The sequence below is a fragment of the Euprymna scolopes genome, chromosome 28, assembly GCF_053919585.1.
Source record: "Euprymna scolopes isolate OS-2025 chromosome 28, ASM5391958v1, whole genome shotgun sequence".
In the NCBI taxonomy this organism is placed as follows: domain Eukaryota; kingdom Metazoa; phylum Mollusca; class Cephalopoda; order Sepiida; family Sepiolidae; genus Euprymna; species Euprymna scolopes.
Genome location: NC_136509.1, coordinates 65,207,630 through 65,351,808, shown reverse-complemented (window position 1 = coordinate 65,351,808; position 144,179 = coordinate 65,207,630). Strand labels below are relative to the sequence as shown.

The 144,179-nt window shown below is 35.6% G+C and overlaps 1 protein-coding gene across 9 annotated transcripts; it reads right to left on the bottom strand.

Annotated features, from left to right (window-relative positions):
• Nucleotides 1-29,445: 29,445 nt before the first annotated feature.
• On the bottom strand, nt 29,446-132,480 carry LOC145249680 (uncharacterized). 9 transcript variants are annotated; one of them, XM_080111470.1, is made up of 15 exons: nt 132,326-132,480; nt 113,670-113,921; nt 106,040-106,136; nt 99,636-99,786; nt 96,946-97,072; nt 88,423-88,501; nt 79,412-79,595; nt 72,241-72,390; nt 71,671-71,829; nt 63,483-63,574; nt 45,418-45,614; nt 40,568-40,785; nt 39,367-39,565; nt 33,873-34,120; nt 29,446-30,420 (listed from the first exon to the last, which is right to left on the bottom strand). In XM_080111470.1, exons 1-15 carry the CDS (start codon nt 132,405-132,407, stop codon nt 30,124-30,126), a joined length of 2,532 nt encoding a protein of 843 aa, XP_079967596.1. In that variant the 5' UTR covers nt 132,408-132,480; the 3' UTR covers nt 29,446-30,123. The 9 variants fall into 9 exon arrangements, with proteins under 9 accessions (XP_079967596.1, XP_079967597.1, XP_079967599.1 ...); XM_080111471.1 differs by having other exon boundaries at nt 113,670-113,918; nt 132,326-132,427; XM_080111473.1 differs by having other exon boundaries at nt 132,211-132,357.
• Between the last annotated feature and the right edge of the window lie 11,699 nt (nt 132,481-144,179).

Below are 144,179 nucleotides of genomic sequence, written 5' to 3'. Positions count from 1 at the left end.
TCATCAGATGAATTTCGTCAAACATATCATTCAAATAGTCTTTGTCATACATATCATCAAATAAATTTCGTCATACATATCATTCAAATAGTCTTTGTCATACATATCATCAAATAAATTTCATCATACAATATCATTCAAATAGTCTTTGTCATGCATATCATCAAATGAATTTCATCATACATATCATTCAAATAGTCTTTGTCATACATATCATCAAATGAATTTCGTCATACATACCATTCAAATAGTCTTTGTCATACATATCATCAAATAAATTTCGTCATACAATATCATTCAAATAGTCTTTATCATACATATCATCAAATAAATTTCGTCATACATATCATTCAAATAGTCTTTGTCATACATATCATCAAACCAATTTCGTTATACATATCTTAACTTAAAACCTAATTAGAATCATTAATTAAAAACATAAAAACGGGTTGGGGACCATGGTGCCTAAACAAACGTTAAGTGCTAATTTTTTAAATTCATATTACTTCTAAGAAATGTATACATGCTGCCTCATTTATTTTTGTTTTTCTCTTGTTTTGTTTTATTTGTATTTATTTATTGTCTTTATTTTTCTTGTTTTGCAAACTTTCTCTTGCCAAAGCTGAAACTCGTCATCCCCCCTTGTACAGGCAAAACACTGTTTCACTCTTATTATATTCCAAGTAAGCGAAAAAAAAAAAGCCTAGGCAAAGCAAATTCCAGAATTTATCACAAACCTGGATTTATTTTTTCCTACATTAGAAGAAGGTAGGACTTTATTTAAGTAATATACTTAATATCTACAATTACTATAAGCTCGCTTGTATTGAAAATGTGGCTTACTTGCTATCTATAACAAACCACAGAATATAGTTTGTCTTACTTTCAATTATATTTGTACCTGAAATATACAGTGATCTTAGATACGTCACTAAGACTATTTCTGAATAGATACACAATGCTTTGTGCCTGACCTAATTGACTGTCTTTAACTACGAATTCTGACACACTATGTACTAATAGTTCCTCATTATGGTACAAACACCCCCTCTTGCTTGCTACGTATATCCAATATATACTTTACCTCCAAGACGACTGCTTTTGTCTGATTTGCATGTTAAATTTAAAATTAAAAAATTTTTTCTTTTTTTTTCTTTATCACTAAACTTTACTTGACTCTAAATTTTAATAATTAATTCTACTGTATTCTGTAAGTTTAATCCTCTCCTAAAAACTAACAGTCTACTCTGTTCCCCAAGCTGCCACTAACATTCACACATTACACACGACATGGAGGGGGGTCCTTAGCTTTTAGCCCTTAACCTTTGCATGCTGACCGATTGGAAGTCATTATCACTAAACATCTATACATTTCTACCTCTAAGGCATGCATTAGTTTATTCTTACCCAGGTAGATACTTACTAGCTATAGTCTGTACTTAGATTTACAGCTATCTACATTACATAGCAATAGCTGTCTCTTCGTTAGTTTTGCAATTAAAAATACAACAATTGAACCGATACTCTGTAATGCAAAATACAACTTCCTGATTTTTAAACGAAAGCTGAAGATATCTTCATTAGAAGTGGAAACATATTTAAAACTTACAACCTCCATATATTCGCATCTGCTGGAAATCTGCCCATATATCTATTTACTTTATCATACATACTGAACACGCCATAGCTTATAATTGACTTTCAATTTATACCTGTACTGTATTGTACTTCATGTCAAAAATGACGTTACTTTTATCTACATTGAATATACATCTTAACCCTCCTGCCATCTAAAATACCCAGAGCCTGGGCAATCACATTTTTAGTTAATTCTTAATATCAAGCCATTTCTGTAACACGTTATCCTATTCCTAAGCCAACATAAAAAAAAATTCTAAATTTAAAGGAAAAATATTAAACCATATATTAACTCCTTCCAACAAACCTGTTGCAAATATAGCTGTTTCTACTGCATGAACTTTTACTCACTCCCTCCTCCAGTAATAATGAAATAGCAATGTCCCTTAATCACTTTGAGGAGCGTAATTTTTCAGTAGATATATAACATTTACATACTAACCCAGTAACATTAACTACTCGCGCGGGGTCGCAGAAATACTTGGATTAGGACCCAGGCACAGGGCAAACCCTCTTGGTGCTGATGGACCCGTAGATCTTCCCAGGAGAAGGAAAACTCTGAAGCTAAACCTAAGGGGAGGGAGGCCTCTCCACTCTTGGATGACAACCTTCCTAGAGTTGGTGACTCAAACAAATTACCGGTCTGCAAACCTAAACTGCTTAAGGAGTAAATAGGCACTGTCTATCGTCCGGTTTCCATACTCCTTGTTTGCCTGTTATCCAGACGTAGTGGTCGAATCATAAGGATTCGACAGAAACATTCAGTTGTCAATCTTGTTTCCTGACTGGGGCAAATGCCGTTTTCCCCACTCCCGACACATCCCATCCCTCTAAACTGGGCAATTGGAAGTGGTTGAATGCCATAATGCCAGTACAAGTAGATTGGGTTGACCATCATCTGATGGGTTGAAGGTATCGGATTGACAGTTCCTGGCTGCTGTTCCCAACTGGTAGTACAGGGGCCCTAACTCTTTGGTAGTGCTTAGAGTGGCTGCTCTATAAACAGTTGAATAATATTGGGATGTTTGTAGTGCCATGTCATACGTGGAAAAGGACCCTCCACTCATCCCTGGTGGGCTTTCCTGAGGCCACAATCCTAGTAGATGAAAGGTCAGCTGATGGTCTACTTGTATTGTATGTCTGGTATTCTGCATAACCACTTGTTTAGCACCCCTTACCTAAACTGAAACTCTTTAAAAAAAAAAATGATGACAGTACGCTCTAAAATTACACTTAAACCAGGAAAAATCAAAAGCAAATTGCCTCCTCCCTTGAGGCTTGCATTTACAAACATCTGTGGGCTTAGAACTAATTTAAATTATATTAACAAACACCCCGGATATCTTAGCACTAAGTGAGACTAACCTATATTCCTCCATTCCCTCTAACTACTTTAACATGTCTAGATATCTCCCGCAAGGACTCTGATAGACATATGCACGAGCTTGGAGTCTATATTTGAAACACCCTCCCCTTGACTAAAGAAGCAAAACTAGAATTGGACGATCAAGTTTTTATGTGCTTTAGACTTAATGTGCAACATAACATTAGTTACTTTTATTTTCTCTACCATTCTCCCTCGACCCAGGACTGTACCCTAATAAACAAAGTCTTTGACAGCATAGATACAGCACTTTCCCTCGACACTAGCACACAAGTGCATGTATTTGGTGACGTCAATGTCCACCACAGCAACTGGCTTGGATTTTCTATTTACACAGATGCAGCTGGTAGCACAACACATAGCTTTCATTCCCTATCATAGATGGTTACATTTCCAACCCATTTCTCTGACCAGCAAGAACAATACGCATGTTTCTGACCACAGTTACTTCTGCTTGTGCAGCTGCCATCGCACAAAGGCAGCCTGCGTACTGCAGATTTAACCAACATAAGTCCAGTTCAAACAGACAGAAGTATATAGAAGCCAGAAGTAACTGCAAGAAAGAAATAGCGACAGCTAAGAGAGAATTCACTGAAACCACCAAAAAACGCACCGAAACACAGAAATTAGGAACCCGTGACTTCTGGAAAATCTACAACAGTGTAGTAAATAATGGGCAATCAACAATTCCCCCACTATCCAACAATCATGACGTTGTTTGCTCAGCAACCAAGAAGGCTAACATGCTTGCCAGTCAGTTTGCCTCCAACTCCAAACTGGACCCTGCTAACCACCCCTCCCTGACTTTTTTTGTGGACAGACGCCACACCCATTCTCAGGTGCATGTTATCATAAAAAATCTTGACACTTCAAAAGCATGTGGACCTGATCTCATCCTGGCTGTGCTATTAAAAAACTTCTCTGCCGAAGTAGCTCCAATTCTCTCCAAACTTTACAACAAATGCCTTAATGAATCTTGCTTTTCTGCCTGCTGGAAAACTGCTTCTGTTTTCAAGAATTCTGGCAAAAGAATTGACTCAGTAAATTACCGCCCCATTAGCCTCCTCCCACTTTTCACCAAAATATTTGAGTCCATAAATTAACCAAGCTCTAGTCCATTACCTTACAGATGCTAAACTTCTGATCGACCAACAATATGGATTTAGGTAAGCCCGTTCCACAGCAGACATCCTAACTGTAATCTTTGAGCGTATATCATTCACTGGACAAAGTAAGGGAGGGTAGAGCGGTAGCTCTAGATATGTCTAAAGCTTTTGACAGGGTATGGCACGAAGGTCTCCTCAGGAAAATCAGATCATGCGGTAGAATACTTAACATAATTAAATCCTTTTTAGATAAGAGAAAAATCCAGGTTGTCCTCGATGGCCGCACATCTAAACAATATGATATAAATGCGGGAGTGCCTCATGGGTCTGTCCTTGGACCTCTATTATTCCTAATATTCATAAATGACCTCCCTGACAAAATTGTCTGAGATGGGTATATATCCTAATGACACCATGCTCTATAACAGACACGACAGGAAAAGAAATGAACACATATCTAAAGAAACGGCAGAAACACTAGAGGATGACCTCCAATCTGTAGTAGAATGGGGACAAAAATGGTTGGTCACATTCAATGCTGTCAAGACTAAACTTGTTTCCTTCAATAATTACAAGAAACCTTCTCTACCACCAATAGCAATGGTCAAAGAAAGTACATCTTTTAAACTCCTCAGCCTAACGTTCACAGGAAACATGTGTTGGAACAATTACATTGAGAGCATTGCCAGGACCGCTGCGAAAAAGGTAGGCTCTCTCTACCGTGCTAGAAAGCTACTAACGGCCGAAAGTATCTGTACCTCTATAAGGCCACCATTCGCCCATGTATGGAGTATTGTTGTCATATTTGGGCTGGTGCATCTGCTACTAGTCTCTCACTCCTAGACCAGGTAGGGCCGACCACCTCCCTAGATGAGTTCATAATTAAAGGATACTCTAACTTAACATCTAAATCTGACCCCAAGATCGCCACGGTCATGGAATATGTGCCTACATTAAAGATGGCTTCTCATGTGGCAAGGATATCTCCAGAGAAGACCCTAATTTACACTATATGTGCTTCCGGGTTGCACTTGCTTACACCACCGCATTTATATTTGCCCTCTATCACCTCACTCAGATTGTCCGCGAGCCCACCCATGTGCCCGATACTACCGGTCAGTACGCAAACATCTAGACCTTTTTCTATCCACTTCCCATGAGCTATGCTCATGTTCCGTTCTATCTCCTCTGGGATCCTCCGACCACTCCATTGTATCAGTTAAGATAAAAATGAAATATAATAAATCTACAGATGTACCTCTGCACCATACTGTATACCGATACTCTATGGCGGACTGGGATAGCTTCCGTACATTCATAACTGATCTACCTCTCCATTGCATGTTTAAAAAGGATGTGTCCTCTATAGTATCAGACCTAACCGAATGATTACTTGTAGGCATAGACCAATTCATACCATCCAAAAAATTCCAACAAAAACCTAACAGCCAGCCATGGTTCTCCCCTGAATGTGCTGCTGCTATCGCACACAGAAATCACTTTTTCCATAGCTATCAAGTAATAGATGCACTGAAACTAATCTGCTTTCAGGACCGCCAGCAACCACTGTAAAAGAGTAATAAAAAATGCAAGAGAACCATATGCTCAATCTGTTAAATCCAAAGTAGCTGAGCAGCGGCTTGGTTCCCACTAGTTCTGGCAAATAGCAAATAGGATCCTGAACAGAAACGTGCATTCTATCCCAACCATTATCAATGGACCAGAGGTCATCTCGACAGCATCCAACAAAGCCAAACTATTTGCCAAAAACTTTGCGGCAAATTCTACCCTGTGTGACGAAGGCCATCAACTCCCCATATTCCCTCCTATAACAGACAACACACTATGCAACATACAAATATCTGTGCGTGAGGTCGCCAAGCTAATCAAGAACCTTGATTCCAGTAAAGCAACTGGTCCTGACGGTATTCCAATTATAGTGTTAAAAAAATTACAACCAGAACTTGCCCCCATACTTACAAAACTGTTTAAGCATTGCCTTAAGGAGAAGTGCTTCCCAACACCCTGGAAAACCTCATCAGTATGCCCTGTATTTAAGAATTCAGGTGATAAGTCATCCCCCTCTCAGTACAGACCAATAAGTCTCCTGTGTGTCATGAGTAAGTTGCTGGAATCCACAATAAATAGAGAAGTAGTCAACCACTTCAACAGAAATAACCTTCTTAGTGACATGCAATATGGTTTCTGTTCTGCTAGATCTACAGCAGATGTACTAACGGTTATATCTCATAGTATTAGCGAATCTATCGACAAAGGCTTCATTTCTAGGGCAATTGCTCTCGACATATCAAAGGCCTTTGATAAGGTTTGGCATAAAGGCCTACTACACAAGATTTCCAGCTACAATATAACTGGAAATGTTTTCTCCATCATTAAATCATTTCTCTCAGATAGGCTCATAAGAGTAGTGGTTGATGGGCAGAAATCAGAGGCCAACAGTATTAACGCTGGAGTCCCTCAGGTGTCCATACTGGGCCCAACTCTCTTCCTGATCTACATCAATGATCTCTCAAAACACATACTAAAATCTTTCATTGACATCTATGCTGATGACACGACCATCTATGGCAACACATCAAAGGCCGTAAATGATGATGTTCTCTCTGATTCTCTCTCCTCTGATCTTGAGCACATGTTGCAGTGGGGAAAGAGGTGGCTGGTTACCTTTATATGCATCTAAGACCAAGCTCCTATCTCTACATCATAAACGTTCTGATCCCCATCTGGCATCAATTGCAATGGAATGCTCTCGTCTAGGGGAGGCCCCATGTTTTGATAAGCTTCTGGGTTTGACCTTTACTCCTGATCTTAAATGGAACACATGCATCAAGTCTGTGGCCAAGGTCGCTGGGAAAATGGTGGGATCCTTCTGCTGCTCCAGAAGATATCTAACTAATGATACAATTCTCTATCTATATAAGAGCCAAGTACGCCCAAAGATGGAGTACTGCTGCCACATCTGGGCGGGAGCTGCTAAAAACAGCCTATCCTGCCTTGACAGAGTACAAAATAGACTTTGTGGCTTGGTGGGGGATGCCCTTTTCTCTACACTGCAACCTCTTTCCCACAGAAGAGACGTAGCGAGCCTGTCATTGTTCTATCGTTATTTCCATGGCAAGTGCTCGTCTGAGCTCCATTCTCTGGTCCCCCTCGCCAATCTTTTTCAAAAAACACCCAACTAGCTGAAACCACCGTCAATAATTTTCCCCACTCCTTATCTGTGCCTAAATCAAAACGTAGATTCCATGAACAAAGCTTCTTTCTTAGAACTGCACGCCTGTGGAACGCTGTTCCGCTTGCCTGCTTCCCTCCTGACTTCAACCTGGATGTCTTCAAGTCCAACACAAACAAATTCCTGATGAACCGCCCCCCCCTAAGTAATGACACCTTACCAATTCTCCAATACAATTGCTACGCTATCCCTTTGATTACTGTACACACAATAACCCTTATCCCCGAGTGGCCATTGGGCCTTGATAAGTGGTGAACTCCATGTAAAAGAAAAAAAAAAGAGAGTCGCCAACCTGATAGGCCCTGGACTGTCATCTAAGCTTCAGCCTCTGTCCCATCGACGAAATGTAACATCCCTCTGCCTGTTCTACAAGTACTTTAATGGTAGGTGAATGCTCCAACGGACAGCAAGCACTTGTAACCCCTCGACGTAAATACCCCCAACAAACCCGACAACCAGCAAAATCCCACCCCTTCACAGTTGAGACCCCTAGATGTAAGAGAGCCTTCTACTCCAGTAGTTACTTCCCCAGAACCACTAGACTTTGGAATTCCCTTCCGGGTTCCTGCTTCCCCAACTGTATTGACATGCAGAAGTTTAAATGTAACGTGAACCGACATCTTGCTGTTCAACTCCCCATATAGTACCCCTGTAGCTTATGTCCCTGATAGTAGCCTCCTACATCAAAGTGGCAATGCGCCTTGTTTGGGGTGAAAATGTAATAAAAAAAAATGAATAAATATTTTTGGGAATAAAACCTATATGCCAGCTATGTATATCGACAGAAAAACTAATTAAAATATTACAAATTCTTTTAAAAAGAATCGTACATTTTAAATTGAAAATTATTTCATTATATACTTCATAACCACTCAAACAAAAGCAAACAGTATATAAAAATCCATTCCAGTTGGTTTAATGATTTTGTCAAGGGGTGAGTTTTTGTTCTAAGACTGTATTTTTCATAAAAATAGTAATAATGCTTAATTGGTATTTTGTTTCAAAATGTTCATACATTTATTTATTCATTGTTTTGTTTTAAAATTCATTGTTGATGCTATAACTTGGTGATTAAAGCTCCACCCCACCACCTCCAAAAAAATCGATGTGAACTTTGAGATTCAATAACTTTGTTGCGAAAATGCCTTCTCACCTCGCAAGTATAATAACATCTCACACAACGAGCTGCTGCTGCTGCAACTGAGGTTAATGTTCAGGTTTTATTTATTCATCAACAAAAAGGAAAAAGATAAATAAATGTAATATAAATAAATGTAATATAAATAAATGTAATATAAATAAACCGCGGCGTTTTAATTAATCAGCCAAATATTAGTATAACAAATGATGAATTAGTATTTAAAATCGACTCGGCTAAACCCAAACCACCAAAACTTGAGAGAGAGCCGCGAGCATTGCTTCTAGTTTAAAGTTTTCCTTTAATTTTGATCGATGAAACTACTTGTTGTTGTTGTCTCAAAGCAAAATAACTAGCTTCACTTTGAATATTGGAAATTTTATCTTTAAGTCCAGATTAATTTCTCACCCAAAACAAACGCACAAACGCACAGATTCGAAGATGCAACCTGGCATACATTTTGGATGAATCCGAGAGACTTTAGAGCAATTCTCCATCAAGCAGTGAAAAAATTCTGACTTTAGTTCTAAGTCGTACTAAAACGTGTAAAAATTTACATCAAAATAAATAAATAAATATTTATTTTTTTATTATAATAAGACCACGCACATATACGGGACAGTTTAAAGGTTTGCCTATATTTCGTGATCATCCCAGTTTAATTTAATTTTCAGCGCTTTTAAACACTGTTTAACAGTCCATTGGAGTGATTTATTTGTAATAAGTAAAAAAAAAAAAAAAAAAAAAAATACACAGAACGAGGCAGAATCTAAAAAAATATACCAAAATCTGGTAAATTTGTGCATATTTTGCTGTGCATATCGCCGAATCAACTACAAACTGTTTTCACTTTGATCCCCCATTTTTTACAGCCATGCACAAGAGCATATATTTCGAGATGCATCGACAGTTTTATTCATCGAAACAAAAACACTTGGTTCAGACGGAGGTGAAGGAAAAGAAACAAATTTTAAATTGTGAAAAGGAAACAAAAGAATCTGCTTCAATGTCATGTTTTCGCAAATCTTCAACAAGGGAGAAAGATGAACACAAATCAGAAACATTTGAACATAAATACGAATAATAATGTAGGAAAAGTATTTATCTGCTTTTGCTTGTGGTTCAATTACGTTTTTGAAACTATCGAAAAAAACATTTTTGGGGAAAGTTTGCAAATACATCATCATCATCATCATTTCAATTTCGTCGTTGCATCCCAAACTGTATTTTGCGCGAGCATTTTCTAGTCTCACACAAAAACACGCGTCCACATCTCCAGCTATATTACTTGTCATATATATACGCGCACACAAACATATGCGCGCACGTACACACACGTACATATATTCACATTCGTGTACATACAATCACATTCACGTGTATACACACACACGCTAATGCACACACATGTACTTCACATATACGCGCACACGTACGCACATATGGGCAACGTCACTTCCCCGTTTAAAGAAAATCCACACATGCGCAAAAGACCACCGGAAACAATTATAAAAGCAAGAGCAATAACCAGCATCTTCCTTTTTTCAGACCAGCTCTCGAGCTGAGAGGTTCGGCGAACCAGCCGCCTCCCTTTTGGGAGGCGCGTGCCCGTGCTTCATGCCACTCGATACCATGTGGGGTAAAAAGTTAACAAACAGTACGTACACTTTATACGCTTTCTCTCTCCATGAACTGGACTGACTTTCTCACTCTTTTTTCCCCTTTTGCTTTGGTCCATCAACCAGACAACTCTTCTACAACTTGTGCTGGAGAACATCTCCGCGTAGCTGACTGCTAATATGTCTTTGTCTACACGCTGGACTATCATTCCCATCTCCACTACATTACTCACTTCTCACCCATGCGCGAACAAAGGATAGTGACCCGAACGTGAGATGAACACACATTTCCTTTTTCCTTCTATACTACCAGTCCCACAACAAACGATGGTTACACCCGCGTGGACATGAACACGTGTTATATCTAAAACATTCATTCTTTCAACAGTAAATAAACGACACGTTTATTTTATCCAGCAATTAAGTTTTTGTTTCCTTCATTCCATTCGTTTCATTATTTTTCTTTTGTAACAGGATTAGGATTTATATATATCCTAGTCCTCTACAATTTCTTCATCATAAAACAGTTTTTAAATTAATCAGCATTTTAAATGAAAATAATGAAATGATCATTTTTATATTGAGTAGACATTCCTTTATTTCATTAATGTTTGTTTAATTCAAATCTTTTTTTTAATATTATTGAACAAGCGAGCTTTGCACGGCTTTGTCTGGTCGTAAAATTCGCTTTAATATGATGTTTTAATTTGTCCAGATTTCGTATATATTATTATAAAGTCATGATTTCAAAATTTAAAAAAAAAAAATCTATTTGGGTGCCATCAGCCAGAATCGAAAGCAAAAGCAAAACTAGCATTCAAAGCTGGTGACGTTACCAATGCTCAAGGTGTGTCAGAATTTGGGGTGAATTTTTGACACCCCTAACACAAAACTGCGGATTAAATATAAAAAACTCGTAATTGCTCTTTTTAAAGTGGGTTGTTTATGGAATATACTTCCAAAATAAACTATTAAAGTCATTTAAAAAAATAATAGAAATATTATTTTTTATTTAAAAAAAAAAACAGTGTTTATAAAGTGCCTGCATGCGTTCATGCAGCCATTTTGTTTACGTAATGATATCAATTGAATTTTAGGAGGTCAATTTTTTTTCGATTTTTTTACTTAAAAAATCTATCAAAATTGGTTTAATTTTTATGATATTTTCAGGTTCAATGTGAAATTTTATGCTCTTTCCAGTAAACCGAATATAATATTCTAGACAAGGGTTTTTTTTTAAATGTCTATTAAAATGAAAATAATTCATTTTCTCACCTCAAATTTATATATCACAAATTGAAGATAAAATATAAATAAATAAAATAAGCTAATTTAAAACAACAAAAAAAAGTTTTTTGTAAATTTACCTGTAAAGTCCAAAGTTTAAAACCTTTATTTTTTAACCACGTTGAATTTTTTTTTAAAATGAAACATTATAATCTTGTTATATTGCGCAGAAAGTTTTGTTTAATTACGACAATTATTTCTAATTCATTCAATGTTTTTTTCTTTTTAGATATTAAAAAAAATTCACTCCATAATGACGAAATAAAATATATTAAATCAAACACTTATGTATTTCTTTAAGAGAATAAAAAAAATTAAAAAATCGCTTGACTGGTTTTTTTTTTATTGGCAAAAGCTGATAAGTGAAATGGCCCGTATTTACTAACTTTTGTTTACAGCCAGCAATAGAAAAAGACATTAATTCTGTCGCTTACAGGCCAGCATAGTTCATAACTCTAAGAAAGGGAGACGGTTATCTCCCCTTTTTTCATTTGTGACGAGCTGAAGTCGCGATATTTTTTAATCCTTGCTTAAAAAAGTATTTTATTTAAAAAGGACATGGAATATAAAATATAAATATGGATAAATTCTTAACAATGAAGAATGGAAGTACCCATTGAATTGTATTTTTTATAGGTAAGTGATTTTTCTGAATTTATATATACATATATTTTATCGAAGTAAATTAAAATTCATTGATTTTCTTTAAATCTTTTTTTAAAGAAAACCGATTTAAAAAAAACAAATATTGCATAATTTGCTATTAAACATGTTATTTTTTTTAAAATTTGGTCTTTGCTCCTTAAATTGAAAAATAAATTAGGGTTTGAATTACATTTTTCAAGTAGTCATAGGCTTCGAAATATAGGAGGTCGAATTATTCAATTTTTTATCACGCATTTTTAATGGCGTTTTCTGACACTGCTACCATTGTACCAACCTGAGATGCATATGAATTGATTAAAAATAAATGAAGATGAATGTACAAAATGTACAACGATTGTTTCAATTTTTACCCTTTTTTGACACCTTAAAAACTATTTAAACCGACTAAAGACCCATAAAAGAATGGCCCATAAAAAATTCAATTATTCGAGGCCCCTAGCGCTGCTCTGTGACTTTTAGTTCCGGAAGAGATAGAGTTTGAAAATATGGAGACAGACATAGTGAGTTTTATAAATTAGTTTAATAAATGTATGAACCTTTGTAAACAAGATAGCAATGAATTATTGTGATAATTATTGAAAATGTAAAAACCAACAAAAGATTTTGGTTCTTTGTTATTGTAGAGAAATTCGAAAATTGAAATATTGAATTTTTATGTGAAACCAATGGTATCTATTCAAATGCCATGTCACAGTAATGAACATATCCAAAAATATGAAAAACGATGAGGTAAAAAATTAATTATTAATGAAAATAGTTTTCAAAGACACTTAGCAAAAAAAAAAATGAGTTTTGCAAAAAAAAAAAAAAAAAAGCAAAAAAAAAACAAGAAAAGAAAGCAGAGAGTTCTAATTGTAACAAATGGGAAGTAAATCTTTTCTGAAAACTGAAAATCTTTGGCCAATTTAGCAAAACTTAATTTTTGGTAATTGTCTTTGAAAACTGTTTTTGTTAATTAATTTTTCTAACTTATCGTTTTTAGTAATTTTTGGATATTTTCATTACTGTGATATGAAAATTCAGAACAAACCAATGGTTTCACCTGAAATTCACGAAAGGCATTTGTGCAGTATGCAGACGGCGGCCATTTTTTTTTTTTTTTTTTTGGTGCATTTCACTAAACTGTCGCCAGATGGCTTTTCTCAGTCAAAAAACATTTAAATTATTAATTTGTTGTTGACTCTTCAAAGTTGCTTTAGTATAAAAAATGTTTCATTTTAATTTTTTATTTGTTTGAAAAAAAAAAAAAAAGGCTATTTTACTTTATAAAAATCAATCACAACAGGCTCACTTTTTAAATTTCAACATAAATTTTATTAAAGCAAAAAAAGTTGCAAAAGATGCGTCATCTTCAGCTATCCGTCATAATGGGCTGGTAACACCCCAAACGGGTAAAAGTTCATCTTCGATAAAAGCTGGGTAGAAAACTCCGCCGACGAAGAACGCTGCACGGGTTGAAGAGTTGAGTGATATCTTCCAAGATGGTTACTGCAAGTCGGGCAGCCTTGAGGAGTCCACTGTAGATAACTGTCCACATGCCGGACAAATGACAGGTCAAACTGTAGACCTTAATTTCGTCTCTGACAGACATTATATTGCAATGATGAAAGTCAATTGATTCACAGAGCACAACAGCATGCGATACTATAATCAACCCAACATCAGGGCATTGGTGTTTGCAAATGATAAATACATTTCGCCCCACATTAGGGCATTAAAACGTCTCAAAAAGACAAAGTAATTTTGAGCCTCGAGTGAGAATTTGTTACATCCTTTTAAACCCGTGTCTGTATCGAATCTGATGATCTGAAAGCATAAATTTGCCGCCAAGAATACCCTCAATTAGTAAATAACAAGCAATCTGAATGGTTTAAACAAAATCGTGGACAGACAAAACGACCAATAAGGTGCCTGCTTATTTCTGCAGAATTTCTTACAAAACTAAAGTATTTTTTAAGTAAATATATGGTTTTGTATGTCTTGACTTCCTGACTCTGTGATCAAGTTTATTTTTTTAAAACAAGAATAAACAAGTATAAATAATTTTTTAAAAGCATTATGGGGTGTTACTTAAAAATACATAAGTACCGTGAGAAAAAATACAAAAAATGTTAAGGTAGAAAATTAATTATTAATGAAAATAGTTTTTGAAGACAATTAGCGAAAATCAAATTTTGCAAAAAAAAAAAAGAAAAGAAAAAAGAAAAGAAACCGGAGAGTTCGAATCGTAACAAAAGGGAAGTAAATCTTTTCTGAAAACTAAAAATCTTTGGCCAATTTAGCAAAACTTAATTTTTAGTAATTGTATTCGAAAACTATTTTCATTAATAATTAGTTTTCTACCTTATCGTTTTTAGTAATTTTTGGATATTTTCATTACTGTGACATGACAATTGAGTAGATACTATTGGTTTTACATAAAATTCAATATTTTGATTTTCGAATTTTGCTTTGGTGTCAAGATCAAAGTGTAGTATCTGTTCTTCAGATGCTGCACTTCCATTTCTTGTTCTATTTCGGTGGAGGATCAGTCCTTCATGACTGAGACAATTTTTATTTTTGTACCTTTTCTCCACATTAAAAAACGACCCTGGTGTCTAACTCTGTCCCGTGGGGAGGCATTGTAAATAGGTACAATAACCAAGAAGAACCATTATCTTTTGTTGGTTTGCACATTTTCAATAATTATCACAATAATTCATTGCTATCTTGTTTACAAAGGTTCATACATTTATTAATCCTATTATTATATGATAATTTGATTGCAGAAATTCCCCTCTGTACCAAATTAGCGTAGGTTTGCAATAATAGATATCACATACTATCATATAATAATAGATATCACATACTATCATATAATAATAGATATCACATACTTAAATCATAAATTGAATATTTCTAAACTATTATGACAATTCAGAAGATTGTTTTCACTTGAAATTCAATATTTCACTTTTCAACTTTCACTACAATAATGGAACCAAGATCAAAGTGTAGTATCTGTTCTTCAGATGCTGCACTTCCATTTCTTGTTCTCTTTCGGTGGAGGAGAAATCCTTCACGACTGAGACAATTTTTATTTTTGTACCTTTTCTCCACGCTAAAAAATGACCCTGGTGTCTATGTCCCGTGGGGAGGCATAGTAAATAGGTACAATAATGGAGCCAGTAAACCGTTTTTTTTTTATGGTTTGTAGAAAAAAAATATATGAAATAGACAAGATATGTTTTTCACTTTCTATTACATAGCGATAGCAGTCTTGGAAAATCGTCAATAATTATTTATTTATTTTATTTTTTTTTTTTTTTACAAAGGCATCACTACTTATCAAGGCCAAGAGACTACTCGAGGATAAGAGTTAAAGAGTGTACAGTAGACAATTAGACAATAAAGTAATCATTAGTAATGGAAATTCGGTAAATTTGTTAACTTATATGGAACGGCTCATCATAAACTTGTTTACTTTAGACTTGAAGACAACCATATTGTAGTCAGCTGGAAAGCAGGAAAGCGGAAGACATTCCATAAGCGTGCAATTCTAAGAAAGAACCTTTCTTCATGGAATCTACGTTTAGGTTTAGGCACAGATAAAGAGTGGGGGAAATTATTGATAGTGTTTTCTGGTAGATGGGTGTTTCTTGTGAAAGCTTGGCGAAGGGGGACCATAGATTGGAGCTCAGCCGAGCACTTGCCATGAAAATAATGATAAAGCAGAGACAAACTCGCAACATCTCTTCTGTGTGAAAGAGGTTGCAGGGAAAAGAAAAGAACATCCCCTACGAGGCTACAAAGTCTATTTTGAACTCTATCAAGGCAGGATAAGTCCTTTCTAGCAGCTCCTGCCCAGATGTGGCAACAGTACTCCATCCTTGAATGTACCTGGCTCTTATATAAATAGAGAATTGCATCAGCAGTGAGATATCTACTGGATCGATAGAAGAATCCCACCATTTTTCCAGCGGCCTTGGCAACGGATTTAATGATGTGTTCCATTTCAGATCAGGAATAAATGTCAAGGTCAGAAGCTTGTCAAAATATGAGGCCTCTCCAAGACGAGAGCCATTCATTTCAATTAATTCCAGATGGGGATCAGAGCGTTGATGATGTAAAGATAAAAGCTTGGTTTTAGATGCATTAAAAGTAACCAGCCACCTCTTTCCCCATCAAGATCAGAGGAGAAAGAATCAGAGAGAACTTGGTCGTTTATGGTCTTAGATGTGCTACCATAGATAGTAGTGTCATCAGCATAAATGTCTACAAATAATGTAAGAGTGTGATTTGTGTTACATGATAAGGGCTGTCCCCTTTTCATGTAAGTAAAAAATTAGGGAATCAGTTAAATGTAAATATGAAACAGGATAGTCAAGGATTCGAACTTGCGAAGCTATACTTGGAATTGAGAATTCCAATCATAAGTTAAAATAAACACAGAATGTTATAAATGGAATGTCCAGTTAAATCGTTGATTCTGTTAAAATATTTAATAATACAATTTGGATGGAAACTATTTACATTCTTAGAAAGAAAACATAATAGAAATTTGGGTACAGAATTAACAAATAGGCTAAATTCCTTTATGAAACAAAGAGAATGGAAAATGTTATTGTAAAGTGAGTTACGTAAAATTAGGTTAGAGAAGGATTCATGCCATGGGTCTCATATACACGTGCTCGGTCGTGCAATGACGTCATGAGTTATGAATTTAGTTAGATAAGTAAGAATCAGAATCAGTCAGTGGAGAGAAGCAGAGAGGTTCAGATCAATTCTCCATTAGAGTCAAGGCACCCTTTAGAAATGAGAAGCTTTTAGAAATAACCATGTAACAACTTTGAATCCCTGAGATAAAATCATGTTCGACCGGTCGAAGAAGAAATAAACGTATCATCATGTGTTTTTGTATCTGCGTCGTCGTGTTGTTATTCAACAGAAAAGGTATTGTCCATTTATGTTATAAGAACCTTGATAAAATCATCATCTAAAATATGTGTTAGAAAGTATATGTGTCAGAGTATAAATGTTAAAGAGACACTCCCGTTCAAACAGAACTGTCAAAAGCATAAATGTCAACCTCTCAATATCAGTCTATCTATCGAGATAGCAAACACCTTCTCAAAATGTATTTATATGTCTCTCTCTTTATATATACGTGATAATGTCCACATCTCTTCTCTAACAATATGTTAATATCTCCATCGATATCTCTTACTTCCATGAACACTCTTAAGACTCTCATCTCTCTTAAGACTCTTATCCTTCTTAACATGAATACAAAAGAACATACGTTCATCATCTTAACAATTATAATAAGACAGTATATAACATTTGAAAGATCATTAATGTAGATCAGGAAGAGAGTTGGGCCCAGGATGGACCTCTGAGGGACTCCAGCATTAATACTGTGAGCTTCTGATTTCTGCCCATCAATCACTACTCTTATGAATCTATCAGAGAGAAATGATTTAATAATTGAAAAGACATTTCCAGCTATACCGTAGCTGGAGATCTTGTGAAGTAAACCTTTATGCCATACTCTATCAAAGGCGTTGGATATGTTAAGAGCAATTGCCCTAGAAAGATAGCCTCCATCGAGAGATTTGCTAATCCTATGAGCTATAACTGTAAGCACATCTCAAATAGAAAAGTAATCAACCATCTCAGCAAAAATAACCTTCTTAGTGACACACAATATGGTTTCCGTTCTGCTAGATCTATACGGCTGTAGATCTAGCAGAACGGAAACCACATTGCGTGTCACTAAGGTTATTTTTGCTGAGATGGTTGATTACTTTTCTATTTAACACAGATTTCAGCAACTTACTCATGACGCACAGGAAACTTATTGGTCTGTACTGAGAGGGAGATGAGCGATCACCTGAATTCTTAAATACAGGACATACTGATGAGATTTTCCATGGTGATGGGAAGCAATTCTCTTTAAGACCGCGTTTATCAGTTTTGTAAGGATGGATGCTAATTCTGGTTGAAGTTTTTTGAGTACTATAATTGGAATACTCTCAGGGCCGGTTGCTTTACTGGAATCAAGGTTTTTGATTAGCTTGGCAACATTATGTACAGATATTTGTATATCACATAGTGTGTTTTCTGATACAGGAGGAAATATTGGGGGGTTGGCGGTCTTGGTCGCAAAAGGTAGAATTAGCTGCAAAGTTCTTGGCAAAAACTTTGGCTTTGTCTGATGTTGACAAGATTACCTCAGGTCCAGTGATGATAGTTGGGATAGAGCACACACTTCAGTTCAGGATTGTTTGCTATTTGCCAAAATTGGTGGGAACCAAGCCGTTGCTCAGCTACTTTAGACTTAACGGACTGAGCATACAGCTCTCTTGCGTTCTTTATTACTTTTTTACAGTAGTTGCTGGCTGTTGTGGGGGGGGGGGCGATAAAGAGCAAATATAAATGCACATATAGGGTAAGTTAGGATCTTCCCTGGAGATGTCCCTACCACATGGAAAGCCATCTTTTATATATGCACATATTCCTGCCCATGACGATCTTGGGTGTCAGATTTGGAAGTTAAGTTAGAGTATCCTTTAATTACGAACTCATCTAGGGAAATGGTCTTGTCCAATGCCAGTTTCGCTTAGAAATAATATGTCTGGTTTAGTCTCCTGTAATTGGGTTTCAACCTCTGGAAGGTTAGAACGTAGACCACTGATGTTCGAGAAAGAGACATGGTAGTGGAGGTCTACGTTAGAAGTTGGAGATCCAGGTTTAATCGTGTATTTTTTATTGAAACTTTTCAGAATGGAGTTTTGTGGTTTGTGGACTAAGTTAACAGACTTGCTTGCAGCAGGGCAGAGAGGGAAAGTAAGAGAGAAATAGAAATGAAGAAATAAATATTTTTGTAACACATGAAAAGGTAAAGCCGCAACAATTACCCACTAATATGGCATCGAGAGGCCCCACCAGAAGTTACTGCATGGTCCAGAATCCATTCACCAAATGGCAATACAGCAGCCCTAGTACTTTGCACCTGCTGATAAGACAGTCTCCTTAGTGGTTAATCCAACGTTCAAATTTCCGACATCTCTGGTGGCTATTCATGCAAAATACTACCAACCTAGAATACAGCTTTTTCTTCTCCCTTTGTCAGAAAAAGCACTCATTAAAAAATGAGGACTGAGTGACAAATAAAGAGAACCGAGAGTAATGGGAGCTGCCAATAATGCATCTGCTATGCATTGTCTACTCTCCATTAAAAAAATAAATAAAAAAATAAAATATTAAGTATTGTACTTAATAAAAGTCCATTTGGCGTGTTTAAGGGAACGTATGGTGAAAGATTCCTCTCTCACTAACTGAAAATAAATACAATTGCCTAATCTAGTTATGCTATCAACTTGGAAAATATAATAAACAACATTTATGGATGAGAAAAATCTATTATAAAAAAAAACAAAACAATAATATATATTCAAAATGAACTTGGCAGATAGAATCGGCACATTTGACCAAACAAATAAACTACAGTTAAAAGTCCAGATAGTTGTAAAAAAAAAAAGAAGAATAACATTCTCTATTCATCACATTTAATTTTAACGCTTATAAGCACTTTTTATTTTATATTTTTTGTAATTCTGTCTTCTTGGAAATCGTAAATGCAATTAATGGCTGTTTGCCTATACTCGTTGGATGCCATTAAATGTCGATTGTTGAAAAGATTTTATAGAAGGAAAAACAGTAAATGATCTATAAACATAAAAACTAGTGGAATTGGATTCTAAGGCTTTTGATATGAACTGTTTTTTTATTATAAATTATCAAGTGTTAAATATTCTGTAATTTTACCTAAATATGATTTCAAATGATCAAATCAATTGTTTTCTTTTTGGAAGAGCAAACTGTTATATTTCTGTTCTGTTTCAAAGAATGGCGATGCTGACATATATAAATATAATGATTATAAGTAATTATTTGATATATATTTAAAAATATATATCAAATAATTACTTATAATTTATATAATATAATGATATATCTTAAGGAGTTAGTGAGAAAAGAAGATGTGTGTACATGAACTTAACAGGTTGATTTTTCTCGGGCTTAATTTGCCAATGAACTGACAATATCAATTTGTGATGCACCTCCACCTGCAAACGCTCACTGTGGTACTGTCGATGTAGCTACGCACTAATTCAATGATGAGTATTTCCTTCTGTTGTTAACCTTTATTTACATTTTGGTTTTCTTCAATCAATAATTATTTTATTTTTGACAATCATGTTTAGTTTTTTTTTTCTGCCCAAATGTGTATCAGTGTCAAGTGTATCTACTCTTTTCAACCGAAACAAAAAATCTTTCCAAGTGAAAATATGTTCTATCAAATGTCCTTTCATTCCAAACTGTTGTCTACACATTTTGGGTTGTAAATAAAAGGAAAAGGCATTCATTCGGGTTTTTGGTGTTTCCATGTTATTTTCATTTTCCTAGAAGTGTTTCATTTCTCATATCATTTGCTGGCTGGTGAGTACTGCTAGTGTTATATATTCATTTAGAAGTACGATATGATCTAATTTTCATGAAAAGTTCTTCATGCCAGACATTGTTACAGCCCTAGTTACTCGTATCTCATCCAATGCATGGTATATGGGTTCAGACGTGACAATTAAAATATCTGCAACAGAATGGGTTTACCTAAATCCATACTGTTCATCAGAAAGAAGATTAGCAGTTACAAGATGGTGGACAAGTGCTTGATTGATTAACAACTCAAATAAGTGGAGGCAATTGATGGATCAATGATTGAGTGGATCAGTTCTTTTGTCAGAATTCTTGAATACTACAGAGTGGAACGATAAAATTGTTGCCATAGAAAAGACGACATGATTCCATTTCCGTTTGATGAAAAACAGTTTTCTTTTTTTGTTGCCAACCCTCTACTAGTTGGCCAGTTGTGTACAAATCTCAAGAGCGATAAGAGCAGCATGTTTAAGAGTGACACAGGCTCGGCTTCAGATTAGGGTTACGACTTTGTACCCTTCTCTCACTATGCTCCCCTCCTCCTCTAATCTGAACCGGCTAGACTACTTCATTTGGTCATATGTCGAGAACATCACCAACATGACCTCCCACCACACCAAAGCCAGCCTGATCGCTGCCAAGTATTTGCTGAGCTCCTACCGGTGCTTGTAAAAAAGGCATGCTCCCAGTTCTGGACCTGCATCAAGGCAGTGATTGAGGCTGAAGTCAGCTCTACTACATAATCAAGTTACCTGAATTGATTTTTTCAATAAAATTTTGAAATAAAGCTGTAGTGTTGTTTGCTTCAGCGCAACACTTATCGTTGCACCCTGTCGAATGACAGAAGCAATTTTCAAGATCAGGGAAGCAGGACCTTGCTAGGCATTTGTTGAAGTTTGGAGAGGACAGGAGATAGTTCATCAAAGCATTTATTAATTTGTATGGCAAGAATGAAATCAGGCCCATATGCCTTGGGGATGTCTACGTTTTTAATATCACTGATATGAGGAGTGATTTTCAGATCTACGTGTGTAAGAATAACATCCAAGATTAGAATAATAATCCAAATTAACTTTGTAGAGTTGAATGTAATAATCAAAGAAGCAAGCACTCAAGTGTGTGTGCATTGTGTGGCTATACGACTTACCTTCAAGTGGAATCTGAGAGAGAGAGAGAGAGAGAGAAAGAGAGACAGACAGATTAAAGATGGCGGCCATGGCTTTATAAAGTGTGGTCTCGTGGAATCGCACGAGATCACACCGCCCACCGAAATGAATGCAGTCAGTTTTTTTAATAAAACGCCTGTTAGCAAAGGTGAGGGGAGAGACGCGTGCTGGAAGTTGAGAGAGAAAGTTGTGAGGAGGAAATACAGTAACGGATTCGATTCATGAACTTTTGTGTTTTTTTTCTCCCAAAATACCAGCCCATTTAACCGCACCTTATCTAAACATTTTTGAAAAGAAAAAGATGTTGACAAAAATCTTAAACATAAAAATAAATATATATTACAAATATACGGAGAGTAGACAATGTATTGTGGATGTGGCAGCTCTTGTAACTCTCGCTTCTAATTTGTCTCTTAGTCCTCATTTAGAACAAGTGATTTTTCTGATAAAGGGAGAAGAAAAAGCTCTATTTTAGGTTGTTGACCTATTCTACAAATCCTAAAACTCCATCATGAAAAGTTTCCAGAAAGAATACATGATTAAACCCAGAACTCCAACTTCCAATGTAGACCCCACTACCATGTCTCCTTCTCCAACATCAAGGGTCTATGTTCCAACGTATTTCCTCCTGTGTTTGAAAACACGCTATCAGACATACAAATAGCTGTGTGTGATGTTGCCAAGCTAATCAAAAACCTTGATTCCAGTAAAGCAACTGGCCATGACAGCATTCCAATTATAGTGCTCCAAAAGCTTCAACCAGAACTAGCTCCCATACTTACAAAGTTGTTTAAGTGTTGTCTTAAGGAGAATTGCTTGCCATCACCCTGGAAAATCTCATCAGTATGTCCTGTATTTAAAAATTCAGGTGATTGGCCACTCCCTCTCAATACAGGCCAATCAGTCACCTGTGTGTCATGAGTAAAGCTGTGACCACATAATATTCTTTTCATTGTTTTGACTCTCAAGTATATATCAGTTAATATTTTATGTTTTTATATGGAGTAATGTGGTTCTAGGTTGATTAACTGAGTCTGTGTTGGATATATACTCGAAACAATGAAAAGAATATGCTGTTGTCACAGCCCTAGTCATGAGTAAGTTGCTGAAATCTGTGTTAAATAGAAAAGTAGTCAATCAACTCAGCAAAAATAACCTCCTCACTGATATGCAATATGGTTTTCATTCTGCTAGATCTAAAGCAGATGTGCTAACAATTATAGCTCATAGGATTAGCGATTCTCTTGACATAGGCTTCATTTCTAGGACAACTACTCTTGACATATCAAAGGCCTTTGATAAGGTATGTCATAAAGGTCTACTCCACAAAATCTTCAGCTACGTTAGAGTTGGAAATGTCTTTTCAGTTATTAAATCATTTCTTTCTGATAGGCTCATAAGAGTAGTAGTTGATAGGCAGAAATCAGAAGTTCACAATATTAATGCTGGAGTACCTCAGGGGTCTATCCTGGGTCCAACTCTCTTCTTGATCTACATCAATAATCTCACAAATCACATCCTAAAATCATTCAGAGACATTTCTGCTGACAACACTACCATCTATGGAAACACTTCAAAGGCCGTAAACGATGAAGTTCTCTCTGATTTTCTCTCCTCTGATCTTGAGATATCTCATTGCTGATGCAATTCTGTACCTGTATAAAAGCCAAGTATGTCCAAAGATGGAGTACTGTTGCCACATTTGGGCAGGAGGGCACTTATGTCAAGGGATCATCAAGTCTAAGGGAGATAACCAGCATAAACATAGCAAAAATAAGAATATTTTGCAAGATATAATTTGGGACGCTGAAATAATCAGTAGAAAAATGAAAGAATGTTAAAAAAAAAAAAAAAAAAAGATTACACAATTATTGTAGCCGAGTTCTGGAAATTGCTGAAGCAATTTACGAAAAGGAAACAAGTTAGTGAAGTTAATCAACGAACTTAAAAAAATAACCACGTTAAGTAGCAAAATAAACTTATTAACGTACACAAAACTAAACAACCTGTTCCAATGAAACTATGTTAATTAATCAACAACAAATATTAAATAAAATTGTTAATTAATCAAGAAGTTGTTGTCCAATTAGCCAAAGAAAAATGCTTCCCTTATTTACGAGACCCCCCCAAAAAAATTCTGAACACTTTATCTTGTGCAGAATCTTTGAACGTTGTTATTTTTTCCTAATCATAGACAGAAATTACCGATTACCTAAAATAAAGAAAAACAAATTTTTTTATTTTTGTTTAAAAAAAAATTACATTGACGGTTTAAATACTTCAAAATCTCCTTCAAAAAAGTTTTCTATTTTCGTTGTTTTATGTACGTTAATTATTATCCGACCCAAATTATACCTTGCAAAATTAACCTACAGAATAGTAAAAAAAAAAATTTTTAAATAAAAAATGAAATTAAACTTTAATCATTGACAGTATAAATACTTCCAAATCTCCTTCAAAAAACTTTTTATCATCCTGACACTGACTGATTACCTAAAATAAAGAAAAACAAATTTCTTTTTTTTTGTGTGTGAAATCATTTTTTTCATTTAACATTCTTTCATTGTTCTGATTATTTCAGCGTCCCAAATTATATCTTGCAAAATATTATTTTTGCTATGTTTCTGCTGGTTATCTCCCTTAGATTTGATGATCCATTGACATAAGCGCCTGCAGGAGCTACTAGAAGCAGCTCATCCTGCCTTGACAGAGTTCAAAATAGACTTCGTAGCTTAGTGGAGATGCCCTTTTCTCTTCCCTGCAACCTCTCTCCCACAGAAGAGACGTTGCAAGCCTATCTATGCTTTATCGTTATTTTCATGGCAAGTGCTCATCTGAACTTCAATCTATGGTCCCTTCTCGTCAAACTTTCAAAAAACACCCATCTAGCTGAAATGACTATCAACAATTTCCTCTACTCTTTATCTATGCCTAAACCTAAATGTAGATTCCATGAATAAAGCTTCTTTCTGAGACTGCACACCTGTGGAAGTGTATTCCGCTTGCCTGCTTTTCAACTGACTTTAATTAGGTCATCTTGAAGCCCAATGTGAACAAGTTCTTGATGAGCCACCCCCTTAAGTAATCCAATTTACCAAATTTCCACTACTAACAATTACTATGATGTTGTCCCATTAACTACTGTTTTGGCACTTATCCTCAAGTGGCCTCCGGGCCTTGATAAGTGATGACTCCTTTGTAAGAAAAAAAACAATAATAATAAATAGATTCTTTACTGTTTTTTTTTTTTTGTATTAAGCTAGCACTTACTGAAACTGAGCATGAATGGGCAGGTACTTCTCACATAATGGAAGTTGACTTCTGCTTGAAATGGTGGCGGGGATATTATATTATTATTTTCATTTATCATATTTTTGTTTTATGTTGAGGTTAGACTTGCAATTTCTGTCCATAGCACATTTTACTTTTTTTTTTTTTTTTGTTTCAAACATGGGAATCACCACTTCAACAGCATATTAATAGTTAGTGGTGGAAATAGATTATTTAGGGGGAGGTGACTCAACAAGAATTTGTTTACATTGAACTTAAAGAAATCAATATCGTAGTCAGCTGAAAAGCAAACCAGGGGACCAAAGTTCTACAGGTGAGCAGTTCAAGCAAAAAAGCTTTGTTCATGGAATTTGCATTTCGATTTCGACACGGAAAGTGGGAAAACTGTTCATGGTTGCTGCAGCTAGAATGTTTTTTTTTCAGAAAGTTTGGCTTGCAACGTCTTTTCTGTGGGAAAGAGAAAAGAGCATCACCTACTAGGTTTCAAAGCCGGTTTTGAACTTTGTCAAGGCAAGATAGAGTGCTCTGGGCAGCTCCTGCTTTAGATATCGTAACAATATTTAAGGGCATATTTGGCTCTTATACAGGTAGAGGATTGTGTTGAGAGTTAGATATTATTTGTAGCAATACCACGCCATTTTTTTCTTTAGATTGAATAAATTCAAATCAAGCATTATTGAAAAGAGCATAAAATACAAAGAAATGATATTTTTAGTTTTTTAAAATCGACCCATTAAAACTAGAGTTATGACCATTCAAAGTACCAAAAAATGTGCGGTTCACTGGACATTTTACCTTAAGTCAGTCCTATTCAAATGCATAAAAGCTTGTGACTGAAAATAGTAGGAAATTTGCACAATTTACAGACTAACCCATCTCTAAAAAAATGTATCTTCAGATCTTTTTAAGATATGATGAAATTTGAATATATCATAATACCACGAAGGTTCAGTTGACATTATTTACGACCATCTCACTTAGTAACTTACGAACTAATTAGCATATTTCAGTTTCATTTTAACAGTTTTAAGTAGAAACATCATAAAAACAGCTTAGAAAAATGGTAAGTAAGGCTTTATCATCATAGCAAGTATTATTCTGATGGACATTATCATTTGCCATTATAACATCATGAAAAATTGAAGATGGCGACTGGGAAATCCAAGATAGTGACCACAACATAATTCAAAGAAATTATTAACAAAATATGGCTTGTAGGATATCAAATTAAAGGAAATTTTTTACAGATCAAAATTATCTTTTTAGTACATTATACTAATTAGCTAAATTAAGTTTCATTTTAACGGTTTCCAGTAGAAGCATCTTAAAAAAAAAACAGTTTAAAAAATGGGGGTAAGGCTTTATCATCATGCAAAATATTATTCTGATGGACTTTATCATTTGTCATCATTACACCGTGAAAAATCCAAGATGGCCACCACGACACAATTCAAAGAAATTATTAACAAAATATGGCTTGTAGCATATCAAATGGAAGGAAATTTTGTACAGATTGCAATTATGCTTTCAAGTTCATTAAACTAATTAGGGTAATTAAATTTCGTTTTTAACTGCTTCAAGTTACCATAACAATTATCGAGTGAGTTTCTCCCACTATTTTATATAATTTTTTATTTTTAAGTCATTGTCGAAACTTCAAGACACATCGCGGTCATTTTTTTCTTGTTCTCATGTAACACTCGACACTACTTGTTTTTTGAACAGAAGAAACATTTACAACACCAAAAATTTATCGAGGTAGGTAGAAGAGTACTTGCCTTTGATAACATTTATTCATTATATATTTGTTTTTTGGCCACTTTTTCATGACTCTGTGAATTGTACAATAAACCCAATAAAAGTTATTCTTTTACTTAACCAGATAAGCATGATCATTGTTGGTTATTCTTTTTCAAATAATTTATTTTTTTAAAATATTCTTTTGTTCTCCATAATTAAAAATTTTTTTTCTAAATAATAACAAAAATAAAATGAATACTTTGTTCGTAAGTTAATTGCCAAACACAGGTTTACAGATTTTTTTGTGGGTGCACGACGACGCACAAAAACTCATGTTTATAAGCGCTTGTCAGTATTTCTAACGACTCTAGCATAAAAAGTTTTCATCCCATTCTTTTCAAATTTTAGAACAAAAGAAATTAATATTTTCACTATTAATTAGCGTTTGAACACAGTTTCTATCTTTACTTATCTTTGTACTACAAAGCATCAACTTTGAGATATTCTAACTTTTGACTGGAAAGATGTACATGTGTTCAAATTTCGTAGCAAAGACAATTCTTTTCCCTAATTAGCTAAAATAACTAGAAATGTCGTCGACGGGTACAACTTCTGCTCTGAGTATTCATATGAACACACCCCGACTGCTTATTTGCTAAAAGTGATCTACCATCAGTGGGCATGCTATGCTGACAAGTTTCATCGTTAAAAATCGGATTTAAATAGCGATTTCTTTGAATATACAAATCGCAACAAAAATATTAAAATACCATTTTAAAGTAAATTTTATTGTGAATCCAGTTATATAAGTTTTATTTTGATGGACGTAGGAGAAATATAATTAAGTAGCAGTGTGTGCCTTGTCCAGCACTGAACGTTATCGTCTGGTATTGCTACTATTTGGAGCGGTAAAATGACGCAACTATTTTCCCAGCGACCTTGGCAAAAGATTTGACATTTCAGGTCAGGAGTAAAGGTCAGACCTAGAAGTTTGTCAAAACAGGCAGCCTCTTTTAGACTAAAGCTATTGATACCAATTAGGGCCAAGTGAGAGTCAAAGCATTTCTAGTGAAAAGATAAAAGTTTGGTTTTTGGATTGAATTAAAATTAACCAGACATTTTTTACTCCGTCGCACCACATGTTTAAGGTCTGAGGAGAGAGAGACTCAGAGAGATTCTTGTCATTGTTGATCTTTGAAGTGTTGCCATAGATCATAGTGTCATCTGCGTATATGTCGGCGAATGAACTTAGAATGTGATTTGGGAGATCATTGGTGAAGATAAGGAAAAGAGCTGAGCCCCGGATGGATCCCTGCAGTATGCCAGCATTGATACTTCAGACTGCCCATCGATGACTATTTGTAACAACCTATCGGAGAGAAAAAAATTTAATGGTTGAGAAGAAATCTCCAGATATTCCATAGCTGGAAATCTTGTGAAGTAGACGTTTATTCCAAATCCTATCAAATGCCTTTGATATGTCAAGAGCTATCAGTCTTGAGAGGAAATCCTCGTTGATAGATTCACTGATCCTATGTGAAATTACAGTCACTACATCAGCTGTAGATCTCGCTGGACGGAAACCACACTTCCTGTCACCAGGCAGGCCGTTCCTGCTGAGGTGGTTGTCAATTTCTTCTTCTTCTTGTGACACCTGCCAGGATCAGATTATTCCCTTCATGTCTTAAGTGACTTATAGTGTGGGATTGGATCATTGACATCAGTGTGGGACACATTTTAAAGCATTTCAGATGACAGCAGGTAATATGGCCATATTAGTTGAGATGTTGTTGTGTGATGGAATTTTTTATAGAGGTCCGTACAATGAAGTTGGCAGTTTTCTTCATCTGATGCACCAGAATTGTGTGGTTTGGATGTTTTGTCACCTCGTTTCAGTCATACGGAAGTACAGGTTGGGCATGTGTATTGTACGCTGCCAATCTTGCATACGATAGGATCCTTGCGTTTTGTAAAATTGTTGACAGCTGCTTGAAACTCTTCACGTGGAGGATATATGCTGTCTTATTGTTGTATCAGTTGGTCAATTACAATCAATTGTATTGCTTAGGTAAATTTATTGACTCTTTTGCTACTTGCAACAATTTCTGTTTCCATGGGAGTCTGATTTTGATAAATGCTGCAAATGAAATAGCTGCATTTGCTACAAGTACTACTGGCAGATTGGTGAACTTTTTTATAGCACTAGTTATTGCATCTTCTGCATTTCATAGCATCCAGAGTCAGATACTGCAGCTTATAGATGCTGCATGGATATTTGCATTGTCAGATAGATATCTTTAGCATAAGATATCAAATGCTTTATGGTTGTCATATTTTAAGCATGAAGCCACCTCACAATCAACACCAATGACGTCTACATGTTAACTGTTGTGCTTACTTCTGTCACACTGATAACAATATCCTACGTATACAAAACCTCCCATGGAACATCTCTTCTGTAGGTTTTTTGTATAAAAAACTACTCACATAGAGTGTCAAGTGGAAAAAGTGCTTAGGTGTTCAAGGAATGTTTTCGAAGGTGTACTTATGTGATGCTGGAAGATGAATTGAGATTGAAAAGCAGTGAAGATAATTAAAAAGACAAATGATGCACACAAGATTGATGAATTAAGATTTGTAGAAATGGTAATAAATAGAATATCAAATTTACATAAAGATTTTTAAAATCAAGTTTTAATGAATAACTAATTTTTTTATTTTCATTTCATATGTATGTGTATTCATTTTATAAGAATGTCTTTAAAGAAAATCTGTAATCTTTTGCATGCTTCCGTAAAACTATGTACATTTGAATTAAGAGGACGCATACATTGCTTGTTTTAATAACACTAAAAAGTCAACATAAATTATAGAAATAGACATCTACTAGGAGAATAGTAGGTTTCATAATTCCTATATGATAGAATGAAAATAACTGTGTAAAGAGGTCAATCAGGTCACTATGTGAAAACAGCTCACTTGTCCACCTCAAATAAAACATTGGAATCCTCGAGGCTCTAGACATCTGCTTTTCCTTCAGTTTACATCAGAGGTAACAGTCAATTAAAAATAAAATGTCAAAAACAAACTTTAAACTCAGTTTGAAAAAAAAAAAAAAAAATCTAATACATTTCAGCGGATGCCAACTCCTGAAAGACTTGACACCTCGTAAGAATGCCAACTCTAAATTTGCCAATTCTAGTTTACAATGCTACTTGGTTTTCCAACTGGTCGACAAATGTGTTTGCAATGAAACCAGTTGAACATAAACCATTTGACAGTATTTCCTTTCGGCAAAGTGTTCCTCATCAGGATGTTATTGTAGTCATATCTCATAACTCTCATTGAGTAATATTAAACTTCTTCTGTGACTCCAACTTCCATTGCTTCTCCGACAATACTCTCCTCAATCCCTTCCTGCGTATGGACAATTTCTGTATCTGCAGCCATAATAATACTCTGCATTGTATGCTCCCCCAGCATCTGCAGACCATTATCACCCTGTGAATCTGCATGAACCACAACATAAGAGGCAGTCTCATTGGAGTTAGGATCATCTAGTAGCGCCTGTTCAACTAAAGAAGCATCGGTGATGATCTCAACTTTCTGGACAATGTCTTCTGAAGTGTGAAGTACCACATATTCAGCCGTCTGGGAAGAGAATAAAAGACACAGAGTATCAATAATATATAAAAATAGTTCACTAATAAAAGCTGTAATATTCTAATTCTGATCAAGAATCAATCACAAAACAGTTTCAAAAGGTTAAAATGTGCCAGGTCATTTTGCTTCCCGTCTTTTGGTTGGAGTTTATTGCTTACTGCCTGAACTCTATCCCCACCCCTCAATGGGAAACTTTGATGGGGCTGTCAAGGCAATTTTTAAATAGCCAGAGTGCTCCTCCTTTAACAATGCTGGCTTGACTTTCCTCACCTTACATCATTGTGCAACATATTCATGGAGTGGAAAATAAATAAATATCTACTTTTTCTATTAAGAGTGTCTGAAAATTGCTTAAAAGTCAAAATGCAAAATGTCACAGCATACTTTGGAAGACCTCCTCCTCAAACACTTACAAAAAAAACAAAAAAAATCTTTATTTCAAGTTTTGTCTGCTTGAAGAAATATATAAACATAGAAACGATTTGCAATGTTGCTATGAACCTATGAAATTATTACTTATTTATTAAAAATATATATGATTTTTACTGCAAGCGTAAAAAAAAACTAAAATTACATATTAAAAAAGTCTTTAGTCATTTAAACATTCTGTATTACTAGTGACAATGACACTATCCTAACACTAATATACGGTTTTACTAAATATGTGTGACCAAAATTATTCCCTATCATTGTACGACTGACTGCTCCTGCTGTTATAGAAACGACACGTAATGTGTCAGAAACAACATGTAAAGTTGCGTGAATCAGCAGGAGCTGAATCAGACAATTTAGTCGTGTCGGATTTTAATCGTATATAAGAAGGTTTACTAAAATTGTACGACCAATTATGTATGATTATTTGCTCCTGCTACTGTTTTACTATTAAAGCAACTTTTACTTGGACCAGCTACTGGGTTGTCAGCACAAAATATTGTAAAAATCTGTTGTATTATTAAAATAAACATTAAAATGAATTTACTCTTTGGCAAATATATTTTTAGATTCATATAAAAAAGTATTTACAAAATTTTTTCTTAATATCATTTTTTCTAATTTTGTATGCCATTTTTGTTTTGTTTTTTTTTGAAAAATGAACCAGAGTCGCGTTATCATAAAGTGGAACTTTAAGCAATATTATTAAACAAAAAGGAAAAAACAAAAAAACAATAATTCTTTTAAAAATAATAGTTATTTACTTGTTTCCCCACAAAAGCAGGTTAGACACTAATGTTTTAAAAGTGAGGAAAACCAGTTCCCCTAAAAGAGGCGTACAGAATTGGGAACTAATAGTCTTCAGGTATTTATTCTACTTTTTAAAAAGATGTTCTAGTTATTGTTAGTTATAGCTAGTTATAGTCATTGTTATTGCATTACAAAATTCAAATTTTATAAAAGGTCACTTGTCATCAAATTAAATTTAATTTGAAAAAAATAAATAAATAAAATAAAAAACTCTCGGCTGAAAGTTGTGACTGACTAATTCATTTTGTTTTTATTTCAATAAAGAAATAAACTTATTTATTTATTTTACAAACAGTAACAATAAAATAAATTGGCACATTGGGTGGAAAAAAAGTTTCAGTCTTTAAGAATTTTCTAAAAATAACCTCTCGAAACTTTTGAGTAAATTCGTTTTATTGTTTATTACAAGATTGGTTTATGATATTTTACGCTGACAGACCCAGTTGATCACCTGCATCGAAGTTGCTTTAATCATCAGCAGCGGCAATTAGTCGTACAATGATCGTACATCATTTTTAGTCACACATATTTAGTAAAACCCACTAATATAGTCTCCAAGTAGTTTGAATCCATGGAATATTAAATCGGCACACACACACACACACACATATATATATATATACTAGCTAGGATCTCTGCATTATCCAGTCATAAAATATGCTTAAATATAATATTTTGATTAATGCAGATTTCGTATTTATTATATTACATTGAACCCAATATATAGTAATGATTTAAAAAGTAAAAAAAAAAAAAAAAAAAAAAAGCAAGGCTAAAAATTAAAACATGAACCAAAAGCTACTACGTTATGCATGCACATTTGTAATATTGGCGTTTGACCTTCACTTGGCAAATTTCATTTTTTTTAAATTTTCACACTTTTGTACCGATTTTCCTCAGATAAAACCCAAATAGAAAGTTTCACATGGGTTCAAATACTTTATACTAAGTTTCATATCTGTAGACCCAAAACTCTAGAAGTTTGGGAGGCAAAATTTATAAACAAAAATATATACGTATACACAAATATATATGAAAAAAGTTTTTTTGTTTACTATAACCATCTGGCGCAAATATTACACACGTATAAATCATGTAGAATATCTGCATGCATAATATTACACGTAATAATTAACTAAAGATGATCATCCCATAAGAAAAAAAAACAAACTAATAGGGAATCAATTAAAATGAATGTTTAAAAGAATATGCAAATTAGCTAGATCTTTTGCAGATGAATGCAATCCCACAGCCCATATATAACAAAGTTGTATTTTCTTTTTAAAGAGTTTTTAATATGAATACATAAAGAACTCCAAATTTCTAGGAGTATATATATGTGTGTGTGTGTGTGTGAATGGATAAATGGGAATACTTTTTTTCATTCATCACTTCTGTATTATCATTAAGATGAGTTACTGTTATTTAAATTAATAATACAAGATATTTAAAATATATATATATAAATTTTAATTCTCATTTGCATATCTGTTTTTTAAACAGTCTATAATTACTGCTTGGTGTTATCGATTTTTAATTTTATGATTCTATTTCAGTCAATAATTTCAGTAATATTAACAGTAATTAAAGCTATCTAATAAAAACAGGATAAATTTATTTCAAAGTCATTTCAATGAAACATTGACTAAAAAGAAACATGCTGATACATAGATATTCACAGAGAGAAGGAGTAGAGGAATGCTACTCCCCCCCTCTCTCGTGTGCACAATACCAAAGCCAAATTTTATTTTTTATTGATTTTAAAAAAGGTCCTTACCCTTGCCTCATTGACCAAGTGATTTTTTTCTTCTATCTATTCATTTATTTCTTATTCAAAAGATAAATGAATCGATATCAAAATTATCAAAACATTATATTAATAAATGCACAAGTTTTTGTCCCATGTTTACAAGAAACTTACGAATGAATAAAATGTTTATTTACAATTTTGGTTTCTAGTAGAACTAGCTCCAGAAAGGTCCCTATGATATGGACACAAACCAAGACACACTTCCCGGCTAACGACTAGGTTACAAACAAGGCAATAATAAAGAGACGACTGCTAACGACTAGGTTACAAACAAGGCAACAATAAAGAGATGACTGCTAACGACTAGGTTACAAACAAGGCAATAATAAAGAGACGACTGCTAACGACTAGGTTACAAACAAGGCAACAATAAAGAGACGACTGCTACCTCAAGATCGTTTTCTGCATGTTCAGCTTCTGAAAGAATGTATTGTTGTGTATCTGCAACAACAGATGAGAACTCAGCCAGTACAGTCGGATAAGAAGTTGCAGTGGAGGCTGCTGTGGCAATGATTGTTTCAGCATCAGGCTCAGTATCATCAGGCATCACTGTTGTCATGGTGTAATCCTCTGTAGGGTCACTGCTTGGTTCAGTATTGGTGTTTTTTTGAGGATTCAAATGCCGAACACAGGGAACTAGAGAAACAAAGGACAAAGGAGTTAATTTTTTGAAATCAGGTTTTAGAAAAAAAAACAAAAAACTTTATGATAATGAAAAACACCTAAAAATCAGGATAAAATAATAGAAATAAAAATCAAGTTATTTTCTCCCTAAACACAATTTGTTTAAAGAGAAATAAACGTTTTACTTATTATAATGGTGTGATGGTGATTTATCCTATTTCAGGAATATATAGGCTCTTCCAAACAATATTTATAAAACTTTTAACAAAATTCTATGTGAGTTTCATACTCAGTTTTTCTGTTACCTACAATTCTGTACTTCTGTAAATACACACTCTTGAAATTTACCATGCCGTCTTATCAGCCATTCAAGGCCAAAACATTCATCTTCTTTATATTAAAGTTGATCTCCTCTCCCCGCATTCATACATAACAGTTTAATAAGCAAAACCTTCATATATTAATCTATTGTGATTAGTCTAAGCCTGCATGCATGTTTGCAGAAATTATGCTTTCATTTTATCTTCATTTAAAATATCTTACATTTCATCCAGATTACCTGCTTCTTCCAAATATGACTTCCAAAAAGAAGGTCGCTGCCATTTTACTCACATCTTATTATTTAATTCTCCGCTACCAGATACACCGGGTACTAATTATTCATGGCATAATAATCATATCAACACTGTTTAATGCTAACATTTGACATTCACTTCATATTATATCCATTGTATGATTTATGTAATAAGAAAATAATAACAGTATTGAAGAAATGAAACAAATAAAGATTATTTAGAATGTAGACTTTATATAAGAATAGTAAATTACACTTATTAACAAATGTTTTAGTAATATTCCTGAAAACAAAAAAACAAAAACAAATGTCCACTAAGACTTTTAGGCATCTGATTCAGTAAGCTTTTTCAATTTATTTTTATTACAGTTATTACTTAATTAAAAACATTTCTTTCATAATACTACCGGCAAGGAGGGGGAACATTATTAAAACCTATATGGTAGGGAGTCTAGCAACCCTTTCAAACTTAGACAATAGAATTGTTATTCTGAAGCTTATTTCTTTAATTAAATCAATATTTCGTATTTTCCCCCGCATAATGCTGGGACAGTGCTGACTATTTGTGGAATAAAGGAATATTAGATTAGATATATTATAGCGATCAAAGGGGAAATAACTCTAATATTGAAAGTAAGAGTTATCGCCCTTTATAAATATTTCTAGAAATCTTTAGAAAAGAGTTTTAGAGAGAAAAGCAACATGGCGGACACCGCCGGACATTCAATATTGTCTGCAAATAATTTAATGTTTCTACCATGAGTAAATTGTGTAAAAATATAATGAGCTGGCTTACTTATTATTAGAATGTTCAATGATCCAGATATCACAAATTATCTGAACACAACAGGATGGACCATGAACAAAATAATTCTTATACTATCCATGTCTTCTTTAAACTTTCTAAATTATTTTATAACTTTTCTTACAAACGTTTTCTTTGTGAATTTGAGAATTTCCTTTCTGTGAGAAGAGTGCAACTTAGGCGTGATCAAAAAGTTAAAAGAAGTGATATTCAAGTATGTGTTGAATAGTGGTATCTTTTTCCTTTTAAGTAGGGGATCACCACTTAACAAGGCCCAAGATAAAGATTAATGGGTGTCAGATATACTGTAAAATAATACCTTCATTATTAGTAATGATGAACTTGGGTAAATTTTAATTATTTAAGAGAACGGCTTAACAAGAACTTATTTACATTAGATTTTGTGGTTAAATACAATGACCCCACAACTCAATCTTCACTCTTCAATCCTGCAGTCCAATGCACTTCTGACAGCAATTGCTTCTGCCAAACAAAAAAGACACCCTCTCTCCCAAATACAGGCTTTTTATAGGACAAAACCGTCCAAAGTTATTTGCATACTCTTCCCATGATCTTTAGTCTATAAATAGACGCAGTGGCCATTCTCCTCTTCTTCTTTCACTCTCTGAAGCGGGCGTTGCCAGTGGTAAAAGGTTTGCACGATTTTTTTTTTTTTTTTTTTTTTTACAACACGCCCCCATGATCATTAAAGATCATTCACATCTCATAATCCCGTGTCCAGATCGGCGCATTGCGTTCTCTTTGCGGTCTCTGCATCGGCACCGGTTCATCTTCATCACTCCCTGGCTCAGTACCACCATCCTCATCACCTAAATGGACCACACGCCTTAAATCTAAAACATGTTGTGGCATTCCATTGACACTTAAGTTGTTTGGGGATTGCACTCCTGTTATCACTCCTCTTCCCCACTGCGTTGTGCATCGGGCATTAAGCGGTTTCACCCAAACTTCTTCTCCTATTTGGATTCTGGCTGGTCCTTGATCATTAATTTCCGGTGACATGTCTCTAGGATGCCTCCATTCGTAATTAAAGATTGCTCTATGTGGTACTGTGTCATCTCTTTGCCCGACCTTAGGGGACATGTTGTACCAAAATGTGGCCTCTTCAGGCGATATTCTTCCTCTCTCAGCTATTGCTTTCACGGTCCGATGATGTCGCTCCACAATGCCATTTCCTCCAGGTCTGTAGGCTGCCCTGTAATAACTTTTAATCTTCCATTTTTTTAGCATCGTCTGAAAGATTTCTGAGCGAAAAACAGTGCCGTTGTCCATTATCACCTCCCTTATTAGACCTCGTTCAAGCATCACCTTTTCTAATTCAGTTGCAACTGCAGATGCGGCTTCCACTCGCAGTTCCTTCTATATCGCCAGTCTACTTGGCCCACAATCAATTATTGATAAGTACGCTCCCCCTCGGTAGTGTGCTATGTCAATAGCTAGTCTCGTCCAGTTCGTTAAAACTCCAATTTCCCCAGGATTATGTATATTTGGGGCAGGATCGATCGATTGACACCGAACACAGTTCTTTACTATCATCTGAATTTCTTCCCGTTTTACATTCGGATCCACTTGCCTCACCAAATATAATGTTCTCTCCACTCCCATGTGATGCATGTCATGCAACTCTTTAATTTCTCCAATTCCAAGACAGCATATCGGCGCCTCCTCTTTCTCAATTAACCACTGTTTTTTTATCCGTGTTAGCGCATCTGCCTTGTTTCTTTCAGAAGGCACAAACACTGCTTTTATTTGCAGTTTCAATTCAGACATCAACTCTCTAAGCATCCCTAATCTCCGCTTTATTATCACTTCTCCAGCACCCTTTGTTCGTATTCTGCCACTCTCCTCCACAGTAGAGTTCACCCAACTGAGTACAGTGGCTGAATCAGTTCTTATTTCAATATTTGTCAGTCTCCATTTGATAGCTAAATTGACACCCTTTAGAACAGCATCTAATTCAGCTATGTTAATGTGATTAAAGTCATCACTTTTCCTCAGCCAAGTTGCATCTTCCGCCACCACACCGCCAATCTCGACAACCACGCCAGTTGCAACATTGCTTGCATCACACCACACGACTCCTGTGCTCACTTCAGGTATGTGCCAAGTGCCATTAACAGGGTCTTCTTTTTTCACCTCAGCTAGAACCTCCTGCATCACTTTCATGGTTTTGCAATCAACTTTTTCTTCCCAATGCATTCCATTTGCTCTTCTTTTCACATAACTGCATGCTAATCGCAGCCATCCAGCAATTGGATAGTGCCCCAATAATTTACCACAGATCGAAAATAGCTACTAATTTAGCTTCTTCTTTCTTCTTTCACTCTCTGAAGCGGGCGTTGCCAGTGGTAAAAGGTTTGCACGATTATTTTTTTTTTTTTTTTTTACTACAGATTTGAAAATTACATTATAGGTAGCTGGGAAGAAGCCTCACGGTATTGTATTTCACAGATGAACAGTTCCAGGAAAAAAAAAACTTTGCACATAGACCTTAGCCTAGAAGAATTTCTCCTTCCTTGACTGATGACCAAATAGATGAAAAACAGAGATTACACATTTTTATTACTGCAAATAGGTCACAGTTATTTGCATTTCTTCATTTTCAATTATTCTATTGATTTTTTGGCAACAATGTTTCCATAACCAAACTAAAAAATAATGCTGTTGCCATATATTCAAAAGTCTTTTAATGAGTTATACAAATGTTTTATTTAAATCATTTTCAGATAAGTTACTGGTCTAGCATATTCATGTCTGCTTAGTTCAAACAGTCCGGCAATTTACAACTTTTGAAAAGTATGTACAACTAGTGAGATAGCAAATTCAAGAGATGATCACATGTTAAGTGAATTACTAATTAAAATGTACAATATTTAAAAAGATTAAACATAGAATTTTGTTGGCTAGGGATATGTGATGTTAATTATTAACCTAGGCACTTTAAAATATTGTGACTAGATTCGTAATTAATATTGTCTAATGTGATGCGTCTGGTCTTTATATAAATGGTATGTTACAGATAACACTTAAATGCTCACAGGATATTCAAGATCAATATAATGACTTTTGACGCACATAGAAATGTATCTTGAACTGCTAGTGTTTCATCCACCCTTGCTTTTTACATTCAATATTCTGGATAAAAAAAAGATATTTTCTTGATTTTATTAAAACACATACTTATATATACACATGCCAGATAGATCAAGAGATTTTTTTAGTCAACAAGATCTTACATGTCATACAATGTCTTTGTGGCAAGGTAAAAAACCAAAATTAATGTGGCAAGACTTTTGAATGGACAAGCAGAGAAATTAGGTGACATAAGTGGAACACTGTTGTCATACAATAAAGACTGAGTAATACTGAGCCATGACTGGTTGAGTAGATCTTCTGATACATTCCAGAAGAGCTTTGCAAATATTTAGCTGCAAAACACAAAGCTGGTCTAAGGATAACAATGCATAAGACTCTTTTCCACATGACTACCTGGATCAGGAAAAGAATAGAAAGGTAATAGGATTGTATGAAACGACTAGATCAGTGTTTGTTTGTATTTGGCTTCATAAATTAATATTATGAAAAAGTGCCAGTATTTTGTAATCATCAGCTTATTCCAGAAAGATTCCAAATACAAAAATGAAATTTATCATCGTGTGAGGAGTTCAAATGAAGCTATAAAGATGATCATAAAAAAACAACATAAAAAATATTGCTTCTTCATTTTTTTCTCTAAAGTTAAGTAATTTTTGAACAGAAGGAACCAAAAAGTAAAAGGAAGTATGTGAGCGCAAGGGAGAGAGAATGCGTAACAATAGAAAAGAGAAAAAAATAAAAACAGGAAATCTTTTGACTAACCCTTCGCCTTTAAGTGCCTATTAAGTGTTCCATGTTCGGTAAATCTTCGTTTGCAATATTTACATTGGAATGGACGCTCTCCTGTATGCAGTCGTATATGTCGTTGGAGTGAAGCTTTCTCACGGAAATGTCTTTGACAAAAACGGCATTCATACGGCATGATGTTGGAATGAATGCGCATGTGAACTTTAAGTGCATTCTGAAACAGACAATAAGAAGAATAATAAGGAAACAATAAAATTAAAATGGATTTATTCAGTGGCACTTCAATTGCCATAGAAAAATTACACTTCCTATGAAAAATTGTTGTTAAGCAATTAGCCAAGGTGCTCAAGTATGTTTCTAGAAAATCTGCACTCAAATCATTTTTATTCAATATTTTATATATTTAATCTATCCTCCAATATTTTCAAACAAACCTCTCAAGGAGAAGGTAACATCAACTTCCACTCACTATATCTATACTGACACTGCCTCATAGTGTTCTAATTTGATATTAAAAATACAGAAACACTGATAAACGCAAATTAGCAAACATATAGAAATATGAATATCAACTTAGAAAACCAACAACTCTTCAACATGTCTATTGCTTTTTATTGAAGTCTACCACTTTATTAATATTGACATTTACTAATTTTTTTAAAGTAACATAATTACATCTTTATTACTCACTACAATTGTAAACTTCTCATCTAAATGTGGAATGATTGGATATTGGAATGAATGTCATATGTTCTGAACTGTCTTTAGTGGTGCCCCAAATTATTTTTCATCTTCCCTGCCTGAGAAAATAACAGATTAACGGCTACATTAAGTTCTAGTTTGATTTATCATTCATATACATTGTAATTCCATTGGGAAATCTATGAAAACCCCTCTCCAGCTATGGGTAAAATAGTAATCTGTCTTCAATAGTGCCCTATATGTTCTATATTAAATGTAAAAAAAATTGATTTGGACTAGGATCAAAGTGTAGTGTCTGCTCTAATACTAGATTTCATCTTTTTCTGTTCTAGGTCAGGAAGGAGAAATTCTTTTATGTTGAGGAAATTTCTATTTTAGTCCTAATTAGTATTACCATTTTGAGGAGCTAGTTTTTCTCCAGCGTTAAAAACTCAATCTAACTTTACTCTCATGAGGAAGGCAAGTAGACATGAACAAACCAAAACAACAATTGACAAAAAGATTGTGCACTTACTGATGTCTTAAAGGATTTTTCACACACCACACACTGATACGGCCGTACGCTGCTGTGAATCTTGATGTGCTCTCGTACATGGGCTATGCGTTTAAATAATTTACCACATTCTCCGCACTTGTAATTACGTTCATCAGAATGGGTGTCAAGGTGTTTGTCAAGGCCATTCTTTACAGTGAATGTCTTGTTGCACAAGCCACACCGAAATGGTCTATCACCTGAAAAAAAAACATAAGTATTTTTTTATTAGTTACAAATTTTGGAATGGCTCATTTGAATTTGATTTGAAAAAAGAAAACAAAATCTTAGAAAGCATTTAAAAAGGTTGAAACTATAAGAGATCCATAGAATTTCTACTGAGAAATACTGGCCATGACTGGTTGAATAGATCATCTGATATGTTCCAGAAGAGTTTTGAAAATGCTTAGCTACAAAACACAAAGCTAGGCCAAGACTCTTTCCGCATGGCGACCTTGATCAGGAAAAGAATAGAAAGGTGATAGGAAGATTAGGTCAGTATTCTTCGTTTGTCCTTGGATTCATAAATTAATATTATGAAAAGGCGCCAGTATTTTGTAATCATCAGTTTATTCCAGACAGATTCCAAATACAAAAATAAAATTTATCATGTTATAGTTTGTATGTGAGGAGTTCAAGGCCATAACACTAATAAAAATGAATCGACTTAGAAAGTTGAATGATAATTCTGATCAAAAACAAATATAACAAAAATATTAAATTCAGTACTTCATAATAGTTGCAGTTTATCTTTATTGAGAAAATTAATTTCATTTGTTAACAAAGTAACAAAAGAGTGTTAAACTTTTCTAATGTTTTTAGGAAAACACAAAACATTTTTTTTTTATCACAATTGTTTTTAAATCACTTTTTTTATATAATAAAAAAATTGATTTCTTTTACTTTCAATGGTTTTTTTTAATATTGCAAGACCAAAAATCTCCTTACAAAAAAAAAACAACACATTTTCTTAATTCAATCATAAAAGAAAATGGTTTTGTTTGTTTTATGGCATATCAAGAGCAATCATTCTCCAAGATGGCAGTGCACCAATCACAAAGATTCTCGCCAGCTTAAACAACAAATAGCGGTTCTTCTTCATTATTGTAGCAAAAACCAACAGCCAAAAGCTGAGTTTTCATTAAAAAGCAATGATAACTGTTTTTATCAATTTCAACAATAAGCAATGTTACGTAATTGTCATGTCACAATTAGTAAAATAGTTCTAGAAAATTGCATAAAACACATATTTTCATGATTCAACAAAAAAATTATTTCACCATTTTTGTTTTGACATGTGTGACATAAATACAAGATAAATAACTCATACTTTGGGCTAAGTTTTTGACAATTTTCAAAAATCAATTACCTTTCCTGCTGATATATGTACTCTTCAGTTTTCATGTAAACTAAAATTGCTAATTTCTTTGAAAATTATTTTCTTTAATAATTCATTTTCTATCTTATCGTCTTCATAATTTTTGGATATTTTCATTACTGTGACATGACAATTCAGTAGATACCATTAGTTTCACTTGAAATTCAATATTTTGCTACAATAATAAAGAGACCAAATAAAGACAAGATGCCTATAAACTGGATGAATGTGTCAGTTACCATCCTCTACAAGAAAGGAAACTACAGACCAATAAATCTACTTTCTATTGCTTAGAAAGTATTCTCTCAAATTCTCCTCAACAAGATGCAAAACGAACTTGCCAGAAACCTAACCAGAGAACAAGTTAGTTTTTGACCTGGATTTTCCACCATGAACCACATTAAAGTTGTAAGGAAAGCTAACAAGCATCATAGATGACCTTGCTTTTATCAACTGCTAGTGGGGGTACCTGCTGAAGGCAAGTTCAACTTTCTGCCGTTTCATTAATTTGTGTCCCCATGATGTTGGGGAAAACCAGTTCCCCCCCAAGAAGGGGGAGCTCTCCAAATGAATAGCAATTGTTTGATATAATGGGTTTTCCAAGCATTGATCGAAGCTAATTGTTTTTCTGGAGGTCCCGGCCGAGAAGGCCAGCGAATGACATTTATTATTGATAGTGTTTTCAGCTAGACTAGTGTTTCTTGTGAAAGTTTGGCGAGGGGGGACCATAGATTGAAACTCAGTTTCTTTCCATGAAAATAATGATACATCAGAGACAAACTCGCAACATCTCTTCTGTGAGATAGAGGTTGCAGGGAAGAGAAAAGGACATCTCCTTCGAGGCTACGAAGTCTATTTTGAACTCTATCCAGGCAGGACAAGTCCTTTCTAGCAGTTCCTGCCCAGATGTGGCAACAGTATTCCATCCTTGGACGTACCTGGCTCTTATATAGATAGAGAATTGCATCAGCAGTGAGATATCTACTGGATCGATAGAAGAATCCTACCATTTTTCCAGCGGCCTTGGCAACAGATTTGATGTACGTGTTCCATTTAAGATCAGGAGTAATGGTCAAGCCCAGAAGCTTGTCAAAACTTGAGGCCTCCTGAAGACGAGAGCCATTCATTTCAATTGATGCCAGATGTGGATCAGAATGTTGATGATGTAAAGAGAGAAGCTTGGTTTTAGATGCATTAAAAGTAACCAGCCACTCCTTTCCCCATTGTACCACGTGCTCAAGATCAGAGGAGAGAGAATCGGAGAGAACTTGGTTGTTTACTGTCTTAGATGTGCTACCATAAATGGTAGTGTCATCAGCATAAATGTCTACAAATGATGTAAGGATGTGATTTGCAAGATCATTAATGTAGATCAGGAAAAGAGTTGGGCCCAGGATGGACCCCTGAGGGACACCAGCATTAATACCGTGAGCTTCTGATTTTTGCCCCTTAACTACTACTCTTATGAACCTATTGAATGTATTGGATGACTTTTAGAAATTGACTTCTAAACAAACCTATCTCTGACCAGGTCCTTATTTATTTTGTGAAGGACCTTAAAAGAACAAAGATAACTGAATGAAAATACCTAAAAGTCGTGGAACATAAAATGAAAACAACCTACTGTAGCAAATTAAATAAATTCAATGTAAAATTGAAGACACATTAGCAACTATGACAAAAGGCATGCGAAGAAAGCAAGAGAGTAGAATGGATGGAGTGCTATGATCATGATAACAACCAAAATATGGACATCATTCCAAAACATATAAATAACAATATTTTTATCTTTCATTTATTCATGAATTAACTGAAAATGATTAAACCTAACAAATTTAAATTGTATACAAATAAAAATTACTGAAAAAGATTGAAAGTTTTTGTTTTATTGCACATCAACCAATCATTTTGTGCCATCTCGATTTATGAAAGTTATGTGTATATGTTTATATATTTATATGTGTAGTATTCACTCCTAAACTAATTAACTGATCATTATGAATTTTGGAACACAGCTGCTAAGTGTAAGGCTAGCTAATGTTGACTGTATTGTTTAATTTTCGTTTAATGCAAAGGGAGTAAAAGAAGCCCTTACTATTATTTTTTTAATTTTTTTGTGAAATTCTAACAATAGGTGTTAGCTGTAAATGAATAAATATTCTCCAAATTCTCGAAGTTTTCTTTTAAATTCTTGTTATATAATGTATAATATGGATATACCTACCCATTTAAAAATTGAAAGATTTCAGATGTATGTATTAAATTGGATCCACTTAAACACCACTTAAGCAAAATTCAGTAAATTTTAATTTCTTCTTAAGATGCCCTAATCTTAATCCTTAAATTTTATCCATTTTCTAGAATCAAAATGATGTAATGGATTTTGATAAATCTTGAAATAAAGATTCTCGATATAAGATATATTTTTATTTTAATCTTCATAAAGGGATATAAAACGGTGCAAAACTGTTCTGTTCAGGAAATTAATTTTACCTAATCTGATGCACGTATTCTTTTAATGTATTTCTAAAATAATTGTTTGATAGGTTTGGCAAAATTATTTAGTTTCTCATATGGAAACCAAAACTTATTTACTTTTTCAAGTCGTCTATTATTTTTAAGGTAAGCACATTTTCAACAAGGAAATTTGTGAGTGCTTTTGTGCATGATAGGATTTTCTTTAGGATATGTTACTCTTAGAATATTTGACTGTGAATAGTTGATCGCAAAAGGGAGCATTGAGATGCAGCTTCCACTTTGAGTAAGTTTAGGAATGTTAGGTAAGTCCAATTCTGATTATGCTTAATACTGTTTGGTAGCAATTCTACATTTTCTCTTCCAACTATTGGTTCATCATGTATGCATAATTTGAAGATGTAGAAAGCAAGTTATACGAACATTATAAATAATCTATAAACAACACAAAACAAATATTTAGTCTTATCCAGGGTTAGCCTTGACATTAGCCATGGTGTTGTTTTTTATACCAAGTCAGACCACTTGAGTTAGGTCTTTTTTTTTTTTTTTTGTTGGGCTGATGTATGGTTTGGTGTAGTTCTAGGTTTAGTCTGGCTTTTCCTCCTCTCTTTGAGAAGGGGTCAGTTTATTCCTAATTATCTGAGGTGCCCCTACCAAAAAATGTTGAAGGGGCGGCTCAGGTATTTTTTATAGGCTAGAGTGTTCTTCCTTTTAGGTGCTAGATTTTGAATTTCAACTTTCCAACAATGTGTCATATCTTCTTGCAGTGAGGGGGGGGGGATTGTAAATACTAAGCATTAAATTATTTTTTTATTACTGTTTCTCCACTTCACACAAATGTTACGACTTATCGAATATATGATAGAGCTGCAAATTTAAACATTCCCTTAGATTTATATGACAAATTTCTGAAATGATAAAAAACTTCTAATAGATTTGAGATGAAACATGGATTAAGATAAAATAAAATCAATACCTGTGTGATTACGTAGATGAAATTTGAGGTAAGCACTTCCCCTAAAACTTCGGGGACAAACATGACATTTGTATATTGGCCGTCCGCCTTGCACCTCCAAATCACCTCCAGCCTCTACAGGTATTTCTTCCTTTAACAAACCATCATCACTTTTGTCCTTCAGCAGCAGAAGTTGATTCACAGCGATCTCAGCACTTCTGTTCAAAACAAACAAATTGAAATTTAATTAAACTATGTTGATGTTAATATATAACCCCTGTGTGTATTTCTCTAACTACTTTTAAACTATTAGATCGAGGAACATGAAATTTGGTATGGATGATCCCCAACCTATACATGTTGTCATATTTATCTGAGGGGCTCAATCTATTAGTTTAATGGGTTTAACTTTGAAATTTAAATTTTCATCAGTAAGGTGCACATTAAATTAGCAATACACATGAAAAAATTTAAATGGCTTAAAATATTTCAATATTGTTATATATATATATAGAAAGAGCTTGATAAGCTAAGAAAGAATCTTTTTAAATTTTTTAAATCCAATTAAAATCAAGGAAGTTATGACTATTTTTATGCCCTGCGTGTTTGGATATTTTCCCCTCTTTAAGACCATATGCGTTTCGTCACATTTTTTGCACTACTTTTTCAGTAAAAATGCTATATCTTTTTTAAAACACAAGACTAAGCAATGAAATTTGCCATATAAGTGTATTTTGTGCAAGGAATCTGAATATGCTACTGAAAATCTCTAGAAATGAATGGTTTCCAAATAATCTGCAGTAAATGCACATAAATATGCTGCAATTGCTTAAAAATGCCATGTATTCATTAAAAGAAAAGTTAGAGAACTCAAAGTTTAGTTGTAATGCATTTTATGTGCCAAAAATTGAAATCAAAATCTAGGATTGGTTAAAAATGAATATATTGCAATATTTCTTTGGTATTATTATAGATTAATACCTTCTGTTACACCTCCCCATCTCCAAAATATGTGATTTTTAATAAAAGATAAAAATTATTTTAGAATTTAATGTAAAATGATTTCTCATTTTGAATCATTCGAGCGTTTTAGGGCAGTTACCCCCCCCCTTTCCTATGATAGATAAATCCTGGGTGTTTGTTTGTTTTCTAAAAGGTGATTTTGCGTGGTTTTAAGAGGGTCTTTGTGCAATTATGAGAAGGTAGGGAGGTTGCCACTCTGACTTTGGGTTAATGATAGGGCTAAGGAAAATTATGTGTGAACATCCTGAAGATTTGATAGAAACAAAACAAAAACAATTTTAGAATTTAGAGTGGGGGTTGGTTTCACATAAATGTAAAATAATTCACCATTTCAAGACGATCCTAGCATTTTAGGACAGTTGACCAATTTATTGGGGGGGGGGAGGACTAATCATGTGCACTTTTCTTTAAACGTTTATGCTTTTTTTTTTTTTGCTTTTTTTTAGGTTTATATGAGCTCACAGAGGAAGTTTGTTTAGTGGGGAGCTCTGCCACTTGTATTTAGCGTTATTGTTAAGGCTAAAGGTTTTAGGAGGAGGCTTGCCACTTGTACCTAGGATTAGACATAGAATTAAGTGAGTTTTTTTAAGAGGGTGTTTGATACCCATTGTGAAACTTTACAAGAATTATGACAAACAGACAAAAATAAATGTTTTTTAAAAAAGTGACGTCCCTCTAACAGAAAATATGATGCTTGGAAAAATATCAAGTATTTAAATTCTATTTAAATATAAAAAAAGAAACAAGTTTTTGCTAAAGCTGGCAAATTGTTAAAAATTTTGAATTAATGTTATTTTTATTTTTAATTACATTTCATACCTTTTCCTACCATTGTTATTTTTTAACTGAGCACCTCCTACAAATATTTAAATATTGATTATTTTATTTTATTTTTTTTAATAATCGGGTAGATTAGTTTCCATTCGATAATAAATCACTGAAAACATTTTTTAAGGGACGAAAATTAGAAGTGTGTGTACCGTTCATACACGTGGACCAAAACATCATATTTCACATTTTCGCTTGTTAAAATACTTTAAAATTTACTACTACCCAATTTTTAAAAATATTTGTATGGTTGATAACAAAATAGCTCTAACTAAACATGTAAGAATTTTTGTTATAACCAGATTTTAAATTAAAAAAAATCAATTTGGAATAAAAATAAACAACAAAAACAAACGTCTGTTTACGCCATGTTATTGCTGCTGCTGATTCTGCTACTATCACTAATACTACAGAAGTCTTGATTCAAATTCATAACGATTTTTTCGGATATTATGTTTTTAAATTGCTACGTACCACTAGAGAAAACACTGTCCAATCATCTTTTTAACGAATAAACATAGTAAAAAGATTGTTTTATTTAATAGTGAGTCTCCAAAGAAAATTTTTTTAAAAACTTTCAATACTCATCATTTTGAAATCTTTTTTTTAACACAACAAAAAAACGAGTGGTCAAATGAATTTCGGACACTCAAAATTATTTTTGGCTAATTTCCAAATTTCATTAAAAAATTCTTAACAGAAACACAGTACGAATGTTTAGAAATCAGGGGCGGGGGGTCATTACAAAATCTTACCGAAAATGCCGTTTTATGATGTTCACATTTTTATCACTTTATTTGCTTAAAATTCTAAAAATATATAATGTATGTTATTATTTACTAATTCATTTGAAAGTATATGCATTTCTGAACAAAACAGTGGTATTTTGAAGACTTAAAGTGCTTTGGTTTTTAAAATATGACTATTTTAGCAGAAATCTCTTGAAATCTGTGATTATCCAAAGCGTTTTAACGGCCATGTGTATTGCTAATTAAATGGATGCATTTTAATAGATCCATTCTTTTTTACTAATAAATGAGTTCAAAAATGTATATGAAATCCATATTAAAACATCTTTTTACTTGAGATTTCAATTATAGATAAATTATACATCTCATTCGGCGCATCAAGGCGGCAATGGAATGTTGGTAAACGCCAGACAACGGTTGTTTTGGCCAGGACTGGACACAAGCATTCGTCAGACCCGAGCCCAGTACAAAGTATGCAACGTAATGGTTCTGTCACAACCCAAGGAGTTCCTAATGCCGCCCTCGAACCCTGAGTTCCCATTTTAGAAGACGGTGATGGACTTTTTCGATTTACGAGGGAAGAACTACCCAGTAGATGCAGATAGATACACTGGATGAGTAGAAGTTACTCAGATGTCGTCTGGGAATGCCAAGGCAACATGTGACACCCTATGAAAGTGGTTCTGCACGTACAGCATCCCAGAGGAACTGTCAACCAATGGCAGACCACCACTTGACTCCAGTGAATGTAAGCAGTTCCTAGATAATTGGGGCATAAGGAAACGAACATCATCGGCATATTACCCTCAAAGCAACAGGAGAGCAGAATTGGCCGTTAAAACAGCTAAGAGGATACTTATTGATAGCACGGACAGTTGCAGTCGCCTATGCTATGACCGGGCAGCTAGGTCCCTACTGACTCATCGCAACACCCCAGTACAAAACCTACATATGTCTCCAATGATGATGCTCTACAGTCGCGTGATAAAGGCCCATCTCCCAGTGCTCTAGGACTGATATCAAATCCATAAACGCTGGAGAGAAATCAGTCATTATAGGGAAACAGCAGTGGCAAAAAGATACTCACAGAATGAAAGGGAATACAATCTAAAAAGTCACCCACTTTAAGAACTGAAAATTGGGGAAACGGTACAGGTTCAAAACCAAATTGGTCCACACCCACGAGCAAAGACGGGAAGGGTGATGGAAACACTGGGTAACCAGCAGTATAATGTACGCATTGATGGGAGTAATCCGTTGCAATCGCAGATTCCTCCGAAGAATAAAACCCGTGGTAAATACCCCTTGTCATTCGATACCTGAGGAGCCACCAAGAATGTTGGATACCATAGACAACCTAACAGGACCCGAAATACCAGGAGAATGGTCCACCATGGGTACGGATCAACACCAGCCCGAAACATCCAACACTCTGCCAGAACAGATGGAGGTGGATAAGACAGCATCCTTTAGGATGATGGAGGTTGAGGAAGACAGACCAGTGCGTTGTAGCAGAAGGGTGACGTGACAACCCAGGAACCTATCCCCACAAACATGGGGCACGTCGCACGACTACTCCAGGTCCTCACAACATTGGACCACAACGTGAGTATATTGTGGCCCCTGAAGGGGGAGGGCGTGTAGAGGTGGAATCGGACCTAAGACGCTCAGTTACAAGACTGGAGTGGTCTTGGCATCACACCCCCATAGAAGTAGTCTCGCCTGCTTGCATGAGAGGCAAGAGCGGGCTACTTAAACAAGACATTCATGGTAACGAGTGTGTTTTCAAATATATGTCGTCTTGCTGACACTTTACACATGCAAGTAGCAATACACACAGATGATAAAATGCTTTGGATAATTACGGATTTCAAGGGGGTTCTGCTAAAATCATCATATTTTAAAAACCAAAGCAACTTAAGTCCTCAAAATACCACCGTTTTGTTCGAAAATGAATATACTTTCAAATAAATTAATAAATAATAATGTATATTATATATTTTAAGAGTTTTAAGCAAATAAAGTGCTAAAAATGTTAACATCATAAAACAGCATTTTTGGTAAGATTTTGTAGTGACCCTCCCTCATTTATAAACGGTCATACCACGTTTCTCTTAAGAATTTCGTCATGAAATTAACTAGAAGAGATATTACTTTTAATAGATTCGGTTGTCCGAAATTCTTTTGACAGCTCATTTTTTTTGTTGTTAAAAAAAAGATTTCAACACGACGAGTTTGGAAAATTTTTTTAAAAAATTTCTTCGGACACCCACTGTTAAATAAATCAATCTTTTTATTACATTTATCCGTTAAAAATAAAAATGTAACTGGCTTTATCTTGTGGTACCGAGCAATTTAAAATCATGATACCTGGAAAAAATCGTTCTATTTTTAAAAAGTATCTAAAAACGATCTGTGGAAGCAGCAGCAGCTACTATCGCTGATATTAATTACTTTACTAAATAATGCTGGATTGCTTTAAAATTATATATTCTGATAACCAAATAGCTCTAGTTAAGCTAATTATGTTCTAATAATATGAGCTCCAACTAAATATGTAAGAACATTTTTTTATATTCATATTTTCATTTTTTTTAATTTTTAAATTTTTAATTCGTCCTGGAATAAAAGCAAAACAAAAAAAGTTTGTTTACAGTAAAGTAATTAATATCAGCGATAGTAGCTGCTGCTACTTCCACAGATCGTTTTTAACCAAGGTCAGAGTGGTAACTTCCCCACCCTCTCATAATTGCACAAAGGCCCTCTTAAAACCACACATAATTGTCTTTAGGGGAAAAAAAAAGGCGCACAGAATTTATCTCTGACAGAAAAAATGGTTAACTGCCCTAAAATGCTAGAATGGCTGAAAATGGGGAATTATTTACATTAAATTCTAAAATAATGCATGTTTATCTTTCATTAAAGTTTTTTAACGTATTCACACATAATTGCCTACAAAGGTAAAATCACATATTTTGGAGAGGCGGTCAGATGGTGAGGTGGGGTTAACAGAAGGTATTAATCTACAATATTACCAAAGAAATATTACATTTTCATTTTTAAACAGTCCTAGATTTCGATTTCAGTTATCTGTGCATATAATGCATTACAATTCAGCTTTGAGTTCTTTAACTTCTTTCTTTTAATGAATACATGGCATTTTTAAGGAATTGCAGCATATTTATGTCATTTACTGCAAATTATTTGGAAACCATTAATTTTTTGGAGATTTTCAGTAGCATATTCTAATTCCTAGCACAAAATACACTTATATGGTAAATTTCATTGCTTAATCTTCTGTTTTAACAAAGATATAGCATTTTTACTGAAAAAGTAGTGTCAAAAATGTGACAAAACGCATATGGTCTTAAAAGAGGAGAAAATATCCAAACATGTGAGGCCAAAAATAGTCATAACTTCCTTAATTTTAATTGGATTTAAAAATTTTTAAAAGATTGTTTCTTAGTTCATGAAGCTCTTTCTATTTTGAAATATTTTAAGCTATTTCAATTTTTTCATGTCTAAGTGTTTGTTAGTATAGGGCTTCCATCCTTTTTAATGGATAGTTTTATATCTATTAAGTGTTGAGATTTTAGTTCCATTTTTATTTTGTCAATAGAACAACTGGATAGATCTTTGCTTCGAATAACACTCTTTGATGTATTCATTTTTCCATGGGGATAGGTTTTAATTTTTTTTGTCATGGAATTTTTCTGTTTTAATAGAATATTGGCATATCTTTTTTTCTACCTCCACTAGGATTGTCCCATTTCATAAATTTTTAACTGCTTTGGATGTTATTTTTGTAGAAACTACCCTTTATATTAAAAATGGAGATAGTTTGTTAATGGGGAGTTGTCTTCTGCTTCCAGGATAATGAATCTTAGGAAGTTTTCCCTATTTTCAGTGTCCAAATTGGCCTCTGTGTAAGATCTCTTAGTTGATATTTTTTTTGTTAGATTTCATCGTTCCTGTTCTCCACCTACCGTGGAGTCCCATTTAATGGGAAATACGAAAGGAACTCAACCGCCCTCATAGGACAGAGATAGAGGAGCAATATAGATGTATTTGAAGGAGTCCACGGGCATTTGTTTTTCCTTCTTGCTTCACTAAGAAAATAGTAAAAACAGTCAGGAGAGAACAACAATATCATATACCTTTTTCTCCAAACCTAATGACCCTAGAGGTTTCTAGTTTAGTAGTTTAAAAAATATTTTTCTTTTTTGTGTGATACTTGTGTGTTTATGGGAATGTTGATTTTGTCTTCTGAGTTAGGGCTTGTCATGACCAACCGATTTATCAGATCAGATCTCTCCAACTGCCCATCTAGTCAAGGTAAGGGCCAAAATGATGTATTGCAAGGTCATGTCCCCTTTGTACCCGAGGCAGGGTCTGCTCAGCCCCCAAGATCCTGTTCCAAAACATCATAGGTCATCAGCCATGGCCAACAGGTGACCTCATTGAGGGACTTTTACTCTCTATAGAGGGACAGTCAGCATAATCTGATACCCCACTGAGTCAGAAAAGGAGTGTGAAAAAAAGAAAGGTGAGTAAGGATAGGGTTAGGGTTGTTTTTGTTTCTTGGTTTTGCAGATCATGATTGAGTTTTGTAAAAGAAAAGAAACAATTACATTAATGTTTGGTGCTTTTAAGTCATGTAGTCTATATCCTCAGACAGCCTGATCTGTTAGCACCAAGCAGTGGAGTTGAAGAGGGCAGTGGGGTTTTACTAAATATGTACAACTAAATTGATGTATGATTAATTGTTGTTGTTGCTGATGAATCGATATTTAAGCAATTTCGACTCAGACGATCACCTAAGTCTATCAGCAAAAAATATTGTACAGAACTCTACATTGCGAGTGAAACAGTCGCATTTGCGAGTGGTTTTTCAAAGTGGCGATTAGAAATAATGAAATGCTTATCTTTTGGCGATTGTATTTCTTTCACCGACAATCTTCCAAAGCTCACTACTGAATGAAAAATATCTTTTCCACTTTTATTTTTCTATAAAAAGGACAAAGTTAAATTATTTAAACAATAAAAGTTTGATAGAACAATATACTCTTTTTTTTTTTTAACGAAGGCTTTTTAAAAAAATATCTGAAGAAACTAGAATGTTTATATGTTCAAGTATCAACATAAAATTTGTTGTATATTTAGAATTACAATTATTAAAAGAAAAAAATCACAGAAAAATCTTTATGATGTACATACTCATCACAGAGTAAAGATGTCATATTCTAAAAATCATGTGGGTTTGGCTAGTAACTTTTCTATTTGTCTAGTAAAGGAAAATATTTAGTTGTCAAAGGTTAACTAAAGATAAGTTTGTCTGTAGAGGCCTGTTGTAGGTCCATACCTAAAAAGATAGTGGAACCTCTAGATACAAAATTAATTGGTTCCAGCTTGGCTTTCATATCTTGAAATTTTCATATCCTGAAAGACATTTTATACATAAATCGTCTAATCCGTTCCAAGCCCTATAAAAATCTCATTAAATTTTATCATAAGGGTAAAACCAGAATGAAATAAGAGCCAAATATTACCTAACTGTTAATACCTTCACTTTCAATTTATTTTTTTTATTACTTTTCTTTGACATCCAAATATAAAATTCGATTTAATAAAAAATGACGAAGATATACTTTTTAATCATTGTTTTCATCATTACTCATAAGGTCACAATCTCAATCAAATCTATGTGCACGCAGGTGCGCAGCAGAAAACGTATTCAAAATGAAATGGATTATTTATTTTCTTACAGCGATTTCTAAAAGAAATAATAAACTCCTCCACCCCTTACAAAATTAACATAGAAAATCTTTTTCAATGTATATTTTTCAAATGTGGTAAAAAATTGTAGTGCATATAAATTAAGTTTTCAATTTTTAAAAAAAATCTTAATTTAAGTAGAAAAAAATAAATTCAAGCCTAAGAAAAAATGTTTTCCAGATGAAAATCAACACAAATATTTCTAGAAAATTACTATGAATTTTTTTTAATCGAATAAAACCTGAGTTTTAAAAGATTCTTGAAGAATTATGTGCCTAAAAAATAGTCTTTCTGTCACTCGTATCTTTTGTATCCTGAAAATTCTTTCATATGCAGGAACAAAAAAATTTTCACATCACATTTCATAAGCTGAGAAATTTGTAAGCAGAGTTTTTCATATGCAGAGGTTCCATAGTATTTAGAAAAAATATTAAAAAATACAATAATGATTGGAGAAGTGATCTTTTTCTTTAAAGTTTAAATTTTTTTAACAGTATAACAAATCTATGTAGCGTAAAAGTAGTAAATCTTTGTAAAATGTAAACAAAGTGAATAGAAACACAAGTGTGTGTGTGTGTGTGTGTATATATATATATGAAATCCCTACAAACTGAGGCAATTATTTTTTTTTATATCTTCATGTTTAGTCACGCTATGTTTACAAAGGCTTTGTGCAAAGCTATCGACTACAAAATGAAACAAATACTTTTTCACTTTTTTTTTTTTCAATTGTATTTTTTAAATAAACAAATGAACAGAAAAAATGTGTTATCTATGCACTTGACATTTCGAAGGCAGGTATTTCACAATGTGGCATTCTGGTATTTTACACAAACTTCACGATTATGGTATTAATAGTAAGATTCTTGACATTATCAGATCTTTCCTTTCTGATAGAAGCTAGTGAGTAACTCTGAATAGTGCCTCCTCAGCGTTCTATTCTAGTTCAAACACTATTTCTTCTCTATGTCAATGACCATCCAGAGAATATTATTCACAAGATTATCATCTACATTGATGAGACCACTTTCTATTCTGGTGTTCTCACCTATCTTTCTGGGATCAATTGAAATATGCAGCTAATCTAGAAGTTGACTTGTGTTCAGTTATGGATTGTGGTGCAAAATGACTTGTCTCGTTTAATCCTGTTAAGACTCAGCTTGTGTCTTTCAATCTTAGATGTGTCCCTTTTCTTCCTGAGATTCTCATGAATGGATTTTCTTAGGGAGAATAAACTCTGAAACTTCTCATCAAGATTTTCTTTTCTTTGGAGTTCATATGTTAGATCATTGTTTTTTCTGCTTCACATAAAGATGGTTCTCTCTATCATTCCAATCACTTTCTCCCACCAAAGACAATTCTCTCTCTACAAATCAACTATCAGATCATGTATGGAGTGCTGTTGTCATATTTGGGCTGGTGATTTTCTGTCCTATTTGAGGCTTCTTCATAAAGTGCATATCTGTAATTTGATTGCCCTCTCCCCGCTTTCTTCTCTGCACTCTCTCTCTCTCTCATAGATGTGATGTTGCTAGTCGCAGTCTTTTCTATAAATACTTTTATGGCACGTGTTCTTAAGAATTGTTTAATCTATTCCTTTGTTCAAGTTTGTTTAATCTATTAGTCTAGTGTTCTCTATCGATTGATTTTTTAATATTTCATTCCAATAGATTCTTTTTATAAACTTTAAGTTTGTGGGACTCAATTTTTGCTGAACGGTTTCCTGCAACCTACAGCGTTGGTCGTTAGAAGTTATGTTTTTTAAGGAGCATTTTTTTTTTTTTTTACATAGGAGTCACCACCTATCAAGGCCCAGAGGTCACTCGAGGATAAGGCTTAAAGAGTGATTAGTAGTCAATGGGACAATATCATAGTAATCGTTAGTAGTGTAAATTTTGTAAATTGGATTACTTAAGGAGAACGGATCATCAAGAACTTGTTTATGCTGGATTTGAAGACAACCACATTGTAGTCAGCCGGAAAGCAGGTAAATGCAACCGAGTTCCACAGGTTTGCAGTTCTAATAAAGAAGCTTTGTTCATGGAATTTATGTTTATGTTTAGGCACAGATAAAGAGTGGGAGAAATTATTGATAGTGTTTTCAGCTAGATGAGTGCTTCTCGTGAAAGTTTAGAGAGGAGGGGACCATAGATTGAAGCTCAGATGAGCACTTGTCATGAAAATAATGATAAAGCAGACAGGCTCGCAATGTCTCTTCTTTGAAAAAGAGGTTGCAGGGAAGAGAAAAGGGCATCCCCTACGAAGCTACTAAGTCTATTTTGAACTTTGTCAAGACAGGATAAGCTGCTTCTAGCAGCTCCTGCCCAGATGTGGCAATAATACTTCATCCTTAAACGTACTTGGCTCTCATATAGGTAGAGAATTGGATCAGCAGTGAGATATTTACCGGATCGATAGAAGGATCCTACCATTTTTCCAGCGATCTTGGCAACTGACTTGATGTACGTGTTCCATTTCAGGTCAGGGGTAAAGGTCAAGCCAAGAAGCTTATCAAAACATGGAGCTTCCCCTAGACGAGAGCCACCCATATCAATTGATGCCAGAGAGGGATCAGAGCATTAATGATGTAAAGATAGGAGCTTGGTTTTAGATGCATTAAAAGTAACCAGCCACCTCCTCCCCCAGTGGACCACGCACTCAAGATCAGAGGAGAGAGAATCAGAGAGAACTTTGTCATTTACAGCCTTTGATGTGTTGCCGTAGATGGTTGTGTCATCAGCATAGATGTCAACGAACGATTTAAGTATGTGTTTTGGGAGATCATTCATGTAGATCAGGAAGAGAGTTGGACCCAGGATGGACCCCTGAGGGACTCCAGCATTAATACTATGAGCTTCTGATTTCTGCCCATCAACCACTACTCTTATGAGTCTATCAGAGATAAATGACTTAAAAATTGAGAAGACATTTCCAGCTATACCATAGCTGGAGATTTTGTGGAGTAGACCTTTATTCCATACCCTATCAAAGACCTTTAATATGTCAAGAGCAATTGCCCTAGAAAGGAAGCCTCCGTCAAGAGATTCGCTAATCCTATAATATAATCCTAAGTACATTTGCTGCAGATCTAGCAGAACGGAATCCATATTGGACGTCACCAAGAAGGTTATTTTTGCTGAGGTGCTTGACTACTTCTCTATTGAGCATTGAACCTGAGCTGCTGGGTTTTAAGGGATTCATTAAGGGACATGAACCCCAACTCCACCAGATATTTTAAAACCTGACTTTAATGAAATTTAAGCCATAAGAACAGACAGAAAATTATTTTGATTTTAAAATTTTGAACAAGTTTTGATCATTTTGAGATTTTCTTATGAAAACTTTCTGCAATAGAAATATTTATTTACTGTTGTAGCTTTACAAATCAGTAATAAAAATGCAGTGGTATAGTTAACAAAATATAAGCAAAAGTATGTTATAAAAGTAGAGATCATGCATCTGGAGACATAACTGCCATGAATCGCGACATCAATGTTTAGATTTATCTACATTCATAGTCTCTGGATAAGTCCATTATTCTTTGAATGGATAGATCAGCTTACCCTATAACATTTACTAATTTTATATATATATTTTTTACTGACCTCTCATAGTTATTGAAAATTCCAAACCAGGGGAGCTATTACAGCTAGTTATATATAGAGTGCAGCAAAAGTAATGCCTCTTTTTGCTATTTGAGTTTTCTAGGTTGAAATTGAGCTCCTTTTTAATTTAGAAATACGCCATTTTGTATTCGAATTTACTAACTGTTTTTTGTTTGCTTTATTTCAAAAATTGTTTTTTATAAAAATATTTCAGATAACTTTGCGATAACTTTTTCTTAATTCTTGATTTTAAATAAGTAAAGTATGAAAATGTTTTCAAACAGTTTGTAGAAGAGTTGTGGTAAGATTAAACATTGCATTAAAAATGTTAAATAATTTTTTATTCAAATTTAAATCATACTTAAATTTCCTAAAACTTCTGCAATTTTTTTCATTTGTTCATTATTCCTTATTTTATGTAATATAATAAATTTATGTTCAATAAAAAATAATTAAAATTAATATAAGTTATTAAATACAATAGAGGAATTACTTTTGCTGCCCCCTGTGTGTATATATATATACATATATATACATACATACATACACACACATGTATACATATATGGTGTCCAAAACTTTTTAGAACCAGATAACGATTTTATATTTAATGCTTTATTTTGATTCTAATTCATGTTGAGCCATATTGTTCACGCTTAAAGAGAAGTCATTTTTCGTCTTGTTAGAATATGCTCTACTCTTTAAAAACATTCTTTAGCATTATTAAGAATCAGATTGAATAATATGGTTGAGAATAAACTTATAGATACTAGACACAATTGATCAGAATGGGCTTCTCTAATCTAGTTAAAGTAAAGGTTGAAATGGAAAAATTGCTCAGTTACCAGAATCCTGTCCTAAGACATCATGAGTTGCCATCCATGGTATACAGGTTGCCTCATTTTTTGAGGGGATTACTCCTCTGCATAAGGCTGTAGATAGCAAATTCATGACCTCACCAACAGGGCAGACACACCTTTTTTTCTTTTCTTTTCTTTTTTTTATATGGTAGTCACCACTTATCAAGGCCCGGAAGCCACTGGGGGATAAGGGTTATTGCATGTACAGTAATTAATGGGATAATATCATAGTAATAGTTTATAGTAAATAATGGAAATTTGAAAAAGTGTCTTACTTAAGGGGACGGTTTATCAGGAATTCGTTTATGTTGGACTTGAAGACATCCAATTTGTAGTCAGGTAGGAAACAGGCAAACAGAAGAGAGTTCCACAGGCGTGCAGTTCTAAGAAAGAAGCTTTGTTCATGGAATCTACGTTTTCATTTAGGCACAGATAAAGAGTGGGGAAAATTGACAGTGGTTTCAGCTAGACGGGTGTTTTTCGTGAAATATTGACGAGGGGCGACCAGAGATTGGAGCCCAGACGAGCACTTGCCATGGAAATAACAACAAAACAAAAACAGGCTTGCATGGGAAAGAGTTTGCAGGGAAAAGAAAAGGGCATCCCCCACTAAGCCACAAAGTCTATTTTGTACTCTGTTAAGGCAGGATAGGCTGTTTTTAGCAGCTCCTGCCCAGATGTGGCAGCAGTACTCCATCCTTGGACATACTTGACTTTTATATAGATAGAGAATTGCATCAGCAGTGAGATATCTCCTGGAGCGATAGAAGGATCCTACCATTTTCCAAGCGACCTTGGCAACAGACTTGATGTACGTGTTCCATTTCAGATCAGGAGTAAAGGTCAATCTCAGAAGCTTGTCAAAACATGGAGCCTCCCCAAAACGAGCACCATCTATTTCAACTGACGCCACATGGGGTTCAGAGCGTTGATGATGTAAAGATAGAAGCTTGGGTTTTGATGCATTAAAAGTAACCAGCCACCTCTTCCCCCACTGCACCATTAGGGCAGGTCGATTTTGGAACCCCGGTGAGGCAATGGTGAGGATAGTTGGGGTTTGAGATAGAAAAGGCCTACACGAAATATTTTTCTCAAAATCGTTATCTTTGCTTAAGGAAATGACTTTAAAAGTTGAAAAATTGAAACGATTTAAAGTTTTTCGGTGAATTGTTAAGAACGTCCCATCATCAAAACAATCCGTACTGTTAAGAAAATAGAATCATTATTTGCAATATGTTTTAAACTACATTTTTAAATAAAATGAGTGAGGATAATGAATTAATAAAATAAATATTAACTGTAAAGGCAAAATTATGTTTTTTAAATAACAATGACCAAAGTTTGTTTTTCATTTCAGGAACTTTTTTGGAGTGGAAACATTTTAGATTTCATCGTCGCAAAACACGCTCGTTATTGATATTGAAAATTAACGCTTGTTTATTATTTAATTTGAAAACATTACGCTTTAGGCTTAATTATTTTGAAAGGAAAAACGAAAAAGACTTGTTTAAAATATGTATTATTATATTTCAAGTGTCTGCAGTGAATTTAAACATATTTGTTTTATCTTTTTTTAATTTGTTTTTTTATTAGGTTGGCGCAAAAAAAATGGCATTTTTTGACGTTCGTTTGAACATCAAAAACATTATTTTGCACCAACATAATATTTCACATCAAATTCTATTTGAAATTTTTATTAAAATATGGTAACACTCCAGTTTTATATTAAAAAAAAAAAAATAGTCCATACAAGTTTATTCTACACATTCTTTACGAAACATAACTACGTAAATTTTCAAGTTTTTCTACTTAATAAAAAATACTTTGCAGAAAATTAGTGTCAAATTTTAATTTCTTTTATTTTTAGGGAGTAATTGTTTTTAAGCAGTGTTTTTCTTCTAAAATTATAGTTTTAAAATCAGATAACCCACAAAGGTTAATATGAGTAAATAAGGAAACCCCTTTAAAGGTTTTTCGTTATTTGTGCTTCTATGTTATTGTGCTAAAATAACTTTGTTATTTAGAAAGCCATTCTTAATATGGGAAAGAGGTTGTATTGTAACTATTCTGTACTTTCACCTAAAAATTTAATAAACAAAAATATCATAAAAATTAAATTTAACTTGAAAATAATATTAAAAATAGCATAGTAACATAGATGCAGAAGCACTGGTTTTTCAAACACTAAACACTCATTTAAAATGGCACAGCTACAGCAAGAATAAATCTCTAAAAAAATCTATTAAATGTTATCGAAGGAGGAACTGAAATCTGCTAAAAATGTCTAAACTAAACACAACTATGCCTCTGATTTGGTTTGCTCCTCTCTCTTCAATACATCTAATTGAACTCTACAAAGTTTTTTATTATTTCTTATAACTAGCACTTATTTTTTTATGTATGAAACTGGAACATAGCCTAAAACAGTTTCCTTCAGTTACAATCCATTTATTTATTTTACTTTTCAGATTAGAATGTCAGTAGCACGACATTCAGTTTTAACCCGTGGTTCACAAAATTTGCTGGTCCACCTCGTCATTTAGATGAAACAGCACCCCAACTTCACAAGTCATCCAGTTTAGTTATTTCCTCGAAAACAGTTATCCCACTTAAAAAATAGTGAGATTTCTAAGTTAATTGCCCAGGAAATAATTAGTATTCAACAAACAGTTAATCCACAAATACCCTTGTTAAGGTAACATTATATAGGACAGAAGGTCAATATATTTTGCTATAAGAGAGCCAAACAGATTGACAGGAAATCTCTTGCAGCAATCAAAGTGAAAAGAATGAAGAAACAGCTAGACAGACTGTTTGATATATCTTCTTGTAGCTGTAAACTTTTTGCCTTGAGATGTGATGACTTTGCAGTAAAGTGCAAGACAGAAAATTGTCAAACAAAGCACATAATCTGCACTTGTCCTCCTAACAAGGAGGTAAAATTAATTCTATAGATTCACCTGCAATTATGTTCCTTTTTTGTGGAAAATAAAATACATTGGTATTTATTATGTAATCTGGCTCTATTATTAAACATGCAAATTTTCCAATTTTCAAGTTCAACTAGAAGAACTGCTATTTACAGCAATTTTTAAATTAATTGATGGAACAACAAAAAGCCTAATGACATTTACTGGTCCTTTGGGGAAACTTTGTATCAATAATTATCAAGATTTGCCTCAAGTAGAATCCTAAAAAATTAGTGTCCCCTCCCGATCATCATTATCTGACAGCAGAAGAAACAAATAATTTAAGTGTGAAGACCAGAGGCTACTTTTGGAGTATGCTGTTGGCATTTCTTCTGGAGAAGTTAACTTCGAAAATTGGGCCCTTGAATCAAGGAAGATGGCTAACATAAGTCCCAAGATTAATGTGTTTATGGACTAAAGTTGTCTATCCTCAAACACTATGATAAATTAAACATTTTGGTCAAATTTATCATCCAAGTGTATGCAGTTTGAGATCCAAACCGACAATATTTTTTTTTAACCAACCAGAGAACAAAACAGTTAACTGAAATCCAAATTACTGTTTTAAACTGTTCAATATATAGTGCTTTTGCACTACTTCCGGAAAATATAATATCGATGATAAACTCAGATGAATTGGATGTGAGAGAAGAGGGCATTCAAACGATTTTGTCCATTAGGTAAATAAATATTTATCCATTAAATTTTATTAGTTTTCTTAATTTACCCAAACAATAGTTAGTTTTTTATTCATATTACATCGCAAAAATATAAAAAAAATAAGTGTTTTCAAATAATTGTTTTGTTTTGTTTTTGTGTTGTTTTTCCAGAAATAGTGAACAACTAAAAAAAAAAAAAAAAAAAAAATGAAAAATATTACTGCTCTAAATTTTGCAGCCACACACTGGTCGAATTTGATTGATTTTTCTCAAAAAGTTGTATATGGGCAGGAAGCAAGACACAGACACATTATTACAAAGTCATTGTGCCAGCAAATTAGACCTTCCTTTTCCTCAAAAGGAAATTATACAGAACAATTTAGTTCTATAAGTTTATATTATTGCCTCTAATAAAAAAATTAAAATACATGGTTCTGTAACTTGTATCAAGTTGTTATATTGTGAAATACATCTCCACATATCTTTTTGAATTGTGAAATTTAAAAGACTTAGTTGCTAATTAGCTTTTTTTACAATTTTTGTTTAATCAATGCAGTAAAAGTTGAGATATTTTGCTAGTTGTGATTCATAATTAAAATTATAATTCATGTATTTATTTTTCTTTCAATCTATTTCATATAAATATATCAATTTTAATTGAATATTTTATAAAAATAGTGAAATTTCAAAGTCAGTGTTGTAAAAAATACAATGAAAATGAAGGATTTTTCAGCATTTTTCTACACGATTTTTAAAATTAAATGCTCACTTTTCTGTTCAAGATGGAAATCTAATTTTTGGTATATGTTCTTATCACATCAAATCCCAACTATCATCACCAGTGCCATGTTGACTTTCTGAGAAAAGTTGCAAATCGACCTGCCCTACTGTACCATGCACTCAAGATCAGAGGAGAGAGAATCAGAGAGAACTTTATCATTTACTGCCTTTGATGTGTTGCCATAGATGGTCGTCTCATCAGCATAGGTGTCAACGAATGATTTAAGTATGTGTTTTGGGAGATCATTGATGTAGATCAACAAGAGAGAAATGATTTAATGATTGAGAAAACATTTCCAGTTATACCGTAGCTGGAAATATTGTGAAGTAGGCCTTTATACCATACATTGTCGAAGGCCTTTGAAATATCAAGAGCAATTGCCCTAGAAAGGAAGCCTTTGTCGAGAAATTCACTAATCCTATGAGATATAACTGTTAGCACATCTGCTGTAGATCTCGCAGAACCGAAACCATATTGCATGTCACTAAGAAAATTATTTCTGCTGAGGTGGTTGACTACTTCTTTATTTAATATGGATCCCAGCAACTTACTCATGACACACAGAAGACTTATTAGTCTGTACTGAGAGGACTTATCACCTGAATTCTTAAATACAGGGCATACTGATGAGGTTTTCCAACGCTTAAACAGTTTTGTAAGTATGGGGGCAAGTTCTGGTTGAAGCTTTTTCAGCACTATAATTGGAATGGCGTCAGGGCCAGTTGTTTTACTGAAATCTTTGTCTATATCAACTACACCACTGTATTATAGTAAAGAATGGGATGGAGGTCATATTAAGCCATTCACAAATAAGAAAACAGAAAAGCAAAAACTTACTGAGATTGGGCCTTGTTTGCATCTCCCCCTTCAATTGAGTAGTAATCATTACCAAAAAGACTAGCACGTGAAGTAAAAGCTTCTTCAACACCCTAAAAGAAACAGAAAAGATAAAGGAGAATATCATTTTTTTAAATGAGTAATTGTTGCGAATTTACTCATTTTATAATATAACATTTTTAAATTGGGTAAGCCCAAAAAGATTCTTTCAAATCTATTTCATATAAATTATCAGAGTTAAATCAGGGGAAGCAACTCCACCTTTAAAGAAAAGAGTTAGTTCCCCTTGACCATTATTATGGTCCTAACACGTAATATTTTATAACCTTCCACATTAATCTTGCGCTAGTATGTATACGTTATTGATTAAAAAAAACTCCTACACAATTATGTATTAATTTTTTAAAAGAAAAAAAAGTCTTGCACATTTTCGGGGGGGGGGGGGGGGCGACGATATAGAAATATTAAAATCTGGATTTAATAAAATGAGAGGGATATATATAGTGTAAGGTAGTTGAGAGCATATGTTATTTTTACTATAGTAGGAACATTATTTGATTTATATTTTCTATATTTAAGAATTAACAATCTGCTTATATAGTTATACAAAAACTACAGTTTTTATCATGATTGGATATAGTCATTTGGGAATAAAATATTTTTTAAAAGTCACTTAATTATTTATAAATTTTACAAAGAGTTAAAAGTCTTAAACGGAAAGGTATCACCATTATCAAACATAAGAAATATTATAGGCACACTAATGGCACTAGAATACTTGGATTTATTTGGCAAATACAGCAGATCATTGGTGGTAATCCTAGACAATTCATGCATTTGATTACAAAAGAATACTGCTTGTCAAAAGGAACAATTTGAAATGTTGTCGACAATGGCATCAGATAAAAGTCTTAAGTGATTAGTAGAGATCATTTAAGATCAGAAAAGCTAATATAAAAGAACTACCACAGCAAGTTCACAGAATGTTGAAATAGATGTGGGAAATTTTCATCATTACACGATATTTCGTCTCTTAGTTCACCCTATCTCAATCTTTTGAACAATCTTGGAACAGAGTTGAGAAAAAAATTGATAAACACCCTCATAACATTAAATAATGCCTAAAAAGCTTCATGAAGTAGGACTACCTAATTCTGGCATGTAGGGGATTCATATTTCACATAAAAGCTGTTATTGAAGGTGAAGAGAAATTTAATGAATAACATTACTAAATGATATATTGAAGTCTCCTCTATTATATGGAAAAGAACATTTTTCAGTAAAAAGACATTATTTGTTTCCAAGAGTCATTTTCATGCATGTATAAATCTGTCTTCAAGTATATTACACTCAGCAAAAAACCTTATGTGTTGTTATGCATTAAATCTATGTCTCAAATTTCAGAATAATTAGTGAAGTAGTTTCAGGGTTCACTTCACATGTAAAAACAAATGATAATTCATTTTATATGTAAAATAACTATTCTGGTTACATGAGATATCGTAAATGATGGTAATGTAGGGAATACAAAACAGTGGTCAATGTGAAAGGGCGTGTAACACAAAAGTATTAAAATGGGAAAAAGAATTACATAAAATATTCAAAATGTTCACACTGCCAGTTTCATAACTATTTCACTTTTCAAATGTGTTACTCTTCTTAAAATTGGCTTTTTGAATGCTGTATCAGTTGCTGTTAACCACAAAGGTGAGAAATGGAGAGATCATGTTGGATTCTGTAGCAACATTTTACAAATACTAATTGTCAGCATTAAATATTAAATGCAAATACATTTATAGAGCAATAGCATAATAAACTTATATAAGTGTATGAGAAGGCTGTTAGCAATGTAGAATACTCGGGTATTGAAGTGACGTGACAGATGAACAAAACAAACGAAAGTCTTATTAAGACTATAAATCTTTGTATATCTATTTTTCATAATAATCTATATAAATAAAACAATAGACGTATGGATGTGAGCCAGTTTGTATGAAAATATTTAACCAATAAACTCTTAAACTACTGGTCACATAATATTGAAATTAACAGGAAATAGTTGTAGTTGGCTCCTACTCGTATCTAAGCATTGGGTCCTGTCGTGAGGTGGGTGGGTGCCTATGTGATACATGGCTGTACAGTCCAATTCTATGGCGGAAGAGCCGAGGGGAGGGAAATGAGTTTGCTCTCACTCTCTTCTCCTTCTTCTCCCAGCCTCTTCCTTTTTTCTCCTTCCCATCTCAAAGTAAGCACTGCCACGGTGTACAGTGTTCCTCCACGCCTTCCTGTTCCTGGCAGCCTCTTCTCACAAGGAGTGGTCAATGTAAGTTGCTGCCAGAGTGCGCTTCAGCTGGTCTTTGTAGCATATTTTTGGTGCTCCTTGTGGTCTGGTTCCTTTTGCCAGTTCTCCCTACATCATTCTGTTGGGAAACCTTGAATTTTGCATTCTGTGGGCGTGGCCTGCCCAGCGGAGGCGGTAGCGGATAATAGTGGCCTCAACACTTGTAATTTTGGCACATTCTAGTACCTCAGAGTTGGAGGTATGGCTCTGCCAGGGTATTTTCATAATTTGCCTTAATTTTGTTTGTTGGAAGCATTCCAGATGTTTTATTTCACTTCTGTATAGTGTCCACGTTTCACAGGCGTACAGGAGTGTTGAGAGGACAACTGCCCAGAACACCATTATCTTTGTGGTCATCATAAGTGTGTGGTTGTTAAATACGCGACAGTTGAGTCGTCCAAATGTAGAATGGGCTGCCCTTATTCTGTTCTCCACGTCCTTCTTGCATTTAGGAGTAGATGTTAAAATGCTTCCAAGATAAGAGAATTGATCTACCTCCTCTAGTGGTTCGTTGTTAATTGTGATATTAAGGGCTGGGAGAGTCTGTCCTGGCGGATGTTGGACGAGGGTCTTGGTCTTGTCAGTGTTGACCTGCATCCCAAACCTTTCATATGTATCTCACGAGGACAGCCCACATGGCAGGTCGTGGCACTTTATCAAAACCTTTTTTAAGGTCCCAAAAGATGAACATCATGGGCTGTTGCTGTTCAAGGCTTTTCTCCTGCAGTTGCCTGACACAGAAAATCATGTCTACTGTCCCCCGGGAAGGTCGAAACCCGCACTGGGTCTCCGGCAGGACGTCCTCTGCAAGGATGAGCAGGCGGTCAAGGAGAATCTGAGCGAAAATCTTATTCGTGATACTAAGCAATGATATTCCCCGGTAGTTGTTACAGTTCTCCCTGTCCCCCTTCTTGAAGATGGTAATGATATTAGCATCACGAAAGTCGCTGGGGAGAGTCTTGGTCGCCCATATTTTTAGTATCAGGAGCAGCATCAAACGATTTCTCAGCTCAGGGCCACCGTGAGTGAGGAGCTCCAGCGGGATGTTATCTGGCCTTGGGGCCTTACCGGGCTTCATACGTTTCAGGGCCCTGTTGAAGTCCTAGATGGAGGGTGGGAATGCCATCAAGAGATGGACGGGATGCTGTGGGGTCATTCTCAAGAGATCATCTGGGGTGTCAGCATGATCATCAAGGACACCTCCATCTTTCCAGGATGCCCTCACAGTCAGAGATGGTCGTAATCCCATTTGCGTCCTTTAGGCTGCCTACTGTTGATCGTGTGGGACCAAAAATTTCCTTCGTTGCTGCGTAAAAACTGCGCAGGTCACTGGATCTCAGCAGCTTTTCTCTGCCACCAGATGTTCTGGGCTTCACGAATCTTTTTTTGGCAGTCTGCTACAGCTACCTTGTGAGCACGTTTGTTGGCAGCTGTAGGTTGGTTCTCTGAAATCAGACGTGCTTGACGTTTTGCTTCAATGAGACGAGAGATGGTGGAGTCATTCTCATCAAACCAGTCCTGCCTTTTCTTGATGGTGTGACCCAGTACCTTCTCTGCAGCACGGGTCAGGGCATCTCTGAGTGTGGTCCATTGGTGCTCTACTGTCGCCGGACTCACGGGCTCTGCGAGGTGTCGTTCGCAGGCCTCCCTGAAATTCTGTGCCAGCTGTGGGTTGTGGAGTTTGCTACAGTCAAAACGTTGGTTTGGCACGCTATTAGGTGTCCTTTTGGGTGGTCGAATGATCATCATGGAAAATCGGGAGATCAGGAGTCCGTGATCCGTCCAGCAGTCATCCGCCCCAGGCATGGATCGCGTGATATGAACGTCTCCTCGGTCTCTGGTTCTGGTCAGAACGTAGTCCAGGGTGTGACAGTGTTTGGATCTGGGGTGTCTCCATGTGGTCTTTTGTCGTTTGGGTAGCTGAAAGATTGTGTTGGTTACCACGAGTTGATGTTCTGCACATAGACCCAGTAGGAGTTGGCAATTGGCGTTACAGCTTCCAATGTTGTAGCGGCCGATGATTCCCTCCCACAGGCGGTGGTCCTTGCCTATTCAGGCGTTAAGTCGCCCAGCACAACAAGCTTGTCATTGACGGACACTGTCTGGATGGTGCGGTCAAGCTGGGTGTAGAAGGCAGCTTTGTCTTCATTGGTAAAGGTTAAAGTCGGGGCGTAGACTGAAATGAGCATAGACTGAAATGAGCGTAAGGTGTCTATCCCATGTGATGGGGATGCGGACAGTCATCAGGCGCTCACTGATGGCCTTGGGAACAAGGTTGTACTGCTGCACCAGCTGGGAACGGATGGCAAAGCCAACACCGTGGATGCGTGGCTCCTCTGGGGCCTGCCTCTCCAGAGGATGGTGTAGTCCGTTCCAGCCTCCCTGATGTTGCCCCCTTCGGGGAGTCGGGTTTTACTTAGAGCCACCACATCAACATGGAAGCGGGCGAGCTCTTTGCAAACGAGGGCTGTCCTTCGTTCTGGGCAGTTCGTGTTCGCCACATCTTGGAGGGTGCGAATGTTCCATGCACCTATGGTTAGAATCTTGTTTTTGCGACCACATTAATGGGATGTGCACGGTAAGCTGACCAGACAGGTTTTGCTGTGACCGAGGTTTACCCCACCTTTTCTAGAGGTCTCCCCATTTGGGGTGGGCTGAGGTGGTCCTAAACAGGCCAGCCCAGTCACGGATATAGCTGCTGAGCTCTGGTGTCATGGCACTGTCACCAGAGAGTGACCATCTTAGATCTGTCGCCTGAGTGCAGTCGTGGGCTAAGGGCTTTCAGCTTATCCAGGCCTGCTCCCTTCACCCACAGCACTGTCGCCTCAGGAGTTATTCTATTTCTTTGTTTTTCTAGGGGTTGAAGATGACGACAGAATGCCAGTCGCTAAAGTATTTTGTTTTAGGTGGTTGTGGCTGTACGACTGCCACGCACACACGCTTGGCCCAAAATCGTTTCACTGCAGATCAAAACAGATGAGACAGGCAACTTCTCCAAAGTTGGCTGCCGGGTTCTTAGTTTATCAAGATCCGTCTTGTCGCCTGTCCGACAGGCGCTGCCCTCTTCCGTTGGAGCTGGGAAGCTCCGTCGTTGAGGCTTTTGGTTTGATTTTGGGGTTTTTCCTTCCCCTAACCTTTGCCTAAAGAAGCATACCCTACAAGACAGCAGGGTACATATATATATATGTGGAGCTAGTTGACAGTTGACCCCAAAGAGGGTTCATCTGCCCTTTGTGAGGTCTTGTTTTTAATCATTCTGGGAGACTAGCCACCCTCCTCACCAGGCAAGCGAGTGGGAGAACCAGTTTAGTCGCCGGTAACCCAACCATGCAGCAGGTAGTACTGGTTTACATGGTACCAATAGCACATTACATGACCTGACCCAGTGCATATATATATATATATATATATATATAAAAAATAAAAATTACAATAAGTTTACCAAGGTAATCAAAATGGTAAACTTAAAATATATTATAAATATTAAAGAGTTAATATTTACAAGTAAAATAAACTCATATATATATATATATATATATATATATATATATATATATATATATATATATATATATACATACACACACACATATACACGGTGCTAGTTGGCCGTTTACCCCAAAAAAGGGTTCATTCGCCTTTTGGAAGGGCTTGTTTTTAATCCTTCAGTGAGACTAGCCACCCTCCTCACAAAACAAGTCTGGTGGGAGAACCAGTTTAGTCGCAGGTGACCCGATCATGAGGCAGGTAGTACTGTGTTACAGGGTACCAGTAGCATGACCTGACATAAAACAGGAAATAGTAATCATACACAAAGGATGGTTTATAACATGTAAAATCTTTGTTTGGATGGATGAATAACGCACAGAAATATGTCGGCAAGTTGAAATGCTAATGTTCGTTTCAACTTGCTGACATATTTCTATTACTTTTGTGCATGTGCAAATGCATTCATAATTAAAGTAGTTTAATTTTGAATTTTACTTATCTATCCGTTGATAGCTTAAACGGTAGGGAACATGGCTGGAGTGCTAAATGTTTTGGTTTCGATTCTAGCTAATGACACCAAAGTTATTTTTAATTTAATCTTTTGAAATCAGTACTAGATATTAGGTACAGTATAAATATTCAATAGAAAATTGATGCTTTAATAATAAATACAAAATCTGTATGAATTAAAATATCATATTTAAGCGTATTTTACAACTGGGCAAGGCCAGGTTTCCCCCCTCCCCCACTAGTTAACATTTAAATGCTTATGAAGAGAGCTTGAATGCCTACTTGACACTAGTGTCTAAGGTCCCTCTACTGTACAAGGGTTTTTCAGGACAACTTGGCATGAGGATAGTTTTCCCTACATGTCAACCCTGACTAAAGATTTAGAATCATACAGTATTCATGGCCTAAATAAGATCTCTTCAGTATAGCTAACAAACACCGGCTTTTATGAGAAATGCTGCACCTTCTTAAAGTGATGTTACTTCATGTAAAAAAGATACTCCACCAGACTAGATGAATTCCTATCCTAGAATCCAGTAAGAGCATCTGTTTTCAGTGCTCCAAAATAACTTTTTCGAGGTGTTAATTAGGATATTTCCCACTTCAGGAAAACAGATAGCTAAGCGTTCCAACTTGCTTTTGGTTGGGATATTTTTTCCTGCGGCGTTGCCATATTTGAAAACGCATCATGTTGCTTAAGGATTCCACAGAAGAAAAAGACTGGGCTCTGGTCGGAAGGTGTCAGGGTGAGGGAGGGGATTTCGCCTTCTGTTTTTTTTTCTTTCTTTGTTTTGCATCTCGATTCTAAAAATAGAATTGACGAAATCGTTCCTTTTCTTTTTCCGTGGTTGATGAAATATTTCTAGCTGGTTCTTTCTTTGTTTTGCATTTGGGTCTAAAAATAGAATTGACAAAATCGTTTTTCTTTCTTTTTCCGTCACTGATGAAATATTTCTAGCTGGTTGAATCTTTGATTTCCAAGATCGGATAACAGTGTAATAACTGTTCTGCTGCTATACGACACCTTTTCTGTGCTCGGTCAGTGGAAGAGAATTCCTTCAGACTGAATTGAATGTTAGGTTTTTAAAAGGATAGGGAATTAGTGGATTCTCGCTCAGTTCGAACATACAATCAAGTGTTTATCCTATCACTAACAGAATAAAGAAGAAACATACTCGATGTCGAGGTGGACGTTTGTAACACTATGTATCTCATATAAAGATCAAATGGTTTCCAAGAACTTTCACTGATGTAAAATGAAATAAACATGAAATCAGTAAATATGGACTTACTGTTTGATATAACTGGGATGGTAAATGTCTGATATTTTTTAGAATAAACGTCTCTTTTTCAAAGAGGAAACAACCCAAAAGAATTCTTTAAAAAATATTTTATGGCATAGTTTTTTGGTTTCTTTTGGAAAAAGAGTATTCTGATACACTTACATATTTGTTTACTACAAATGCTTCAAGCAAACTACCTTTCTCTTTTATAATAATTTCTTTTTTAATTCAATTGTTTTGCTTCCCACTAATTCATCTAGTTTCCATTTGTTTTAGGATGGAGGGAGGTGGCACAGTAGATGTCTACACTTATTAATTTGGATTTTCAGCTAAGTTTGAGTATTGTTATAACAGTTGAGATTGGCCATTATTATATTAACTGAGTTTATTACTTGTTCAAGTGACTTTATGAATAAAAAAGCTGATGAAGAAACTCATAGTAAAATGAGCAAATGTTTGAAATTCTTTTTATAATTAGATTGAAAATCAGAAAATCTCCTGATTGTTTACCAGCTAGTAACTCTTGATGGAATTTTTTAAATAATAAAAAGAATCGATATCTCACCTTTAACTGATTTTTATGCTGAGAAAGGATGTGTTGACTGAACTCTTCCCTGTCCTCGGTCATGAAGTGGCAAAGGTCACAGCGAAGTGGGGTATCAGCCAGGTGTGTCCGAAGGTGAACTCGTAATGAATCCACACATGAGAATTCTTCTCCACACACCTTGAAAAAAAAATAAGTAAATAGAAAATAACAATTATGTGATAGGAAAAGAATTAAAAAGAAATGAAGACCCAAATAAAGAAAAATATCTAATGTCTCAGCTTTAAAAAAAAAAGAAATCAGAAGTTTATGAACTTTACAGACGTTAGAACTAAAGTAAAACATATTTATTTTTTTTTTTTGGATGTCACGTGTGAACACAAATCTGCAATAATATTGTATTTCCAATGATCAAAATAAAATATACTTCTCCAAGTATCATAGATAATGAAATTTCAAAAAATATATGCTTATGAAGGTCTATCTAAAAAATTCTAGAAGTTTGTAAATGGTTAAATAGGAATAAACCATCCAGAACTACAACTTTATATGTAAACATATCATACTTATATTCAAACAAGTTTTACATACCTGGCACTGTGTTTGCTTAAAGGCTTCAACATTGCTATTCGCATTATTTTCATTGGAATGAGATGAAGATCTTGAAATTGTCATATCAGCAGTTTCAACTGTTTCTTCTATTGGATTCTCTATTGATTGGGAAGGTTCACTTTGATTTGGCTGAAAACAAAAAAAAAATAATTGATAAGAAAATAAAATCACTCATTTATTTTTGTAAAACCACAGTTATGTAAATTTATATATAAGAATACATATCAGTTCACACACACACACACATATATATATATACGTAAAAATAAGATAAAAATACAAGCAATGGTTGACGTTATGATTATTTGAAAAGGAAAACATTATTTTATAAATTCTCAGTTAATCAAAAAAAAAAATTATAGACAAGATGACTCAGATTTCACAAATGGCTTCATACAAGGGGTAATATCATTAACAACTACCCAACCTCAAGAATCAGCACTACCAAAGAGATATATTGATACCTTAAAACTTTTAACAAAAAATAAAGACATCATCATTTCACAAGCAGATGAAGGGGTGGAATAGTAATTATAAATAAAAATATATATTTAGAGAAAATGCACACACTACTATCAGATGGAGATACATATGTTCCGACAGACTTAAAATCTATAGAGATATTGAAACCTTCAATAAATCTATAAAAAAACTTATCAAAAACGATAAAAAATGGACAGCTTACATAGAATTCCATCCCACTATCCTTGTATAATACAAAACACATAAAGAAAACATCTCTATGCGACCCATAATCTCTAACATCGGTAGTGTCACTCATAAGTTAGCACGAGCCATTGCCCATATTCTAACTCCATTAATGGTCACCATTAGTACATCACATATTAATAACTTTGGCGACCTTCTAAATAAAATTAAAAATATTGACATACGAAATAAAACAATGCACAGTCTAAATATAGTTTCCATATATGCCAACATCCCTATCAAAAAATGCCTTACTCTACTCCACAAACACCTAAACAAAATTACAATCGATTTACCTTTTTCCCCGGACATATTAAGACAAATAATAAAACTTATCACCGATACAACCTATTTCCAATTCAATAATTCCTATTAGAGACTAAAATTTGGACTCCTTATGGGAAACCCCATCAGCGGAGTACTAGCTTGCCTATTTTTAGAATTTCTAGAGACCAACTTTTTCAAATTCAGATTACCTAAAAACTCCACATACTTCAGATACATAGACGATATCCTTATTTTCCTCCCCATAAACGCACAAATAGAACAACTCAAAAATAAATTAATTTCAGTCGAACCATCCATAAAATTTACACACGAATCCGAACAAGACAACTCTCTAGCTTTTCTAGATATACTCATCATCAGATCAGAAAACGATTTGAGTTTCAAAGTGAATAGAAAAACTACACACAAAAACGATTACATTCACTACTACTCGCACCACAATGATAGAATAAAAACTGGCATGATTATTGGTTTTTTCCTGCATGCTTTTAGAATATGTAGCCCCCAATATCTTGATGATGAAATTCAACACATTACAAACACCTTAAACTCATTACAATATCCGATGTATTTCTAATGCGAAGAAAAAAGCCACAAACTATTCTAATATAAACAAACAGAAATAAAAAACAACAAATACTTCACTACTAAACAGACATCGCTTCATTCTTACCCATACTAATAATACAAAAATTTGCAACACTCTCAATAGACTTGGTATATATTCGATACAAACACCTTCTTCAACAATAAAACAAACATTAAAAAAAGCACTCCCCCAAAACCCTTACATCCAACGCCGGCACATACTCTATCCCTTGCAATGACTGCCATCAAACAAATATAGGAGAAATACAACATAGGTTAGAAATTAGACTTAATGAACATAGAAGAGACATAAAGAATGGAAACTCTTTAAATGCATTTTTTTGCTATTGTGTTGAACATGGTCACTCGTTCAGCTTTGCACATGCAAAATTATCAAATTTGTTGTAGATAGGGCTAAACGAAAACTTCTAGAATCAGCACTTATTTCAAATACTAGCACTATCATGCAAAGAAAAGGTTTCTACAACGTTTCTACAATTTAGTCTCTGTTATAGGAAATATAATAATCAAGGAACAAAATATAAATACAGATCCTGGATAAAGCAGTATATCATACAATTTCAACAAATTAGACAGGATATGGTTTAAAAAAAAAAAAAAAAAAAAAAAAAGTACATATGTATATGATTAACGTTTTAGTGTATATATAAATCCATAGATTAATTCAACCTTTCCACATGCACACGTGTAGATTCTGCCCAGAATGGGAAGGATTTTAGGACTTTTTTTCATGTTTACTCGCATGTGATTTATGATCATTTTCTACATTTTTACCTCGAAAATCCTGATGATGTCCCCTGATATAGGGACGAAACGTTGATTAACATTATTTTATAAATTCTCGGTTTTCTTTTTTCAAATAATCACACATATATATGTGTGTGTGTGCGTGTTTAGATATAAAAATGCATATCAGTGCATGTATGTATGCATAACAAACATATGCAAGAGAATGTTATTAAACTATAGGATGTAGAAATACTACTTGAATAGTTGAAACATTACAATTTGTTTAAAATGAAGAGAAAATATTTTTTAGGCAAAGTTAGGTTAGCCTTTTAAGAAAAAGACTTTCCTTCAAATGTTAGACATTTTAAAAATAGGTGTTACATTTCAATAGAATTAAATCACATTTCAATAGAATTAAATCACATTTCAATAGAATTAAATCAGCAATGTTTTACTTTTCATACTTTAAATGTTGTCAGCTTGGGTAATAAAATTGACCATAGAATTGCTTATAGACATTAACAAAAAAACTTGCTACGGTATTTTGAAAAGTGCAACCCATGATGTAAGTCAAATGTAATAGTTTATTTCTTCAGTAGAATCTTCTGCCACAACTGAACATTCGATTTCATTCCTAAAATAAAGGGTAAAAATTCACATCCAGATTTTGAAAAACTTTCATCTGAAGACTTAGAGAAGGGAAAAGGTTCTTCACTTATTCATTTTTTTTTTTTGAGAAACAGTACAGTTTTTACATATATTACTTATTTCAATCTTTGATTCTATCTAGCCAATGGTGGTTAGTCCGGCTATGGATTAAAGACTCTTCACAAGTAGATGTGAATTTGATCAAGTCTATCCATATTAAATTGGCCTCACTGCCACATCATTACACCAACAGATCCATACATACATACATACACATAACCAAGCTACACTAGGCTTTACTGCCTTTACAATATTTTTTTTTTTTTTTTTAACAAAGGAGTCATCAGGGAACTTGTACATGTGTACATTTAGTTTAAATAACCAAATAGCATTTAAGTATATTCTCTGTGAGTTAATGATATCATTATTTGTTGTTACAGGATAGAAGAAAACAATTTCTTATTACTTTACAAGCAATAATTATTGGAAGTTATCATAAATATATACTTATATTTAAGATGCGAGCATCCACGGCACTTACATGTAATAACACTTGTGACAAGAGATCAGCCAAATTTAACCATATGTAGTATAAAAAAATAATTTAATAAATATATAATTATACTTAATACTGTTCTAATTATTTTAGATGAGACAGTGCTTACCGATTTATTTTGATTTTTTATGGTTCTGAAATTGCGAAATTAACTCCTTTGGTTTAATATATTATTGTATTGCTATTTTATAAATTCTCATCTTTTCTCTCTAGATACAGGTTACATCTTTGGTTGAAGCTACTGAGGGTATTGGACTCACATAAGACCAACCAAGAAACTATAGATGTGTGCTTATTATTGGCTACTTACTAGTTATAACAGTATTGTAATGTCGTAATTATATTCTTGAAATGTTGAAGATGTTTTGATTTGGAAAAGCACATAGTGTTAAGTGAAGAAATCCAGAAAACGATATCAATGTGAGCAACCACCCCCCCTCCCAGAAAGAGGAAGAGGTGTTGAGTGATTGAGACAAAGAGAGGCCCTGAGAGGAAGAGAGAAAAAATGTTTTTAACTACCCCCCCCCTCTCCGAGGGAGAGGAAAGAAAAAGGATTCTGAGAGTAGTTGAGCAGTACTGGAAACCCAAATGGTTAAATCGTCCGAGCGCTCCTCGGCCTGGAGGCCCTTGGGGGTCTGATGTGATAATGTTTACTAGATTGTGTTAACGGGATTTGTGACTTTTACTTGATCTGATCAGGCATCGTTCACTGCTTGTAATCAGTCGCCTTAGATTAAATAGTATCGGTTGTGAACTGAAGAAAATAATAGATAGTTTATTATGGTTTATAAACCAGAGTTCTGTTTGTTTGTGGTGAGGACTCTTCACTTGCAGCAAGCTGACTGGAGCAGCAGAAGGATCAAGAAACCCAGAAATGACACAAGAGACGATTGAATAGGACACAACATGTGAAGATGATTATTAGGCCATCTAGTGATGTGACTCATTCAAAAAATCCTGTCATACTACTCCTCTCCCTTCAAAAGCTTTAGTGCATAAATATATATATATATATTTATATGTATCATGTGCTAATATCGTTTTGTTCATAAAAGTTAGATAAAAAATCCAATTAATCTCACTGAGTTTATATTAGTGCTCAATAACAAGTAGGTCAGTTATATTTAGTTTTAATTTTTGCTTATACTAACATGTCTCACTACATAAATGCAAATATGTTTTAACTAAAGCCCAAATGGATGTCTTATCTGGCAGAGATTTCAATAAAAAAATGATTAGCAAATTTAAGAAAAACATTTTTCAGAACGGTTAGAACTTATCTTTACAATGATGATTCCGTAAGAATGAAAAATAATAATTTAATATTTATTTAAAACTTTGAATAAAAAGATTAAACTATCTTTGGAACACGTTAAGATGCAAATATTTTATTACGAGAAGTAAAAAAATATCATTCAAATTTCTTTTTCGTTTCTTTCTTTTTCTTTTTTAAATTTGAAATGTATTTTATTAAGTTTGAACCATATCAAGCTCATCATCAGAAAACAAAAAAATATTCATTATTAAAAAATTAGGGCAAAATCATGTTAATACACCAGCTTGCGTTAGATCACCGAAGTTAAGCGACAATGAGCATGGCACATACAAGATGACCATTTGAGAATACGAGGTGTTGCATGCATTGTGCTGTGATGTAAAACTTTCCAGATAATATCTGGGGCTGCATTTAAAACACTGGGAGAGATGCACCCTTAATTATTGTGAAAACATGTATGTAGGAGAAAGAAAACTTTGATGTAAAACCTGAGGTTTACTGTCTGCTCTGCCTTGTGGCAATCATTTGCACTGACTGAGATTAGCAGTAGTTCCAAAAAGTGTCGATGGTCCTATACAAAACATTCACCATTATAAACAAATGATATGTGTGGATTTTGGACAACTTAGTTGCCTGAACCTTTATGAGTTCAGGAGAGTCCATTTTAAATATAATATATACACACACATTTCTTTACGATTATTATTACTTTTTAGTTATACAAATAAGATTAACTTAATTGTTATGAAGGGATTAAATTACCTCCTTTACACTATTTTTGTACCTCATATAAATATATAAGTTATGAATGTGTATACAATTTATTTATTTGTATTTACAGGATTCACTCCTAAACTAATTTACAAACTAATTAATTAATCATTATGAATTTTGGAACACAGCTGCTATATATTACGAGTTATAATGTAGGCTATATTTAATTTTAGTTTTCTGCAAAAGGACCAAAAAAAAAAAGGGTGGAAGCCATTTATGAAAATTCAGATACCTTCAAATTTTGTAAAATTAAGTATTAGAAATATTATCCAAATTTCAGTTTCTTTAGAGTATTTCAAAAGTTTTTTTTTTTTTGCCGGGGAGAGGGGGGGGACATAATATGAGCACAAGTTATTTGAAAATTCAAATTTTTCAGATTTGCATTAAATTTGATCCATGGTCATCGGACACCAATTAAATCCGAATACCTGAATTTCATTTTATCTAAAGCTCTCTTAAGCTTATGCCTTAAATTTTAGAATGGACTTTGATCAAAATTAATAATTTTTTCTTTTTTCCATTTCCATCATGTTGGAATATTATTTCCATAATTATTATTTAACATGTTAATTTCTAATCTAGAGCAAAATAATACTATTATTTATTTCAAGCTCACTCAAAAATCACTGATTAGTTTCTGCCATTGTTGTGCAACATGTGCAAGCATGTAAAACAGAAAATAAACTAAATATGATGCAGTTCATGTTGATTCAGAATCTTTTTTTTTCAATTCTTTAGTGCTCAATCCCATGTCATTTCTCAACTGGTCGACATAAGTCACTGCTGCTGCTTCTTTTCCTCTGGGTTGATTACTAAAGGAGCAGCTAGTGTATTCAAATTATTTTTACTTTCTCCACATTTGCCCAATAAAGTTCAACAGTGTTACTTTCAATAGGTTATGCTTCCTTAGTTTACCATATAATTCCTTGTTCGTTTATCCTTCCAAACATAAACAAAAATTAGTCAACATTTAAATGTAAGCACCGGCTAATCTGCTTCTCATGACACTCGTGTCTAGTTTTCAGCAATATACAACAAAACACTCTTTACTATTGATCTGAAGAACTACATTTTAAGTTTTCATCTTAGGTTTCATTGGAAAATCTTATCTAATTTATTCAGTGTCTTTCAAGTTAAGTCAATTCCAATTTCCGTGTCTCTTTTACAATTTATTATCCACTAGCAAGGGTACTCGGCATTACACAAGGAAGAAACACAGTTGCGTTTGAACACATCTAAAAAAAATTGTACATTTTCAATGTCCTAAATTTGCTTCTTAACAAATATTCATAAAATCATTATTTCTTTGTTACATATTAGTGGAGTGAGGCAAGGAGAGCAACTTGTAATATTTTTAAAACAATGACAAAATGTGCATAATCTTGCTGAAAAACATGTTACAGTATTTTAGCTTTGAATGGTAAGTGTGAAAAATCTTCATAGGAATGGCCCATTTCATTTCCTATAGTGTTGTTATAGGTCAATGCTATCATTTCATTATATAAAGAGAAAAAAAAACAAGAAAAAAGAAATGAAAACAAAATGTAATGTTCATTTCTCACCTCCTCAATAAACTGATCAACTGTAGTTGTCAATTGTGTAGTCGTAGTCACATCAGACGTTGCATTCAGCTCATTTGAAACATTGTCTGTTGTGTTTTCTCTAGCAGTAGAAACATTGGATGTAAAATCCCATCGTTTTCCGTAACATGGAAGATCAGAATCACTCTTTGCAGTACAGGGTGTCCTACAAGGATGAGGCAAAAAAAAATTTTTAAAGAAAAAATAATTATGCACAAATTTTCGAAATATTGGTACTCTTGCAGAATTTGACCTGGATTCTTGAGATTTTCTGACAATTATGGCTTAATCACCAGATTAAGCCAAGCATTGTTCAAATATTGAAATGCTAAATCAACATTTTTTGTTCGTATAAAAAATGTAATTTTAAAATTATTTTTTCTGTTTAGTTTTTTAACATTTGTTGACAAAAAATAATTTGTAAATTTTCTTGAAAGAAAAAACTTTTTCTGTACCGTCACCTAACAATATACAGTTTTCATAAAAATCATTCATCTTTTCTTGTGAAAAAAAAAAAAAACTTATGTTGACAAAAATAAAAATGTTTGCTGCCAATTTTCTTAAAACCCAAACCCCAAAATTGTAAGTTTTCTTGAAAAAAGACTGTACTTTCACCTAACAATTTTCACTTAAAAAAAACATTCATCTTTTCTTGAAAAAGCAAAAATCTTTTGTTTATAAAAAATTGCAAAAAAAAAAATAATAAAAGTAAATAAACAATACAAAATGCAACTTTTCTTGAAAAAAAAAAAAATATATATATATATATATATATATATATATATATATATATATATATATATTCAGTAAATTTACAGTAGTTTTTTTTTTAAATTTTTTATTTATTGGATTTTTATTTTTTTCTGGTTTGTTTGTTTGGAAATTTTTCTGCATCTGTTACTTTGCTAATCCAGTAACTGCCAGTCGAGCCCGAACCATAATTGACAGAAAATCCTGAGGATCCGGGTCAAATTATTCAAGAGTATCAAAATATTTGTAGCGATTATTTAGAATTATACTTATTAAATAAAAATACAGAAAAATCTTTAGGTTGTATGTACCTGTCACAAAACAAATATATCATATTCCAAAAACCATATAGATTGATCAAGTAGTTTATTATTAACCAAGTAAAATCAAATTTTATGATTAAGCGAGACGTAGTGATTTGATCAGACATGATATATAAATAAGAGTACAACAACTTAATTTTAACAATCGAAACCAAAATCAGTTTTATAATAATAGATACATTTAGTATAAAAATTGCTAAAAAGTGTAAATTTTTATTTTCTGAATAAAAAAAAAATACTTGATCAATTTAGATGATTTTTTGAATAGGACATCTTCGTGTTATATAGTGTTTCATTATTATTATTCTGCTTGTTGTTGTTATCGTTCGTTGTTAGGAAGTCTTATTAAAAGTGAGTCTTAGAGAGTCTTATTAAGAGAGATGTTGCGTTCTGTGTTCGTGTTATGAAGAGATTCATATATATAGTGAGACAGTGTTGAGACAGTCTTAGTGTTCACATTGTAGATATTAGATGTAGAGAAATTGTGTATGTGAAGACATTTTAAAACACAGGATATATAAGAGAGATAATGACAATTTCACTTTATCTTTTGGTAGAATTACAACACAAAGATGACGTTTATAAAAACACATGATGGGTTTATTTCCATGGACTGGTCGGTGTTTTTTTTAGTCAGGAATTCAAAGTTTTACATTCTATGTTTCAAAAGTGACCGTCTCGCTTCCAGACGTTCGACTGTCCATCTCTGGACTCCAGACTGTCGTCTCTCGTCCTCAGACTCTCTCTGCTTAACTCTAAAGTTTCTAACTATATCGAGAACTTCCCATTTTCCATGACGTCATACACATGTTGAAACATGTGTCTTCTTTCACGTGTTCTGGAAATGCATGTCCAAAACTTTTTCCTTTGTTTACAAAAGGAATTTTAACCTATATTTCCAGTAACCTATATTTCCAATATGTTAAAAACATGTTTATTAAATTATCCTATAGTTGCATTCCTCATTCAATTTCATAACAGAATTGACAAATGCACATTCCTTTTCTTAAAACTATTTTATCTCTAAGCTAAACAATGGTTTGTTTTTACATTCCATTTTCTAATTCTCTCTCGCAATCTATTTCTAAACCTAAATTACGAGGTTCGAATTTCGTCTATTCTATTTCATTTTTACATTTAACTAAATCTCTCTATTTTTATACTTACATGAAAGGGGGACAGCCCTTATCATGTAACATTCGTTCCATGTCAAGTAAAGATTTTTATGTATTTTTGTTATTTTTTAATGAATGTAATTCTTAATAAGCACCATACTTGTTTATTCTGGAAATGACTTAGTAGGAAAATCATAATAAAGGTTATTTATTTCTATTCATTTTGGCACACAATGATTAAGAGAATTAAAACCACATTTATAACCATAACAGAGTTTATTTACATTAAATAACACTACAGTAAATGTTACTTCTCACATAATAAAAGACAAACTCCTTTTAGTGGATTGCAGGAAAATATGCTCAAAGATCTTGTCACAGATCAGGTCTGAAATCATGAGCCAGGGGCTGACTATAATGTTATTACATGAATGATCTGGTTGAAAAGAGAAGGATTCTCTCATATCATCATTTAACACAGTAACCATGCAGTTATATTATCAACTAATGAAGAGTGCCTTGCTATCACATGATCTATCTCTTCATTTTACAGACCTAACATAATTCAATTGGAGCAGTTTTCAATTTTTATTACCAATGAAAAACCAGTAAAATAATCCAACTCCAACGGTATATATATATATAAGCAGTATATATATAATTTATTACGGCAGCTAATACATTAATTGAATAAATATGCAACACACTCACGACTAGAGTTTAACGGTTAACAAACACATAAACATTATGACGCCATATTGAAAAGAAAAGTTTGTTAACTCTGCCTTTTTATAAGGGAGATAACTTAACAAATTATATGCATATTAATGCCAATATAAAGGGAGACAACTTAACAACCAAAACTGAGATTTGTAAAAAGTGTGTTTAATTAGTGTATACAGGTACACATGTAGACAAATGAAATATTGGTAATTTAACATTTATTCCAATTCATCGCAGCAAAATATATTAATGATAAAAAAGTTTTAAATTTTTTAGAAAAAAAATCATCTAATAGTGTTGTGGTGAATCACCCTCCAAATGGACTGTTCTATCCATTATATAAATCATAGACCTTTTGATCCCAGGTGTGGATTAAACACCAGAGCGACCCTCGCCTGCTCGGTGATGTTTACTACTCTTTTCAGTTGTAACCTTTTTACGTTGTTGTTCCAGTAATACATTGTTTAAACTCTATTCCGTTGTTCTGCTTTCTTTGTGGCTTATTGCAAGCCATAACACTGGCGACATTGGATTCGGAGAACATACTCACGTTTAAAAACAGTGTTCTAAAAAACTAAACACTGATGACATTGGATTCAAGGAGCATACTAAAATCGAAACCAGTAACAACACTGAAAAAAAAATACTCGCATTGAAATAGTATTCTGAAAATACTAAGAACGTCGGACTCAAATGTTATCAAGCCTAAGGAAATGTCTAACATAACACTTGCAACTGAAAGGTTCACTGTAAAAAATTAAAAAAAAAACCCAGATCATTACGTAAAAAAACGAGAGTTGAAAAGAAAAAAGTTTGTCACGACTTTCAAAGATAGCGCTGTACTTTTGCAAAAAGAAAAAGGTTTGTCGCGATTTAGAAAGGTAAATTTTTATACTTTTGGAAAAAGAATTCGTCACTTATGGTTTTCGCTGCTAAAATCGGGCGTTATTTTTTTTTTTTTCTGGAGAAAAATATACACTTTTTTTTTCTTTAGACAATGACCATTTTAAAATATTTATGGGTTTTTTTCTGTTCGTTTTATTGTCAGGAGGAAGAAATAAGAAAGAATAAAACGATTTTGTAAAATTCAGCGAACGTTTTGAAATTTCTAATGCTGACAAAGCAAAATGGACAAATTGAAAGTAGCGTTGGATTGGCCAAGTTGCATATCGATGTCGCAAAGCGTCAGTCACGATTCGAGGAACAGCAAAAGGAATTGCAAAAACAGTTAGTGGAATGTCAAATATGAACCAAGGAACAGCAAAAGGAAGTTCAAAAAAGTTAGCCGAACGCCAATTACGAACAGAGGAGTTACTTACAGAAATTGTTAAAAATAATGTAAACGCGGAAAGCAATTCAGCATTTTCTCAGAATACAATATGGACCTCGATAGACAATTTTAAATATGAGGAAGAGGAAAAATCATTCGCAGCGTATTTTCGGCGTTATGAAGATTTTTTTAATACTGACTGCAGCAACTGGTCTGATCAAAAGAAAACCAGACTTCTACTACGAAAATTGGAAACGGCTGAGTATGATAAATTCGTGGATTACATCTTACCTCGGAAAACAGCAGATTTATCATTAACTGAGATGAGTCTTTTCCATAAGCGTTGGAGATGTTTGAATGTGGTAAAAGACGATAATGACGATTTTGCCAACTATGCAGCTGTAGTGAACAAACACTGTGATGACTTTAAGTTGTCTGAACTAACAGCAGACAATTTTAAATGTCTTGTGTTTGCGCAAGGGTTAACCTCGGGAAAAGATGCAGAAATCAGGCACAGAGTCCTTATAAAATTAGAAAATGAACTGAACTTAACACTTCAAAAATTGACTGAGGATTGTCAAAAAGTAGAAATTATAAAAAAAAGATGCAAGAAATATTGAAGCAGGCATCGGGAATATAAAAAAAGTAACTAAGAAAAAAACCGTTGAAATGGCACACAGATACTAACCACCGAAACTCAGAAAAACTAAAAGATGCCATTTATGCAATAAGATCGGTCATAAAAGTTCGCACTGTAGGAAAACTCAGAATAGAAGCCGTGAATGTCAAACCAGAACTAAGGACGTCGTAGATGAAAATCTATGCAAATATGTAACGGTTAACATTTTCGGCAAGGCTATTAAATTCCAATTAGATAGTGGATCGGATCTTTCAATAATAAATCTCAAAATGTGGAAAATATTACGAAATCCGACTATGTTAAAAACTAACAGAACGGCGACGGCCGTTAATGGTACAAAAATTCATTTTGAAGATGAATTAATTACAAACGTCACTTTAACAAAAAAACTAAAATTGTATGTGCTAAAAGATAGTGAGAGCCTGTTCAGTTCTGACAGCATGGAGGAGTTTCATCTCTGGGATCTTCCTATATCCACATTCTGCAAGAAAATAGATACCCACCCAGCAGAAACGGAGAAACTTATAACTTGTTTTAAAAAAGAATTCACAAACGTATTTACTCCTGGCCTGGGGAGATGTACAAAAATGGCCGCAGATTTTAAGTTGAAACCTGGCACACAACCGGTGTTTAAAAAGAAACATAATGTCCCGTTCGCTTCCCTGAACAAAATAAATCAGGAACAGACAGATTAGAAAGCATCGGTATACTAGTTAAAATTGAATATAGTGAGTGGGCTGCTCTGGCAGTTTACGTAAAGAAAAGATCCAGGGAAATTCGCGTTTGCGCCGACTTCGCGACCGGACTCAACAGGTCTTTAGAAGATTTTCACTATCCATTACCTAGTCCAGAAGAAGTGTTCACGAAATTAAATGGCGGCAAGTTTTTTTCTAAGATCGACCTAAGCAACGCTTACCTACAGATTCCGGTAAACGACAAAAGTGCTAACCTCCTCTGTATTAACACTCATCGGGGTTTGTACAGATACGAAAGACTCGTATTTAGTATTAAGGTGGCATCCACAATATTCCAGCAAGTAATGGATACTATGCTGTCTGGCTTGTATACCGCAATCGCATATCTTGATGACATTATCATAGCGAGCAAAAGCAGGGAGGAACATGAAAAACTTATCAGACAAGTATTCAGTCGAATATAAAATTATGGATTTAAGATCAAAGCAGATAAATGTGAGTTCTTTTTACAAACAATTAAATACCTGGGTCAAATAATCGATAAAGATGGCAGACGCACAGACCCAGATAGGGCGATCGCTATTAAAGAAATGCCGGAACCAGTAAACATAACTCAATTGCAGAGTTTTTTAGGTTTGGCAAATTATTACCAGAGGTTCATCCCAAATATGCACAAATTGCGAGCACCACTTAATGAAAAAGGATATGGCTTGGGAGTAGACAGAAGATTGCCAGACATCATTCCAAGAAATAAAAAGAATCCTGACTTCAAAACTATTCCTAGCGCATTTCAACCCACAGTTGGATATAACAGTAGCTAGCGACGCTAGTCAATATGGCGTTGGGGCGTGCATGCTACATTGAATGCCGGATGACCTGAAACAGCCTATTGCTTTCGCATCACGGACTCTCTTGCCAGTGGAAAAGAATTATTCTCAGATCGAGAAAGAGGCGCTAGGAATTATATTTGCAGTTTCAAAATTCCACCGGTTCTTATACAGAAGACATTTTTTTCTACAAACCGACCATAAGCCGTTGATATCCATTTTTGGATAAAAAAAAAAGGACTTCCAACATTCACTGCGAACCGACTATTAAGATGGGGAACTATTCTGCTGAACTATAATTTTACAATTTCTCCCCTCAAAACAACAAGCCCATGCAGATGGTCTATCAAGACTGATTCCTGCCAAAATGGAACCTCTTGAAGATTCAGTTATCGCGGCACCATGTATTAATAGTGATGTAAAAACCATGATAAACAATATTATCCGCGAACTGCCGGTCACACTTCAGGAAATTAAGTCAGAATCCCTTAAATACAATTTCATTCAAACCACGAAGCAGAAATTAGCACTAGGTAACACCAGTTCAGACATTTTTTCTGGTTGCGACAAAATACTGTTATACGGTGAAAGGGTTGTCATCCCCATGAGGTATCCAGGAATAAACAGAATGAAAAGCCTAATGAGAAGTTTTGTTTATTGGCCAACTATGGACCAAGATATTACCGACATGGTGAACAGATGCAAAGGCTGTGCTTTGGCTGCAAAAGCACCACCGATAACATATAAACCTAAGGCTGAACAACTATGGTCGAGGATCCACATCGATTATGCGGGACCTGACAAGGATTTTTACTACCTGATAGTAGTTGAATCTTACTCTAAATGGCCAGAGGTACTAAGATGCAAAAAACCGACCACGGCAACAACAAATTTTTTATTGGAATTGTTTGCTCGGTTTGGTTAGCGACAACGCTACACAGTTCACCTCGACAGAGTTCAGAGAATTCTGCAAGACATATTAAGTCAAGCAGATTACGACACCCCAGCACCACGTCAGAAGCAACGGCTAGGCCGAACGCTTCGTCAATACGCTTAAAAGGGCATTAAAAAAGGTGTCCGGTACACTGACAGAAAGGGCCTTTCAGCAATTTCTGCAAGTTTACAGAATCACAAGAAATCCGAACAAACCAGATGCGGGATCTCCAGCAGAAATCATGTTTGGACGGAAAATAAAATCCGTATTTGATAAATTGCTACCCAAACACATGGTACACAACAGAACCTTTACAATGCCAACGAAACGGTTTAACAGCGGAGATAACGTGTATTTTAGACATTTTAGAAGTAACATTTCTTTTTGGGAACAGGGCACGATCTTACGAAGAATCGGCCATGTTACATACATCATTCAGGGCCCAAAGTTCCAACATAAGAGGCACCTGAACCAAATCAGGAAACGATTTTACAAAGATCAAGAACCACCGCAGGACGGCAGTGACGTGATTGAAACTGTATGACTGTTTTGACATAGACCCTCCAAAAGGGATGTCAGAACCGAGACGCTCCGGGAAGAAATACTGATTTTCACAACTGCAGAAATCAGCTTGGGAGGGGTGTGTTGTGGGGGAATCACCCTCCAAATGGACTGTTCTATCCATTATATAAACCATAGACCTTTTGATCCCAGGTGTGGATTAAACACCAGAGCAACCCTCGCCTGCTCGGTGATGTTTACTACTTTTTCAGTTGTAACCTTGTTGTTCCAGTAATACATTGTTTAAACTCTATTCCATTGTTCTGTTTTCTTTGTGGCTTATTGCAAGCCATAACAAATAGTTATAAAATGCTTCAAATTTTCGAATTTTACAAAATAGTTTTGTGTTCTTTACAGTTTTACCATATGATTACAAGTGTCAACATATTATTTATTGCTTTATTAAACTATTACAGCACAACACATTACTTTGATCTTTGCCTGTTTTGTCAACATTTTTAATCTTTTGTGCACAAAAAATATAGTGAGCATTTTATGCTGACATAGTTTAATACATTATAGTTACACCAGTAATTGTAAACTTTTATCCAATTATAATCATATTTATTGGACTATAAAGGTTTTTTTGAAATCAACTAAATTTCTTCTACTAATTTAATTATTCTTTATCTTAAAATTAGGCCAATAAGTAAGATAAATTTGGAAAATAAATAGATTAAGCGAGGTAAGATTCAACTTATCTGTAAGAACAAAAAATAAAATCTATTATGTGATGTCTGTCTGTCTGTCTAGGTATGAAATTGAAAATAAACTTCAATGCCAAGATCAAACAACTTTTTGAGTAAAATACTTATGCATGATCAAATGAGGATATAATTTTATATTAGTTTGTTTTCCCCCAATAGTATCCATAAACAGTAAAGATGACATTTTACTGGATTTGAGAAGGCAAAGAATTAATAAAAATCCTAATATATTGTTCAGGATTGAGATCAGAAGTACATATATACCTACATTCATTCTCAGATAACGCCAGAGTGTTATTCTCTCTTCTGTAGCTCAAAATTTGCTTATCCTCCTCCACAAAATAAATGCAAAGCCTTTTTTTGGGTTTCTTTATTAAAAATCAAATTCTCATTAAATTAATGACTTTGTTGGTAATAAAGATAAAAACTTTAATTTGAGATGACTTACCTTGCTTTCAAGTGCCGAGTCAAAGCACCTGATTCTGTAAATCTTCTGTCACACATCACACAACTGAAAGGACGTTCACCTAAATATTATGAAAAAGGAAAGGAAACACAATAAACAAAATTTCTGTTGTAATTTACAGAGTAGGAACACTTTTGCAGGTTATTTAACACAAAAATTCAATAATTGATGAAAGTGATTGAAAGTTTCTTTTAATTAATACAATACTTTTTACCTTTTGTTCATGATTAGGCCTCAACATTGTTATATTGTTTTATACATATATATATATATTAGTTTTATACTCTAATTAATATTAATTAAGTAATATTAGTTTTATAGTATATATATATATATATATATACTAGCATGGGTGCCCAGGATTGCCCGGGTATTTGGAGGTGTATGTTGAGCAAAAAAAAAAAAAGTGGTAGTAGGAAGGTAGGCTCGAACCGGTACCACAAAGAAGGAAAAGAACGGGAAAAAATCCTGACGTCTTTGCTGTTATGATCACTGCCAAACCGGAAGTGACATAGGTTTTAATTTAGGCTAGACAATTGAAAGAGAGGATGATTTTCGTAAATATCGGCGAAAAAAGTGCCCAGTTGAAGGTGAAGATATTACTGTATTTAGCCAATTTTTCGATATTTGTGATCTGAAAGGTCGAACTTCAAAACGATACTTATCCTGTGAAAATCTGTCAAAAGTTTTAGGCAGACATGCAAACATACATACATTTATATATTGGTAACCCAAATTTTCGACTCAAACTGATTAAAAAGCTTGCCCTATCTCTATATACCCTTTACGTAAAATTTCAAATGTTTAGACCAGAAATTGTCTGAGTAATTTGATAGAGATCGAAGCAGTCAAAGTTTTTTTAACTTTGTAACCCGTGTGCTCCCTCGATAAAACGCCCACTCCCAACGTTGTGTATCGTGGATTTTTCGTTCGACTATTCCTCTATTCCTCTTATGGCCGGATCATCCTTTTCCCGTTGGCGACTGTCGATGAGAGCACACGTGGTTCACAAAATAGAAATATGAACAAAGAAAGGAAAAACACAAACGCCAATGTTCACATATAAATTGAATGTTGGACTTGTGAGTGTGTGTGTGTCTTCCCCTGTTCTATCGATGTTACATTTGTCTATCTCTGTTTCACAATCAACTCTAAATGTAAAACTATAGTCGTTATCAACTCCCATACGACGTCTAGCACATCTAGTTGTCAACTGTCACTATCCAACCTCCATCCGCCCTCGAGCGCATCTAGATCTCAACTGCTTGTCTCCTCTGTTTTGGTATATCAGGTCGCCCACCCCACCCTGGCTACCGGAAGCTGCCCTTCCCTGTTTTATAAGTAGGTTTCTATTGTTATTGTTGATTGTAGGATATTTCCGATTTCTTTGTTTATTCTAAGCTATTTCCTCTCTATTGTTGATTGTAGGATATTTCCGATTTCTTTGTTTATTCTAAGCTATTTACTCTTCCTTTGTCTATCCCCCCCTCTAAGCACTTAGTGGCTCAAATCCACCCCAGGGCCACTTTATAGTATCACACACCTCCCATGCCCAACTTGTCATTTATTACATAAATTACAAAAACACAAAATCATATCAACATAAATTACATAAAATTCATACATATTACATGAATCATGAAACACCAGAGATATGTCCTACACTTAAAAAAAAAAAAAAACAGAAACAAAAAAACAGAAATTCGGCGTATCATTTCCAAACCAGGATCACAGGTGTGCACCCAACTCTCTCGGTATTCCAGTGGTATTTGAATACCCTTAAAAAGAAAACTCTTCAAAGCAATTCCTTTTTTGACTGGCTCCAGACAACTGGTACAGCTTTTCATACCAGAGAAGGAAAATCAACCTCGCCCCTCCATCGAGGTAGAAAAAAAACAAGAGGAATTTTAACCACCTCCAAAATAACAGGCATTCCGCCATTTCACCCCAACCTTCCAAAAATAAACAGGAGGAATTTTAACCACCTCCAAAATGACAGGCATTCCGCCATTTTGCCCCACCCTCCCAAAAAAAAAAAAAAACAGGCGGAATTTTAACCACCTCCAAAATAACTGGCAATCTGCCATTTCACCCCAATCTCCCAAAAAAAACAGGAGGAATTTTAACCACCTCCAAAATAACTGGCAATCTGCCATTTCACCCCAACCTCCCAAAAATAAACAGGAGGAATTTTAACCACCTCCAAAATAACTGGCAATCTGCCATTTCACCCCAACCTCCCAAAAATAAACAGGAGGAATTTTAACCACCTCCAAAATAACTGGCAATCTGCCATTTCACCCCAACCTCCCAAAAATAAACAGGAGGAATTTTAACCACCTCCAAAATAACTGGCAATCTGCCATTTCACCCCAACCTCCCAAAAATAAACAGGAGGAATTTTAACCACCTCCAAAATAACTGGCAATCTGCCATTTCACCCCAACCTCCCAAAAATAAACAGGAGGAATTTTAACCACCTCCAAAATTACTGGCAATCTGCCATTTCACCCCAACCTCCCAAAAATAAACAGGAGGAATTTTAACCACCTCCAAAATAACTGGCAATCTGCCATTTCACCCCAACCTCCCAAAAATAAACAGGAGGAATTTTAACCACCTCCAAAATAACTGGCAATCTGCCATTTCACCCCAACCTCCCAAAAATAAACAGGAGGAATTTTAACCACCTCCAAAATAACTGGCAATCTGCCATTTCACCCCAACCTCCCAAAAATAAACAGGAGGAATTTTAACCACCTCCAAAATAACTGGCAATCTGCCATTTCACCCCAACCTCCCAAAAATAAACAGGAGGAATTTTAACCACCTCCAAAATAACTGGCAATCTGCCATTTCACCCCAACCTCCCAAAAATAAACAGGAGGAATTTTAACCACCTCCAAAATAACTGGCAATCTGCCATTTCACCCCAACCTCCCAAAAATAAACAGGAGGAATTTTAACCACCTCCAAAATAACTGGCAATCTGCCATTTCACCCCAACCTCCCAAAAATAAACAGGAGGAATTTTAACCACCTCCAAAATAACTGGCAATCTGCCATTTCACCCCAACCTCCCAAAAATAAACAGGAGGAATTTTAACTACCTCCAAAATAACTGGCAATCTGCCATTTCACCCCAACCTCCCAAAAATAAACAGGAGGAATTTTAACCACCTCCAAAATATTTTGCCCCACCCCCTAAAAAATAAAAACAAAATCATGAGGAATTTTAATCACCTCAACTGTAACAGGCATAGTGCCACTCTCCTCTCTCCCCCCCCCCCTAAACCAATCAGGAGGATTTTTTTTGTGAACTCCCACCGGGAAAACCTTGTGCACACACCCCTAAACCTGTCTGGTCTCTCGCCATTTTTTCAATAAGAAGGACAATCTTATACATTTTACTTAAATAACACTTGCAACATTATTAAAAAAAAACAAGTAACATTTTAACAAAACAAATTTGCTTCTCTACTGTTTCTGTTTTCGACCACGCTAAAACAATAGAATTCAACAGAATAAAACCCACATGAAAAAAATAGCATTTAACAATTATAAGTCACTTTTTTTTTTCAAATTTTTCTCATTTCTTGTACTAATCGGTTAAGAAGTCCCTGTGCAATTTTAATGTTTTAACAAACAAACCTGGTCATTGACGTCGTCGTCGTAACGCTCGACGACTTCCGTGCGCGCACCTGTCAATTTGGTTCTTACTTAAATAAATTCAAACATCATTCAGTAACTCATTCTGGCTGGCGGATTTTATTTTCAAACTTCGCTTCAGGACTTCGGGTATGATCCTACCCCCCCCCCGGTTTCTTTTTTATTTAATAGCACACACACCTACAAACACCCAAGTAAAGTCGGGTACCCCCGCTAGTCTATATATATATATATACCAGCGAAAATGTGTGTATGTATGTTTGTATGTATGTATGTGTGTTTGTGTGTCCACTAAAAACTTTCGACAGACAGAACAAAAATTCACAAACTCGGTATCATATTGAAGCTCTATCCTTCGCTCGAAAAATATCGAAAAATTGGCCAAAAACGTTCATTATTTCATCCCGAAATCGACAATTTTCGACGGGGATGGGGGGTCAACAAAAACGGTCTTCTCATGACGACGACCGGTTCTACGCATGTGTCAGATGATGTCATGACCTGATTTACTTTAAATAGTTGAAGAACTGGCTAAATTTTGTGGACGTCGTGTTAGCTCAGTTGGTTAGCGCGTTGGTTCGTTATCTAAATGTTTTGGGTTCGAATCGTAGTGTGAGATGTCTTCTTTTTTTTTTTTTGATTTTTTAAATTTAAATATTGAACCAGTGTTATTTAAGCCATTTTTCACGTAATGTTTGTTTTTCTGGGTTTTTTTTACTTCGCTTATCCACCCCCGACCACACACCCAAAAACACCCAGGTACCCACCGATTTTTTTAAATTTTAATATCGTAACAGGCTTATTTAAGCCATTTTTCACATGCTTGTTTTTTTTTTTTGGTTTTAACATTCTTTTTCTGTTTTCTTTTTTGTTTTTTCGATTTTTACATTTAACATCGTTCGTTTGACTTACATTAGTTTTTTTTGTGTTTTTTTTTCGATTTTTGGACTTTTCAAAGTACATTAAGTGAGTTTTTCAAGCAAAACTTTCATTTCTTCAACATCTCTCTCTTACCCTAGAACCTGTATCTAATTGAGCAGACGATTTCTTGTTTTATGTGAACATTGACTGTTGATATATTTTTCTCTCGGTAGAATTTGAATCATTAAATCATTTCGTTTAGTTAAACATATTTAATTTTCTTTTCTTGAATTTTATTTTATGTTTTTATATAAATAAAAGTTTGTTAATTTTTCGACGAGACTTATCCTCGTTATTTCTTATGTGATTTCGTTGTCCAGTACATTTCATTTTTTGTTGTCTTCGAGGCGGTTATCCCATTCCCATAACAACACATTATCAAGGAACCTGGGAAATTTTTTTCATATATTTCGTTACGTCACCCATCTCTAACATCCCCAGTAGGACTGGGATACGTTGTTACAAATTAGGGGCTCATGCCGGAATATACCCTCCCTAAAGACACCCTGGACAGTCAAACACATTTGAGGTAGCGAGAACTAGTTAGCTCAATATGTCGGGAATACAAGAATTCCTAGATTCCCCTACTTTTGAAGAATTATGCAAAACATCATCTTAGCAATAGGTAGACATTATGAACTAAACGTTAGGCCAGGTATGAGAAGAGCATTGTTAGTTAGGATAGTAACAGAACATCTCGTTGACAATTTCTTAGTCGACAAAGCAGTTTTGTCAGAAGGTATGCCTGAACCCCACCAAGAAAGACGGGAGGAGTTCGATATCCCCAAACATGCCTGCCTTGTACCGACGTTCCACGAATCGAATGTGGACGGGTACTTCCAACATTTTGAAAAAATTACCCTGAGTGCAAAATGGCCTCTAGAAGTTTGGCCCATGCTCTTACAGACTGCATTAAGAGGAAGAGCACAAGAGGTATATGCTTCTCTCTCGATTGAGGATTGTTCAAATTATAATGTTATAAAATCCGCCATCCTCAAATCGTATGAATTGGTACCCGAGGCATATCGACAGAAGTTTAGGTCATACCGAAAAGAGAACGGACAAAGCTACGTGGAATTCTTTCGGCAGAAAGGAACACTGTTTAATAGGTGGATTTCTGCTAAAGATGCACAGTCCGATTATAATAGACTCCGGCAGATGATCCTGATGGAAGAATTTAAACGTTGTGTCCCTGACGACCTAAAAGTGTTTTTGAACGAACGCCAGATCGCTACAGCCTATGAAATGGCGATTCTAGCCGACGAGTATGCTCTTACACACAAGACGGGTAGAAATAGAATTGATCCATTCGAGGGTGAAATTCACACAAACCTTCGGATAATCTGTTACAGACTCTAGTTGGAATACAGGTCCAGAAAGTACTGTATATCGACCTCCAAGCCCAAGAAATAGATCCCCGAAAGCAAATCGACCACCCACCTATCAACGGATCGACAGGTGGAAACCCATAACGTGCCACTACTGTAAGAATGTAGGACACATCATGATGGACTGCCCGGTAAAGAAAGATACCAAACGTAAAAAGGGGATGGATTAAGTATTTTTAAAATTCATCTTAAATGTTTTTCATGTTACCTTGTTTAAACTTGTTTTTCTTGTTTTAGTTATGTATTTGTATTTATTTGTATCTACTTTCCTGTCTTATTCGTCACCCTTAACCCATGCTACAAAGGAAACTAGCGATAAAAAACAAAACAAAATGCCTGGAATTATTTTTCTCTATTAGAGTAGATAAACTTAGGACTTTATTTAAGTAATATACTTAATATATACTATTACTGCAAGCTTGCCTATATTGCAAATGCTTGCTTCCTGGCTAGCCAATCAAACCATCTAATATAGTTAGTCTGATTTTCTATTATATTCGAAATATAATACAGGGACATTAGCAAAGAAAAAGTCACCTATGAAAACGAACCTCCTAAATTAAAACCTTGAATAATTATCTAAACTCGAATGTAAATTAATATTAAGCCGACTTTACAAATTGATAAAAGTTAATTATTGGATTTTAATTATAAAGGTGAAGCTCCATTATTCAAATTCGAGATAGATAGCAACAACAAACTTCCACCCATTAATATGGGAGGGGAGATTATCATCAAAATCGTCCTGAATTGATAACTTAGCACCGGACTTACTACTTAGATATAAATAAGTCACTTGTACCCATTCCCCTCCTCCTTTTTTTTTTTTTTTTTTTTTTTTTTTAAAGACATACAAGAGAAATACATTTGAATTTATTTATTTAACTATTGACAGGTGGCAGCAATAAAAGTTAACTCTACTGCTTCTATTTGACCTAATTGTTGAGGTCAAATAGAAGTCAGGCAGTTAACTTGAGTTTCTTTACTCAACTTTGACTGGTTTTTTCCTCAACAGATGTTGGGGAGGGGGAAACCAGCTCCCCATTTTCCAGATTGATTAGCAATTGTCTGATATGAGAGGAGTTTGTCTCCACATTGATCAAAGCTGATTGCTTCTGGACGTTTCCCGGCGCGATGCCGAGAACGAATGTTTTGATTTAGTTTCACTTTATTTATACTAAAAAGCAGGACAAACAGTCGACAGAGCGAAATAGCGCGAATCTCATAAAAGTTGACGTAAATAAATCTATACGCTATGCGCTTTCTCAAATCGTAGATATTATTATCTCGCGGGTATATACACAGTTGTAAGCGATCGTAACGACCCCGGGAGCATGTGCGAAAGAAGCCTTTGCAAGACAAAGACGAAATAGTCACACACATTTTGCCTTTTGTATATATAGACTAGGGGTGGTACCCGGCGTTGGAGGTGTGTATGGTTGTTAATGAAAACCTAAGAATAAGCAAAGTAAAAAAAGAAAACAGAAAAACGAACGTTAAAACCGGGCGGTGATGGGTGTGGGGTAATCAAAACATCGAAAAAAAAAACACAAAAAAACTAACGTAAGGCAAACGAACGATGTTAAATGTAAAAATCGAAAAAACAAAAAAGAAAACAGAAAAACGAACGTTAAAACTAAAAACCAAAACAAAAAAAAAAACATGTGAAAAATGGCTTAAATAAGCCTGTTTCAATATTAAAATTTAAAAAATCGGTGGGTACCCGGGTGTTTTTGGGGGTGTGTGGTCGGTCGGGGTGTTAATGAAAACCTAAGAATAAGCGAAGTAAAAAAAAACACAGAAAAACGAACGTTACGTGAAAAATGAGTTAAATAACCCGGCTTAAATATTTAAATTTTAAAAATCAAAAAAAAAAAAGAAAAGACATCTCACACCACGATTCGAACCCAAAACGTTTAGATAATGACCCAATCCGCTAACCAACTTAGCTAACACAACATACATGAAATTTAGTCAGTTCTTCAAATATTTAAACTAAATCAGGTCATGACGTCATCTGACACATGCGTAGAACCGATCTCGTCATGAGAGGACGGTTTTTGTTGTCAATCAGCATCAGCCATCAATTATTTGCTTCTTCCTACCTGATGTTCAGAGCCCTTTTTATTCTGGATGTTGGCTTGCCAGTATTTTTTGGTTTTTCTCCATATTTTTATATGAGTTCCTCATTGTCTAGAGCATTTTATTTTTTATTAAAAGCTACTCTCTATTACATTAAACTTACTTTTTTTTTTTTTCATTTTTCTTAAACTTTTTCTTCTAGGGGATGGGACATCCAACCAGATGTCTGACATTTACCCCTATTTTAGTGAGTCCAACCAAGAGATCTTTTCAGGATTCTAGCCGTCCCTTTCAGTGCAATCGTTTGTATTTCACTTGCACTTGGTTCACCGGGTATGCTTGCTATGTACTTTTTAAAGTTCTTTTTCATAAGCCCAGTTGCTCCTATGATGACTGGTATAATTGAAACGTCTTTTAATTTCCAATTTCGTTTCATATCACTTACCTGTATGTCTACGCATGTGTCGAACAAGAGAACCTTTGGTTTTAAAAGAGTCGGAACAGCCATCAAATGTACATATATATTCTCGTGTATCAGTATGAGTCAGCATATGACTTTTCAAACAGGCAATCTGAAAGTGAAAAATAAAATTTATTTTTAACAAGTAAACTTATCTATGCTAATATGATAGATATGTGCATCTGTGCTTCTATCAACTGCTTTTACACCATTAAACTTTTCAAGATTTCATCCATTGCTGAATTGCAACTGCATATCTTTCATTCAATTGGAATTCAAATTTAGTGTGTCACTAGTGATCAAAATTATTGAAATTTGACAACACATTGTAGCAGAAATATATACGAAAGTATAACATGTCAAAAATGATTAAATTAAAAAAATGTATTTCACCAGTGTTTCATTGTCAAATTGTTTAAATTATCTAATGATCCTTGTTTCTTTATTAAGTTCTGATTAAAGATCAACAAGGACTATCTTTTATAAAATTTTATAATTTCATTGTGTAGTAGCTTATCTAAATATATGACAGAAATATTCATATACAATAATAGGATTATGTCAGTAATTTTTCATATTTAAATTATCATTTTTGATGACTTATAAAAACATTGACTTTTTCTTATGGAATAAAGGATTACTTTCTTAATTAATTTCAGATGGCAAAGTAAATCTGAGGTTGTTGTCTGACTTGCTATTTGTGTTTTTACTCCCTCCTCTCACCATTTGAAATGGTTTTGTTCAGGATAGAAAAAGGTATGCATTTTATTCACAAACTTTTGCATGACTAGATGGAAATATACATACACACATATATATATATAAGATCTAAGTGTGCATGCACGTTGGTTTATTCAAAATGTTTTCCATGTAATACTTCAGAGAAATAAATTTTTAGTTCTTGTCCTGATATTAAAACACAAAAATAAAGAAAAATCTGTATAATGTAAAACAAAAATATCATATTCTCTAAATTATGTAAATTGATAAAGTACTTTTATTTTTATAAAGAAAATCATTTTTAAGCAATTATAACATAAATCTCAAATTTGAATTATTTCCCTTTGTTTTTCAGATTGTTTTCAAAATGGCATATAAGACAACCACTATTCTGTTGCCCAAAAAGTTTGATTTTTTATTTAAAAATAAAAATCATACAGATTTTTTAAAGTATTTGTTTTTTAATATAGGGAGAATTTTGGACAAGAACCAAGTTTCTGTTTTGCTTAATTTTTTCAATGGGTCAAAGTGCTTCAATTATCTAATGATCCTGGTTTCTTTAAGTTTGGATTAAAGATCAACAATAGCTACATGTTATAATTTTCTCATAATATCTTATTAAAGTGACTTTCTCTTTATTTGCATATCTCCTCTTATGTGATCTTGCCATTTGTTTTTTATTTTCTTATTTGAATACTTTTTTTTATTTTATTAACATGCATTCCTGGCCACTTGCTGCATTTGTTGTCATAAAATTCAGTTGCATAAAGCCTTGGGAAAAACCTCTTTCTGTTTGCGTCTTCACTACACTACATTACGCTTTATCAAATTGTATAACTTGATTATGCAGTAACATTTTGCAGTAATCAATTTGGCTTTATGCCTGAGCTTAGTATCCACTGTTGTTATATTTATCCTGAGACAAATGCACAAGAAGTTTCTTAGTGAAAGGAAGAGGTTGTATTTTGCTTTCATGGATCTGGAGAAAGGTTTTGACAGTTTCACAGGACATTTTGTCTGGTAAACATTTCACTAAACTAAAGAAAAGAATGTTTAGTGAAGGTTATCCAAGCAATGTACAAAAATGCTCAAAGTTGTGTTAGAATAAACAGCAAATTTTGTGAAAACTTTAATATTAAAGTAAGAGTACAGCAGAGCTCTGTACTGATTCTATTGTTTTCATTTGTGTCTTAGAAGCATTGTCCAAGGATTTTCATACAGGTTGTCCAAAAAGATACTGCAAAAGTATTGTCTGTAAAACAATGGAAGGTCTACTCATTAAGTTCAAAACTTGCAAGAATACTATGAAAAGTAAAGACCTCAAAGTGAATGTGATCAATAATTGTGTTGTTGGAAATCTGGAAGCAGGAAAATTCCCAAGCTTATTTTGTCATAAAGGAGTTAAGTACAACTCAATTTTCTGTGGTATTGAGTATACAAGATGTCATTTTTTGGTTACCCTTTTTTGCACTCTCTAAGATTTAAATAAATAATACAAAATTACATTCTCCACATATCGAAAATTTGTCTAATTTGGTGTTATTTACTATAGCTTCAGTGAAATAATCTTTATTTTTACAATAATGCTTTTAATTAATTTGAACAATTTGAGCCGACCTGTTTGTCCGACCTGTTGCCCTTATTAAAGGTTTACAGGAGGTCTCATTATATTACACTTATCTGGAAATCCAATAGTTTATTATGAACCCAGCAGACATGCAGATCATATATTCACAATCATATATTCATTAGTTTTGATTATGAAATCACATTCGCAGAAACTCCAATGATTACTTTATTTTCTCCCTTAATACAGTGTTCCTGTTCAGAGCTTCTAGACACAAATTAATATCGTAGGATTTTTAAAAAATTATATTTACAATCATTTAGATACTTCAGTGTTTTTACAACTGATTTATTTTAACAGATTTGAAAACAAAAATAAAAGTCCTCACCTCTTTGAAATTGTTATGACATATACTGCAAGTGTATGGACGTTCCGACATGTCTGGGTCTTTCTTTACCATTTCAGGTACCTTATCTTCTTCATCCTCATAATCACTGTTTGTATGGTCATATTTCACGTGGCGGCGCAAAGCTGCTTCCCTAAAGTATATATGCAAGGAAATCAGTTTTTACTAAAACAATGAAAATCCTGATGTCCTGATGATCGAACTTGGAAAGAAAAGTAAATACACTGATATGATATAAAAGAGATTGTTTCAACAGTTAAGGTATTAGGTTCAGTTCATTGAGGCCAGCCAACAAAACCATGGAAGTAATAAGAATAGATTTGGAAGAAAGAGAGTAAACGAAGATCTGGCCAGAGATAGATCAGTTTGGAAATCAATTTTAAAAAATTGTCAAATGCATGCTAGCATAAAATGAATTTTAAACTGATGAGGATGAAGAAAGCTTCTAGTGATTATATTGAGGAGTCTGTTCCATTTTCATGCATTAAAAACTCCTAGAGTGTCTCAATGTTAAAACACTGCCCTGTGATAGGTATCCTTCTACAATATCTAAGCTAACATGAGAGTTATCGATATTTGAGTATATGTCTGTTGACTACTGTTAGGCTATTAGATTGAGAAATGTGAAATGTGTTAGAAAATACATATAAGTATTTCAAGCTGAAAATAAAAGTATTTGCAGATCAAAATTTGTTTTCTTTTGGAATTTTTGATTCCAGTTCAAAGAATGGAGAGTGCAGCTAGGACAAAGAATGGAGAGTCCAGCTAGAACACACACTAGAAAATATATTAGAAAACAGATCAAGAGTGCATTACTTAATTACATAGAGATTAAATCATGTTTTTGAGGACGCATACTTCAAGGGATCTCTCTTTTAATTTATTTTTTCTACCTTCTCTTTTTAGATATATAATATCAAGCTGACTTAGCAAATGAAAAGATGCATCATTGGTGTAAAAGCACAACAGTCATAAAGAGATCTGATTTTTTGTTCCCAAAGTTTGAAAGAAACTAGAAGCTGATAATGGGAATCCAATAGCAGCAGCTAAACACAATGCATATGAAACAAAAATGTAGTAGGCAAAAAAAAAAAAATAAATAAATGTTCTGTCAGCAACAGTACAACTTCAAAATAGTCAATATCGCCCACCTCCAGAAGAGAGGGAATTCCTGTCCGTGATAACCGTGGTAAAAGAAGACACACTCCAATCGCCAGAAACACCCACACACACAGTTTGCAGGACACTGCCGACTCGTCTCTAGCCTCCTGCTTTTATAGTGGCCGGGAATTATCCATTTGCATAATCACATGAGACAGAAACGTGATTTTCCGAGAGTTGCATGGGGTAAATGCTAATAAAAACCCCCGGATGCCATCTTGGAATTATCTTTTTCCCCCCAACTGGTGACACAACAGACGTACCTGAGGTAAGCTCTTTTTCCCCTCATTTTAGTTATTGCTACTTCTGCTACACTCCCCCCTGATCTCATGATCACAAATGGGGCAGGGGGGCAGTCGTCTCTGTCTGGTACTTCTCCGAAGAACCGGAGGCAGCACTTCCTCCCTGCCATCCTCCTCATCGCCATTATTGCCACCAGTCTGCTCCATAGGCGGTGTTTCACAATCAGGGCAGGGGGGCAGTATTCGTTTCTGTCGGGTACTCCTTCGTAGAGGCAAGACGGGTGGTCCTTCCTCCGCTTCTTCAGTATGTACATTATATGGCTCAAAATCCTCTTCGTCATCCTGCATCATACTCTCTGTCTTTTCAGAAGACATCATACTGTCTGAGTCTCCCTCTTCCTCCGATGTAACAACATAATGGCGAGGGGGCAAATCCTTCACGTGACGAGGCACACCATCCACCAAAATCGACTGAGGGCTGATCACCTTGGTCACCTCACCCTTGCCGAACCTCGTGGTACATCGATTTTGCGGTCTTCTGACCCATACGCGATCTCCAACCTGGTAAAAGCTGTTCTTGGGACCTGGGGACGCAGTTGCGAGATTGGTCTCCTTTACTCGAACTTCGTATTGATAAATCCTGTTGGCAGGCGCAGTGGAGGGAGATGTGTCGTCTCTTGGTGTGATGTTATACCAGTAGACAGCCTCCTGTATGGGACAACACATTCTAGCCGCTATTCGTTTCACTGTACGATGACATCGCTCCACTATGCCATTCCCGGCTGGAGCGTATGCACAACGGAATCGCAAGTGAACTCCCCATTTACATTTGCTTGGAACATATTGCTGCAGAAAGCTGTGTCATTGTCTAAAAGGAGTTCATGCGGCGCGCCACGCTCGAGGAACACTGCCTCCAACTGATGAATCACGCTTGCCGAGTCCTGCCTTGCCAATTTCCTCCAAATGGAGAAACGCGATGGACCACAGTCTGTTAAAGTTAAAAAATGGAAGGTGCCATAATGCGTGATATCCATTCCAATTCTCTGCCAATTCTCGTTAACTTCCAGCTTTCCCTTTTCCCACCTGACTGGCGCTGGGTCAATGGACTGACATTCCTCGCATTTCTGTATGACCGTTCTGACAGTTGCTTTTGTCGTGGTTGGACATCTTCTCCTGACAAAGTAGGTAGTGCGTCGCACCCCCGGATGTCCACTATCTTTGTGAATAGCCATGATTTGACTCTCATCCAGCTCGTCTGTGTGGACCGCGCCTATCACTGGGTCAAGACCGTTTTTCTTTTTCATTGCCTCAAACCACCGCTGTGGCACTCGTGTCAGTCGGTCAGCAATGTTTCGTGCTGATGGAACCAGCGTCACATCCACTGTCAGCCCGTACTCTTTCACGAGCTCCTTAAGAGTGCTTAATCGCCTCCTAATAAGCATCTCGCTTGCTGCTTTGGTGCGTACTCGCGCCTTTCCAGTTAGCGTGTCCGAGACCCAATGGTATACGCAAACAGAATCTGTCTTTATGTGTAGCACCTTGCTCTGCCACTGGAGAGCCAAATTGATGCCTTTCAATACGGCATCCAGTTCAGCCAAGTTGATATGTTGAGAGTCATCTTCAGGTCGCAGCCAACATGCATCTTCCAGCACAGTTTCACACATCTCCAAGGCTGCCCCAATTGCTAGGGAGCTAGCATCGACCCATACATTCAGCTCTTTGCCGTCCACACACCAATTTCCCTGTGCCGGATCGTTCTGCTGTGCAGATTTTAAGGTTTCGAACATCATACGATGTAGTACGGCGTCCCTTGCTTCATCATCCCAGCCCTTCGTTACCGAACTTACTCTCCTTCTGAGTATTCCGCAAGCCACACGAAGCCAACCGCACACCGGAAAGTGCCCGACAAGTCGACCACACAGGGAAAAGATTGTTCGTCGCGTAACAATACTGGGAGCCTCCGGAATTGCATTTCCTCGCTTCCACCGCAGTTCATTGCGTTCCATCCTGACTGTCAATCCCAGCACCCGTGCACCGTCCTTCAACTGCTCCGGGTTCTTGCACTCCAACCCGAACTGCGCGAGGTGTTCTCTCACACGGGTCGCGGGCACCACGTCTTCATTGACAAAAATGTCATCAATGTAAGCAGATGCTGCGCGGCTTATAACTTCTTCCTGAGATAGTACTTCGCTGACAATTGCTCTCATTATCAAGGGAGCCACATTCAAACCAAACCCCAGACGGGTCAGACAGTATTTTTTCCCATCGATTTCCACAGTCTGGTATGGCCACAGTGTCTCATGGACCCGGACTTGTAGGTATGCTTCTGAGGTCCAGTAGAGACACGTTAGCACCTTTTTGTCTCCACTCACGCAGCTTAGCCGCACAAACATCTGCGTTGGCCGTAAATGCATCTACGTAATGATTTAGCTCCCGGTAGTCCATTACCGGCCGCACTTTGGCTTTGTTCTGCTGTATCACAGCCATCAGGGGAATTAGACCTTTGGGGGGTCCCAATTTATCCTCTGGGTATGGCACGAACCAACCATTATCTATCCAGGTGTGGAGCTCCTGCGTGTATTCTTCACGAATTTCTGCTGGCACTGGGTACTCTGACACTCGATTATGCAGCCTTTCAGGGGGGTGGTCCACAGACCATTTCCACGATTCGGTCCACGTTCGGTTTTGATGGTCAAAGGTAGCAGTGAAATCTGGTTCATCGATAGAAATGGCTGCGCATTTAATACTTTTCCTGGCGCCCAGCCGCACTGATCCTGCAGGCTTGACAACGACACCTCCTAGAGCTTTTATGGCGTCAATCCCTAGAAGCAAGTCAAATCCCAGTGGCTTGCCATGCACCACCAACACATCGACTCTGGCAGACACACCTTCATCAGTGGGTACAGAGACCGTTCCAACACCGCAGCACGCATGGGACATTCCACCAATTGTGTTGACATTTACGTTTGTTTTTCTCCAAGACCGGCACCGGTCTGCATGTAAAATTGTCCTGGAGCATCCTGTATCAATAAGCGCCAAACATTGCGTCCCGTCAACATGGATGCTTATCACCGGGAGTGTCGTGTTCACATCTTGGTTGGGAAGGAGACTGGCGCTTATGCGTCCTCCCCTTGCTCATTTCCCGAGCAGTTCCGAGCCCAGTGTCCACTCTCACCGCAACGATAAAACCGTGTTCCACATTTTCGACAGTCCCTTGCAAGGTGGCCTTTAACATTGCATTTGAAACAGGTCACGTTAACAGGATTATTCTGGGCCCTGTTGTTGGGTGAGCGTGTGGCCGCAACCACATCCTGATTTTGTTCGCCAGTCGTCGTCAAAATTCTCGCTCTCGACATTAGCTCCCCCATGGTCAGGGCTTTGATGTTTGGCACCTGTTGAAGAGCAATTGAGATGGTGTCAGGGAATCCAGTGACAAAAATTAATTTTGTGAGTCTCTCTGAGCTTTCTCCTGTGAATCCGGCCAATCCAACCAACTGCCTGATCTTGTTGGCGTACACATCCACACGTTCACCAGCCCATCTAACCATAGTTATTTTTCTATATGCTGCAAACGCGTCATCAGTAAATGCCTCCTTTAATCGAGCCTCAATCTGGTCTATTTTCTTTTGATCGTCCTCCTCCATTTCCATGTAGAGGGCCAGCGCATCGCCTTCCAGGTATAAAGGTAGCAGACTCGCTACGTCATCCACCTGCTGAAGTTGTGCGACAAGTCTCACTTTTTTCAGCCACGCTACAACGTCTCCCTCGCCAGAGAACGGCTTGATAATATCACTGCTTATCCGCACCTTTGCCATATTCGGGCCGAAATAGCTTGAAACAAAAATGTAGTAGGCAAAAAAAAAATAAATAAATAAATGTTCTGTCAGCAACAGTACAACTTCAAAATAGTCAATATCGCCCACCTCCAGAAGAGAGGGAATTCCTGTCCGTGATAACCGTGGTAAAAGAAGACACACTCCAATCGCCAGAAACACCCACACACACAGTTTGCAGGACACTGCCGACTCGTCTCTAGCCTCCTGCTTTTATAGTGGCCGTTTGCATAATCACATGAGACAGAAACGTGATTTTCCGAGAGTTGCATGGGGTAAATGCTAATAAAAACCCCCGGATGCCATCTTGGAATTATCTTTTTCCCCCCAACTGGTGACACAACAGACGTACCCGAGGTAAGCTCTTTTTCCCCTCATTTTAGTTATTGCTACTTCTGCTACAGCATAAGTGACCAGATACCATCAGAAGACCTGATTTAGTAAGAAATAACACTCAAGATAAAAACAGTAGCTCGAAGAATCCAAATATGAATAATTGATCCTCATCTAAAAAAATCAGAACTTGAAAAAAATGATGAACAGTGATGCAGTGAGAACAATTAAGTAATGCGTAGACACAGTGGCCTAAAACAAAATGGCTGCTGAGTTTCTTACTCCACATATACATTATAAAGATAATTGTTAGTAAAGAAAGTTTACTTAGCTCAATGAAAGTCTTTTCATATTGAACAATGAAATCTATTTTTTTAACATTTCCACTTCCAACCATCAATTGACTACAAATAGTTCAATGTGCATGATAAATTACAGATATCACATCTCCAAGAATTTGCTATTAACCGATAATCTCCATATTCTCCAAAACACATGACCTGCTGACTAAACTAATTTATTGAGTATAGTTAAGAGATAAGTTAGTCAATCTTCTAATCTTAGTTCACCATAATTGTGATCTAGATTCAAAATTAATATCAAAGTTTCTAATCTCTTTTTGAAACAGTCATCAGTGTTCCTTGTGAATTTATTGAATAATTGTGAAAAAAGTTTGAGATTATTTACTTTCAAATAAAGTTTTTCTATCAAGCGTGATACATCCTTTGTCTAAATTCAAACAAATATTCTCAAAACACTATTGCATCCTGTAAGTATTTTAGAAACATTAATAAATATGGAAACAATATTTACTTACCGACTAAAAGTTTTGCTACATTTATCACAATTATAGGTAGTTTTTTCAGTGATAAATTTTTGATCGACATCAGGTATTTTCTGTCGACCTCGTCCACCTGAAAGGAAAAAAAGCACAAAGAAAATTATCAAAGCTTTAAAAATAGTTTCAAGCAATAAAGTGATAATCAGATTGATACATTTAATGTTTCAAAATATTTTATTATTAATAAAAATGTATTCAATGTAGTTGTATGAAAAAAAGCAAGGAAGAAAAGCATAGTTAATCGCTAAAAATAAAGCTGAAGGAATCTAACACATAATTACTAGATCTAGCATCAATGATCATGTATAAAGAGAGAGCAAACATTATTAATCTTTGTGGAATGATGGAAGTGCACTGACAAATGGCAAGATAAAAGGAATCAACACACGTGACATTCTCAATCGACTAAGCAAAGACCTTAATGTTATATAATAGAGCTCTACAATGGCAAAATGACAATTTTAACTAGTATATAGAGATAGATTTGGGTGCATTTTCATTGGTTTTCATATCTTCAATACACATTAACAACTGAAAGAGGATTTACTCTATAGGTTGGAAAAAATCTCTTCTAATACTACAAAAAGTGGATACAAACTTTATTTTCAAACATCATGGTAATCCTCATTGGCTTAGCCTTTTTACAAAATTTTCATTTTTTCATAAAATTTTTCATCACAAAATTTTCTGAATTTTTTTACATACTTTAAATATTTATTCACAAAGCAAATAATCATAGTGGTTGACTTGAAAAGTTGGTTATATTAAAGCAATTAACTTCCAAATTTTATTGGTTAGTTTTGTTTGATTTCCAAGTGTTGAGGGTAAATTAACCCACCATATTCATTTGTTTGTAGATTTCTTTTTAATAAACAGTTTGATTTTATTAATTGTTATTTTTTTTACAAAAACAAAATATGCCCTCTTTTAATCCTATCACTATTTCTAAATTCAGGTGGGTATAATCATGATTTTTAACAACCGGTTTGCTTTTATTATTAACTAGTGAGGGGTACCCGGCGTTGTAGGGGTGTGTGGTGTTAAATAAAAAAGAAGCCGGGGGGGGGGGGGGGGGGATCGAAGCCGAACCCCTGAGGCGAAGTTTGAAAATGACGACGATGACGATGTAAGCATTGTTATAAGCGAAGTAAGAAAAGAAAACAACGTTTTAATTAAGCGGGGGAGAGGGGGGGGGGGGGTAAAACACACAAAAAAATAACGTAAGGCAAACAAACGATTAAAACAGAAAAATGAACGAACGTCACGTGAAAAATGGCTTAAATAATACAGGGTTCAATATTTAAATTAAAAAAATCGCAAAAAAAAAAAAAAAATCTCACACCACGATTCGAACCCAAAACGTTTAGATAATGAACCAAGGCCTTAACTACCTGAGCTAAAGCGACGTCTTTAAAGTTTGTTTGGTTTATCAACTATTTAAAGTAAATCAGGTCACGACGTCATCTGATGCATGCGTTGTTGACCCTCCCCCGTCGAAAATTGTCGATTTCGGGGTGAAAAAGTTAATGTTTTTCTCGTTTTCTGTCTAGACATCTCTCTCTCTCTCTCTCTCTCTCTCTCTCTCTCTCTGTTTGCGTCTCTCTCTCACACTCTCTCTCACTTTGTCTGCCTTACTCTAAAGACTGGAAAATGGCATCTGGCTGTTTTTATTTTTAAAAAAAAACTTCGATCGTTAATATTTTTTGTAAGCGTATTTTTTTTTTTTTACTTCACATGTTTGGCTTGGCTTTATTTTTCGTTTAACTATCGTATCTACCTATTTTGAATGTGGTAATAACTTTGGTAACGTTGCCATAGCATAGAAGTTCATAGTTTAGCTTTAATTAATTTTTTTTTTACCGATAACATTTTTAAATTGTAAATTCAGACCGCCATTAGAGGTTGCTGACGTCAAGATCACGTGACATGACTCAGCGGGTTTTAAATACAAGCTGACCCAAAATAAACGGCCGCGTGTATACTTTATGTAGAAGAGTTGGCGGCCGTATTTTTTGGGGCAGTTATAAATCGATTTAAAAATATGTAATGTTTAACATTAAAATGTAACTTTTTGGGGAGGGGCCCCTGCAGAAAATCGATCAGTTGACGCACTTCTGATGGTCACTTTGGGCCAATTTTTCGATATTTGTCGTTCGGAAGGTGGGGCTTTCATATGAGATCAAGTTTGTGAATTTTTGTTGTGTCTGTCGAAAGTTTTTAGCAGACACACAAACATACATACATACACACAAACATACACACATTTTCGCTTTTATATATATACTAGCAGGGCTACCCGGCGTTGCTCGGGACCATATAAACAATGAAAAAACAAAAGCAGATATTGAACATATGTTTTATTCCTAGGGGAGAGGAATCTTTCATCTCAAGTTTTAGCGTTACAAACATTTGTCTTTTATATATATAGATAATGACAGGTTTTTTTGGGGCCCCCCTCGAAGATAACTGATCAGTTGACCAACTTCTAGTGGTCCGTTTGACGTGAAATTTCGATATTTGTCATCCGGGTGATGGGGCTTCGATATGATACCAAATTTGTCAAGTTTGGTTCCGTCTTTCAAAAGTTTTAGCGTTACAAACAAACATACATACATACACACAGACGTTTGGCTTTTATATATATAGATAGACTAGCAGGGCTACCCGGCGTTGCTCGGGACCGTATAAACAATGAAAAAACAAAAGCAGATATTGAACATATGTTTTATTCTTAGGGGAGAGGAATCTTTCATCTCAAGTTTTAGCGTTACAAACAAACATTTGTCTTTTATATATATAGATAATGACAGGTTTTTTTGGGGCCCCCCTCGAAGATAACTGATCAGTTGACCAACTTCTAGTGGTCCGTTTGACGTGAAATTTCGATATTTGTCATCCGGGTGATGGGGCTTCGATATGATACCAAATTTGTCAAGTTTGGTTCCGTCTTTCAAAAGTTTTAGCATTACAAACAAACATACATACATACACACAGACGTTTGGCTTTTATATATATAGATAATTAATTTTGTTATGTAATAACTGTTCATATTAGAGTGTTCATATTAGGGAGATTCATATCGGTGAGAGATAGGTATATTTAATACAGTGCCGACGGGAACATGTAATACTCTTTGAGATGGAGATAAAGATAGATAGACCGAGAGATAGAGCGATTGACATTTATACTGTTTGACAGTTCTGTGAATGGGAGTGTTTCTATAACATTGACACATATATTTCTTTACCTATTTTGGAGATGAGGATTTCAGTCTTTTATCATAATGAAGTAACATTCATCATTTAGAATAGCTGAGGGGGAGACGCATTCTTAAAATGATAGAGACACATTCTTAGATGAGTTTATACACAGTCTTGTAAATACACATGAGTGGAACACAAGTCTATAATACAAATTCACAATACCTTTCTGTTGAATAACATAACACGAAGACGCAGATACAAAATTATGAAGTTGTTCGTTTATTCCATTCAACCGGTCAATGGCTTTGCATCAAGAAATTCAAAGTCCCTACATAATTTCTTTCTTCTCCCCTTCGCTTCCAAGGTTCGATGTCAGCTCTGTCTGTCCGACCCTGTCCAGCCTGACTTCTCTCTCTCTGACTGACTCACTTACTCTCTTGACTTCTGACTTCCAAGCTCTAACTTGAAAACTCATGACGTCATTACATGACTAAACACGTGCATATCGATCCCGTGGCCCGACACGACTCACCTGTCCAAGCATGCATTGCTCCTCACATATTTACAACCCGATTTCTCTAACTTAATTTCCCTAACCCACTTTAATATTTTCTATTGTTCGGATCTAGATTCCTTATTTCATTAACAGAAACAAAATTGCATTATCACATTCTTTTTTTCAATAAACAGACATCTAACTCTTTTATGTGAACTAAACAATGGTTAATTCTACATTCCATTTTCAATAACATTCTGTATTTTTTATTTTAACTTATGATCGGAATTCTCAATTCCAATCCTAGCTTCGCTGGTTTGAATCCTCGGCTATCCTATCTCATATTTACCCACAAGAACAGGCGACTTGTTCTTGTAACAATTTATTAAGGTGGAGTATCTTTGATATTATAATACTTGACATTTATAAATATATAAATTTCAGTTATTTATAGCGGTGGGACATTAATCGGAATCAGAATTGTTAATCGTAAGAATCATGTATTTTGGGAGGAATCGGAATCGCATCGTTAAAAAATACCTTAGATTTACGATTGTTTCATTACGATTCTCTTATATTTTGAAGTTGAACTGTTTGTTTGAAGTGAGATTAATGCTCTCAAAAATTTATGATAAAAACGTCTTAGAACTTTTCATAACATATTTAATATGATATACAAGAACTATATTAACTACTTTAAAGGTAATCTTTATTTATCTTAATGAGTTTTCTTATTCTGTCGCATACATAGATGCTGTTTGGCTGTTTCAAAACCTTGAAGCCCATGATTAGTTATCTGTTTGCACTGTTGCGAAACTTTAGGGGCTGCGAGGTAACATTGTTTTCATTTGTGAGTGAAGTTTATGTATAAAACAGCCTAACTACGTCAACATGAAAAAGTTTATGAATATTTAACCCTTAAAGAAAAAAGTTTTACAGTGTTCTCATTGCAAGCAAATCATGTTAAAAATCAGTGGTTTTTCCAACTGGTGACTAAAAAAAAAGGGGGGGGGCTTATCTTTTGGCAAGTTTTTCTTTTTTTTACCGACACTCTTCCATTAGTAAATGTTATAAGAAAAGACTATACACCCCCCCTTCTCTTTATGTCATAATAAATGTACGTATTAGTCAAGCAGACACCCCATTCCCCAACCCACACCCGTCGAGAAACGACGATTGAAAACCAAGTTAAAATAGACAACCCACCCCAACCTCTTTTCATTCCACCCATGCAAATGAAGTCACCGAGACAAGATCCCCCGCCCCATCCCATCGCCTTGAGAGATGGCGAATGTGAACCATACAGAACCCCAACCCACACCCATCTCAGAAGGAAACATGTGGACAGAAGACTTGAGTGGGAAATTCAGTTGGGCTGCTGCAAGCAATGAGGACACTTCGTGAAATCATCACTCCTGAGAAAAATGGAGTTGAACACCCCCGTAGAAAGTCGCAGAGGTGAATAAAACCGGATCACCAATGGACCGAAAAGGGAAATCAACTCAAAGCTTGAATTTATCTTGGCCGAATATTATTCTTGGAGATGAATATCCCTCCAATGGTAGACTATATACTGAAAATCACGCGTCAGGAATAATGCTAAAAAAATCGGTGACGAAGGAAAGAAAGGACATTTACGTTAACAACACACGCTTGATGGGAATGGACAATCACTAACAGAGCTAAGTATCCCCAATTTTCATTCTCCCCAATCTGCTCAACACAATCCCATGTCCTTATACTAAAATGTTATTCTTGCTATACATAAATTGACTTTTTGCCATGCGTAAAGAAAGAAGAAAACATATAACTGTCTGATCCCAACCAATAACTGTGACTCGATTTTCATTCAAAAACAAAAGGGGGAGAGAGACAATATGTCTCCATAAATAAACCTTATCATCGCCCCCCCCCCTCCTTATCTCAACCCATAATGTTGTTTGCACCCCCATTTGCATTATTGTTGTTTTATCTTTTTTTTTGCATTCACCTGTATTACACTCATGTAAATAAATTAATGTATTTCTAGTACATTCATACCCGATCGTGTCATTGTCATTCTTATTGCCTTATTCTAATTATTAACTGTAAATGTCATTTAGGTGTTTCATAACGATAATACTGGTTCGAACCTCAGCAAGTGCCAGTGCCATTTGGTTGTGATATCATTACAACCGGCACACTGCATATCTTTTTTTTATCTTACAACATGTGTTTGGGAGGAGAATTTCCCCTTGAAATTCCTAGCCCCGGGCTACTGGCACATGGGATTTCCATCCAGGATCTCAATATACGTCAAACCCCTGGGCTAGTCCCAAAACTGTTACAATAAATGAATGAAAAATCTCGTTAGTAAATGAAAAATGTCTTGTAAACCTTTATATTTTTTAAAAATAAAATAAGCAAAGTCAAATTATTAAAACAATAAAAGGTTTAATAGAACAATATATATATTTCTATTTTCTGAACGAAGGTTGTTTCAGAAAATATTTCTAAAACTAAAGTGAAACTTATCACGTGGTATCAGTTGGCAAAACTTTAACAGTCGGTCGGCTTTTTTGAAATATCCAAAAACAAAAACAAAAACATAAAACTACATATTATGCTGACTAATCGTTTCGCTTAAGGTCTTTTGAAAACGACAAAAGAAATCATTTTGCATTTCTGTTAAATAAATGCAGTAAGTGAATTTAATTTTTTTTTTTTTAGAAATTTACATTTCATTAAAATATTCTGCGAATGAAGCAATTTAACATTTCTTTTGGAACTTCTTTGCACAACAAATAAAAAAAAAAATGTGAAAAATTTATTAAAAAAGGAAAAAAGTTTTACGTTTTTTTAAAAATCCTTTGAACTCTAACTTTGCAAACTAATTAGTCACTCAGAGCCATTCAACTAAAGGACTGTTGGGGCTTGGTCGACATTCACTGATACCTGGTATCACAGTTGTGATGTGAGCATAGGTAAATGTTTCCCAAACCTCTAACAAAAAATAAAAATAAAAAGGTTGTCAGAAACAGCATTAAGGTGCAGGCGATTTCGAAAGTTCAATAAATTACTTTTATTTAACAATAGAAATAAACAATTACCAAAGATTTTACTTTTTTATAATAAAGAGGTAAATTAAGACATTAAATAAGAATAAACATTTAAAGGACGATAAGTATATAATTATATAATAAAAATAAATATAGAAATAAACTAATTTATTTAGACTAAAAAAATAACATTATTGTTAAAATATTTTTTAAAAAGTCAAATAAATAGTAATAATTTGAGATGATTGAATATAAAAGGCTAAAACTTTAATCAAAGATTTAGTTATTTTTAAAAAGTGGAAGAAAAATCAGTTAGCGATTGAAGCTGCAAAAAAAAATAATTTTAAAGAGTTATCGAAGATAAAGATTAAATAAAACAAAAAATGAATATCAAAAGATAAACAAAACAAGTTATTCCCCTTGAAATTTAATGTTATTGTATTTTTGTTGAATTAATCATGACTTAATTTTTCTTTATATTTTTTAATATATAAAACTCCTGAAATTGATTGTTATTAATTTCATGGTGCATGTTTAATTCATGGTTAAAATATTTGTTTTGACTTTTATCTTCAATGAAAGAAATGTTACAAAAAACATCAAATTGTTTTCGAAATTCCCTTAATTGTATTTCCACTTTCTCGCTGTACCAAATTTTTTTGCTACACAAAAACTTTCGATTATATAATGGTATACTTCAAAACAACAATTCCACGGGAATCGGAATCGTCCTTGGTATTGGAATCGTTAATCAACATTATCCTGGAATCAGAATCAGAAAAAATTTAGGAATCGTCCCAACATTAGTAATTTATTAAAACAGCACAAATATCAAATCATCCAGTTGAGAAAGCAAAATAATCATTACCTCTTCTTGGGACTGCCTGTCGATTTTCTTTCCCATCGACACCGTCGGTGGAATCAGGGATGGACTTTGCTGTTTTTTGTACCAATTTTGGAACAATGATACGCCGGTCATGGCTAGAACGAGAGTAGACCATTTTATAGTTGTCATACCGGAGTTTATGTTCCAAATAGAGATCAAGTTGAGTAAACTGTTTGTTGCATTTCTTGCAGTAGTGAAAATCATCTTCAAAATCAGCAGGGAGACTGTTATCTTCTAGAATAAAACACAAAATTACTTTGCATCAGACTTTTTATCCATAGGAAATATACATTAAAAAAAGCAAAAAATTTAATATAATCTATTGAAATTTATAATATATATAATAAAACACAGGTGAGGTTCTGAAAGATTGGAAAAACAGGATGGTTGTATGCATTCTTAAGAAAGGCAATCATGTCAATTGTATCAACTAGGGGGTGGGGGTAACCCTGCTCTTTACCAGGAAAGCTTAACTGTCAAATGACCCTGAACTGTATGTGTTTGACATGAACAAGCCGGATTTCAACTAAAATGTTCTTGTGCAGAACAAACTTTTAATGTTGCAACATGTAATTGAGAAACATGTTGAATTCTAAAAGTCTCTTAACATTAGTGTGGAGTTGAATGCAATAGTCAAAGAAGCAAGCGCCCAAGTGTGTGTGCTTTGTGTGGTTGTATAACTTACCTTCAAGTGGGATCAGAGAGAGAAAGAGGTTAAAGATGGCAGCCGTGGCTTTATAAGGTGTGGTCTCTTGGAATTGCATGAGATCACACCGGCCACTGCACACATATGAAAATGAAATGCAGAGGTGAGAGGGAGAGATACGTGCTGGAAGTTGAAAGAGAAAATTGTGAAGAGGAGGAAATATCATGACAAATTCTATCTGTGAACTTTTTTTTTTTTTTTTTCAAAAATACCAGCCCATTTAACTGCAATTAGATTTACAGATTTTTCCAATGTATTTGACAACATTCATTAGCCATCAGTTGCACGAGTATGGCATGACAAGAAAAGTTATCACTGCAATACAACAAATTTATGCAAACTCTAAATGTTGCATACAAACAGAAGATGGTTCCAACAATTGGTTTGTGATAATCACTGAAGTCCATCAAGGATGATTGCTTTCATCATTATTCTTTGCCATAGACATTGATTGGCTATTAAAAAAGGCAACCAAGGATCAAGGTATAACATGGGTCAATAAGTGTAAACTTTCTGCCCTAGACTTTGCAGACAATATTGCTGCACGAGCAGCGAATATCACTGACTTATCAAGACATTATCAATAAGGTCTAAGCTGAAACAGGGAACATGGATCTCTATATCAATTCTAATAAAACTCAAAACATGCTCTGGAACACATCAGCCATCTACAAATGAGTTTATCAACTAAAACGAAATTGCCAAAGTTGACAACTTCACCAACGTAAGAAGTTCCATAAGAAATCATTATCGATTATGAGTTGCAGGATAGGTAAGGACTCAGCAGCATTTAACCAACTCTGTATAATGTAGAGAAACAAAAATAAATTTACCCTCAGATCTAAATTAAAATTTTATAACAGTAACATCTTGTCCACACTGTTATAAGGAAGTGAAACTTGGTATCTTAAAATGAGCCAAGAAAAGAAATTAGATGCGTTTGATTCCAAGTGTCTTAGAAGGATTCCAGGCATCAAATGGTGCAATCAAATTACCAACCAAGAAGTCAGAGATCACACTAATCAGCAAGTGGTATTGTCAGTAATAAGCAAACGTTGTCTATGCTGGTTCAAACATACTCTAAGATAAACTCCAGAGTAATCCAATGGACATCTGATGTAAAAATAAGGAGAGGAAGACCAAAAATGAACTGAAAACAGACAAATGAGAGAGATTTAATTGCAACAGGAAGAAACTGGAAGGAATGCTGTGGATTTGACTTCAAATCAAAAACAGTGGCATACTCTGATTGCCTCATACATTGCAAGATGCAAGAGTTCCTAAGTAATCCAAAGAATGGCATAAAAAATAAAAATAAACAACTTTTGAGCTTGCATAATTATTCATCGGACTACTGTTCTCATCTTGAGTGTGATTTTCACAACGTTTTGGTTGATGTAACCTCCAACCCTCTTCAGGAGTATCTTGTCGATCTCGGGAATGTCTCTGTCGAACTCTGGAATTTGAACCAAAATTTCAAGCAGAACCCTTTATTTACGTCACGGGGATAGCATGTTCTTGTTCCGTCAGCCATGACTGGATAGAGGTGCTAAGTAATTCGCAAATGTATTTTTCGGTCGCCAACACTGAGGATTGAACCTTCAACCTTCAGGAGAATATCACTTTTACAATCGATTTTTCCCAGTACTCTAACCACTGCACCACGGGTCCTTGTGGACAATTCTGGTACAAATTTTAGGAGCCTTGAATTTTTTTTATTTCTAGTTGTAAATAAACCACCTCAGCAGAAATAACCTTCTTTTACACACAATATGGTTTCCGTTCTGCAAGATCTACCGCAGATGTGCTAACGGTTATATCACATAGGATTAGTGAATCTCTTGACAAAGGCTTCCTTTCTAGGACAATTGCTCTTGACATATCAAAAGGCCTTCGACAAGGTATAGCATAAAGGCCTACTTCACAAGATTTCTAGCTACGGTATAACTGGAAATGTTCTGTCTATCATTAAATTATTTCTCTGATAGGCTCATAAGAGTAGTGGTTGATGGACAGAAATCAGAGGCCTGCAGTATTAATGCTGGAGTCCCCCAGGGGTCAATCCTGGGCCCAACTCTCTTCCTGATCTACATCAATGATCTCCCAAAACACATACTTAAATCATTCGTTGACATCTATGCTGATGACACGACCATCTACGGTAACACATCAAAGGCTGTAAATGACAAAGTTCTCTCTGATTCTCTCTCCTCTGATCTCGAGCGCGTGGTTCAGTGGGGAAGACGTGGCTGGTTACTTTTAATGCATCTAAAACCAAACTCCTATCTTTACATCAACGCTCTGATCCCTATCTGGCATCAATTGAAATGGATGGCTTTCGTCTAGGAGAAGCCCCATGTTTTGACAAGCTTCTGGGCTTGAACTTCACTCCTGATCTGAAATGGAACACGTACATCAAATCTGTTGCCAAGGTCGCTGGAAAGATGGTGGGATCCTTCTACCGCTCCAGAAGATATCTCACTACTGATGCAATTCTCTATCTATATAAAAGCCAAGTACATCCAAGGATGGAATACTGCTGCCGTATCTGGGCAGGAGCTGCTAAAAACAGCCTATCCTGCCTTGTCAGAGTACAAAATAGACTTTGTGGCTTAGTGGGGGATGCCCTTTTCTCTTCCCTGCAACGTCTCTCCCACAGAAGAGACGTTGCGAGCCTATCTTTGTTTTATCGTTACTTTCATGGCAGGTGCTCATCTGAATTCCAATCTCTGGTCCTCCTTCGCCAATCTTTTACGAAAAACACTCGTCTAGCTGAATCCACTGTCAAAAACTTTCCCCACTCTTTATCTATGCCTAAATCAAAACGTAGATTCCATGAACAAAGCTTCTTTCTCAGAACTGCACGCCTGCGGAACTCTATTCCGTGTGCCTGCTTCCCACCGGACTACAACCTGGATGTCTTCAAGTCCAACGTAAACAAATTCCTGATGAACCGCCCCCTTAAGTAGACACTTTATTAAATCTCCACACTAATGTACTGTACTTATAATAACCCTTATCCCTGAGTGGCTTCCAGGCCTTGATAAGTGGTGACCACCTTGTAAAAAAAAAAAAAATGTATATCTATCTCTATACTTATTACTTGTATATATTAATGTTTTTACTTTACTGATTCCCATATCGTATTAAATTCTATACTAGGCCTACTTAGCAGTTGGTTATTCCCCAGCATATGTGCTGCTTCTTTCAGTCGTCTTACTCACCACCGTTCCTCTCTGTCTTTAATTTTTACTTCATCCCATAATAGTAAATGGTTTCCCTTCTCCTCCCAGATATGATCAGCTACACCTGACTTTTCAGTCTCTCTACATACTATGGCTTTTTGATGTTCATCTAACTGTACTTTCAATGGACATGTTTCACCTTTGTATAGTACTAGAATTGTCCACAAGGACCTATGGCGCAGTGGGAAAAATCAATTGTAAAGTGATATTCTCCTGAAGATTGAAGGTTCAATCCTCAGTGTGGGCGACCGAAATATACAATTGCGAATTACTTAGGACCTCTATCCAGTCATGGCTGACGGAACAAGAGCATGCTACCCCCCATGACGTAAATAAAGGGTTCCACTCAAAATTCCATCCAAATTCCCAAGTTCGACAGAAACATTCCCGAGTTCGACAAGATACACCTGAAAAAGGTAGGAGGTTACATCAACCGAAACGTGAAAATCACACTCAAGATGAGAACAGTAGTTTGATGAATAATTATACAAATAACCATCAAAAATTCAGAAACGTCAAACTTTTGAGCTTTACTACAATTTGTGTAAAATCTGGCTTGTGGAAAATATCTTAAAAATATTACTTTGCCAAAATGCTGGTAGACAGGGGTTATGGCAGAGTTCGTTTATGCATCAAGAATATGTGTGACAGTAACACCCTGTTCTAGATGAGATAGGTTCCTATAGCAAGTTGAGTATCTCATTAGCTTTGAGTCTGACTGAAGATTCTACAAGGAGATAACCGTACCCACTCATTATTGAACATTTAGATCCAAGCATTTCAACCAAATAAGCATTGAATGTTTCACCGGTCGTTTCTCCAGCGCTGCTATTGTTGTTGTTGGAAGAAAGATTCCACAAGGTAATAAGATTTTGTCTAATGTAAGACTGATTTGATCTAATAATTACTAATGTGTCCATCATGATTAATTTCCATAATATATTTTTTCAGATTTTTCATTTATTTGAGCTATGCATTCTTAGATATATACTATGACAATTTGTTTTGAGATCCATAGCACACAAGATGGTAGGGTTTTTTTTTGTTTTTGGTTGTTTTTTTTTTTGCAAAAAACTTTGAACAGTCATAATTCTGTGGCTAATTGAGCTATGAAAATAAATTTGGTAAAACACTGCACGTTTTGCAAAGATCTATGTTCCCATATTACATTTTTTTTTAAATATAATGAAAATAAATAATAAATTTGGATACTTATAAATAAAATCGTCTGTTAAAAATGGGCAAAAGTTCTAGCCTGTTGACTTAGAATGAGTGCTTTATACCAACTTAATGATTGAATGTGGTTAAAATTGTTTTGATTTTTGCATCAAATATTAATCCCTATTAATCCCTAATTGTACATCAAACAGATACTATAATACTTAATCCACTGCACCTTATCATAACAAAGGCCCATACAAAATTTCAGTGAGATCAAAGCAGTACTTTCTGAGAAAAAGTGAAATGGAGAGAGAGAGACACATTAAGAGAAATATAATGTAGAATAGAATTGTACTTACTGTAGTTAGCAAGGATTGTTCAATCAAAAAGCAAAGCTTTTACAATAGTAATTGTATCTACTTGTTGTGGCCCAAGTTGAAAGGCTTGGATAAAAGAATCTATTATATGATAGGAACTTTTTGTGTGTGTGTGTGTGTGTGTGTGTGTGTGTGTGTGTGTGCATTTGTTTCCTATGGTCTCAAAAACGGCTGAACCAATTTTTATAACATTTCACACAAAGGTACTTTGTGTTCTTAAATAGGTTTTGTATTGGAATGTCTTTGATAAGTATCAATAATCTTGTAGAAAATGTGTAAGGAAAGTCCTTTAAAAGTACTGCGCCCTCTGTAGATGTGTAATGTTGCAGCAACGTAAAGCAATTCAATAACCAGTAAACACCGGTTCTGCACGGAATCCAACTAGCAAGGTACCTAGACGGACGCGAATGGTTACTCAGAACGGACCCAACAATCAGTAAGATATGCTCACACCCACACAGCACGAGAAGCAACAGCAACACGATTCCCGACCAAGTCAATCATCGCTCTCCCAACGTCTTTCAATCACCTGCTTTTATGGCCGTTGCAGGCTGGCTAAATTTGCATATTGCGAGAATTCATGTGACTTTGCGAGATATCATCCTTTACAAAAGACGGCGGCCACCATCTTGGTCTTTCTTTCTCTATTTTCGGTCGGCGACGCCGAGCCGGCCCTGAGGTAAGTCTTTCCTTTTCGTCCGTCTCTCTTACGCACCCACACAACACACAAACACGCGGGTGCTTGTCTTCTTGATGCACATTACACTCCCCCCTGATCTGATGATCACATAGGGAGCATTGGGGGGGGGCCTTTTAGTGCATGTGCTTCTGCGAAGAGGTACATTCACTGGTTCAGATTCGGGCTCTGGATCTGGTTCCGCCTCATCAGACGAAGTATAACTATCAGTCTCTGGAGGGGGCTCACTGAATCCGTGTATCGGCAGCTCATCACTGGATGCTTCACTGCTTTCTTCTGTAGTTGTGTGACGCGCCTCGGTAGCTGGGCGAAGATCTCGCACATGTCGTGGGGTTCCATTGACCAACACAGACTGCTGGCTAATCACTCCGGATATGTGTCCTCGCTTAAACTTGTCGGTGCACCGATTTCCTGGGGGCCACACCCACACTGGATCTCCCACTTCATATCTGTTACATGTTCCCTTGTCGGCTGGCTGCGTAGTGTTGATTCCCTTCACTCCGACTCGGTATGTGTAAATAGCATTCACAGCTGCAGTTGAAGGAGATGTCCCGTCCTTTGGCGTAATGTTATACCAATATGTGGCTTCCGTAATAGTACATCGCTTCCTGGCAGCAATTCTCTTGATGCTGCGATGGCTTCTTTCAGCAATGCCATTTCCTGACGGCATGTGCGCACATCGCAACCGTAGTCGGACGCCCCACTCATCTAACAACTCCCGGACTTGCTGGCTACAAAACGCTGCATCTTTGTCAGTCAGGAGCTCTTCCGGCGCACCTCGCTCAGAAAAAATGGATGATAGGTGGCGAACAACATTTGCCGAATCCTGTCTGGTCATCTGCCGCCACACCGCAAATCTCGTAGGCCCGCAATCAATGAGAGTTAGAAAGGGCTTGCCACTGTAATGGGTGATATCCATGGCCAGCCGCTGCCACACACCCTCAACTTCCAATCGACCCTTCTGCCATCGCTCTGGTGCCGGATCAATAGACTGGCAAGCCTCACAATTTCTGATGATCTGTCTGACATCCATCTTGGTCACTGCTGGGTATACGCGCCTCACAAAATAAAGGGTCCTCTTGATACCCGGATGTCCGCTCTGTGCATGAATTTTTTGTATTTGACATGGGTCGATTGCAACTGCACAAGATCGAGCAGTAATTTCCATTCCCATCTTCGCGGCTTCATACCATTTGTGAGGTACTCGGGTCAGTTGGTCAGCACGATTACAATGTGATGGCACCAGAGTGACGCTTAGTGATAGCCCATACTCAGATACCAGGTTTTTTAGCGTGTCTAGCCTTCTCCGTATTAACATTTCGCTTGCTGCCTTGGTACGGATACGTGTCCGTCCTGAAAGTGTGTCAGACACCCAGTGGTAGACACAGAGAGAATCTGTGTACAAGGTCAACTTCTTAGACTGCCACTGCAGGGCCAGATTTATCCCCTTTACAACGGCGTCCAGCTCTGCTAGGTTGATATGCTGAGAATCTGTTACGGGCCGCAGCCAACATGCATCTTCGAACACGTTTCCTCCTTGCTCCAATGATACTCCCAACGCCAAAGAACTGGCATCAACCCACACACCTACGTTGTCTCCGTTAACACACCACCGCCCATAGGCAGGGTCCTTCTTGTTCACTCTCTCTAGTGTCTCTTTAATCATCAGAGTTAGTAGGACATCATCGGATATGTCATCCCAATCCGTGGTTGTTAAATTTGCTCTGCGTTTAATTACACCAACAGCTGCGCGGAGCCAGCCACAGGCCGGTAGGTGACCAACAAGTTTTCCACACCAAGAAAAAACGGTCCGCCTTGTAACGATGTTGGGGATGCTTGGAATTTCGCTGCCACGCCACCATTGTAGGGTGCCATCTTCCTCATAAACATCCAATCCCAATACACGTGCTCCTTCCCTCAAACATTCCGGATTCTTGCATTCCAGACCAAACTGAGCCAACTTTTCTTTGACACACGACGCAGACTGTACATCTTCATTGACGTATACGTCATCAATGGGACAATACTGTGTTGACAATAGTCTTCATAATCTGTGGTGCCACATTTAGGCCAAAGTCGAGGCGTGTAAGGCAGTACCTCTGCCCCTGGAACCAAACTGTCTGGAACGGCCACAACGTCTCATCAACTCGCACCTGTAAATAGGCTTTTCGCAAATCCAATATCGAGACATTAGTGCCTTTCTGACGCCATTCCCTCAACTTACTGGCGCATACGTCAGCATAGGCTTCAATATGCTTGTTAAGCTCCCTATAGTCCAGCACCGGCCGTACTTTCGACTTGTTATGCTGGACTACTGCCATCAAGGGTATTAGACCCTTGAGAGGCCCAAGCTTGTACTCAGGGTAGGGGATTAACCAGCCATCTTGGATCCACGCCTTTAGTTCCCTTTCGTATTCTGCTCGGGCCTCACTGGGTATAGGATACTCTGCAACCTCATTCTTGAGTTTAGTCGGTGCCCTTCCCTCGGTCCACTTCCAAGATGCAATCCAGGCCCTCTTGCGAGAGTCGTAGTCCTCTGTAAAATCCGGCCGATCGATGTGGAGCGCTGCACACACTGGGGCCTCCAAGAATCGCACTTTTCCATCCTGATGAATTGCGACTCCCCCCAGCACCTTGATGGCATCGTATCCGAGCAACAGGTCAAACCCCAGGAGATTTCCTTGGGTCACGAGCACATTGATCTTAGTGGCTGCACCGGTGTCCGTGTAGACCTCGACAGTTCCAGCTCCACAGCATGTCTGGGTTTCGCCTCCTATCGTGGTGACTTTGATCTTTCTCTTAGTCCAACTTGGACACAGCCTGGCGCTCACTATAGTATGCGAACAGCCTGAGTCGAGAAGTGCTGAGCAGGGTATCCTGTTTACGTAGACGGTCATCACTGGTTGCGCCTTGTTCAAATTTTGCTCAGGGAGCAGGGCGGCGCTGACGTCCTCTCCCCTGATATGTTTCCCGCACAGTTTTGGGCTAGATGCCCCAAACCGTCACAATTAAAACAGCGCACACACCCCCTGTTGGTGCAATTCCTTGCAAAATGTCTGCGTCGGCCGCAGTGAAAACATTTCCCATTGCTTGTAGGGTTCTGATTCGGAATCTCCCGAGCGCCAATCTGGCCTGTCTGTGTCGCCATCACAACTGGTTCCTCCAGGTCCTCCTCATCCTTGATAATGGCTCGAGCACGTTCCATCAAGTGTTCCATGGGCGTTGTTGAAACGCTGGTTGAGGCTCTCAATAGCTGCTCCACCCAAGTGGGAAGGCCTGCCACAAACGCGTACGCGAGCGTCCGTTCCGACACCTCTCCACCGAATAGGACTGCAGTGACATCTCCCTTTTCGGCAGCACTGAGTTGCTGATACACACTCAAGGCACCTCCAGCCAATCTCAGGGAAATCACAGTGTGTACCCTTTTTACCTCACAAAGGTCGCACGTCAGCTCGACCCTTTCAACCCAGTCGACAATGGACGTGGACCCGTCAAACTCGGGTATGAGCTTTAAGTCGAATTTCGACTCGGTCATAGTCCTAGAGGGCAAATAGCCGAAATAGCTTGTAGGAAATGTGTAAGGAAAGTCCTTTAAAATTACTGCGCCCTCTGTAGATGTATAAGGAAAATCCTTTAAAAGTACTGCGCCCTCTGTAGATGTGTAATGTTGCAGCAACGTAAAGCAATTCAATAACCAGTAAACACTGGTTCTGCACAGAATCCAACTAGCAAGGTACCTAGACGGACGCGAACGGTTACTCAGAACGGACCCAACAATCGGTTACTCAGAACGGTCCCAACAACGGTAAGATATGCTCACACCCACACAGCACGAGAAGCAACAGCAACACGATTCCCGACCAAGTCAATCATCGCTCTCCCAACGTCTTTCAATCACCTGCTTTTATGGCCGTTGCAGGCCGGCTAAATTTGCATATTGCGAGAATTCATGTGACTTTGCGAGATATCATCCTTTACAAAAGATGGCGGCCGCCATCTTGAACTTTCTTTCTCTATTTTCGGTCGGCGACGGCGAGCCGGCCCCGAGGTAAGTCTTTCCTTTTCGTCCGTCTCTCTTCCGCACCCACACAACACACAAACACGCGGGCGCTTGTCTCCTGGATGCACATTACAAATCTATAATGCAAAAAATCCAATGAAAGAAGGAACAGGCGATTTTGACCAAAGTTAACACCACGAGTGCATTTCAGAAGTTTCAAAATAAATGTTTCTGTTCAAAGCACAATTGCACCATAATACTTAACTTTTTCATTTTCAAATTAAATTGAAGCCGTTATCACTGCACAAGCAGTAAGGCCAGGCATATAGTCAACAGTAGGTTCTTTGATATGACAGGGGTGGTTCAAAATGTTTCTGTTTAGAGCAAAATTGAAGCATAATATTTGACATTTGCATTTTAAAACTTTAATACAAGCCATTATACATAAAAATAATTTTTTAAAATCAACAGTACATTCTCTACAGTGCAATGTAGATTACAATATACTGTGAACTAAATCACTGCAAGGAGGCATGCGAAGCTTCCTCCAGGTGCACCACGATGGGTCCCCAACTACAACAGGTAATCAATCGAGTTGATTGAAAAATGGGTGATTACACCAATTTCGATGATAATAAAAATATTGGAGTGTGAAACATTCATTGATCATCATTCAATACTAGGCAATGTCGGGTTTCCCGCTAGTTAAAAATATAATCAGGTTTTTAATAAGATATTTTTATAACTTATTTTAGTTTTAACTTACTTTATTTAAAAAATTGTCACTTACAATATTGGGAGGATAAGACACTAGTACATTGACACCGGTTATCCTATCCCCACATATAAAAAAAAAATACCTTATTTAGGCAAACAAATAATTTGTTTTCTGATTTTTTGGGGAAGTAAAATATATTACAAGTTTTATTTTATCTGTGTTTTTTCATAAATCAATTTGAAATATAACATACAGTAAACCTTTTTTGGGTTTTTTTTCATATTTTTGTTCAAATAAATAAGTAATAAATAATAAAATTTTTATGATTGAATTTGAAATATATTAAAAATTCACAAACTTTCAAAATTTTCAAATAATAAAATCAGTGTTTTTAAAATATATTATAAATGTTATATACTGGTGGTATGAAGATGACGTATATTCTGTGTTGTTGTTGTTCGTCTTAGGAAGAGTCTTAGTGTTTCATCTAGAGACAGGATACATTCTACTACATGAGCACCACCTGTAATTCAACTATAAGAGATTTTTGAATATCTTGATAGATAGACTGAGAGATAGTGCGTTTCACATATGTTTGTTGTAAATTGTCTAGATTGAAATGACCGCTGTTCATTTATCAATGAATAACGAGACACTTTGTTATAAACAAACTTGGTTTATTTAACAAACATTCATATATACACAATACAGCGGTGGAGGTGGTGGTGAGAGAGGTGTAGGTTGCGAATGTGACACGCAGTTCCTCGTCATCTGTCTCTCGTGCCCCGTCTCCGCGTCTCTGCCTTGTTTTTGTTTACCATCTCACTTTTATGGACTTTCGACCTGGTAACCCATAAACCAACTGACGTCATTGACCCATATTTTGACCAGCCCGGCGTTTGCTTTTGGTCTTACTTGCGACCGAATTACGTCATCTCCAGGTCATCCCATTACCGGTTTCATTTTTGTCGGCTAGGATTTAAGTTCATTCGAACCTTGCTCCATACAACGGCCTGACCCATAAAATGACTTGCGTCATAGGACCAGGTCATCCAATTCCCGAGTTCCGTTTTTGTTGGCCCGGATTTTGAGTTCATTCGCACTTTGCCTCTCCATAACATAAATTTACAGGTCATAATCATGTCATTTCCATAGTGTATTACTGAAAGAAATTAACAGTCAATTAAGACATTGTCTATTTAACTTATAATTAAATGAATAATGAAAACATCTTTAAACTTAATGGAATTTTTTTTTTATGAAATAACCCAAAACAATTTGTTTTAATTAATTTGTATTTTTATTGGGTAGCCTAAGTAAGCCAGGGTATCACCATTGTCAAAGTGATAACATCACATTAAATCTCAATTGTGACAATTCAACATTACCATAATCGTTTATTCAAACAAATATTTAATTAATGGTAAATTTAAAAACATAATTTTATACTGACTAGCAAACCTGACCGCCATATTGTAAATATGTCAATTTGCAAACTTATTTACTAATTCAAAAAGTGCTTTTCTTTCTGATAGCATATGTAATACTGAATTGAATACATTCAGCACGTCATAATCTCTTTAAAAAGAAAAAAAGAAAAAGAGCTACATACAACTTTTGAGTTACTGGATAAAAGTATCACATGAAGAAACGATGTAATAACTTTATCAAAGTTACATAATATAGACAAGAAATGCAAGATTATGTACCTATTTACTTGAATTATACACAAGGTCAAATCTAGTTTCCCAAAAAAGGGCGCTCTGGATTGGGACAAAAATAAAAATTGCCTCAGTCTAGAAAGATTTCCCTTACTTGACAACACTTATTTGACAGCTATTACATTTTACTCCTAATCAAAAGGCCAAGTCAAAGTCAGTAATAATTTTCTCCCTTTATACATTCATTAACCATCTTTTTGGGAACTGACTACCAACATTCAACCACCAATTGTAAATTTTACAAAAATATATATCTTCCATGAATCAAGAATAGTACAATAAATGATTCTTTAAATTGCCTAAAACACTATACATTAAAAACAAAAATAATAATAATACAATGATATTGAAAATTAGATTTTCTTTTTCCAACAATTTCATTAATGGTCATTTTTACAATAATAATGATGATCATTTCATAGCAATTCTATAGATTGACATAAGACATTGACATAAGATGATATATAAAAAAAAAATTGTATAGGTCATGAAAATAGTTTTATATTGGTGTTGATTTTTTTAATATTATTAATAACTAGCTGTACCCTGCCACGCGTTGCTGTGGCTCAATTTGGTGTAATGGAAAAATCTAATAAAAAGAGAAAATGCATGTTTCTTATATTGTTAGTACAGCAATTCACTCCAAAAGTGTATAAAAAAAAAAAGAAAAACAAAAAAAAAATACAAAAATGGACAAACAAAAAACGGTACTCTTGCAGAATCTGACCAGGATCCTTAGAAGTTTCCATCAATCATGGCTTGGGCTCGACCAGCAGTCATCAACAGATTAAGCCAAACGTTGCTAAAATGTTGGAATGGTTAATCGATTTTTTTGTGTTTGTGTTTTTTTGTAATCAAAAATGTTACTTTTCAATTAATATTTTAGTGAGGGGGGGGGTACTATACACAGATTCGAAAAGTTGACCAAAAACAAATAAATATACGCAAATAAATGTAAGCAAAGGTAAGGTAAGTTACATTTCTACATATCTGGATAATTTGTTTTTATTTAATGTAAAAGGTTTAATCAGCTCGGAAAAGCACAGTGTTTATCAATGTATTTGAAAAAGACAAACAGTCGTGGACTCTGTTGAATATGTTAAGTTTGGGAAAATAAGTAAAAAAAAAAACTAAAAAAACTATACATAACAATGTAAGAAACCCACCGAATATATGTGACCATGACATAGGCTGACATATTTGGTGGATTTCTGACAGTATAGTTTATTAGTTTTAACTCATTTTCCAAAACAACGTAATCAACAGTGTCCGCCACCGTTTGTATTTTTCAAATACACTGATAAACACTGGTTTTCGAGTCGACTAAACGTTACATTAAATCAATGTTTGTATTACTGAACACAGATCCGAAAAAGTTGTCGAAAAATAAATATATAACAAATGTTATCTAAGGCAAGATAAGTTACTTTTCTACCAAACTGGATCAGCCAGTTCGATAGAAAAGTAACTTATTCTGCCTTTGATAATATTTGTTATACATTTGTCGATTGTTAAAAAAAAGTTGTTTTTTTTATACGTACGTGTAGTCAGAATCGTTATTTTTCGTCATTTCAAAATGGTATAAATTTATCGTAAGAACCGCCACAATGAATTTAAATTTAAAAAATAGGGAATGTTTTTTTATACTTATCAATTAAACAGATAATGAAATATTGTAATTCAGAAGTCATCAACTTGTGGACCGCTCATTTCTCCCAGAAATAAAATGGCGAAAAAAAATAGTTCCGCATTACGAAAAATATATATTTTTTTTTATATTAATTTCTGTGTTACTATTTTAATGATTAAGAAAAAAAAAAGTGTGTTAAAGTCAAAATCGTATTTAATGTTAATTTCTGTGTTATTATTTTAACAATGTTTTTTAAAAAAGTGTGTTATAGTCAGAATCGTTATTTTTCGTCATCTTTTCCCCAATGAATAAAAGTTGTTTTTTTTAATAAGGTAATATTTACTTTTTAATATTTAAAAACAGTTAGATGATAAAGATTCACTGTTATAAAATTTCACAGAAAACGGGATTGTAAAGTTCTAGTTTATCGATTTTGAATAAACCAGACATTCCATTTTTATATATATAGATCAATGAGGAACCTTTTTAGATTTAAAACCAATGTATTATTTAGGTGGCGGTGGTTCTCACCTGTGTCGGAGTATCAGGTTCTGTTGTTTGTCTCTCTTCTTTATTAATGACCTTGAATGGTATGGCTTTGAAGGCCTAGTCTACCATAGAAAAGTCGCGGACAGTGTTCACAGGGAAAAGTAAGGGGAGGATGAAGTTGTTCACTCTGCTTTCTTCATTTCTTTCGTCTTGCCTCTTTTCCCTTCTCCTCAAAGTCTTCAATGCTTTGACACATTGCTCTTCTCCATATGTTCTAGTCCCTAGCAGTTCATTCCTATCAGGACAGGTCTATTTTGGTTCAAGGTGCACTTCAGCTGGTTTTTACAGCACATTTTCAAGGCTCCTTGTGGCCTAGTTCTGTTGGCAAACTTGTCATAGAGCATTTTCTTGAGGAGCTTGTAGATGTGGTCTGCCCAGCGGAGGTGATGATGGATAATAGCGTCTCAACGCTGGTCACTGAGGTTCAATGCAAAACATCTGTGTTAAGTGTGTGGTTCTTCCAAATGATTTTTAGAATTCAGGTTTTGTTGTTGGAGGCACTATTTTTTTTTTTTTTTTTATATCGCTTCTGTATAAGGTTCATATTTCACACGCACAGAAGTCTGGATAGAACTACTGCCTGGAAGACCAAGATTTTAATGGCCATCATCATGGGGTGATTATACTGTTTTATACAGCAGTTTAATCAACCAAAGGTGAAATAGGCTGCCCTGATCTCATTCGCCACATCATTTTACAAGTAGAGTAGATATTAAGATGCTCTGTAGGTATGAAAACTGATCCAGTTCCTCTACTGATTGGTTATTTACAATGGTATTTGGGAGCAGAAGACCAAGTAGATGTTGAACGATTATCTTAGTTTTGTCTCTATTCATTTGCATCCCAAAACGTTTGTAGGTCGTGTTGCATGTGTTTGCTAATGTCTGGAGGTTCTCAGTAGTCTAACATGGGGTGGGATTGTCATCAGCATACTGCAGTTCCCATACTGAACAAATGATTGTTTTAGTTCTGGCTTTAAGTCGAGTGAGATTAAAAATGCCTCCATCCATGCAAAAACGAAGGGCAAGTGAAGTCATGTCTGGGGGAATCTCATTATGCTTTGCTGTCGCATAGAAAGAGAAACAAATTGGAGCCAAAACACACACCCATTCAAGCCCTCATTGATATGGAATGGGGAAGAGAGAGCTCTGATGACATAATCTACCTGTGATTCATCATGAAGGACATGCACCAGGGTGACAAAATCATGTGGGCACCTGAACCTGGAGAAAACTGCCCATATAGCTGGTCTGGGTACTTTATCAAAAGCGTTTCTTCAAGTCAATGTTTGAGCCTTGTTGCTGCCATTCCCCAATTTTTCTGAGCAAGCATTCGCATTGGGTGTATATACGTCAACATGCCTGTTTAGCTTCTGATAATCCATAATGGGGCAAAATTTAAATGCGATATTTTATAAGTGGTGGTCATTGTTATATATTTTTTTATTAAAGAAAAAAAAATAGATTAAGTCTTCATTATCTTAAAACTTCATTATGTCGTTTCTATTTTGAACAATTTGGCCACTACTACATGAAACCTGTGGAAAAGTATCTTTCCGATATTATGAAAATTAGTTGCTGACTTCCCATTTTAAATGCGATATTCGTTTTCAGCACACTTGCAAATCTCTAGAAAACAAGTTTTTTTTTAATGTAGGTTTTGTGTTGGTCTACCAGGCCACAATTACCCCCCCCCCCTTTTTTTTGTAGTCTTTAAATATTTTTTAAATGAAAAACAAATTTTAACAGGCGGATATAGTGTAACTAAAAAATAAAAAAAAAAAACATTTTAAACATGGCTGCTAGCGAAATTAAACTAAATATCAGGAAGTCCGGTTTGGGAAGCAGAATAATTTTACATTAGTAAACGATTTTCAACTGACACCGGTTTTAGTCGCCCATGGTTCCGTTACACTGATTTGTTTGTATTTTTTATTTTTATTTTTTTTTTAATAAGTGTAATTTTAAATAAACATTTTATTTTAGCAAATATGTGGTTTGATTTAATTTTTTATAGGAAAATATGACTAGATATGTTTCTGAGATAGGAATTTGGGTATTTTTTACGACATAACCAAGCGTATTATAAACACTCCCAACCCCCAACCTCGAAAGCCGTTCTTAACATGGGGAAGTTGGTGTTTATACTATGTTAGGTCGTAAAGAATTACGAAATTTTTTATTCTAAAATTTAGAATCTAAATATTTGTTTAAGCAATTTATAGTAAATTCCGACATTTTATGAAAAAATAGCTTCGAAATAGTTTATAAATATATTGACATTCTTTTGTTTAATTTTTTTTTCTTCTTAAAATCTACAAATTATCATACCGTATAGATGCCATTGTTGAGTTAGGAGGAGGCCTACACCTGGCCCAACACCATTTTCTGCCCATTGACTTTCAAACTCAGGCGCTTATTCTTCTGGATCTAACATTTCTTGTACGGAAATAAAATTCTATTTCAATTTTTATATTTTGTAAATCTAACTTGAACTCGCTGTTTTCATAGTCGGCAACCATTGTTTTGCTTTACAAAAAACTATTTTTACTTTTTAAAATTGTTAGTACGAAACAAGTTCTAAAAGAATAAATAAGTTCAAATATTTTAATACAAAAATAAAAAATAGTTGATCACAATCGAAAAAAAAAAAAAAATTCACATTTATAAACAAAAATACTAAGTGCAATTTTATTTTCAGACTAGAAATAAAATATCATAAAATTAATATACATTCGGGTACTCATGCAGAGAGTGATCCGTGCTGAAATACGTTATTATTTAAAAAGCCATTCTTAACATGGGGAGGAGAGGGTGTTAGTGTACTTCAACCTTACAATTGAATAAAAAAAAAACATCATAAAATTTTAATTAAACGTGGAAATACGATTTAAAAAATAGCGCGGATCGGATCCACTCTCTGCATTAGCACCTACATTCGTATGGAATATTTTGAGCGAAAAGCAAGTGAAATATGTGAGTTGCTGAACTGAAATTTATGAATATTAAATAATAAATAACAGCATGGTGTTTCTTTCTTTCTTTTTTTTTTTTTTTCCGAATAAATCTCGAATTCAAGGAAAATAACGGTGCTAGTGCAGGCAGATCCGCGCTATTTTTTTTAAATCGTATTTCAAAGTTTAATTAAAGTTTTATGTTTTTTTATTCAATTGTAAAGTTGAAGTATAGAATAGGTACAAAACACCCTCCTCTCCCCATATTAAGAATGGCTTTTTAAATAATAACGTTATTATTTACATCCGAATCACTCTCTGCACTAGTACCAAAATAAAAACAAAAATAAAACGCGAGATAAACAAATAAGAGAAATGAAAAAAAAAAAAAAAGAAAGAAAACTCAACATCGCTAAAAACCAAACAATTACTAAATTTCCTATTTACTTGCCTCTCCACGAGGGCAGACTAAGACAAGGTCGGTAAATTCAGTGCACAAAAAGGGGCACTCCGAATCGAAACACAAATTTAAATTGTCTCAGTCTATGACTTCTCCCTCACTGACTGAAGACAGAATAGACTGCGTAAAGCACAACAGAACAGATACTGCACTTTGTTCGGAGCCAAAAAGGATTGACATAATATTTCTTAAACATTAAAAACAAGCAAACACGATTACTGAGAACTTTTATGTGATTTCCTTTTTTTTTTTTTTTTTTTTTATCTCTTTCTTTCGCTCTCCAATTTTACACATAGACATATTTACCGCATTATACTTCCTAAAATTAAGAATACAGGAGAAAAGATCGAGTACATCACTTGTTTTCATTTGGGTTTTTAGCGACATTGTTATGGTATGCCCGTTGAAGACTCTAAAATACCTTGGGAATGTGGAGGTGCCGTAACGGAGGACGCTAATGCCGAATTTTGGTTGTCGCAAGCATCAGTCATGGCGATCATCATTCTCGTTTGCGACAATCGACAAAGGAGATGATCGGCAAGTTTCGGTAGCGTTCGGAAGTTTCCGGAATAACTATTCGCGTTTCTTCATATTCCCTATCACACCGTTACTGATGGCGTTTTCTTTTTGGCCATTGCATTTGAATCAAGACGTAGTATTGTAGCAGTTAACAAACTAATTACTATAAGCGGATCAAATAGTTTGTTAACTGCTACAGTATCGTTTCTGTACTCTATTAGAAGGGATTTTTGTCTCAATCAAGATTGCATCTTTTTGAGACTATAGGAGGGAAATGTGCATTTCTCTCCTACTTAAATTACTTTTTTTACTTAATTTGCATTTCTCTCTTACTTAAATAAACGCAAGGCCAAACGACATTGCTTTTAACAAAACAATAATAAAGGATTTATTTTAAAAAGGCGAGATTGTATCTCAAACTGGAGAGAAAGAAAGTGTAAATGTCTGTTTGAAGGTGTCGTCTGCCATCAGACTGCAGTCGTCAACAAGTAGCAGAGGGAGGGGTGAGTGAGAGAGGTCTGTATAGGTCACTTGCTGGCGTCTCTCTGGCGATCACAGCTGAGATCCCAAAGGGCTAAAATAGTCCTTAAATCAATGAACCCTGCCAACCAATTGGTCAATGTGGCCAAATCACTGGCACCGGGCATTGATCTGCTTATAGTAAATAGTTTGTTAACTGCTACAAGGCAACTGGATATCTTCCCACGCTCTGGCGGGGAGGCAAGGAATTAAGAACAAATTGTTTTAATGTCTTAAACTTCTAGTAGGGGATAGTAGAGTAAAGGGCATTTTTAACACTAGCCAACACAACAAAATATGAGATGAAAAAATTAAATGTGCAACAAGTAAATTGTGGGGAGCCTGGTCGACATTCACTGATGCCTTGTATCACAGTCGTGATGTGAACATAGGTAAATGTTTCCCAATCCCCAACAAGAATAAAAAATAAAAAGATAGCGTTGTCAGAAATGGCATAAAGACAAAGGCGAATTTTAAAAGTTCAAGATGACTTTTATTTAACAATAGAAAAAAGGCGAATGATATTATTGTGCTGATGTATTTTTATGTTTGCATGTGTTGATTCAGCACAAGAGTCAAGAAGGTAATAAAATTAAAATGTTCAGGAAAGGAATATTACTTCTCACTGCTTTGGTATTTCCATGTGGAGGAATTTGATGCACGCAAAGGTGGTTGTTTAATGTCAGGAGATCCGACGGAGTTTTAGGGTTTGTGCTTTCAGGGCACAACCTAAGAAAATAATTCAACACAAGCTTCTGAAATAACAAACGCAACAACTTCAATAACCTGTTTCCATGACCAGGAAGAACAACACGCATCACTTTTAGATCTGTTTTTGACCACAGTTCCTGATGATTGCATCACAAATGCCAACAGCCCACTTGGGAACGCTGATCTTGCAGTGATAATGGTTGAAATCGCCCTAAACTCTAGAGCCAAAACTGAAGAGCCAGCGCTCAAAACAACAAGATATTATAAAAAAGCTGACTGGGAAGCCATCAGAGATCTTATCAGAGATGCCCCATGGATAAATATGTTTTCTCTTCCTGCTGAACAGTGTGCAAACGAGACCATTGAATGGTTCAAAACTGCAATCGAAGCGCATGTACCCATGCGGAAATTTTATAGCAAGCCTCACTCTACCCAATGGTTTACTTCGACTTACGCAACTGCTATTGCTCAAAGGCAGCATGCATACCGCAGATTTAACCGACATAAGTCCAGTTCAAACAGACAGAAGTACATAGAAGCTAGAAGTAACATTAAGAAAGAAATAGCGACAGCTAAGAGAGAATTTATGGAAACCACTAAAAAACGCATTGAAGCACAAAAACTAGGAACTCGTGACTTCTGGAAAATCTACAACAGTGTAGTAAATAATGGGCAATCAACAATTCCCCCACTAACCAACAATCACAAGGTTGCTCAGCAACCGAAAAGGCTAACATGCTTGCCAGTCGGTTTGCCTCAAACTCCACACTGGACCCTTCCAACCACCCCCTACCTGAATTTCCTATGCGGACAGACACCACGCTAGACGATCTACAAATCACCCCTGCTCAAGTACATGCTATCATAAAAAACCTTGACACTTCAAAAGCATGTGGACCTGATCTCATCCCAGCTGTGCTATTAAAAAAGTGCTCAGCTGAAGTAGCTCCAGTTCTCTCCAAACTCTACAACAAATGCCTTAATGAATCTTGCTTTCCAGGCTGTTGGAAAACTGCTTCTGTGGTACCAGTATTCAAGAATTCTGGCGAAAGAACTGACCCATCAAATTATCGCCCCATTAGCCTCCCACTTTTTGCCAAAATATTTGAGACCTTAATTAACCATGCTCTAGTCCATCACCTTACAGATGCTAAGCTTCTGACTGACATACAATATGGATTTAGACAAGCCCGTTCCACAGCAGACATCCTAACTGTAATCTTTGAACGTATATACCATTCACTGGACAAAGTGGGGGAGGGCAGAGCGGTAGCTCTAGATATATCTCAGGCTTTTGACAGGGTATGGCATGAGGGTCTCCTCAGGAAGATTAGATCATACGGCATCACTGGTAGAATACTTAGCATAATTAAATCCTTCTTAGATAAGAGAAAAATCCAGGTTGTCCTCAACGGTCGTACATCTAAACAATATGATATAAATGCGGGAGTGCCCCAGGGGTCTATCCTTGGACCTCTACTGTTTCTGATATTCATAAATGACCTCCCGACAAAATTTCCTCTGAGATGGGTATATATGCTGATGACACCACACTCTATAATAGACACGACAGGAAAACAAAAGAACACATATCTAAAGAAATGGCAGAAACACTAGAAGATGACCTCCAATCTGTAGTGGAATGGGGACAAAAATGGATGGTCACGTTCAATGCCGCCAAGACTAAACTAGTTTATTCAATAATTACAAAAACCTTCTCTACCACCTATAGCAATGGCCAACGACTCTTTATCTGGAGTATGTCTTTCAAGCTCCTTGGCCTAACGTTCACAGCAAACATGAGTTGGAACAATTACATCGAGGGCATTGCCAGGGCCGCTGCAAGGAAGGTGGGCTTTCTCTACCATGCTAGAAAATTACTAACACCCGAAAGTATTCTGTACATCTATAAGGCAACCATTCGCCCATGTATGGAGTATTGTTGTGACATTTGGGCTGATGCATCGGCTACTAGTCTCTCGCTCCTTGACAAGGTTCAAAAGAGAGTCGCAAATCTGATAGGCCCTGAACTGGCATCTAAGCTTCAGCCTCTGTCCCATCGACGAAACGTTGCATCCCTCTGCCTGTTCTACAAGTATTATAATGGTGAATGCTCTGACGAACTGCAAGCACTTGTGCCCCCACAATCTGAACACCCTCGACAGACCCGACAGGCTGCAAAGTCCCACCCCCACACTGTAGAGATCCCTAGATGTAAAAGATCTTTCTACTCCAGTAGTTTCTTCCCCAGAACCGCTAGACTTTGGAATTCCATTCCAGGTCCCTGCTTCCCCAACTGTACTGACGTGCAGAAGTTCAAGTGCAACGTGAACCAACATCTTGCTGCCCAAATCCCTACATAGTACCCCAGTAGTTGTTGCCCCTGATAGTAGCCCCCTACACCAAAGTGGCAATGTGCCTTGCATGGGGGGAAAATGTAATAAAAAAAAATAATAAATGAATAAATAAATGTAACAAAGAAAATGTTTATTCAGGCGAATGTTCACAGGGCAATATTATTCCTGGGTAAAAGCTGGACTCTGGCTACCTGGTGCTATCGCGGTAGTTATTCCCAGTGGGAATCATCAATACCGGATGAAATAACACAGAGGTGGAGAGAGAGCAAAGAAAAAGGGTCCGATCCACTTGGTGTCTCTCTCGGTAAGAAAGTTTTTTTTCTTCAAACTGGAAGCTATCCGATTTCCTTAGGGGAGAGAAAAGATCAATGTGACGCACCCCTGATTGGTCAGTATATGGCCAAATAATATGGGAGAGGCATTGACTTGCAAAAGAAAAAGTTTCATTTGTTTCTGCTACATAACCCCCTGCTTAGGCTGAAAGCCGACAGAGAAAAAGGTTGCATAACAAATAGCGAAAAATAAAAATATCAGTTTATTTTATTTATTTTTATGGAAAAAAAATGTTCTTACTTTTCTGTGAAAAGTTGGGGAATATTTGCATCTTTCTTTTTGTAATAAAACGTTCTTTCTTTTTTTTTTTTTGAAAGAAGGGAAAACAAGGAAAAAAAAATTTTTTAACAGAAATACAAAGTTTTACGCAGTCTCTTCGGCCAATATACCCGTCGACCACTACGTGTAGTGGTGAAATGATTGTCTTCATTTGGAGCATTTATTTAAGGTGTATGCATATCTTGATGCTGTGTGAAAGTAGGGGGAATGTGTGGCTCGTGTGTTTTTGTATCAAGAAAGTTTTTTTTTACTCTATCAATAGAGACAGTTTCTCTTTTACCACTGATATCTAAGGTGAAAAGTTTATCAGTACGTGAAAGCACGTGATAAGGGCCAGTATAAGGTGAAGTTGGGAGGGGGGGCTTTCACGGTGTCCTTTCTAAGAAAAATATGAGTCCAAGATGGAATGTCCTTTGGGACCGAAGATCTAATGGTCTGTTCCCTAGTGTGCATCGGTGGGAGCTTACTAAAATAAGCTTGCAGTCTGTTGACATACAGAGCTGAATTGGTTGTTGTTAACTCTATCGGGCTCAGTATTTGGCCTGGCAACGATAGAGGTACTCCATAGACAAGTTCGGCTGAAGAGTATCTCAGGTTCTCTTTGATAGCAGCACGACAGCCAAGAAGGACAACCGGTACATATTCGCTCCATCGCTGCTGGTCAGGGTAAGCACATAATACTGCTTTCAATTGATGATGGAAGCATTCAATCATTCCGTTAGAAGCAGGGTGATAACTTCTAGTATGAATACATTGGATCCCTAGAATCTTAGAAAGTTCCTGGAAGAGGTGGGATTCAAACTGTATGCCACGATCAGTGATGATGGTGGTGGGAACTCCGTAATGTGATATCAAGCCTGATATAAGGGCTTGCGCTACGGATTCAGACGAAATGTCTGTGAGGGGAATAGCTTCAGGCCATCGTGTGAAACGGTCTATACAGATCAGGAGATAAGTAAATCCTTGACTGACCGATCAGGGTCCAACCAGGTCGATGTGAACATGGCTAAACCAAGCGTCTGGGGTGGTGAATGTTCCAAGGGGTGCACGGATATGCTTGTGCACCTTTGACTTTTGGCAGGATACACAGGAACGTGTCCAGGCAGTGATATCACGCCTCATATTTGGCCAGAAAAATCTAGCTGAATCAGCTTCACTGTGGCTTTGCATCCGGGGTGTGCCAGATTGTGTAGGGTGTCAATGAAACAAATGGTCGAGGTGAATCTATTGAAGTGTCACAAATGATCTGCGTGTCCAAGGTAGGCACGGGCAGGTATGCGAATTTGCAAGTTGCAAATTCAGGTGACAACAGATCCAAAGTGTCCAAACTTGGCTGATCTAAAGCCATCTGCTGAACGTCGATATCCGATGGTGAGGACAGAAAATTAAGGGGAAGGAGGAACAAAGCATCTGCCGCTGCATTCTGCTCATCTGAGATATGCCAGATATCGCTGGTAAATTGCAAAACAAAATCCAAGTGGCACGTTTTGCGGGGAGAATATTGTTATATACTGGGTGTTATTATTAGAAGTACCAAATCCGGCACCAAATATTCGTATATGTTATGCAATTCTTATTAGAAGAGGACTGATATTATTTGTTGTTGTTCATATTTGTGAGAGTCTTAGAGTGATCATGTTGAATGTTGTGAGATGGAGACAGTCTTAGTGAGAGATTAGAGTCTTAGGAGTATTCATGTGTTGAGCGTTCATATGTCTTAAGATGTTCATGTTGTAAGAGATAGCATATTGGAGACATGAACAGGTATCTATAAAGAGAAAGACAGTTCTGTATATATATATAATAGACAGTGTACATGTTACTACAACAGAACCAATTCAATGAGAGGAGATTTATGAATATCTTGATAGATAGACCGAGAGAAAGTGCGTTAGACATTTACGTTTTGACAGTTGTGCATATAATATAAACACGTTACCTTTCTCATTGTAATGATGAATACAGAAGACGCAGATACAAAACCACATGATGATACATTTATTTCTTCTTTGACCGGTCGGACATGATTTTGTATTTCAGGGATTCAGTTGTTACATGGTTATCTCTAAACTCCCCTCGCTTCCAGAGGGTGTCGAGAATCGGTCTGAACCTCTCTGCTCCTCTGATTTGACTGATCTAACTCTCTCTAACTGACTTCAAACTCTTTCCTATATTGAGTACTCGTCATGTCATCGCATGATTAAACATGTGCTCATAAAGCACGTTGGGTGACATGCGTCACGTTGCCAAACTTGACATGACCCCGAGTTCAGTAACCTATTTTTCAAATAACATTTTTACAAAATATGTTTACAATTTCAATTGACGATTAAATTCCTTATTTTAATTTTCACAGAAACAAATTTCATTATTAAATTCCTTTTCCATATACAGATATGTAAGCTAAACAATTGCAAGTCCTTATTTCAATAACATTCTGTATTTATTTTAACTTATGATTGCAATTTTCAATTCTAAATCTAGCTTCGCAAGTTCGAATCCTTGACTATCCTATTTCATATTTACATTTAACTAATTCCCTATTTTTTTTACTTACATGAAAAGGGGACAACCCTTTATCATGTAATAATATTTGTTCAGCTTAGAACGCAGAGCATATGTAAGTGGACAGTGATCAGTGTAGATCACAAATTGACGGCCCTCGAGTGAATGTTCGAAATGTTTCACTGTGAGGTACATTGCCAGGAGTTCATGGCCAAACGTGCTGTAACGTTGTTCTGCCGGTTTCAGCTGTCTCGAAAAGTATGCGAGAGGTTGTAACTGTTGTTAGTGCTGCTGTTACAACACTGCACCTACAGCTGTGCCTGATGCATCAACGATAAATGAAAACTAGGCATCGGGTACAGAATGTGCAAGTAAAGATGTTGTCACCAGTTTTGTTTTCACTTCACTAAAAGCTTTAAACTGAATCTCATTAAGTGAGATTTTCTCATTTTTCTTCTTTCTGCTATATAACAGGTCAGAAAGAGGATCTAGGAGATCCGCACAGTGTGGGATAAAGCGTCTGTAATAGTTTAACAGACTGAGGAAGTGCCTTAGTTGGCAAAGTGAAGTGGGTGGTTGAAGGTCTTGTAGAGCCTTCACCTTTTCCGGTAACAGAGATATAACCTCTGGGCTGATAATGTGGTCCAGGAAAACTAGTGACGAAGCACCGGAAACACATTTACCACGGTTAATTCTCACCTGGTATCGCTAAAACCATTTGAATAGTAGGCGGAGATGAGTGACATGTTCCTCAGGTGAGGCACTTGCCATGAGAATGTCATCTATATAGTTATAGACGAAGTCCAAGTCATGCACTACTTCGTCCATGAAGCGCTGAAAGGTACTAGCCACATTTCTTAAACCAAAACGCATAGTTAATTCAAACGGTCTGAATGGAGTTGTTACCGTAGTCTTGGGTATGTCGGCCAGATTTACTGGAATCTAATGGTAAGCCTTAACTAGGTCTAGTTTGGAGAAGGTCTTACAACCATGCAGAGAGGAAGTAAAGTCTTGTATATGTGGGATTGAGTAATGATCAGTACCATCATGGCATTGTCGTCAGTAGTCCCTAGTCAGACGCCAATCTCCGTGTCGTTTTGGGACCATATGCAAAGGGGAAGCCCATAGACTGGACGAGGGGCATATTATTCCTAGCTGCAGTATATGGTTGAATTCTGCCTTCGCTGCCTTAAGTTTATCTGCAGGGAGGCAGCGAGGGCGTGAGAAAACAGGAGTACCTGTGGTCTCGGTGTGGTGTTTTGTGGTGTGTATGGGTTCACTTACCACAAAATTCAAATTTGTTAACTCTGGATAGGAGTGTAAAACGGTCTGATACGGGTTATCAGACACAGCAATGAAGAATACGGGGCTGATAGAAGAGGTGTTTGTTTTCACACTAGAGATGGAAAATTGCGTATTTGCATCTATCAAAAAAAAAGTGGCCAGATACTGCAAACAGCTCCGGTATCAACCAAGCAATGAGCTTGGGATAGGGAGTGTGATAAAATAGGCATGGTTGTTGTAAATATCCTGTGGAGAGCTGCTGTGCTTAGCTCCCCAGACCTTAGTTTCCCTGGTTCATGTATGAACAGGGCTTTTTGCATTTCCGCGCCTCTATACCAAAACGACTGTGATAAAAGCACAGTTATGGCTTGTTTGAGTGGCGATGGTGGCGACAGTAGTGGTGTGAAGGTAAGGAGTTAGTCTGGAGTCGGTGCCTGCGTGAGTGCGGCTCCAGCTTGCCACGTTTTTTCTACCTCGTGGGTGAGTCTCTCCATGGCTTTTCAAATAGCCATATCCACGAGTGGCTGGATTGTGATGTTGTTAGGTTGTGGCATCATTGCGAAGGCTCGCAGCAACTATTTTATATATATATATATATATATATATATATATATATATAAAGAAAGCGACAACAGACAAAAAAAAATCAATTATCCGGAATACAGACAGGACATTATGGAAGGACCACGTGGGGAAAAAAGGGAAATATTTAGCACAAGAAAAAATTGGAGAGAAAATACTTAAGAGATGAAAAAGAAAAGATTTCACAATAAATAAAAATAGAAAAATATACTTTTAAAAGGAAAGGAAGTGGCAAAAGAGTTAATACATGTGTGTGTGTATTTTTTTTGTATGTGTGTGTGTGTGTGTGTGTGTGTGTGTGTGTGTGTGTGTGTGTGTGTGTGTGTGTGTGTGTGTACGTAAAGCCTGAAGTTAAACAAATCTTTTTAAAGGGTACTTACGTTTTTGGCCGAGAGACGAGGAGAAATGTTATATATATATATTTTGGAAAAGTTCTGTTTCGGTTACGCGTGCCAAGTAGAAATTGATTGTCTCTTGCTTGAATGGTGTATATGTGCACACACGTGTGTGCGTGCGTGCTTGCATCCTTTTTAGCAAATAAGAAAAAAAAACTTTTAGTCACTTTTTTTTTAATGAATGCTTTCGAAGTCTGTCGTTTACGGACTGCTATCTGGTGTGTCAGCACGCGTTTTCTTCCGAGAGGATATATCGACCACATGTATCAAAAGATGTGACGCTGACTCCTTTAAATATATTTATGTATATATTTATTCTCGGGTTAAGAAAACGGCAATGGTTCGGTGCAGAACAAGGAAATAGGGTCTTTTTTTTTTTTTTTTGAAAATCCCATTCTCAATTTGGCGAGAAGCCAGTCCGAATCGTGTTATGTTTTTCTTGATAAAAGTGTTTCCCAGTGTTGCTTTTCAGGGCCGAATTTTTTGCTTGCTGGCTTGTCTTTGCTGAGTGCAATTTTTAAAAACAATGAAGAAGAAGGCTCGCCATTCAGAAATGCTTGTGTATCACGTGGGGAGGTCACCATTTTAGGATTTGTGCTTTTAGGGCACAACCTAAAAAAATAAATAATTCAACACAAGCTTCTGAAATGATGAACACAACAACTTCAATAAATGTAATAAAGAAAAGGTTTATTCAGTTATTCAGGCGAATTTTCACAGGGAAATATTATCCCTAGGTAAAAGATGGACTCTGGCTTCCTGGTGCTATCGCGGTAGTTATTCCCAGTGTGAATCGTTGATACAGGATGAAATAACACAGAGGTGGAGAGAGAACGAAGAAAAAGGGTCCGATCTGCTTGCTGTCTTTCTCAGTAAGAAAGAGTTTTTTCTTCAAACCAGAAGCTGTCCGATTTCCTTAGGGGAGAGAAAGGATCAATGCACCGCACCCCTGATTGGTCCGTATATGGCCAAATAACACAGGGGAGAGGCATTGACTTGCGAAAGAAAAAAGTTCTATTTGTTTCTGCTACAGAGTCAATGATTACAACATACTGGTTGACTGACTATGACTGACTGGTTTGGGCGCATTTGCCCCCTTTTATCATGAACAGACCGGCTCCCAGAGAACTGTTAGGGAAAATATTTTTAATTTCCTTTCCTTGTAATGCGATTGGTTGAAAGCACAAAATCCCTGTGACGTCAGGTGTTTTTAACTACGTCGACGCACAGAGGCAGATTTTTAGTTTTTATGATCGCAAAAATTGCGTGGGTGTATACGGCAACTGTATGCGCCACTGAAACGTTGCTTGTACAATCACTTAATATTTGTAGTGAGTCGCTACAAAATATTACTAAAAACAAGCTAGGTTACTCTGCTACCTTCCTGGATAAGGTTTTTTGTTTTTAACTTATTTCAAGCGTTTATTTACTTGAAAACAAAAGAAGTTGTATATTACCCCCCTCCTCCCTAAAAAAATAAAATTCAACTTTTTTTTAGCCGATTACATGTAACTAGTCTTCAAAACTATTCGTAAAAAATAATTAAAAAATATATATATTTTAGAGGGGAAATCACTCTCCTATATGAATTTAACCTAAAATGAGCGAATATTTTCTAACTAGTTAGCAGCAAATAAATTTTCAATGTTTTAAAGGGAAAGTAGATTTTGTGTGATGAAGAGAAGTATGGATTAACTAAGCTTTGGGGAATGTGTATTCCGCCATAGAATCATTGCTTTCCACAACCATGCCAGAGGCTAACTAGCATCTACTCACACTGTAACCTTGTCCACAGATACACTAGCCACCTTTCACTGGATCATCCTGGGCCACTCCAAACAAATGGCTTGGATCATCCATGCTAGAAGAGAGTCTTGCACCTAATCATCCCATCTAGTATTTCACAAATACTGTGGCAACACATAACTAGCCACATGCTGGAAAATGACGAGTCAATTTCCTGCACACTGAAAAGACAATTCGATGGGTAAGTCTATCAGGAACTACTGGAAGTTCACTTCCACGCCACCATAACAGTTTTTTTTGCTCTTCCTGGACATGTAATCTCAACATACATGAGCCCAGTCTTACCTGTTCTGGCCTCTTCCTTGCCAGACCAAGCTTCTCAGGTAATTATGCATAAAACCAGACCCTAACTTTCAAACATGCAGGCAGCTGGCACCCTGCGTCTGTCAATTGAGGTAGGGAATCACAAAATGGATACTATTTTCAAATATATTTTATGTTTATTTTTTTTCACCCCCTTATAATAAAAATATATAAAAAATACATGAACTTTTTATAAATTAATTTTTATTTTTTTATCGCATATCTTTTCAAATAAAATAAAATAAAAATAGTTAAAATGTTATATATTTTGTCTAACTGTTCAGATATTTAAAAATATATTTATTTACAGAAATATGAAAAAAAACAATAAGTGTGTCACATTTTTTACAGTTTTAGCAGTTTCAAAAAGGTGAATGTGAAACGGAAAATAGTTTAACAGTTTTAAAATGTGTATATTTCACAGGTGTTGGAAAAAATTAAATTCAAACAACATATTAGCTCTATATAGAATTAAATACAATATAGAAACCAATAATTATAATAAATAGATTACTATACTATTATCTCTCTCTCTCTCTCTCTCTCTCTCTCTCTCTCTCTCTCTCTCTCTCTCTCTCTCTCTCTCTGAGATAGAAGCTCAGCAAATAGAGCAAAAGGTGGCTCCATGACTGGGTTCAAATCTCATGACTGGAAGGAATTGTTACCTACACTGATGATTGCG

What these genes read in the sequence shown, in the direction of transcription:
- LOC145249680 (XM_080111470.1), bottom strand. Translation starts at nt 132,407, where the DNA reads ATGATGATCGCCATGACTGATGCTTGCGACAACCAAAATTCGGCATTA. An exon ending in GTCATAACAATTTCAAAGAG is followed by an intron (nt 97,073 to 99,635) that starts GTGAGGACTTTT and finishes TTTCACTTTCAG; the next exon opens with ATTGCCTGTTTGAAAAGTCA. An exon ending in ACTCGGCACTTGAAAGCAAG is followed by an intron (nt 79,596 to 88,422) that starts GTAAGTCATCTC and finishes TCATCCTTGTAG; the next exon opens with GACACCCTGTACTGCAAAGA.